Below are 144,179 nucleotides of genomic sequence, written 5' to 3' on the forward strand. Positions count from 1 at the left end.
ATCTATTATTGATCTACCGTGTAATTGCTTAGATTTTCTAATCTATTAGCTAACGTGAGATTGATCTACAGTGCGGACTTTAATTTCGTACGTAGATTGGTTTTATGTTAAAGTCGTTTAGTTTTCGGTTTAGCGAGTCATTAAATCTCGATTTAATGGGTCGTTAATTCCTATCGTTGTTCCGCCAACAGTTCTAGGTTTCGCGTTTTGGATCTGATTCATCGTACGAATCTCCGATTCGTGCATGTTTTAGTTCTGGTTTGCGAGTACGTGTTCTGTTCATAATTTCCCGAGGAGCGGCCAAGTCTGCGCTCGAAGTCCTCATTGCCTCCCTCACCACCTGGCCAGCAGGTCACTGGCCCAGCTAGCCGGCCCGCTCCCTCCCCTCGGCCGGGCCCGCTAGCTACCCTCACTCTCCCCTCTCTTCCTTCCTTTCGGCCTCCTCCCGCGTGGGCCGGCCCATCCTCACAAGCGCCTCAGAGTCCAGGCCGCCTCCCCTAACCTCCCGAGACACTGACAGGTGGTCCCCACCTGTCAGCCCCGTCTTCCTCCTCTAGCAGCCGCCCACGGCTTGCCGCCAAGCCACGCCAGCCGCCCCTCTCTCGCCTCGCCACCGCGGCCTTGCGCCGTCGTCGCCATCGCATCCCGACCGCCCCTCCGCACCTCTCGGCCGCATCCTCCTGCGCCGCCGCGTGCCCATCAGCTGTGCCACTTCCGCTCTCAGCCGCTGTCGCGTCGCGCCTGCGCCCACCGCCTCAAACTCGCTTCGCCACGCTTCGCCTCTGCCCCATGCCGTGACGCGTTCCTCGCCGCGCCGCGCCCTCGCACCCGCGCTTCGCCGTCGCCACATCGGCGCCGCCCGCGTGCGTCGCTCGCGCCTATGCGTCACTGTCGCGCCGCTCCGTCCGCGCCCGCTGCCAACAACCTCCCCGCGTTCCACATGCTGCTGCCAACCGCCGCGGCAACCACCTCCCTGCCTTTCGCGCGAGCGCCACCGCCTCCCGCTCCTACTTAACCCCCTCGTCGGCCACGCCGCCTCCGTCTTTCACCCCTCGCCTCGCCGTCGCGGAGCCGCGTCATCGCCCATTCCGGCTCGACGCCGACTCGATGCCGCCCTTCGCGCCGCCAATGAGCATCCCCTTCCCCTCTCCCTCCTTTTTCTTCCCCTTCGGCTACTGCCGCTGGCCCTTTGTGCCTCCGCCATGCGCGTGCGCCGCTGTTCGCTGCCGACGCGCTGTCCTAGCACCGTCTCCCTCGCCTCGCCGTCGTCGCCGCGGGCCCCTTGGTCGTTGCCGCAGCGCCGCGCGACGTCGCGCTGTCGTCGCGCCGCCGCCACTCCCCGGCCACCGTCGCCACGGCTTCCCCCTCCCACCATCCTCCTCTGCCTCCCAGCGCACGCGCCAAGCCGCCAAGCCTTCATCGCACGCCGCTCCTCCCTCCTCTCCCCGGCCACGCTCGCACCGCCTTGGTCTCCCCTCCTCTTTCTCTCCTGCCCTCGCCGTTGCGTCGCACGCCGTCGCCACGCTGCCCGGGGCCGTCGCTCGTCGACTCTCTGCCGGACATCACCGCCGTCCACCACCCTCTGCAATCACCGTCGCCCTCACGGCGCCGTCGCCGAGCTCCCTAAGCCCACACCCGAGCACGCCCGCGCCGCCGGCCGACTCGCTGTCGCGCCGCCTCAATCCCTCTCCCTCTCGGCCTTGTCTCCACATAGTCGTTCCTCACTTCGTCACCATCACCGTCATTGTGACGCCGTCGCCGGCCGTCGGTCACCGACCGCTGCCGGCGCTCGTTGCCGCCGACGGCGGCTGCCGCCCGCTCCCCGCGCCGCCGACCGAGCTCTCCCACCCCTCTCCTCTATTTTGTCTCCCCTCTGGCTGGTAGGGCCCACCAACCAGCCACCACCTCCTACCGACATGTCGGCCCCGCCCATCAGCTCCCTCTCTCCCCGCAGGCCCCACACGCCAGCCACTTATCACCTCTCCTCTCTCTCTGAGTCTATGACTAGTGGGCCCCGCTTGTCATACTCCCTTCCCCTCTGTCATGCCACTAACCAGTGGGTCCCAGCCGTTAGCCTCCACTCTCTCCCATGCTGATGTCATCGCCTCCAATTAATTGCACAATAATTCATTAAGGTTTTCTGGTTAGTTTAAAAAACACAGTTAATCTTCTAAAATTCATAACTAATTCATCTAGTCTCTGTTTAGGTCCATTCAAGTTTCATTAAATCCAGAAAAATGCCAAGAATCCATTAAAAATAGTTTCTTTCTCTGTTTCAGTAGTTTTATAGTCTGTTTTTGCTTGTTTGCCTTGTTTGTCGTAGGTTTTGACCCCGTCGCAACGCCGTTCGTTCTCAAAGTCGTCGCCGAAGTTTCTCGCGGGTCTAAGCAAGGCAAGTGGCACCCTTCTTTGAACATATTGATCCCATGATTATAAAATCCCTGTTTTACATTCAAACATGCATCAGTTTTAAATATATTTACTTTATGTATCTATTAGGCAATTACCTTTATATATTCGTTGATTCCCACTCATTATTATTGTTATCCCAGGGTTAATTTGACTAGAAATAGGATTAGACAATGCTTAGCCATGCTTAGTTCAACTAGCTCACCAATTTTAATTAATTATTGATTAGACTTTGATAGACCTTTAATGGTTGTGATCATTATCAATCTCCCGATGTGGATTAAATACAATTAAAATATTTCTTATGGTGGGCTGTGGGTGCATGGTTTTGAGAGTCGTGCCCATGGCAATTAAGGACCAGTTCTCAGGAAACCCTAGAAGTCTTACACGTACTAACCACAAGCTAAAGTGGGCAACGGTGAGACTTGTAGTCTAGCTTGTCCCTATTCGACGTACCCAGGCAAGGGTGGCCGTGATGGAGTATGGATGGGAATCGTGGTGTAACGAGGGTCCTATGCTGCTTCCGGATTCACCTAAGCACAAGAGGGGGCTGCCCGACTTGGTGTAAAAGAGGGGGCGAAACCGGAAGTGTGGTGCGATTGTCTAGGGAGGGTTAGGTGAAAGGTCTTATCATGGTTTTCGTATTGAGGTATCGTGGTGATACGTTGGGGCATGGTAACATGCTTGGGAGCCATGTCTTGTGGGTAAAGTTGTACACCTCTACAGAGTAAAACTATTCGAATAGCCATGCCCGCGGTTATAGGGCGAACTGACAGATTCACTGGGATTAGTTGAACCCTTAATAACTTGATGAACTTGGAACTGGTTTGACACTGTCAACATGGTGTAACGTTCGACAGCGGTCTAGGCCTGTTGCAACGTGGTGTAACGTGGGACAGTGGATGGTTATTTTAACTCTTTACTTTACTTTTATTTCAGTCTATTTTATTTACTGTTTTGCTAAATAAATACTGCTTTGTGCAACTTAACCTTAGCCAGTCCTTGATACCCTATTGCATTTATTATTCTCCTCTCTTGGGTGTTACTTGTTGAGTACGGTGGTTTGTACTCAGCCTTGCTTGATTTTTCCCCACCAGAGCCTCTGCCAGAGTCTCAGTCAGAAGGTTGTTCCCAAGGTTGAAGTGAGGTTCAGTCCGCCATTGAGAATGCTTGTGGTGTGGAGCCGTCATCACCAGCTGAAGCTGAAGATTAGTTGAGTTTTAGTCTTTTTCTCTTTCCGCTGCATTTCGATAGATAATTGTTTTTATTTGTTTTTAAGTCGTGCAACTGTGTATTAATTTGTCATAGTGTGTACTCAGGCTGATGCCTGGACCGAGAATTAATACATGCTACTGTTAAGAAATTGGTGTAAATTTCTAGGCTCGACGGCATTGCATCGGCCTATCCTTATCAGAGATGGAAAAAGATGAAGCCCTTCTGGCCGTTGCATCTTACTTTTGGCTCGATGCCCTCAACACATTTCTCTTTGGACATGGGCCGATGACCCCACTCTGATGGATATGGTCATGCTTATTGGTCTTAACATCACAACCACCATCAACCCCTATAAGCCAAGGAACAACTTTCAACATCGGCTGCAGACGAAGGGGGCAGGTGGATGGAGCAAGTATATACACAGACATCGGAAGCAGATGGGTCGGTTGAGCACAGTGAGCAAAATGCATTCCTTAACCTGTGGCTCAAGAGATTTGTGTTCTGCGGGCAAACACTTGGACCCACAACTAACATGGAATGCTTAGCAGAGCACTTAGCCAATGGCAACAATCACCCTATTTGCCCTACCCCTCTCTCTCTCTGGTCGTCGTCATGCGCCGCCGTCGATGTGCTCGCCGCCGCCGTCTAGTCGCCGTCGCTCGCGTCGGCAGTGCGCATCGCCGCCGTGGTGCCCATGCCACCACGCCACACCACGTCGCCGCGACACATACACGTAGACGTCGGCGCCATCGCGCCGTAATCATTGTTGTCACCGTCATGTCATAACTGTCAATAGCGCCACCACCGCGTGGGATGTCATCATGCCGTGCACCATCGCTCGCCGTCGGACGGTATGTTGTTGCTACCCGGTGCACTCTTAGCTGCCGCACGCTGCTGCCGGTCATCGCTGTGCAAGTCGCCCGGTGTCGCCGCTCTCCCGTCAAGTGCCGTTGCGCAGACCTCCGCACGCCGCTCAGCCTCGGCTGGGCCGAGCACCCCCACCCTCTGTTTTGTTGGGCCGGCCACCACTGGTCGGTGGCGACTACTTGTCAGCAAGCCTATGACACTGATCAGTGGGCCCCCTTTGTTGGCACTGCCTGACCTCCAATATTGCGCAATAATTGATTTAGCAGTTTTTCTGTTTAGCTAAAAACTAGATAACTTCTAAAATGCATAGAAAATTCATCTAGTCTCCGTTTTATTCCATTCAATTTCATTCCATCAAGAAAAATGCCAAGAATCCATTATAAATAGTTTCTTTCTCTATTTCAGTAGTTTTATTGCCTATTTTGTTTGTTTCCGTTGTTTGTCGTCGGTTGCGACCCTGTCGATGCACCAACTTTATTCGAGGTCATCGCAGAGCTTCCTCGTCGTTCAGAGCATGGTTTGTGGCACCCCGACCTTGAACATATTGATCGCATGTTGATAAATTCCCTATTTTACATTCATACATGCATTGTTTTTATTCAATTTACTTATTTACTTACTTATTGAGCAATCACCTATTATTCATTCGTTGTTTACTCTTCATTATTCTTGTTATACCAAGGATAATTTGATTAGAATTAGGTTTAGGCAATTCTTAGCCATGCTTAGTTCAACTAGCTTATGGGTTATTATTTAATTAATGTTGGACTTTGATAGCTGTTGATCATGATTAAATACATGGTGAGGGTTAATGACAAATAAAATATTGCTTATGGTGGAGTGTGGGTCCATGGTTTTGAGAGTCGAACCCATGGCAATTAAAGACCGATTCTTGGGAAATCATGGATGTCTTACACATACTAATCACAAGCTAGAGTGGACAATGGTGGGACTCATAGCTTGGCTTGTATCTATCCGACGTATCCAAGAAAGGGTTAGCATGATGGAGTATGGATGGGCCCCGTGATGCTCTATGTTGCTTCAGGATTCGCGTATGCACAAGAGGTGGCTACCGGACTTGGTGAACTATTCGAATACACCAATTTCTCTTATCAAAGTAAAACTATTCAAATAATCGTGCCCGTGGTTATGGGGCGAACTACCAGACTTGCTGGCATTAGTCATGTCACGCCCAGAAATTTACACCATTTTCTGAAGAATAGCATGTATTAAATCTCGGCCAGGAATCAACCTGATTACACACTATGACAAATCGAATACACAATTCCACGACTTAAAAACATATAAAAATAATTGGCTATTGAAATGCAATAGAAAAACAAACTAAAACTCCAACTAAACTTCACTCCACAGGCTAAGGTTAATTTGCGCAAAGCAGTAGTATTTAGCAAAACAGTAAATAAAAATATACTAAATAAAACAAAAAATATACATTTAAAATAATCATCCATTATGCAACGCTACACCACACTATAACATGCCCAAACCGCTGTCAAACATTACACCACATTACGACAGAGTCGATCCTCTGTCCAACGTTAAACCACATTGCGACAAACTCGAACCACTGCCCAACATTACACTATATTGCAGTAGGGTCAAACCAATTCCAAGTTTAACAATTTATTAAGAGTTTGACTAATCCTAGCGAATCTGTCAGTTCGCCCCATAACTACGGGCACGACTAGTCGAATAGTTTTACTCGGATCAGAGGTGTACAATTTTACCCACAAGACATGACTCCACGGCATGTGACAATGTCAAAACGTATCACCACACTACCTCAGTCAGGAAACCATGATAAGAGCTTTGACCTAACTCTCCCAAGAAAATCGCCCCACACTGCAGGTTTCCCCCCTTTTTTACATCAAGTCGGACAGGCCCCTCTTGTGCTTAAGTAAATCTAGAAGCATTATAGACCATCGCAAGGTCCATCCATACTTCATCACGCTCACCCTAGCCTAGGTATGTCGAATAGGGACAAGCTAGACTACGAATCTCACTGTTGCCCAGTCTGGCTTGTGGTTCGTATGTGTAAGACTTCTAGGGTTTCCTACAAACTGGTCCTTAAATTCCATGGGAGCGAATTTCAAAACCATGCACTCACATCCCATCATAAATAGTATTTTAATTATTAACCCGCACCGGGTAATTAACCATAATCAGGAACTATTAAAGGTCTATCATTAATGAAATTATAACCGATGAGCTAGTTAAGCTAACCACGACTATGGATTGCCTAAGCCTATTTCTAATCAAATTAATAAACAGGAATCAACGGACAAATAAAGGTAATTGCCTAATAAATAAATAAATAAAGTTAATTTACATAAAATAATGCATATTTGAACTTAAAACAGAGAATTTATAAACATCGGGTCAATATGATCAAAGATGGGTGCTGCTTGCCTTTCTCTGACCCACGAGGAACTTCAGCGACGATCTCGAGAAAAATCGGCGCTTCCGCGTGCGCAAAACCTATGACAAATAGAGCAAACATGCAAAAACAAGCTATAAAACTACTGAAACATAGAAATAAACTATTTTAATATATTTTTGCTATATTTTTGGATTTAATGAAGTTTGAATGGATAAAAACGAAGACCGGATAAATTAGTTATAAGTTTAGAAGTTTAACTGTGTTTTTAAACTAAATAGAAAACCTTAAATGATTTAATTGTGCAATTATTGAAGGAATGACGTCAGTGGAGGAAGGAGTAAGCCACTGACAAGCAGGACCACACTGTCAGCAAGACAAACCAAGGAGAGAGGGAGGGGATAGCGCCTAACATGTGGTGCCCATGGGTCGATGAGAGTAGGAAGGTGACGGGCGGGACCCGCCTCCAGTGACACAAGGAGAGAGGGTTGGAAGGCCGCTTGACACGTGGGGCCCGAGGGCCAAGGAAATAGAGAGGCCGACATGTCGGAGAGAGAGGAATGAAGGGAGGGGAGGCTGTCGGGTGGGGCCCGCTGACCAGTGAGGGGTGGAGGCTGGTCAGTGGGCCCCACTAGTCGGGGGGGCAAAGGGGAGATGAGGGGCCGACGGATGGGCCCTCGGTCTGGTTGAGAGAGAGGAGGGGACTAACGCACAGGCCCCACCAGGCGGTGACACAAATCAGAGGAGGCCGACGGATGGGTCGGCCTCGGCCAGGGGGCGGCAGGCGACAACACAGGAATGACGACGACAGGCAGTGCGGCGGCAACGGCCGGCGGGCTGCGGCGCGACACCGATGGCGAGCGATGGCAACCGAAAGCCGGGGCGCAAGACGACGCAAGACGGCTAGCGGCTAACAGCATCATGACGGCGAGCGAGCGATGAACGGCGAGTCCTAGACCGACGAAGGGTTTGAGCCAGGGTGCACACGTTGACTGCTGCTCCTCCCGAATCAGGCAAGCCTCCTTTGATCATTTTTGCTCCTATATTTTGGTATTAATTATTTTGTTTGCAAAGTTGCATGCTTAGGTTACACTGTGTTTTTAATTGCTTGGCCACGGTTCACGCGGAATCGTCAGACCCTCCTATTAGTTGCACTTTTTTACATATTTAGGCCATCATCCATGAACCACACTTATAATTGTTTGGTGTTCGTATCACCGTGTAGATAGCCCATAGGTCGCGATTATACTGTTTTATGCTTAATCATTTATGGTTTAAATATTTATTGTATTTATATTCAAACTAGGGAATATGCTGTGGTAGTTTTAAATAGAGAGGAGGTGTTGTTTATTTTTCATTTAAATTGATAATGCGGGAGTTAGTGCCAGGGTGGTTTGACTACGCGTTATCCTAAGGACTGATTCCTTTGGGAAATTCATCCAAACATAAAATAGTGCAGCCACACGGGTAGTATGGGATGCCTCTGGTTGAGTAAATAGCTAAAACATGGGTATCTAGCAGGTTGGCAGCTGAGGCACGCCGGGATAGGGAGACTAAGGCATTCTCCTGAGATGGGAGTTTGGCCTGGGCCGTTGGTGTACGGTCGGTGCTATACGGTGTGGCCTGAGTAGAGGAGGGCATGAGACTTGCCTGATACTTGATTTCAGAGATTGGCCCAGCTGTGTGACTAGGGGTGCTCATGGTTTGGTTATGGAAAGGCCTTGTAGTGGATGTTCCTTTTATCCGCCGTGTCTGATCCACACGTCTGGGTAAAGCGTGCAACCTCTACAGAGTGATAAACTGTTTAAACAGCTGTGCCCACGGTCATGGGCGGATGTGAGGTGTTTCTCATAGCGTAGTTTTTATAAAACCCCTACTTTTGATTTTTAAGGAAAATCTTTGGTTTTTTATTTTTGAGGATGATGTATGAGTCCGGGTGACTCGAGGTGTTGGTATATATGGAGGTTTGGCTGAGATGGCAATGTGTGGATTTGTGGTGGATTCAAAAGGTGGTGTGCCGAGATGGCACGCGGGTTACACTTCATCTATATGCTGATATGGGTTTATTACTTGGGTTTTCAAACTCACTAGTATTTGTTAACTAAACTGTTTCAACAACTCTTTGCGAAAATGACATATCCCTACCTTGATTTTTAACCTGCGTACCATAATTTGTTATTGGCTTGCTGAGTACATTAGTACTCACCCTTGCTTATTTATCTATATAGAGTTAGATGATGAGTACCTCGATCCCTCGGTTGTAGACTACTACCAGGAGCAGTTGGAGTCCGACATCACAGGGTTTCAGGCCTAGTTCCCAAACATGATCTGTGGGTTTATGTTAGTTGTCCTGTAGATTGTGCTACGTGCTTCTCGCTTGCCGCCGCTGTCATCTTGTTTCTGCTTTAGGCATATGTGTTCTGTGAGACTACTAGCCTGGGGCTTGTCCACGACGGTAGGATGTATGAGACCATCATCAGTGTTGCAATAAAGCTTTGTATCATCTGTTTTCCACTATTATTCTGTGAGGTATCATTCCATGGTACTATGATCACGCGTAATGATGTGACCCTTAGTCTATGTGGGTCTCATCATGAACCGACATAGCCTGGGGCGCCACAATGACTAATGGTTAGGCAAGTGCGCGCTCATAGTGATTAAGGACCGGTTCACAGGAAACCCTCATAAGAGACATATCCGTACTTACCGCAAACTAGCGTGAGCAACGGTTGGACTTGACATATAGCTTGTTCCTCTCCTAGCCACCTAGGGGAGGGTGGAAGTGAAGTTGGGTCGGTCCACGGATGCATTGAATGGATGCAAAATCTGTCGTGGCGGGGTAGTCTTGCCAACCCAGGTTAGGGTGTGGAAGATGCAACCTTATTATGGTGTGGATGGTTCTGGAGGGGTTATGTGAATGGTCTTGTCACAACCTCTTCCCATAATGTCATGGTGACATGCCGACATGTGGGTATATACGTGGAGGTATGTCTTGTTGGTAAAATTATACACCTCTAATCAGAGTAAAATGATTTAAACACCTACTCCCACAATTATTGGGCGATCGATATAGATTCGCTGTGATTAGTTTCACTATTTTCATTATTAAATGAATATGGTAAAACTTGTTGAGATAGTTGAGCTAGTATAATGTGGTTTAATATGGTGGGAGCACTAGTATTCTATGGTTTAGCATAGTATTAGTGTTGGTCCTAGTGTGGTGTGGCTTAGCACTGACCCGTGGATGGTTTAACACTGTTATTTCATTATTACTCTTCTAACTGTTATTCTCTCTTGTTTTTGTTTTTGTTTGAACTGTTGTTTTTTCAAAAGTGAGCCTTACTCATATTTTTCTTTCTACATCCTTATGCATTTGTTGGTGGCTTGTTGAGTACGATGGTTGTACTCAGTCTTGCTTTTACCCCCTTCCCACAGAAGCCGAAGTTGTGTTCGACGAGGAGTTGTACAAAGATTAGACGAGTTGCTACGGTCCAAGTGGGGTTGTGTCGATGTCGTCGCTTCTCTGAAAGGATGCATTAGTTTTGTTTTTCTGCACGTTGTTAAGACTCTATTTATTTTGTTTTTACATTTAATGTCTACTATTGTTTAGAATTTTGTGTAATTTTTTAACATGATACCATCTCAGATGGTTTCTTTTCCAAAGACTGTGATCCACATTGGATCTTGCTTGGTGGTGAGGTGTCAGGCTTGAACTGGCACTATGGCACACCTCCTCTAGGGACTAAAAATACATCCCATACTTGTCGGCTCGAAGTCGAATGCCACTAAAGTTAAAGGTTTGTTCAAGGGCAAACCTTGTCTTTATAATCTTCACATTTGGGTCCATCTATCAGGAAGAAACTCTCACAACACCCATTTCTGGTGCGGCAACTGTCAATTATCTAGATTGACAACAATTACACAAGGTGGGAAATGATAAACAAAGATCAATATGTAAGAACAGAGCTTATCCAGGTTCAGGCTCTCAATAAGAGACTTCTGTTACGTGTGGATTGATTGTTCAAAATAGAGCATAATGAATATATTGCAAAATCTGTTATATCAAGATCCCTCCAGAATCATTGTCTCCCCATATATATCGAGGCATACAGTTACATGAGATAGACACCTAATCAGATACGACTAAGCCTTTTTACTCATATCCGACTAGTTATAAAAACTTTGACATAAATTACTAACCATTATCATAGCCATATTCCGTTACAGTTCGATATCTATATTTACATCTTACTTTATAATTTGAAAACCGGTGGTTTCCTATATGAATACATGTATACCCCTTGCGTTGGTATCTCATAGATATAAAATTGAATATGTTACTATCATGATTCATCAATATCCACTCGTTCTGTCGGCAGTAGGCAAATAGGCGGCCCTGTAGCAGACTCAATCGATCAGTACATTATAAAGGAGACAAAGACCAAGTTTTGTTGGCTCGGTCAGTCTACGGATGTCAATCGATCAGTGCTGCACAGGAAGAACAAGGGGCTGCTTGTGGTCGATTTCTCGGCCAGATCCGTCCAAATCGGAAAGCAATGGACAAAGACTCGCGCCATCCTTGGGGTTAATATTTTTATGGCCTGCCCTATCAAAATCGTCGCAGTGGCCCATTGTCATGCCTCGTGCGGTTCTGCTCGCGATAATGTGGCGTTCGGAGATTGGCGTGTTTTTCGAAGGGGATCGGTACAATGACTTTTATTATGATACGCCGAAAACGTAATTGATTACTACATAATTAATTAATTATTAATTATTTAAAAATATAAATTAGGTTAATATGATTTTTTAAAATAACTTTCCTATATATAATTGTTGCAAAAATATACTATTTAACAGTTCGAGAAACCGTGCGCACGAAAAACGAGAGGGTTAAGTTAACTTGTTGGCATTACCGAACGCGGCCTTAGTAGGAATGGTAATTGTTACAGTATTTTTTCTTAGTAGGAATGGCAGCAGTGTAGTAAAATTTAAATCCAATTATATATTTTACAAGTATATTAAAAATTTTATTTGAAACTTCAATAAAATATATTTTGCAAGTCATCTATTTAATATGAAATATTATACCCAAATTTATTGTAATGTTATATATTTTAGTTCAAATTTTGCTATAAAATTTCTACTACATTACTACCATTCTAGTATAAGAAATCAGATCCGTTGGATTCCAAGCAACGGACGGCTTGCAGTTATAAAAGGGTACCTTAAGAAATCTTTTTCGATAAGTTCTAGAAACCGGCATGTTTTTTGAAACGTTTGGATATATCTCATGTTTCTAATGTAAATTTCAAATTTGTATTAGCTAATTTTGTTATTTATATCATGAGATAACTATAAAAACATCAAATATCATCGTAAAAAAACACAGCCTTTATGGCATTTTAAAATGTGAGGACAACGACAAAATCTTCCATAATAAGGATGAGCATACCAAGATGACCTCCCGACGACACCCCAAAAATCATATCTTGTTGTCATGTTGTGTTTTATTCTTTTGGTTTTATTATAAGACATTGTACCATTATCTACATTCATATGTTTAAGTATTGAACGTAGACATATATATATATATATATATAAAACATGTATATTGATATATGCATGAATCTAAAAAGAATTAGAAAGTCTTGTAATATGGAAGAAAGAAAGTAATGAGTAGATTAGAAGGAAGAAAGTAATGAGTAGATTAGAGAACAAACTTTTCATGTTGTGTGTAATATTCAGGTTTCTCTCTCCTCTGGACTTCATGTATCTTTTAAGGAACCAGATTTTGATTACTAAAATGTTCAGGCCGGCGTGATGTCCGCCGTAGTTCATTTCAAACAAAGTTGAATTTTCTCGATTCGACAGCAGGGGAACAGTGTTTACTGCTTTTGGACAAAGTGTATCGATTTTGAAATACTTCTATATTCACCAATTCATCTTTTTCTGAACCCTGCTACAGGGACAACATGTCATTATGTCTCCAAAAAATCTGAAAAAGCAAGCGCTCATCACGGGAGGGGTTGTTGGCAAATATAGGTAGATAATTAACCAAGTACAATATATCTCTTAATATAAGGGCCAAAATATTATGGAGGAATAGATAGTGATGTGCTAATTAAAGGAGCACTTGTTGGCAATATAGTCAAATAATTAAGCAAGTAGTATAGGCTAGAATATCTTTGAAATAGATACATTGTGTCACAGTAAAAGGTGAGGGGGAGGGGAGAAAAATAAAGAGGACCTCGTCAGGTCCGTCGGGTCAGTCAACTCCTCGTGGAGGGGCCAAAGAGCGGCTCCGATTTCCCGTACGTTGGCTCTGTTTGTCAACACGAATTGATCACTACAGATGGGGATGCCTGCCCGCAAGTACAACGTACTGCGTGGAAGAAAAAGGTTGCTGTTGGTGGTCGATGAAACCCATCACCGTATCGGAAAACGACCGATAAAGGCCAAGGGCATGTTTAGTTTCCAAAAAATTTTTACAAAAACATCAAGTTTTTATACCCATTTGAATATTAAACGAACTCTAATTACAAAATAAATTTCAGATTCTATCTGGAAACCACGAAACGAATCTTTTGAGTCTAATTAATCCGTCATTAGTACTTTTAGGTTACTGTAGCATTTATGGCTAATCACGTTTTAATTAGGCTTAAAAGATTCGTCTTACGGTTTTCCGCATAACTATGTAATTAGTTTTAATGTTCATATATATTTAATACTTCATTTATATGTCTAAATATTCGATGTGATGTTTTTGAGAAAAGTTAGTGGGAACTAAACGGGGCCAAATTCTCATCGCGGTTGTTGTTACTAATTTCTTTTTAGATTTGACAGGTACATATGCATTTCATATCCTGGAGAGCAGGTAGCTAAGTACACTGCTCTATCACCTTATATAAGCTAAAATTTATTTCTTTCGACCTTCAATTAAAGTTAATTTTAAAATTTTTTATTATAATTTATTTTTCAACATTGGTCTCTACATCATTAACGATACGTATATAGAAAATATTTTTTAGAAAAATATTAAAAACACCATTTGTACATATCATCATTGTCGGTAAAATTGGCCCAAGGGTATAGAGCACAAAGGAACATACCATCCAACATATTACCACGTTCTTTTCCTTTTGATGAAAAGGTCACAACCGCTACAGTGCAAACTTTGTCCTATGACTCTCAGTACACGGGTGGCCGCCCTAGACCCATGTGGCTCGTTTTAAGGGCGCTTGGTCCGTGAGCAGCGACTCTCTCGTGGAGGGGTCGGGTCGTCCTAACCCCTCGGGGCCTCAGTCCGCGAGTCGAGCCGCCGGTAGACTAGGGGACTAGCGCGTTGCGCCCTGCTGCCACATTTAATGTGCTTTGTCCAGCAAGGATTTAGTCGGCTTGGCCGTTAATCCTCATTCGGGTGTAATTTCTTGCCTCCCAAGCAACCAAACACATGAGTAGGGTTTTACGCTTCCCAGCGGCCCGAACCTTCTACGTTATTGTGTTGGCACTGTTACCGAGGGGCCTGATCCCTCTCCTCTCGTTGACGTCCTAGCTCTCACTCGCACCCCCGCCGAACCAACGAAGAGGAGCCCCGCGGCTTTCCGCTAGAGCAATTAACTCCTCGACAATCATCATCATTGTCGTCATATAATGATCGTAGAATGTTTTCTAGTTGTCTGATTGAGCCACGTATGTTATATATAGATGGACCATTCGATTTGAAAGAAACGGTTGGGATGTATGAAAAAATGGGATGAATCACGTGGTTTCCATTGGAAGGACGTGAAGACTTCAACCAGGTTGAAAGGAGGAGCGTCGAAAAGATCCGTAGTTAGAAAAAAACAAACAAAATCAACCGTTCAACCTGTTGCATGCAATTGAGACGTGGGCTAACACGTAAAAAAATAATACTTTGAAAATCATAAAAACTCACCTCATAAGATAACATTTAAGTGGGTTGGATACTATCTTGCGTATTTTAGGGGAGGAATATCTACTTATAACATAGAGGATGCACTACTCCTGGTATGCATAGGTTTATAATTAGCATGTACTACCTTAGTCCAAAGATATATGGATAACCGATTTTTTTTCTTTGAAGACTAAGGTTGAGGTGAGGGGTGAATGTGACTGATTGATTGAAAAGAAAAAATAAGCAAGAAATTAAATAATAGTTAAATTATTAATTGTTGAGATAATATATTAGCTTGGGAGTTTGTCGATTTGCCGGAAAAAAGTGTGCAGGTGATGAAAATAAATAGTGACATATGGAAGATTATACAGATATTTTTCTTAAGCTCGCTAGACTGGACTACCATTCGGCCAAACCGAGGACCAAAACACGCTATGCAGGACAAAGACCCTAGCTTCTTTATTTACACAAGAGTAATTCATCCAGTTTGATTAGTTGAGATGTATATAAAATGTCCAATACTAAAATCAAAAGGTAAAATGGATGGGATGATCGTTTGGCTTATTTGGAAGAAAAAAAAACATATTTATAAATAAGAAATAATTTATGAATAGAACTTTTGCATGTATTTTCTTACTGTTCTAACAGACAAGTCTAAAAAATTTACGATGAAAAAAACATCACAATCAATTTTGAATTACTATAAACATAAACAGAAACAGAAAGCATCAAAATTTTACGCTAAACTTTGAGCTATTTTTTAGGGACCATAAAAAAAACCTTAGACGATACTTTGGTCTTTTACCTAAAAGAAAAATGGTTGAAGGTGCTTGTTACTGGAACGCCGTGGTGTCGCCATCGAGACATAGTCTTGCAATTGGAGCATTAATTATGTGAAGCAAGATTTCAATCGCCAGGAAAGACGCTTGATATAAACGCTGAGGCGCGAATGGCTGCCCAACCGGTGCTCTAGAAGCTTAGCTCGATCAGTCGCCGACTTTAGCAGAGTGCAGGGCGGCACGGCCGACAGGTACTAGTTAACTTTGCTTTGCTTTGCCTTGCCCCGCCTATGCCATTAACCGATTGTTGCCTGTATCAATGTCACCCTTCTCTCCGCAGCAACTCAAGGAGAAACGCAAGTAGCTGCCTAGCCTCAGCAGGCATGCCGATCCCCCTTGATCTGGGCAAGCCTGACAGCACGCCATTCTTTGTGTTGTTGGGAGATAACTTGTTTAGATTTTTACCACCTGACACGGACGACGATGAGTACTCTGGGTTTAATAAGTGGACCGTCCGAAAGCCTACAAGCGGCTTAACCGCCATGAACTTATTATTTCCATGCGGCATAACTGCACGTGAACGTTTGGCATACATTTCCCGGCCCCGAGACTCCGAGCGCCCAGAACCCGACCATGTTGATGGTCTATACTGCATCGAGGCCCAAGGTATCTGTCAAAAATACTTACTGTTTAGTATAAGATCCAATTAAACTTTCAAAATTTTCATAACCAGTTTGTGTTAAAGTAAATTTGGAAAATATAATAAGTTTATGATATTACAATACTACTTCAGAAGAGAATCATTTGCCTCACAATTTTGCTTCTGCTTATGCTTATAAGTTAAAATTTGAATTTTTCAATCTTAAATTTAGAATGAATTTTGGGATTTTTCATGATAGTTTTTTTTCATCTTTGACTTTTGGATCGCTAAGAACGGGTATATAAAATTTTATTCATAAATTATATTTTATTTACATTTAATATGCTTTTGGCTTTTCCCTAAAAAAGCTAAAAAAATCATCCCTATGTATATCATTTGTCTTGTATTTAGACTAATCATTTAACAAATTATAGATAATCAAAATTTTAGAAGTTTGATTAAATCATGTACTAAGCGGTAAATGTTTTTGAGGTAATAAAATGGTTGATGCAACGATGCTAGCAATAATATCATATACTCGTATAGTTAGCACACATGCTCAATCGACTGTCCATGCACGAATTATGTTTCTATCTTGTTATTCATGGAAGCGTTGGAGCTCGCAGCCCATATTTCATTGCCTTCTTACTAGTAACAAAAACCTTATTTCAAAGTTATTAGCAAACCATAGATATTAGAATCATTCTTATGTAAAAAACAAAAACCTGTGTCCTTATATCTTGCATTTTATTCACCACTTATTTCAAAGTTTCCAGGATAGTAAAGTAATACTTTGTTCCTGCAGTTCACTTCATTGGAGAACTTGTTGATGGTACCCAAATTGTTTCAACCCGAGAAAACGGCGTCCCACTCAGGTTTCTATTGGGACAAGGTAAAACTATAAACCAAATTCACAATCTCGAATTACCCCCCCCCCACCCCAAATGGTGAAGTCCGAATTGTTTGAAATATGGTCATTGATTGGCATATTTTAATCTAGAAATAAGATGCTAAACATGAATATACTAATACGGTAAGAGTATCTAATATAAACATATTTAGCACATAAGAAAACAAATGTTTATACCCTAAGAATGAATCCGTTCTTTAGCTTGAAGAGGTATTGTTGTTAATGGCACGTCCTCCATTGCCATTGGTTCCATTTTTATTGTCGTTGTTGTCGTCGTCGTCATCGAGCTGCGCGCACCAAGATTGCCGTCAGTGGACATGTTGCAGCCACCAGGGTCATAGCTAGCGCTAGAGTAGGGATCGCCGCCGAGTGCCACAGCTCCGTCGCCGAGATCGCCAAGCAGTCATGTCAAGATGCTCCTGAAAAACTTGATAACCCGTCAATCTGAGCAGTACACAAACAGATGGAGTTTCGAAGGCCTGCTCTTCTCAAACATGTGTGCGCCCTAGTGAACGAGATCGAGAATGCAATAGCTACTCAAGCATCGATCTTTTCCAAAAGTTCTCATGTGTATATATATATTAGAGACAGAGTAATTTCAGCAAGGTATTAATCAGCCATTAACTCTGAATTAATCATCCATTAATCCTCTAACCATAATTATTATAGTGACTGGCTGAACTAATTAAATTAAGTCATGCGTGATTTGTGTGCCCATTAATTATCCCTACCAAATCATCAGGGGTGGCTTCCAAGTGGTTTGATACCATTCAAGATGGCCTCCCGTCCATTCGGGACCACTCAGCCAGTCTTCCTCACGTTCTCACATTTGTCCACATTCACACCCCTCGACTCTGGCCCTAGCCCTGGCCCCATTGGGAAAGGCCCCGAGAATGGTCGTACTGGGCTATCTCTTCTCAACTTCTATATGTGATACTCCATCCACTAAACCAGCCGTGTACTCTTTTACAGCACTCGGTTTATGTGGAGATTCATACACATTAAATTTAATAACATTAAAATTGAGCCAATAAAATTTAGAATAATTCAGGCCTAGCCCATTTATTCCAACACGAATTAACACCTAAACTCCATACTGGACTTCAAACTAGGGCTGTCAACGAACCGAGCTGGCCTGTCCAGGCCCGAGCTCGACATAGGCTCGAGCCGAGCTCGAATCGAGCCTAGCAACTCTTCGAGCTCTTAGACAGGCTCGGCTCGAGCTCGGTAAGGCTCATGAGCTCAGCTCGAGCTCGGTTTAACTATATGATATATATATTTTTATGATATTTATAAATAAAAATAAAAATTTTAAGTCAATTATATTAAATAAATTATAAATAAGATTTAAAATTAATATATAATACTAAAACAAATTAATTTATCATTTAAATATATAATAATTTATTATTAATCTACTATTTTATCAAATAAAAATAACATGTATACCTAAGCTTGTGAGAAGCTCGAGCTCGGCTCAAGAAAGCTCACGAGTTTCTGATCAGGCTCGGGCTCGGCTCGTTAAGAGCTCGAGCCGAGCTCGAGTAGTTCTCGAGCTTCGAGCTTTTTTGACAGCCCTACTTCAAACCCACACATTTTTTCACTCTAAACTTTGAAAAACTGGAGTATTAATACTAAGGCTGCGTTCGGTAGATAGAGATTAGTTAACTTATGCCCTGGCACGGAAAACGTGGTAATAGATTAGTACATGATTAATTAATTATTAATTATTAAAAAATATAAAATATATTAATATGATTTTTTAAAATAAATTTTCTATAGAAAATTTTTTCAAAAAATATTCGAAAAGCGTGCGCGCGAAAAACGAGAAGGTATAAATTAATTAGACTAAGGGGCGAACGCGGCCTAAGTCAATCCAATGCAGTTTTGACCATACGTGCAAGGCAGTGATAGTCCAGCTAGTTAGCAAAAGAAATAAATAAAATTTATTGGACCCATGTGTCAGTGATATCTCCTTAATCCTTATTTATTTGGCCGCCTTCCCCTTCCTTTCTGTATCCCAATCAGAGCAGGATGGAAGAGTTGAACCATCCCCTATTCCCTGATGAAGGAAGACTGCGGTGAGCAATCTTCATGACAGCGTGCCGCCAGCGTGGAGTTAGAAAAAATAGAGGGAGGTGTTACAAGCTTGATTTTTATTCATTTGAATCGGGTTTAGACTTACAATGGTTGTTTGAATTTAGACTAAGATAATACGCATATGGTGAAAATAAATAAAATACAACTAAATAATTTTTAAATTGGGTTGGTGGTAATCCCACCTCTAATATAGCTATGTCCCTACTATAGTTGGCCAAAAGACCCGAGGCTAGATGGTTTAGCCCGCGGCACAAGGTTTTGGAACGGCCCACATGTGGCACGACCACACGTTTCAAAGATATCGAAAACCTCAAAGTAGCTTTGTCTAGCACACCAACTATCGATGATTTGGATCAGCAATAATACATATGGTAGCTAACAAGCCATAGAGCTCAACGGTTAGATGTAGAGACAAGGCTACCTAGGTTCAGGCTCTCGGTATGTGAGATAGTACCATATTTTTGCTTGGTGATTATATTCGATTGAATATGTTGTGTCCCTTGAGGAATGCCGCTTATATTGTCATTTATTAGAAATTATTGAGACATAAATGTATATCATAATGTTACATATCTTTACTGCTTTGAAAGCGGAGTTTCGTACGTCATCGCCTACGTCCGTCGCACCAGAAAAACAAAAAAAAACAATCACGCACTCTGGCACAGAGAGAAAAAAGAAAATGAAAAAAAAAATAAAAAGCACCCACGCAACGCACCCACCGCCCAACCACCCCACGTCCCCACGCACGAGCAACCCCAGCCGCCATCGTCTGCCGGCACCGCTTCTCCATCGCCTCCGCCGCTGCCTCTACATCGCCGCCGCTGTCTGCCGGAAGGGAGGGGAAGGGGGAGGAGGAGGGGGCGGTGAAAGGCATGTAGAGTTGTTGACATCAAAATGTGATCCGATGTGTCACATATGAAGGTTTGTGAGTCACTTCTTACATAGCGCCAGTGCAGGATCTAAATTCTCAGAAGACGTGCGGACGTGCCAGTCAGTTTAATCCTGTAACTGACATGATAAACAAGTCGATCGGCTATCGAGTCGATAGGTAACTGAGAATCCAGCCGATCGGACGTTGATGTGGCAGCATTTAGCCAACAAACTGATCGATCGGCTGTTGAAAGCTTGGATCGGTTGAGAATCTGATACAAATATACTTGGATAATTAAATGGACAATGAATCATATGTTACGATCGGCCAAAATCAATTAACATGTAAATCTCATAAGCCGATGCAACATAAATAACTGCCGATCTAAATAAATCTAGCCGATTGGTATAAAAATAGTGTAGTAAGAACACCGGCTACTTTATTTATGTAAATATGATAAGCCTGTAGATGGGTAAATATCATCGGCTATGAACGATTGGCAAACAATCAAGATCTATAAAATATCTGACCTAGATTATTAAGAATAACCATAGAAGATCGGACTTAACCAAGACAGTTCAAGATTACTTCTAGCAATGTCAGGCTAAATACTAAACAGATCTAGATAGTTATTACGCCAATGAGCCGATGAGAATTTGATATAAACTGAAATGCTATACCAATTACTAGAATAAACAATAATAATTAACTGCTTTCATATTCACGCTAGACCTAGAAGATCGGACTCAACCAAGACAGTACAGATCTTAGTGTAATCATGCATGAAGTCGATCGAGTATTGCAATATACGAATAACAGGATATCAAACTAGCATAATCTATCAACTTATTCATTAATCTCAGACGATCGGACGGATTCCTATAAGCAGATCGAACTAAACATGCATAGATCGGACCTAACCAAGACAGTATGCGATCTAGCACGATATGATTCATAGGAATACGAAGATCGGTGAACTTAATGAATAAACCAACAGATTACTCGGGATAATGCTGACTAGAACTCCAGCAATAAGCCCTCACGAGTACTCGATCCAATCTGACAACATAAACCTAGCCAACTAGATTGATCGGACCAAACCGAGACAGAATCGAGTTGAATAAATTCACGCTAACAGATTGAATCAAGGGAACTCGCGAGAACCCGATTGAGAACTACTACTAATTCAAACTACAAGTAGATTAAAGTAGCAATAGAACTCAAACCGTTGATCAACCAGACAGGGGATCAGACTTAACGAAACAGTACTATTCTAGGTGATCGACGGGTTTGACTAACTTGAACTTACATTGTGAAGCTTACAAACCTCGCGCCGAAAAACCAAGCAAGTCGAGAAGTTTGGTGATGCGCCAAAGTTGTGTATTTGATCTTATTGAAGCAGATGATTTAATAACCCTGGGCATACATATTTATACCCTCGGGTGGATGCTAGGTCGTGTTGGACACGACATACAATTTCTAATAGATAAAAAGAAATAACAAACTCTTATGTGGATTTTATCTCTAACACACAAGTCCCGATCGGACTCTAACTCTCTTAAAGATAAAGGAAAAATCTAAACTAACTCTAATTAACAGATAAAATTAAATTACACGGACTCTGATTATTCTCGAATCTATATATAACACTCTAGGCCCAATCGATCTCTACTCTTGTCCGATCTACAATCTATCGGCTGAATCCGAGTTATACTCCAATTAACCTCTGCCCGATTGTCCTATTTCCTGTTTGATTCGGTTTTTAACCATAGTTCAATTTTCAACGGCAATTATACAAATTCTGGCGTTAACAAGCGTCCTCCGAGAGGAGGACAGGGCGGCGGCTGGCAAGGGAAGGGGATCGAGATCAGACTCGCGGCAGAGACGACGACGACGGTGTGGCGGCGGCAGTGGCCGCAGCGCTGCTGGTGCTGCCGAGGACAGGCACGCGCGTGCGACGACGGTGTCAAGGATGGCGATATTCGTGGCAAAGATGACGATGACGATGCGGCAACGACAGTGGCCACGGCGTTGCTGGTGTTGGTGGGACCGTCGGAGACGAGCACGATGACGGTGGCAAGGGCGACGCGACGGTGCGACTGTGATAGCGGCTGCGGTTCTGTTGGTGCTCTCGGGGCTACGAGGGACGGGCACGACAATGGTGGCGAGGGCGGCGCTGTTTGTGGCGGAGACGACGACGGTGCGGCGGCAACAGTGGCTGCGGCACTGTTGATGGTGCTGCTGGATTGTTGCCTGCTGGCGAGCACAAGGACGGTGGCTAGAGCGGCGCTGTTTGCGGCGGAGACGACAACGACGTTGAGGCGGCACCCGCGGCCGTGACGCTGCTTGTGCTGCTGGGGACGGTAGGGACGGGCACGACGATGTTGGCGAGGCCGGCGCTGTTCGTGGCGGAGACGACGACGGTGCAACCATCTCTTACTACTGTTGCTTTCTCTGTTCTTGCTTGCATATAATTATCGAGTTAATTTGCTAATGCCGACTTAAGCATGTTTCAGCCATCCCATAAAGTGGTAACTACTTCTACCACGCACATCGATGCTTAATGTTGCTATTTTAGGAATTTTTTTCCTGGTAGTTAGTAGGCAAATTCATGTTTGTAATTGTTAACCATACTGCAATCGTTGGTGCGCGGGCTAGATCAAAGTTAATGCAGGTTTGTAGGATGACAATCCAGATGAAATTTGTCATTAAAATTTTGATTTATGCAGCCTATATAAGAGTAAGGAGTGGCTTTCCAACTAGATTAATTCAGGACTTTTTCGTTGACTAAATTAAGTATTGTATTTAGAATAACATGAATTTAGAGTTTTTTTCATGAGTTTGAACTAATATTTTTTACATGGAGATTAAGAACGATAGGATCAGGTTAGGCACCATTATGGCATTGCGCATATAAGATAAAACAAACTAAAGAGATAACAAAGTCCATTGCTGCCGACTTCCATATCTGAAAGTTCCAAGCTTATTAGTTGCAATAGTCCTACGACTCCCAAAGGAAATAATAACAATGACACGAAAGAAATGAGAACCAACAATAACGCAAACAATTAAACGAATTAAGAATTTTGTGACTAACAAAGTAATATTTCATCAATGCTAAGCTTATTATTAAATATCAATAAGTATGGATGTGAAATATTTTATATGTTATTATTCTTTGTTACGTGTTTTACTTACTATTTATAAAGCTTATTTATTGTTAGTGTACTAGAAATACAATTTGTGCTTTGAGTTAACTGTTTCCTTATCAAATATAGTTCTATTGCAAAGCACGAGCATATAACTAGTAGGATATAATACTTCCAATGAGAGGTATATACCTATAGCTCCTGGCCAACACTATAAATAATTAACTCATGGCTAGAATTCCATCCTCTTAAATACTTCCCAAAATGGACCAGGATAAATAAAACTCTCATTAGTGTAAATAGTCCTTCCAACTTCCTATATGAAACTAAATTGAGCTAATATTCTCTAGTAAATCTCACAAAACCATAAATAGTTTGACAAAAGTATATCGAAACTATAGATTAAATTTAAGGTGGTGCATCACAAATTAATTAACAACATATTTAAGGTGTTGAGTCATATATAAACCTACAGATAAAGGACTAAATTTATCATAAAACTACTTATCTATGACCATATCACTGCCATTATACTGAAACTATAAAACTATAGATTTATCATAAAACTACATGCAGATTTAGTATTGGAATTGTGACAAAACTAAAGACTTTATAGTTTAAATCCCTATCACTACCATTATGTTGGAAAATCTTGTAGTTTTGTGATGAAATTAACATTAAGCTTATAATTTTGTGATTATATTGTTATTAAATCTATAATTTTGTGGTACTTCGTAACAGACATGTATTTTCATGATAAACTTGACGCTAAACGTGTAGTTTTAAGATAACGTATTAAATGTACAGTTTTACGATAGGCCTAAATAAATAATGCTCAATTTTACGAAATTTACTCTATTATCCTTATTGGGGCAGAGAATGTGATGCTTGGCTTAACCGTGGTGGCCAGCGCAATGCGACCAGGAGAGAAAGCTATATTCAACATCCCTCCAAAGTTAGCCTTGACCAAGGCTGGCACCCCTGCGAGTATTCCGTCAAACGTACCACCCAACCAAACACTACGGTTTGAGATTGAACTCATTGCGCTGTTTCCTATAACTGATATCCTCGAGAATGGAAGCATACTGAAAAAGATCATTAAGCGGCCATTATCGGACAAATCTCACTCTACCCAGGCAGACACTATAATTGGTAAGTTCTCCACCTATCTAACGTTATTTATTACTATCTGCATTTCATAAGACTTACCTAAATTCATAAATTAATGAATGTATGTAATTTTTATATATATCTATAATTATTAGCATTCGTATAAATCTAAACAAAGTTAGGAAGTCTTACATTATAAATCGAATATATATATAAAGTTTATATTGTTGTATGGAGCGAGTATATATAAAGTTTGTCTTCTATTAATTTGACTTTATTAACCTTGGTAGTTGGTTCATAAAACTGCCTGATATATTTAGCATCTCATTTTCTCCATAAATTTGCTGCTATAAGTGTAGGCTTATTACCGTCAACCTTGCACTGGAGTTGATGTTCTCACTTAGTTATTCTTCCCCTCATATATATATATATACATAGTGAATTACAACGCATGCCTAGAGGACGGAACTTCAGTTTCCAAATCTGAAGGTCTTGAATTGAAGCTTGCTAGTCGTACGGGTATGTCTTTCACACAGACGTCAACATCGAGAATGAATTTCGAGATTCTGATCTGACAAAATAAATGAATCCTGCAGGCTTCTTTTGTCCAGCATTGCGACATGCTGTGCATACTATGAGGGAAAGAGAGGAAGCGATATTAATTGTAAACCCAAGATGTAAGCTATGGATATTGAAGTATATATCTTTATTTGATTCCATAATATGCTTGATTGCATAATATTGCATCTTACCTCCGTCTCCTCTAATAGCTCCTTTTTCATTTTTCCGTACCCAATCTTTGACCGTTCGTCTTATTTAAAAAAATTGTACAAAAACTTAAAAAAATTAGTCACGCATAAAGTACTATTTGTGTTTTACCATCTAGTAAAAATAAAAATATTAATTACAAAAAAAATTCAAATAAGACGAAGAGTCAAAATATTGTATCAAAAAACTGAAAAATAATCTTATTTTAGGACGGAGACAGTAGATAGCAAGAGATAGGTGGAGTCTACTAATTGTTCCTGAGAGCGTTACCAACAGTTCCTGGCCAAAAAATGTTGAAAAATTTAATGGAAAAAATGGCTCCAATAGTAATCCTATACATCTACTCAAAATTTGAAAACTCATTTAGGTGAAAAAGTCGCTCATTACATGTCGGGAAGGGACGTTGCCCCAATCGTTCCGTTCGCGCAGCACAGGAAAGAGTGCGCGCGCGGTGGGATAGAGAGGCAGATATCTGTTGGTAGTTTGGATGGTGGCCCACTTTTTTTTTTAGTTCATAACGTCTTCGTTTTGAAGCAATTTTGAAAGGAAAATCAGAGGAATTTAGCTGTTTCTTCTAAAAAATTTTATAAAATTCTTGTGTTCCGAACATGTCCTTAGGGAGTCAAATTTTTAAAAAGAGTTTCTAAAACGTGAGAAGTGATTTCTAAAAAGAGTTTTTGGGAATGAAATAACTTGAGGGAACGGTTGGTGATGCTCATCTAGAAGACTAGAATGGTTGCGGCAGAACTTAGCAAACACATTATTTCATTATTAATCATGTATTTATTGCTCTGTGACTTACATTTGCTTCCATTCTATAGATGCTTTCGGTGCTCGAGGCAGGGATCCTATAGGAGACCAAGCTGCTGTTCCCCCTAATGCAACTCTTTATGTCTACGTCCAGTTAGCTGAACGGAGGACAGATAAAGAAAATTTGGAGGGAAAAGGTATATCTACTACTCCCTCTAGTTTGATAAATGTCAATTTTGAATATATGGTCTCTAAAACCAAGCTTTGACTATGATATTCTATTATAATATATAAAAATATATAAAGTTTTATTGTATAAAAGTATTTTTAAGACACATTTATACATGGTCTTCTAGAGTCTTCAAACTAAAATATTTTAAAAATAATAAATACTCAAAGTTTTAAAGTTTGTACCTTAATCTTTTCCAAAACGAGAGAAGGAAAGGGATCGCTCCCATCCATATAAAGTTTTTCTCCATAAAGTCAGGATTCATAACTAGGAATATTTATTTTCTATATTTTTAGACATATCTGGTATAACTATATTAGTATTTAAACATATTGTCTTATGGCATAAATTTTATAGTTGTCGATAACATATTACAAAATTAATCAGCAATCAAAGTATATTACTGAAGACCATATCCTTGTTTTTATTCATAATTTCTTAATCTCTTCACTGTTAGCCCATGTAGTTTAACTAAGGGATCATCAAACTTGGATGGTTTCAAGGGTGAGGTATCAAACATGGATGGCTTTAAGAGTTGAGGGACCAAAGTGAACACCTTCATAATTGAGTGACCAAAACCAAATTAAGTCCATATTGAATAACCCAGATGTTGACTTTTCTCTACGGAAAAATTATACATTGAGTCCCTTCAATAATTTGATTCATGCCTTCAACCATAAAACTGGGTATTCCATGTCCTCCCAAGTATTCAAACCAGTGCAAAGCAAGCACTTGGGACAGGTTTGACAGATGTTTCTGCCGACGTGGCATATTGACCTAGTCAAATTGGCCAAGTCAGCATATAGGATCTACATATCAACCTCTCCTCATCATCCCTCTCGCTTTGTTTTTTTCCTCCCTAGCAATAACCGATGGTAGTCCTGTCTTCCCTAGAGTTGCCTATCTCTCATTGGTGGCCATCCGCTCCGAGGAGGTTTTGGCTTGTCACCTCAGTGTTGTGGAAAACGACCGACTCGGCCGTTTAACCGGTGACGGTAGTAAAACCGTCATATATCGATGATACAGTCATTATTTTGCGTTTATGAACGTTAATCGTCCGATTTAGCGATTAATCGTCTGATTTTCTATTTAATCACACGCATAATCTGTCATAATAATATATTTTATTTTGCTATGTTTGGCATTTGTATCATTGGTAACTAATTATACTTATATATGTGCATATGTTTACTACCATTTTATATTTTATTATGGTTTATAATAAAAAATAAACTAAACATATTACTATTCGGTGTGAAATTGTACCCTTCATACGTCATGATTATTTTCATGGTTGCTCAAATTAATAATGGTATAAATACATCTATTTTATATGATTTTAGACATTTAAATGTCTCCAAAACAAATAGTAATACTGATGTATACATATATTAATATAAATGTTAAATTTTCGTATATTTCTGATTAATCATCTGACAACGCCCTCTCCGTCCGACACCGTATTTCGTTTTTCACGACACACCTGACTAAGTCGTTCCCTCCCTGATCGTAGGAGTGACATCGACAATAGTACGAGCGGTGGCTATGGGATGGAGCTAGGTGATGGACACAGTGGGGAGCTGCTCTAATCTGGGAGGGGGGTGGCGGTGGAGGATGCCAGTGAAGTAGGACAGGGCAGGGGATGCCTCCGTGGTGGCGGCGGTGTCCGAGGTTGTCAAGGTGGCGCCGCCATTCTTGACTTCTTGCTCGGTGCCTTCTGTTGCATGTATTCACCATTTGGACCGGGACAGAGGGATAGTGGCATCAAGATCAGATACGGAAAGGGGTTCTAGCTTCTCCTCCTGGCCACAACAGTGGTCTCTCTCCAAACCATAGTGACCTCATCGGGATTCACCGTTGGGCCCTGAATGCAGGGGAGGTATTGCCCCACATGCTAACTCAGTGGTTTGACCACGATTAATATGCCACGTCATAAAAAACGGCCGTCAAAATTGCCCATGTCCTTGTGTTGCACTGGTTTTAAAACTTGGGGGTGGGAAATACCTGGTTTTATCGTTGGATGGCATAAATCAAATCTTTGCCATAGTTGAGGAACTCAAAAGGATATACTTCTTACATTCTCCAATAAATATTACTTCCTCCATTTTATAATGTAAGATATTTGATTTTTTTGCTTACAATGTTTGACCATTTATCTTATTTAAAAAATTATGGAAATATCATTTAATTTGCTTGTGACTTTATTATCAAAAGAAATTTAATCACGACTTGTTATTTTTTATATTTGTACTAAATTTTTGAATAAAACAAAGAATCAAACGTTGTAACCAAAAAAGTCAAACATCTTACATTATGAAATAGAGACAGTAGCATTTGATTTTCAAAAGGAAAAAAATCTACTAAGTTTGGGAGTTGGTCCACTTAGCCTTCCTGACCCCGATCTCGTGGCTAGCCTAGATCAACCAAATCGGCGTTGTGAGCTCGGAATAGAAAGCCTTCGGTGCCCTATCTCCGAGGTAGTCGACCGAGATGCAACTGACATTAACCATCTAGCGCCCCTTCCCAAGCCCCGGTAGCTGAGATCGGTGTTTTCTTGCTTCGACACCTTGAAGATGTTGATGTTGTATGTCTCCATACTCTTGAAGAAGTTTACGATAGGCATGACCTTAAACAGATACATGTCTGCTCTAATGTGGGTACCCCGGCCGCTCTTATGCTCACAGCTGTGTTAGAGATACGAACTAAACAATGGCGAACATTGCTGGGTCTTAGCGGCAGGAAAAAGGAACGCTGGCCAGTCAATATTTTTGGAATGTCAATATTTGATCATATTAAAATTTTAGCGAAGTTCAGATTTATATTATTACCCTTTTTTTTGGCTAGATTGCTAGGATTGAAATTGTATAATCTAAGGAGCGCCAAATAATTTGGTAATGCCAAATGTTGGGGGGTTCCAAACAAAATAGATGATAAGTTTTTTAGTATTGCCAATTATTTGGTTTGGTTAAAGAATAGATATAAACCGAACAAGCCAGCCAGGACCGCAGCATGTTTCATGCAGGCTGTAAAAAATTCCTAGATTATGCCCGCCGTACTGCACATGCTTTAGAACGTTCTCAGCTTGTCATAATGAGTGAAATCTATTTTGTGCCTGTTAATTATTGCCCGAGTCCACAAATAAAGCACCTTTAACTATAAATTCCTTCCTATACCCTTAATATACATAGCTACACATAGATATCATAATTTATCCTAAAAACATTTTCTTATTCCCAAAATAAATTATTATATCGGTTAAACAATTTGTTCTAAAATTAATGACTACTTTGAGACTTGGAAGAAAAGAAACAGAGCAAATCGGGACATTCACAATTATTGCATATGTTTCGGAGTAATGTTAGAACATATTTCCATCACCAGAAGGGTAAATAAATAAGGACACGGAGGTTATTTTACTTAAGTACTCCTTCCTAACTTTTTTATTTGACATAACGTCAGACATTTTCATTCGGAGGGAGTACTAATTTGTCTCAAATATGCCAAGATAGTTATGTATCCACCACCAAACAGGTAAATAAATAGCGGTATATGGAGAATATTTTCATTAAGCACTAATTTCACAATTATTGTGTTTTTTCTTCCACCAACCACCCCACTTCTTATTTTAAGTTACCGTACCTCTAACTACCCTCCATTATTTAATATTCTTAACGAGAGGCACCATAGTAATTTTCCCAACGTCTTTAGATAATCTACCAGATTATATTTTTGGTCATGGAGACGTAAGATATTTTTGCACACATTAACTATCAAAATGGGCTATAATACACTTCCAATAAACGGTTTAACCTGCTGATTTAAACAGTATAAAAATTTATTTTGGGAATAAGAAAATGTTTTCTTTTTCAAAGTTAGCGTTAGAATAATTTCTTTTTCACATGCATGGCGTATCGACGGCCCAGTTCCTTTTGGATTAATGAGTGGTGGATTTATTTACATGAATAAATTAAATAGTATATACTATAAATCTAAAAAATATATTAAAATTAGTGCTCTAAATAATACTGATCTAACAAGTTTCAACAGAAACCATGCTTTTGTAAGTGTGTGAGGAATAATCGCAAATGTTTTGTGGCCAATAATCCAAAATGAACCTACTTTTGTATAACTCGGTCAACACTGTCATTCTGTCAATAACTTAAATTTGGAGAGCATACTATACAAAGCTGGATCGGATCGGCGGTTGAACCGGAACCTCATTGACTCTTGACTCTGTTCCGTTCAAAGACCAACCCCGCAATCAACCCAGAGAAAAACCGGTGAACTGCTGATTTTTCATTGAACCGACCGGTTTTTGAATTAGATCGGGTTTTTAATTTGCCCTATGGTATTATGAATTTATTAGGTCATCATACTATAATTATTTTTATGTTGTAGCCATATAATATATATATATATATATATATATATATATATTGATTGGTTTATTTATACATATTTCTACTAATTTGTGTGGTTATATACCAAAAGTAATATAAATAAAGTAAAATATTAATAAATAAAAAATCAACGGTTCGATCAATGACCTAGACCAATGAAGCAGATCAACCTCCGGTCCAAATGTTTTTTACTATGCTTTCAAGTGAAAACATACTTAGACGGATGTCAGCCACGTTCTTCATTGTGATGCAAATGTGCAGGACTAATCATAGATGGCTCGGATAAAGGCACGACGACGGCCAGAGCTCCTCCCAAGGTAATTGAATTGCTTAAAAATTCAATGCGAATAAGGAAAAAAATGTACCCCCACAAATATAGTGAAATCATTTTTGCCAATCTATTTGTTGCTCCCTCTATTAAGAAATATAATTTGTATTAGAATTTAGAGACATGGTTTTTAACTTTAGCCGTTAGAAATTTTATGATGCTCCTGAGGTAGCGAGGTATCAAAATTTTTATCGTAAATTTTGGTACTTTCTAATACTTAAGATACAAATTGGTAACAAATTATAGCATGAAAAGCATGAGCAAGAACCATAAAATCCATATTGAGCATTTGATTCTGTCACTGTGCATTATCAATGACTGTAATATTTATGAAAGTACTTTGAAATAGGGAAAGTATTTTTATCGGGGACATGGCTAAGAGGTGGCACAATAGTAAGCTATAAGTTAGCTATAAACATATTTTAAAAAGATAAGAGGGGGGAGAAGATATGTGAGCTACTAATTTGTAGCCAGCTACATATAGGCTCTAAGACAAAATATGTGTATGACATGTGAGATCATATATTAATGTTTTATAGGCAACTATTGTAAAAGTTGACTATTAAATTAGCTATAGATAAATTAGAGATGAGTAGTTGGCTATACTATTGCACTATTGCACTTGCTCCAGAGACGTGGCAGCTAGCTAGTCTTCACCAGCGACACAAACGTCCTTGCCAAAAATAACAGTTGGCCCTGCGCACTTCCCCTCAACATGTGCACTGTTGTGGTCAAATACAATTTTCTCTTTAAATTACTCATCCGATTGACGGTCCGATTACACTGTTTTGTACGTAACAATTAAATCTTTATAACAAGATCTCACATGACTATATTTTGATGAAAAATTACAAATTACTTTTATAATATATCTAAGTTACTTTTAGATTTCACTAAATTACATTTTAAACACATAAAAGTAAAATTAATATAATATAAAAGTAATTTATATATATTATAGAAGCAACTTAAAAAAAGTAACTTGTATTTAGAAGTAAATCCGTTGTGGGATAACTATGATATATTGATTAAAATAGTGCATAAGCACCGAATAGCTTCTGGTTGTCGCTGTCACCACCACTCCCAATGCCACTCAATAGATATTACGTTTACGAAGTCGGATGTAACTTTAATGCTTTGGGATATAACTTTAATATTATTTGGATTTAACTTTTTAGTGTTGTCCGGATGTCACTTCAGTGTCATGGTGATGTAATTTTTTTATGTTGTTGAGATATAACCTCAATATTACGAGGACGAAACATTAATATTATGGATATAACTTTAGTGTAATTTTGATGTAACTTTAATATTGTGGGGATAACTTCAAAGGTGATATAACTTTAATATTATGGAGATGTAACTTAATAAAATCTAAAAGTAATTTAGGTAGTATATTATAAAAGTAATTTATATTTTTTTATAAAAATATAATTATGTAAGATCTTGTTATAAAGATTTAATTGTTACGAACACAATGGTATAATCAGATCGTAAATTGGATGGGTAGTTTAAGAGAAATTTCCAAAAGAAGAAAAAAATAGTATAGAAACATAAGGTCGGTGAATTCGGACTGTACGGTCCCCCACGTATTTTCTTTTTGCATGATTTTGGGAGTTGAGTGCCACGTATCGGCGATCCAGCGGCGCGCGGGCGATGGACGGCTCCAGACGTGGTCTCGCTGTAACGCAACGCAGCGCGCGCCCGATAGATTTTGCGCTTTATCAGATGTATATCTACTTTACAGGTTATTAAATAATCATTAAAATTTAGCATTAATATAAGATATATCACTTCAAAAACATGCAAAATTCAATTTAACCAGTTGTAGTAAAAATAACAAATTTAATTAACTGTGACTATGCACATATTAGTTTTAGTTTAAACTTGTTTGTTGTGGAATGATGTATGTCACATTAATCCAACCTATCATTTTTTTTCAAACTTTTTAATAAATTATTTAGAAGATACACAAAATGAGTGGATGAATAACTGAGGGATGAAAAATCCATCTCCTTTCAAATACATTAACTAACGGTACCATGTTTTCATTATGTAAGTTAGTCTAACTGTCAAAGTTATAAAAATAAATAAATACATATTTTATACTCCATCTGTCTTAAAATAGAAAAAACCTAGTACTGAATTTGATAAAAACCTAGTACTGAATTTAATATTTGCTAGTACTACGAATCTGGAGATAACCTCGATCTAGATTTGTAGTATTAGAAAATGTCAAATTTAGTACTTGGCTTCTTTAATTTAAGATAGAGAGTATTTATCAACAGTGTCTAATAACAAATAATAGGACCTTGCTAGTCTTCTTCTGTCTTAAAATAGAAAACCAAGTACTGAATTGGCATTTGCTATTAGTACAAATCTCGATAGAACCTCTGTCCCGATATGTAGTATTAGGAAATGCCAAATTTAGCACTTGGTTTCTTTATTCTGAGATAGAGTATTTATCAACGGTGCGTAATAACAAAAAATAGGACCTTCCTGGTAGATAATTAACTATTTACTGGATGATCTATTCAGCGTCCTGTCCAGTCGGGATTCTCCACAACTGTAGTACAGGATGAAAGACCAACATATCCAGGACACGTTCTCTTCGTTCCTCACGTGGTAGAAGGAGCAGACGAGGCACACGAAGGGCAAGCTACATCAACCCCTACTACTGTTTTTGCTACACAGACGACAACTGCAAACAGCAACACTCCTCAAGGCTCTGGGACAGTCAGGACGGAGACAGGTTTCCTCTTCGAACGTTTCCAGTCATGGCCTGCAAACTGAAATAATCATCCGTGATCGTTGTGCATCTGTGGCATCACTGGATCTGGACGACATTCTGAGCTGTAATCTGTTGGTTAATCTTGCTGCTTTGTTTATTTGTTCTTTCAGTCTTAGGTCTGTTTTTCCTTTTTACCCCTGTTCATCGTCCAGTCTTGTCATTTGGGTCGGGCTGCATAGCAGCTAGGCGCGTCACTGGGCTCACGGCGTGCCTTGTCCACGCCTGCCTTGTTGTAGAACGAGTCTCGCGCGCGGCACGATCTAGCGTATGGGATGGCACACGCTGCAACGGATCGTGGCGCACGCACCATGGCCATGCTTTATTTTCTGTTTCAATAAGAGGAAGGGCAAGACAACCAGAAAAGCAGCGGAAGTTTATTGCAGCGCAAAAAACTTTTATGTGTTTATTTCTGTCTTGTCATCTTGATCGGGTGCATTCCAGGGTGAGTTGTGTGCGATTCTGGAATACATTTTCCGCATCAACTGATAAATAACTACCTTCCGATTAATAATGTTTGTCTTAGAATCAGCTTGGGTTTGGGCCTTCAGGGCAGAGCCAGAAACAGATCATGGCCTGGGCCGAGCTCTGTGGCAGTGTTCTTTTTTGAGATGAAAGTTGAAAAATTATTTAATTTTTATAGTATAAACGATGAAATTAACTACTGTAAAGATGAAAATCTAGATGACGAACTTATATATATATACTTATATATATACATAGATATAGGAAAACTAATATGGGCACTCCATAGAATAACTTTTGTGTCCCCCCCGGGCGCGGCTTGCGCTCGTCCAGCGTACAATAGTAATAAAAGACCGACACGGGGAGACTTAAGACATTGCCGCTTTCTTGCTCGGGTAACCTCACGCAGGTTCGATCCTCGCCGAGCACATATTTTATTTCTTTTTTTAAAAAAGTACTGTGGTTTTTCATGCTTTTTTTTAACCATGCTATAGCTTTTCATACTGGTTTTTAGGGATAATTTTTCACGCTGTTTTCTACAGAATCAAACTATAGTTTTTCACCCTCATTTTTTTGGTTTTTGCATATGTTTATAAGCGAAAATTCAAATCTTCAACCTTACATTTTGAGTTGATTTTGAGTTTTATTATAGTTTATTTTCTAGCCTTGTTTTCTAGATCACTAAGAACACATATATAAATATTTTTATTCATAAATTATTTTCTTTGGTTTATTTTAAATTGTACAGTAACATAATATAGTTTTTAAGTTTCACAGTACAATACTATAGCCAATATGTTCAAACTATTTTGGAAAAATGCTAAAAGAATGTTACAATTTTTTAAAGAAGCGTCTCAACATATCTAGGGTATAATACACATCGATACATGGATAATAAAAAGATAATCTATTAAAGGGAACTTAGCCCATCCGATGAGGTTAATTTCGATCGATCCAACCTATCTAGCCCATCTGTCTTAGTTGACGGAGCCACCCTTTTTGTCGCTGAAGAAGGGTGTGGAATTCTCCGCTTGGTGATGATCACTTTTATTATTCTTTAAATTGATGTTGAAATTATGAATTAAGTTTAGATTTCTCCCATTGCAACGCACGAGCACTTTTCTAGTATATATGTGTCTGTGTTTGCTAATTATCTATCGTGGATGCTCATATGTTCAAGAGGTATTTTGTTAAAATTTTCCATAATATGCAGTAACATACGTGTATGTTTGCAGCAACACATGTGTATATCTGCAGTAACAGTGGTAACATTGTGATTTTTTTATCATTCATTATTATATATTTTTCCACTAATTGCCTGTCGTGGATTTCCAAATCTGCAGGAGGAACTTTGCCAAAAATTTTCATAGTACATAGTAACATGTGTACATTTCTGCAGTAACAAACGTGTATATATGCAGTAACAGACATCAATTGCTTCCATAATATGCAGTAACATACGTATATGTTTGCATCAACACGTGTATATGTGCAGTAACAACGGTAACATTGTGATTTGTTTACCATTCATTCTTGTACATTTTTCCACTAATTGCCCATTCTGGATGTCTATATCTGCAGGTGGAACTCTGCCAAAATTTTCCATAGTACACAGTAACATATGTATATTTTTACAGTAACACACGTATATATATGCAGTAATAGACATCAATTGATTCCATAATATACAATAACATACGTATATGTTTGCAGCAACACATATGTATATCTGCAGTAACAGTGGTAACATTATGATTTTTTTATCATTCATTCTTGTACATTTTTCCACTAATTGTATGTCTTGGATGTCCATATCTGCAGGAGGAACTCTGCCAAAATTTTCCATAGTACACAGTAGCATATGTATACTTCTGCAGTAACACACGTGTATATATGCAATAACAGACATCAATTGCTTCCATAATATGCAGTAACATATGTATATGTTTGCAGCAACACATGTATATATCTACAGTAACAGTGGTAACATTGTGATTTTTTATCATACATCCTTGTATCCGTAGGAGGAACTCTGCCAAAATTGGATCTATCCAGCTGCACTTTTGAATATTTTTGAGTATTTTTGGGATAAAAAAGAAAAGGGTGTACGATCTCGACGAATTACTTCTGAATAAATTCAGAAATCATATGGAAGAACCATAGCATTTCGCGACCTATTGGTAAATCAACTTTGATTCTCTATAGACCAGTAATATGAGACCATTAACACGGTTAAAGCTAAACTGCTTGAAGTCTAGGCAAAAGGAGGAGTAGCCATGGAGGGAAGGAGGACAGAAGAAGGGGAGGAGGAGGACAGGGTGGTGTTGCTGCCGCCGCCTTGGAGGGGAGGAGGATGGGGAGGGCCGGGGGGGTGGTTGCTGGCGCCGCCTTCGAGAGGAGGAGGAGACCGGGGATGGGGGCTGATTGCTGGCGCTACCTCGGAGGGGAGGAGGAGGACAGGGGGTTGGGGGTGGGTGTTGCTGCCGCCGTGAAGGGAAGGAGGAGGACGGGGGAGGTTGCTACCGGAGGAGGACGGGGGGGAGGGGGGGATGGAGGGGTGCTGCTGCCATGAAGGGGAGGAGGAGGATGACTGGGAGGGGGTTCTGCCGTCTTGGAGGGGGGAGAAGGAGGACGGGGAGGGAAGGGGGGAGATTTCCTGTCGTTTGGATGAGGAGGAAGGGAGGGAAGGTGGAGGTGGTGGTTAGAAAAAGGGGTGCACAAAATAGGTTATCCTAAGGGGTGTGTACATTAGTGTTGTCCTACATACATACATACATACATACATATATATATATATGCAAAAAGACATTGCCTAGTGGTTCAGAAAACGTATATGCAAAAACCGAGAAAAACGCCGAGAATAATTTGGTAAGAAGTACTCAGCTATCGTCAAGCCTAAATCCACGTCAGGCCAATTGGTCAGCTCAATTGGATTGACTTAATATTTGTTAATGGACAGGTTTTGAACTCACCATAATACTAGTAGTACAATAATCTTGGGTTGAATCGTTGATCCAGTTTGTTCGAATGGTTTTTCGATCATTCAAACACTCTGCTGTCCTAGAGGAGATTCCACGTTTTTATTTACATAACTGACTAGAGCCACGTCTGTTGGGGGCTGTAAGTTAACTTATCCCCGTGCGGAAAACGTAGTAATAAATTAGTAATTATTAAAAAAAATATAAAATAGATTAATATGATTTTTTAAAACAACTTTCTTATACAAAATTTGCAAAAAGTATACCGTTTAGCAGTTTGGGAAGCGTGCGCGCGGAAAACGATGGAGATAAGTTAACTAGAGGGGGTGGCCGAACGCAGCCTAGATATTATCCTTATCGCCTGGAATAGCCGTTTCGAGAAATTTACTACTAGGGCTCAAAAATGAAATATAATCTTTTGATTAAATTTTAACTAAAAAATAGTAATTTTTCAATGAACTTTTTGGCCAGGCGTGGGGCTCTAGCCCTGCCCCACGCCTGGTACCGCCCCTGATCAAATTGGTTGCACAGGGGGGTGTACTTGTAGCATGAGGCTAAAACAGGGACACAAATACTATGGAGGCATGATTTATGTCCCTCCTATTTCAAGACCAGGCGCCAATGTACCTACAAGAGCAACTAGTTTTGTTGACACAAATAGAGGTACGACAAAAAGCGAGAACCAGAACTCTGTCACCAACAGGAAGAGCATGGTGCCTACATCAGGTCTTGTTTTGCACCCTAGAGAATTTTACCACTAGCAAGGGCAATGCGCTTCAATTACCATTCCAGTTGGAAACATTTGTTTCCTTGTCATTAGCTTCTACGTCTTGTAATTTTTGTTGATACTTCTATGAGTACAAAATAAATTTCAGGAATACACCGAAATCTGGAGCCCTCACCATGGTTGATTCGGTGCAGTTCTACTACACCACAACCATGGTGCGTGATGTGCAATTCCCATCAAATACAAGTTGTGCATGCCTAGGCTCCCGTATTCCAATGGTGCACAGACAGGCAACCACGCTCGGCCGCAGTGCCCTCCTCTCGCCCACTTTTCTTCCTTTCTAGAGGAGATTTCTTTGCATCATGTCTATATCTTCATTTAACTATGCCGGGGATCAATAGCAATGAGGAGGTAGAGGGGGGTTGAGCTTAGAACTGATTTAACCGTCATAATGCGACCAACTGAGGCTAATTGCTCTGCTTTCCTACCTGAGAGCCTTCTTGCTACTTTGTCGACAAGAGGTTGCAGATCCGCATTCATTGGTTTGTTGCTAGAAAGAGGAAGCCCCAGATATTTGCATGGAATGCTTGTGATTGGGCATGGCAATTCTGCCTGGATGAGCTCCTCTTCATAGGCACGTGTTGATGCCAAATCTATCCAATCTAGTGTGCTGAATACACATGAAGACCTGGGAGTCTCTGTGTTGCACTAGTCCATATAGATAGTGTCAAGTAGTGAACCTACACTTTTAGGCTGGTAGGCCTTGGGGTCATCCTCATAATAAGGGACGATGCACAACTCCGTGCGAACCCTATGAGATGGGTCACCAGGTGGAAGGCCCTTGGAGGTTGCCAGATGGATCAATTTTGATAGGGAGGGAGAATTGGATCGGTGGTGAGGAGCTTCTTGATGGTGAATGCCTGCAGGATTGATGGCATGGTTTCCAAGGGAAGTGGTGTGCTAGGTTGAGTCAGACTTTGGCGCCATCAATCGTTGGTTGACAACAACCCAAACATGATGTGGTTGCCTGGGTGGCAAGCATTGGTGTTGTTTGGGTTGTTCTTGCCAATGACTAACTCCTGCATGGGTATGAACATCCTGCTCGTAGAGCGAGGCTAAGCACCGTTAGCCTCTCTGGGGTGTTGGCCAACGAGTTGAGCATTGGAGACGACCATTGTGACCCGGTCCTGCTATATCAGCCAATATGCCAGGGGCAACTCTCCAACCGATGCGCCACATCTAAAACATGTGGGAGGCATTGTGCAATCCGCCCGAACATGGTTAGTGGTGAGGTTGTTGAAGCATTTGTCATCAAGGTCTTTGGAGATAGATTAGGGCATGAGCAACGGAGATGATGAGGTGCACCAAACTTCTCAGAGTATCCCACCAACTAGCCATTCGCCATACACCCCCCGCCCCCACCACACACACACACCATGGATGGAAGCGACTACGTTTGGGGGTGCACTAGTGAAGAATGTAATATCCATAACATTTCTTTATCGTCATAGAAGATACAAAATTCGTCATTAATAAACTTCTGTGACGATTTTATGACGAAATTCGTTTCGCCATAGAAGTTGCGTCACAGAAGTTTCCTTATGACAAAATAGTGTCTTTCGTCATAGAACCTCTTATTCTATGACGAACCTTGTTCGTCCTAGAATTTTTTTGACAACGGCATAGAATTGCTTTACAGCTGGCCAATAACTACCACGGACGAGTAATGCGGGAAGGCACGTGTAAGGCACAAGACACAATAGAACTGATCTACGTGTTTGTGTGATTAAGCCACGTGGCAATCTGTGACAGTGCCACATGGTTGAATGATTAATCGCTATGTGATCCAGTAAAAAAATAATTCAAACCACAACACCACATAACAAGTTCTGATTCAAAAAAAAATCACTTAGTTACTCTGTTTTTTACATGTCTGGCAAGCAATTATGTACTGGCTAAACACAAATTCTCTGAACACATCATCTTGAACAATTTGGGTCAATGTCTTACATCCTAGATTTAGCAATGCAGCTTGATTATCACCAGTATCCAATCCTCCAAATTTTGGATGTTTTCCAAGAGAATTAACTGCAAAAGAATAGGGGTAATTTCATTTAATTCATAAATGCACATACAAACACTACTACAACAATGCGTTAACAGAAAAGTGTTTAAGTAACGGTGTGTTATCGAGAAATATTACAGTAGCACAAAATATGTGTTACATAAAAAGGATGTAACATGTACTAAAGCAAGTTTGGAATAGTGTTACAAGATGAATAATAGTAGCACATAATATGTGCTACTAAGGCTGGTTACCTAAGAATAAAAGATTGAAAATAAATTCTCATTTTGATTTTCTTAAGTCAATACGTGCCACCTAATTAGAGTTAAGATTGACCACATACAGAGTATATGATATTTTAAAGTTTCTATAACAGTTTGAACAAAATCATTACATATATATCAAAACTACCATAATCACACATTAGTACTTTAATGCCAAGCTTAGTGCGCGCTATACAAAACAAAATGAGTTCTACTTAGTTGTGAGATATAAAAAAATCAGTAAAAAATAACAGAACAGTTGGAACCATCAAAGTTAGAGGTTATGCTGAGGTGAGTTCAATTGGTTCATGAAGCGGAGGAATCTTCCATAAGAGCTAGGCAGGCTGATTAAAAGTGATGATATCATCAACCAATTGAAGCATGATTGAAACATTTTCATGTGTAAAAAACCTGGACCTATCCTACATGAAAAATAGTAGAAATAGAATAGGAAATAAAACTATGTTATTTTGTAGTTAAATTCATTTAAAATTTATCTCTAGTAGAATAATAAGAGGAAAAATCTTCTCAGGGCTGATATATAGAATTTTCTATTGTGTATGTTGACAGGTGGCATCCACATAAGATAGGAAAAAAAATAAAACTGAATGCATATATGTATTTACATAAAGGAAACCAAAATTTGAGGAATGGTGAAACCCAAGCTGTTGTCCTAATTGAGTTCAGAACTTAAGACCTGGCAACGAAACCTGATTTACAATAGACACATGCTAAAACACAAAAAATGCATTCATACTTCTGAAATGTACTTGAATTTAATAGGTTGAAACACAAAAAAATGCATAGAATTTGAAACCCGACAATGAAAAAGAAGTCCCAAGTTAACATTGACTTCTAAACAAGTTCTCTCTTCCTGTCCTTACCTTCCATAACACACTGACCAACTCTGAACTCCATACCTGTAATCTTGTTGTGATGAAGCTATAAAGCTATATAAAGGGCTGCCGTTCTCCTGTAATTGATAAAGTTTAAAAATCAGAGGCATTAAACTATTTAATACCTACGAATATTCAAATTATTTCACTATCTACATGCTAAAATGAATCAAAAAAACACTTAACTCTAGCGCATGAAGATTCATGGCAATGGCTCAGTAATGCAAGTAATTGTTTTTGTGAGGACCTACGGGGACTGTGTACTTTGACACTAAAGTATTTTCAGATTACATTTAGGACAAGTGCATCACGGCAATGTAATTCAATCTGAACTATGCAGAAGAAGAATGACTGCATCAAGAGCGAAACATCAGCCAAAAAAATGAGATTTTACCTCAACATTGAAGTAGATCAGATTGGAGACCATCCTCTGCTGCTGTGCAAGAACAGATCGGCTTGTTCATTTGGATAACAGGGGAAGCAAAGGAACCACGGTGGGAGGAGCACCACTACACCCACGTCCTGGCTCCGAGCGAGGCACCGTCTGTGGTCCGCTGCTCCCACGGCCGGCGGCTGCGGAGACCGCGGGTGCGAGCAGCGGCACATGCATGCTTTCTAGATTCAGGACAAACATGGATTCTGCCTTCAAATTAATAGCTGATAGGCTTGATAAGCTCCTGGTAATTAACCCTGCGATCATTTGTTCCGTGGAAACACGGTGAAGTACGTCTGCACGGTGGCGAGACCGACGACGTAGGCTGCGACGGCGACGGAGATGGCCAACCACGGGTTGGCAAAATAGTTGCGCCGGAGCACCGCCATTTGCCTGTGCCGCCACGTCCGGCAGTAGCGCGCCGCGTCCTCGTACAGTCCGGCGAAGGCCTGCGTGTCGTAGTCCACCGGGTTGGCGTCGCCGAGGCGCGCGGTTGAAGAACCCGGCCGCCTCCTCGTCGTTGTCCAGCAGGCTCTCCACGACGCCGCGCCGGCGGAGCAGCTCCACGTCGCGCGCCGTCGCGATGAGCTGACTCATCAGCGCCACGTAGCTGCTCAGGAGCCCGGCCTCCTCGCCGCCCTGGCTCTGCTCGAGCGCGATCAGGTTCGCGAGCAGCGGCCGCCGCGCGTCGTCGATCAGGATGGTGGGGATCTCCATCACGCCGCGGCGGTCGTCGAACGTAACGTCGTACGCCGTCGTGTCGCCGCGAGCGACGACGAACTTCACACCCCGGCATCGCTCATCTCGGTGGCGCACGGTATCACCCGGGGCGCACGGGTTGTGGTCGGCGACGGCGTGCGTCGCTGCAGCGGTGTTCGGTTGGGAACGAAGCTCTGGTAGTACACATGGAGGAGGTGATCGACCTTCCAGTCGCCGGAAGGCCACCTCATTGGCTTCTCGTCGTCACTGCCGACGTACTCGATGAAAAGGTGGAGGAGGGACTCTCTGGTGCCCTGCACGCCGGCGACGGCGGCGTAGAGCCTCTCGAGGACGAAAAAGAGGATCTGGTTCTCCATCAGGAGCAGGTCGGCGGCGACGAGCGTGATGCCCCAGCCGACGTCGTAGAGCGCGTCGGGCTCCTTGTTGGCGTGCAGCTTGAAGAAGAACTCAAGGATGAAGCAGCCGTCGAGGAGGAGCATCCGGAGGAAGTCGTCGGAGCCCATGCCGACGGGGCGCTCGCCGTAGCAGGCGCGCGCCTGGTCCTCCAGCGGGCGCACCACCGTGACCAGCTCGGACGCGGTGACCGCACCGGCGGCGCGGCGAGACAGCACGTCGTCGAGGCAGCGCCACTTGTGGTTCTCCAAGGCGCGGAGCGCGGGGGCGCTGTGGTAGTAGGGGCCGACGGACACGACGCGCGGCTCGTAGGAGGCCCGGCTGCTCTCGCGGACGTAGGCCGGGACGCGGAAGATGGTGAAGCGCTGCGCCGCAGTCCACGGGTCGCCCCGTCGGGCGCCGAGCGTCGCCTCCACCGAAGCCTCCAACGTCATCCTGCTAACACGTACGTGCGGACGTAAAACGCGATAGACGATGTTACGAGTAGTTGTCACGGACGGTACTTGAGGTAGTGAGAAGTCGTGTGTTAATCACGAAAAATGGGTTGGATATTTGGATGGGTAGGTAATGCGAGGCTGCGACAGACCTTCGAATCGCATTGCCACAATGAGACGCTTTTGCGGCGTTGCCTCACCACACTGACATATGTAGATGCCGCATCCGCATGCGTCATCGGTGTTCCGTCATCTCCTTTTTCCAACGCGAGCCCCACGGAGACTCGGGTCATCTCCGTCAACTTCTACTCCGCCAGGGTTAGTGGCTGCTTCGATGAGAGACTTTTTATAATTCCCCATATCGAATGAACGTTAATTACGAGTATTAAATATAGACTGATAATAAAACTAATTACATAAATTTATTAGACAAATTTTTTAAGCCTAATTAATCCACGATTAGCAAATGTTTACTGTAGCATCACATTTGCTAATCATGGACTAATTAGGCTCAATAAATTCGTCTCGCGAAATAGTCCGAAGTATGTGGTGGGTTTTATTAATAGTCTATATTTAATACTTTTAATTAGTGTCCAAACATTTGATATGACAGGGACTTAAAAAAAGTTTAGAGGATCCAAATAAGCCCTTAATCAAGTTGGGCATTGGAGTTCTAAGGCCATTCACAATGTGTCAACGTGACGAGCACACTGATGCACAGTGCCACAGAGGCCGTCGCACGCTCACGACAGAGCCTCTCGGACCCTAGGCAGGGGACGCGCCTGCCGGCCTCGTCCCAAGCGAGGACGCAGCTAGGGCTTCCCATTGTGAGGGTGCGGAGCCTCAGCTCATGGTCTTGGCGTGCGCGAGTGAGCTTCGTTGGCATAGCAGGTGAGCTTCGTCATTCGTGGTTGAAGCTTGGTTCCAGCAGCCAACTCGCCGTCCCCGAGTTGGACCGGTCGAAGGTTTCGAGCCGCGCACACCGGAGCGCTGCCGCCCCGACTCTCGCCACCCAGCACGCCGTCGTCGCGCAGATCAAAGTGCCGCCGTCGGTCGCTGCCCCAACCCACGGCGTCAGCCCGACCCACGCCGTCTCGCACGCAGCTGGTCGCCATCCAAAGTGCCACCAGCCTTGACGTTGGTCGCCGTCACCCGAGCTCCACCTGCGCCGATGCCGCTGTCGAGCTTTGACGCTGTCGCCGACGCATCCGCTCCGCCAGATTTGTCGAGCGGCCATCACTAGGGGCCGCCGGGGGAGGGAGGAGGGAGCGGTGGGGGAGAGAGGATGGAGCGGTGGGGAGAGGGAGGAGAGGGTGAACGGTGAGAAGAGAGGAGAAAATAAATATTGTGGGTCTCACTTAAAGCCGATGTGAGTCCCATTTAGCTCTCACTGTAGGAGTATTGTTCTCTGAAATGGTTTCATCTACGTGCCATATGAAGAGTGTGATAGCCTAACCATGACTACACTGTATCTCAATTCCACCAGGTATGACGTAGCCGTCGACGTGGACCGAGAAATGCTAGTACCCGCCACCCAGAAAAAAAGGAGGAAGAAACGAGACAGCTAGAGACCACCAAACGCATCCACCACACCGTTGCACATGCTGCGCGTCATCGGGTGTTTCCTCATCGGAAATTTGTCCTCCTTTTGCCGACGCGCAGGCGGCGAAGACTCTCGGGTCGACTCAGAAGAGAGACAGTCAAGACCGCAGATATGCCAACATCTCAATTCCGTTGCAATCTGCAGGCTTACTTTGCGAGAGCTCGATATACATATATGCATTCTGTTAGCATCGGTAGATTGTTATTTTTGTTTCTTCTAAAAGATTTTATCCGGTTTAACAAAAACTAACAGAAAGTATCTTGATGTACCGGTACCTCGAGGTAAAAAATAGTTTCTGATCGTCGGATCTAACAGTGCACATCCTACTCAGCTAGATCTAATAGTAGAAAATAATTTGATATCTCGAGATACCGGTACCTCGAGGTACTTTTTGTTGGACCGGAGCAAATCTCTTTTGCTACTTTTTGTTGGTGCAAATAGGGTGAAACCTTCTCCTAAAATCCAATTAAAATGTGTTCTGCCTTCTATATCTATCTAATTATTTATAGAGCATTATGTGTACTATTCAAGCTTATTTGAATCTTATTTGCATATATGTTTCTTGTTGGTACAGTCGGATATTTCGGAGTACATGGAGTAATTAAGAACCTGAGGTTGAGTGTGATTTTTCATAGAAAAAAACAAGTGTCCATGCATATTGAACCTACTAATAAATTGATTTCATAACAAAACCATATACATATGCATGTGTCGGTTTGCTTTAAAATGTGGGATACATACCACCGGTAGATTCGATTATATTTAATTTCTTACATTTTCCTCCATTGACATATTGCTGCCATGTGCCTATCTCACTTCTGGTTAGAAATGTTTTGAAAGGTTTTATTCTATTATTGGATGCTTAGCCATGCCTAGATGTAGAAATCTTAAAATTGGTACATGGAGCAATTAGTTGAACTCTAGTTTTATTCGTAGTTATGGGCACAGAATACGAGAATATAAACTCTGATTATGAATTCAGAATATATTTCACTTGGACGAATGATAAGGAGGTGATACGATGGAATTTTATTGATTCAAGTAGATCTATCTAAGTCGTTAAGGACAGAACATGCTGATATTTGTTCAACCACCGTACGAACTTCAACTCGCTGTAAATGGGATGACTTAGTACCGAGTGAGGTCGTGACCATCCATGCCTGTTCGTTTGTCATCAGGATGGTGTTTTCTTTGGACGGCTCCAAATATACACGTTTTTGGTTCGGAGTTTATCCTTGGATTTTTTTTAAAGGTACCCTTAAATAATTTTGAGCGGTTCATTGCTTTAGATTTAACGTATCTGATTTTATTATAATATACTAGTATTATGTGTAAATAGTAAAATTCTATAAAGATAAAATTAGAACTAAAATATATAACTTTGCGATAAATTTATACATCGTATATCATATTAAGATAGGTAAATTGATACATATATCTTACTAGAATTTTAAATAAAATATTTAATTATAGGTAGATCTAAATTTTAGTACGCTACCGTAACAGACCGTAGCATTACCTTTATCCGGAAGACATGCAGTTGTAGCCATGACTATGCTCGATCTCAATTCCACCCAGAAAAGGAGGAAGAAGCCAGACAGCGAAAGACCACCAAACGCATCGACCACACCGTTGCGCATGCTGCGTCACCGGTGTTTCGTCATCGGAATTTTGTCCTCCTTTTGCGCGACGCGCAGGCGGCGAAGACTCGGGTCGACTCAGAGAGACAGTAGTCAAGACCGCAGATTGCCATTCCGTTGCAATGCAGGCTTACTTTGCAGGAGTATATGTATGTGCATAATACTGTCAGTACAAGCAGGCCATTAATTACTAAGCCAGACTCGATCTTTCGTTGATCAAGCTTGACCTAGCTAGCTCCGCTGGCCAAGCGAGTAACTGCTGCAGGTTGGTTTGTTAGTTAATTGTAGACCAGCAAAAAGAAGAAAGGTGAAAAACTGTAACAGGTCAAGGTCAAGGCGGGCATGGCGCCGCTGCCGGAGCTGGGCGAGCCTGACGAGAACTTCCACAACCTGTGGCTGCGGGTAGACGAGGAGGAGGAGGAGAGGTTGCCGCCTCACCCTGGATTTCACAAGTGGACTATCAGGAAGCCTCACGGCCGCAAGAAGGCCAGGGCTTGGCGCCAGTTCTATAGCACCGTTCCGGGGGATGGAGCAAACAGCTTCTACTGCCACGAGGCCCAAGGTAACAACTAAAACAGATACCAGGTCATCGCCTCGATCATTTTTTGGAAAAAAAAAACACAAACTATACATTTACAGATAAAAAATAATTTTTAAATAAAATTTTATATGTATGCTCTTAATAATTTAAAAGCAAAATAAACTGGAAATAAACTAAGATAGGAAAAAACTTCTAAAATTAACTCCAAATTAAAGATTAAAAATTTTAATTTCAATTTATAAGCATAAGAAAAAGATGAGGGCAGAAGTCGATACTGATTTTCTTGGGTTGCTTTTTCTTTACTCCATATGGTAACCATATATGTACACATCACAAAACAAGCGCACACACTTGTTCATAAAATATTCTATCTTAACACAAACTTAAGGAGACCGAGACAAATGGTATATTAATAACCACCCTAAATTCCTATTTGAGTAAATTTCGCTCTAACTATCACAAACTACACAATTAAATGGTAATACGTTTCGTGTAAGGTTAGGTATATCCATTTAAAAAAAATCTGTAACATCAAAATAGTACTTATTTGGTGTTGAACCTATTATATACTCCCTCTGATCTTTTTTGTTTGACGTTGGTTAGTTCAATTAGCTTAAATTTTGAACTAAACGTCAAACATTTGCAACCGGAGGGAGCACATACTTAAGGTGGAATATTACAAATCAGTATGTTTTTTTTTGATAAAACTGGTGTTAAATCTATCTTTTACGACATTATCTTCTAAATTTGCAGTTTGATGATAAGCTCAAAGTTAAATATGTTGTGTCGTGATATTGTGATTTAAGCACTTAGTTTTTTTAATAGTGTAGTTAAAGTATCTATAATTTTGGGAAATTTACTCTTCCTATTTGAAAATGTACACTTGTTTGTATTATTTGTGTATATATATTAGGATTTAGAGATGCCTTTTTAAGCGAAAGCCAAAATTTTCCTTTGGAAAGATGTAATAATTCATGACGAGAGCTTTAGTTGGATTATTTTTCCCATCTTTTAGTTTACTTTTCATTAATTTTATTTAAAATTCTATGTAATTTGCTAAAAAGTCACAAACCGAAATATTGGTAGTATATAATTGGAATTAGACATTTGTTTGGTTTGTTACAAAAAAATTGATAATGTCCATTGCAACCTTATCAAAGTCCCGGTTTTGTCAATATTCTTCACCTTTTCTGGTACAAATGGAAATGATGTGAAATCAACATTATCACAGTATTGGTTATAAATACAGCATGTTATCAGCAAAACTTAATTCCCTTTTTGCATTACCAATAAATTTTTGTGGGATATTGAACCAAATCAACCCATGATCTCATCAAAATTTTGTTTGATTGCAGCGTAGGAATTTCATAGAACATGGTTAAACCTAAATATTGTCAAACATCAAGCACTAATGTTAGTCTTAAGCTTTCTGTCCCACTATCTATTTACTACAGTTCCGCTGCTATTTGTCCATGCAGTTCGTTTCACAGGACGACTTCTTGATGGTACTCAGTTTGTTTCAAGCCAAGAAAATGGTAGTCCACATATGTTCATACTAGGGCAAGGTAACTCCATATACCAAATTTCACCTTTTTCAAATAATTTATATAAAAATAATTATTAAGGTTCATTATTTGTTTGTGGGCGTATATATTTTTGAGTCACTTGAGAATACCCAAAGAGACCCATCTCTAGCGGTTTTATCTTCAATCATAAATACTTGATGTTTATAAGAAGATTTAAGATTTAGTCGAGATTTTAAAACTTTAACGTACGTGCAATAATCATCTAAAAGCTTGGTTCAGAAACAAAACAAATCGTAGCATGTATTTTTGCCTATAAGTAATTCCATTATATTACCAAACAGCTTTGATACATATTTCATCAAAAATGGGATCTAACTACGATGCTGAACAGCAGAAACACATATTAGACATGGACAGGGTATTTGGCTCAATCCTCAATGGCTTGTGTTCCAGTATGCCACCATCGCCAACACAGGTACACCAGCATAGTCCAGGGACCAGGAGAGCATGAAACAAATATCACTTGACAAGTCCCAATAGTTAATAGCAACCAACAAGGGCCTTTTGACAATGGTAGCACGAAGCAGGAAACTGATGTGGAAAAGAATTCAAATTTTGGATGGCATAAAAAAGTTTGGCCAGGAATAAAATTTTCCCTTAAAGTTGTAGTGTTCTAGTCGGAAAAAGAAATTAACACCCTCATATTTTTGTTTTTGCTTTTGCGTATAAGCCAAAATTTCAATTTTCAACCTTAAATTCGGATTTGATTTTGGGGTTTTTTTTCGTTGTGGTTTACTTTTCAGTTTTGACTTTTAGATCGCTAAGAACATGAGTGTAAAGCTTCATTCAGAAATTATTTTTTCTTTGCAAATATGTCACGATCAGCCCCCATAAACTTTGGCCATGTTGAAGTGATAGAGAGCACATGTGCGTAATAGCAGGATTTACCTATCAATTTATAGCTATTTAACTGAGTTGCTGCACTAAGGCAAATTCCTCTCTAATGCAAACTATCTCTAGAATGTATATGTCCCACTAAATTAATACTCAAAGTTGCCATTTTTCACAAAAATTGTGCTCTGATATTCATTCCATATTTTCATGGAAGATCACAAGCGTGTAACCTTCCTATATGAAGCACAGATATGTTATCTATTCCTTTGCAGAGAATGTGATGCATGGCTTCAACTTTGCTGTCAGCTCAATGCTACCAGGAGAGAAAGCTGTATTCACAATCCCCCCAGAGCTAGCTGTGACCAAGGCTGGGTCCCCTGCCAGTATCCCATCAAATATACCTCCAAATCAAACACTGTGGTTTAAGATTGAGCTCATCAATCTGTTTACTATAACTGATTTATTCGAAGACGAGGGAATATTGAAAAAGATCGTCAAGATTCAAGTACCCGAGAGAAGAAAATTTGATTGGCGTCATGCGAATTTTGTGTTTGGTAAATCCTTTTACTATCAATTTGCCTTTGTTATTTACTCTGCCATTTGTTATTTACTCTGCCATCATTTACCATCAGAATTATTATAAATTTGATGTTTCCCATGAATATATTGTTATTCTTCAAAACAGTAAGATACAACGCATGCCTGGAGGATGGAACTTCAGTGTCAAAATCTGAAGGGGTTGGATTCAGACTTGCAGATGGTACGGATGCCTTGCTTTTACCCTTATATTTATTTCATTATTTATGTATTAATCTTCTGTGGAGATCTTTCTTTCGTTATGATTTGAAAAAAAAAATCGATTTAGAGCACTGCTGCATCAAGGTTCTAACGATCTTGATAAATCCAGGCTTCTTTTGTCCTGCATTTTCACATGCTGTGAAGACTATGAAAGGAGGAGAGGAAGCCATACTAATTGTAAAGCCAAAATGTAAGCTAAGAATCTCAAAGCTTTTATCTCAGTCTGCTCGCTTTCCTAAATCTAGATAGATAAATGCACAATTTATCTTTTTTTCAACTATTGGAAGATGATTACATATTTTGCCTTTTCAATTTGCACTCGCAGATAGTGCACCCAGCTATAAATTAATGAAACAGATAAAAAAATAACTTATGGTCTAGGGATGGTAATACAATAACTTGGCTAAAACAGAGTGCTACCTTGGCATGCCTCCAAGAAGATACTTCTGTACTCGCTAATTCATGATTAATGATGCAATCATTGTTTGAATATAATCTTTGATCCTAGATGCTTTCGGTGAACGAGGCAGGCCTTCTGTAGGAGACGAAGCTGCTATCCCCCCTGATGCAACTCTTTATATCCATCTCCAATTTTTGTCTTGGGTACGACGCAGTAGGGAGGACTGGACAATTAGCAAGAAGAATTTAAGTGTAGGGAACTCCCGAAGGATACCTAGGAAATCCCAGGCAATGGTGGAAGGTATTCCCTCCGGATTGATATATATTACAATAGTTATATTAGAAAAGCTTCTCAAATTTATAAGTTCAAAGATATTATTGAAGTACTTCTCAAGACAAATAAATACTTAGGTCCTGTTTCTTTCAGCTTTGAGATTATTATAATCCAGATTATTGAGTGTAAGCTGAAAGAAACAGACAACTTATTGAAGCAACTTATTATAATGTGGAGCTCAACTTATTATAATCTGATAAGCTCATTTAGGTGAGCTTTTTTCATATTATTGGGTGAAAAATTACCCATCATGTCCCCCACTTCCTCTTTAGACTTACAAACATAATAATCTAGGCTCTAATAATCTAGAAAAGAAATAACACATAGCTTATTCTAATACAGATTATAACAATCTAGTTTATAGTGATCTAACTTAATAATCTAGATTATAATAATCTTAAGTTGAAAGAAACAGAGCCATGTCATTATTTTAGTTATACTGATTAAAGGCGTAACAACGTAACACTTATGAGTGGCGACAAAAGGTTTACTGGTAAAATGTATACGTAGGTGTCCTAAAAGCAAATGCTGGAAAAATAAGGTACGATAACGAAAACTCAAAATCAACTCTAAAGTTTCAAATTTTAAATATTTCGCTGACACTTATAAGCTAAAGGGTAAAGAATGACGAGCATTCCATTTTTGTTCCTTTTGAAATAACCATTTTAGAAGTTATTTGATAATTAAAGTTTTAAAAGTTTAATTAGATGTTGTCAAGAATATCAAATATTTATGGCAAGTGGGGGTATTTTTGTTAATATGTACTACTGCCACTGGTAACAGATAAGTTACATGTTAGTTACAAGACGAACGTTTTCCACAATTTATTTAGAAAAGAATAAAAATACTTAAACTGCACAACAGTGTAGAACTGTCGAAGCATGTATTGTGACGAATTTATTTATATTTATGAATAATGTATAGTTATATTGCTCAAATTTTGAATAGTAACTCAATATTAGCAATTACTTGAAACGGATGCAGTAATAAGTAGAGAAATTAATTATATGCTCCACAGGAAGAAGTTTCCTGAATTTTCTCATGGATCTGTCACTGACTTGTGTATCCATGCAAGAGAAAATCCTGACTATGCAATCTTAGTAGGGGTAGATAATCTAATCCTCCAATGGAAAAGGACGTTCTTAATTATCACCGAAATTTTCAGGAGTACCCGCTGATGGCCTAGACAAAGCTGTGATGAAAACAGAGAAGGCAGAAGTTGCCTTGTTCATCATGTGTGCTCTACTGCTAACTGTGTTGTTAGTTGTGCTATTCATGACTAAGGTGCAATACCACATCATCGCACTATGCATTTATGCTTTACGAGTATACGCAAGTCCTTAGGTAGGATATGCCTTTCTCTAAACACATATAGGGTACATACATTCTTTTCTTAAGATAAAACTAATGGACTTTTCCCATTCAATTTTATATGAAGCTAGATTCTTAAAATTAATTTAGCACAAAACTATTGAATAAACCTACACCAAAATAATCCAGATGGCTCTTGTTTTTCCCTTTCCCTCTAATCAACGCACTAATTCTCTAGAGAAAATATAATGGCTTATTGTTGGCATACAATAGGTACATGTTTTCGCCACATGTATGGGCGAGGTCCTCACTTGTATGCATATTGTTGCAGTGGGTGAGACAACTCTCACACAGGTTGGGTGGCCACCTGGACTCCATCATTGTACCCTCCACTAGGATAGCCATAAAAACTTAGTTATTCAAAAAGTTCTATTAGTCATCAAGACTTAACGGCTTTATGAGTACCACGACCTCATCATTAAAAAAGAAATCAAGAGAAGTTATATGGACTGCATATGTGTTCTTATTGTTCTATGGGATTCGATCCGAACAAAACAGGTATTTGGCTATAATCTGGAGAACCAAGAAGCAGAAACAAAACTGCGAGAAATATTGACGCAAGAATTTCTTGAAGATTCACCAGAAGTTGACAATGTTGATGAGATGGATAGATGCTCTAAGGTATAACTTTCTATCACAACTCTCTTCTTTGTAAATGGAAATGTATCTTTGACCCTTTTAGATTTTTTTAAGTACAATTACCACTGAATACACTTGCATATGCATAAATTATACCTATAGGGTTGCATCCTATCACACGTCTAAAGAGATCAAAGGCCTAACCCCACATGGCGTGGATGTGTGCTTACCACAAAACGCACGAATATATATGTAGCATACGTGCTAAGTTTAGGTTTGAACCCAGTAGTCATATTCTACCATAAGAACCCTAAAAGTTAAAGCTCATTTCACTTAGACCCCTTTTAGAATGCCAACTACGTTAGTTTGATTAGAAATTCACAATGCTTGTGTTCAATATCATACTCCTTTCTACATCTAAAGTACAAGATGCATGTGAGTACTGCTCTGGTTTCTTATGGAGCTTCAGATTGGCCCAGTCTAAAGTTTCCTAAAATATATACGAGTAATGCATGTGAGTACTACTTTGGGTGTGGCTCCAGTATTTCAATTTTGATAGAGCATATTATTTTAGGTTAGTCTGAAAAAAATCGCGAAATAGTCATTTCTAGTTTATTTATAAGGCTTAAAACCAGTCATCCCAAAAAAAAAAAACCAAACAGTGAAGAAAACAGTCTGCCTATCATGCATGCATCCCAACATTGTTGCTGTATCGAAGCCACCTTTCTCATCAGATAGCAGCACAAATCCATTTTTCAGTCTTCCTCCAGGAGCCGATATAAACATACATATGTGAGCCGTGACGTACCACAAGCTAGGGAGACGGCTAACTGAATGAGCTCTTTTGCCATCAGCTTGCTACATTCGAGCTTCAGTCAGGTTCTTCTCGCAAACTGAAGCGTAAACATCGGTACCGGGGAGGCGTTTTCTTTGTCCCTGATGTCGCGGGAGGACGAAACGCTGCTTCAACTCCCGCCGCCGCCGCCGCCGCTGGTGCTACAACGGCGGCGAGCGCCACAGCAAGCAGAAACGCTGCTCCAGAAAGCTCAGGCGCAGCCAAGGCGGACCGTGCTTTCCTCTTCCCGTGCTTCGGTTCATCGCCTACCAAGTGAAAGGGATCGAGGAATATTACAACCTTTGGATGTTGCAATCGTTGCTGTGTACTATTGGGATCAAATAAGATTTTCATAAGATTCCCAATGTCACATAGAGTTTATGTTTCTTCATGGCGTGTGGACCATTTGCTATGGTCTGCACAAAAGCAAAACATCCTATGTCTGAATTGTATAAGATTTGACAAGATGATCCCAGTTAATGCCACTCAATGGCTCAATAATGGATGGTTTGGTTCCTAGCATGTCGCCATATATCAATGGAAGATAAAACCAAATCCATGGCACCCCAATAGCATCAGCAAAAGGGTGTTCACACATGCGAGATTTAAAGTAAAAGGTATTGTTTTCTAACACGCTTTATACATTTCCCGTTGGATATCCAGACGATCATGGGTCAGACAAATTTAGTCTTCCCACGACTCTCCTGCTTCTTCACCTGTAATCATGAACAGAGATGTCAAGAACTGAAGGCAACAATTCCAGCAATTATCTTGACTATCGACTACATGTTTGTGAAATATAGGTGCTCGCTTACCACTCTGAATTCTGACCGCAGCTTGCCCAAACCTACAGGACACTCTCCCTTCTCATCGTAATCAGCAAACTCGCCTTCAGAGCAGTCAATGTCAAATGAAGTTCCTTCCAACTTGCAAAGAGATTGCAGGATATAAGCATATCATAAATCAAAATAATCAGACAGGGTTTGACATTCAGTTACAGACAACATTGTGAATTTTTAGCCAGATAATGCTTCTGTGCTATCTTAAATATCCTAAAGGAACATATGGTCAAGTGCTTAGCAGGAGTCCCGTCATAGAATATCCTCTCAATTTCTTAAAAGTATGCTTTTCTTATGTATTGCATACAGATGAATAAACATAAATTTTATGTAACACCAAAAGGACATGGAAGATTGTTCCTAGAAAACCTGTTACCCACATCGTAAGACAGATACCCTATGTACAAGCAAACTTCAAGGAATATGCTAAAAATTTATACAGCACAATAATGAACTGAGAACATAAATGATAAGTAAAAAAAGAAAATATACAGCAGCAAAACTATGTTATAGTGTACTTAAAGCTTTCTTTTCTTCATAGGATACAGAAGTATAGTTTAAAAAAAAAAGAAACATCAGGGTTAGTTTATAGCATATGAATCGTCCCGAAAAGAATTATCATTTCTTATTGATAAGCTTAAAAGATTGGTTCGGTATATGCAACCAGCTAACAAACAAAATCCTGGGCTGAAATTAAAAGTTATATTAATTAATAAATAGAAAACTAAAGCACAGGACTCTTGCTGTGATATAAGATCAAGAACTTACAGACTCAGCCTTCCAGCCATCACCAAAAGCAAAATCAATAGGTTCGCAGCCTCTGCAGTCAAAAACCATCAAACAAGTTCCCGTTTCGTTTTGGCTCTCCTCAATACTCAGTGGTGTCCCATGCCCAGGAATCATCACAATCGATCCATCCCTTCCACAAAGCTTGCACTGAGAAAAGGTAAAATATTACATATGAGCATGTATACAAGGTACAACAGAACCATGATAAATTGAGAACTAAATATAAAATTGTGGGTAGCACTCCCTGCCACGGAATTATCGCAATTGGACTATCTCTTCTACAAAGCTTACAATGAGACAAGAAACAAACATATAGAGCAGAACATGACAAATTGATAGCTAACCAGAGTATAAATGTAAATATTAAATAAAATAACTTCCTTGCTCCTTTACACATTCAAACTAAAAAGACTTGCAACCTTCAAGAAAAATTCAATGCTATAATCTTGCATCAGGTATAGAAGTAGTTTAAAAATCCATTTAATGGATCGTTACAAAGTCAGTAATGTTTCAAAACAGAAACTATGGATCTTATGATACCCTGAAAGTATGAAAAAAATACACTTCTAATAAGAAATGAGCAACAGAATTAATGTCTGCCACACATTGATATGTGCAGACATGGTAATGGTGTAATGCTCTAGTCAAGATGCATGAATAACATTACCAATAAAAGAGTCGTATGCCTACATTTTTTACATTCGATCATTGACTGACAAAATCGGACTATCTACATTTGGCAAAGTCCGATGTCTTTGTAGTTTTATAAATCAGAGGTTTTATGTGAAACAATTGTGACAATGTATATTCACTATTCAGCAATGTGTGACGAAATCAATTTTGATGAAGGGAATCAACCAAATTTTGAAAACCGAAAAATATCTACATAAACAGAAAAGATCGATGTGGTTGACTTATTTGTACCACATAGCATTTCACAATGATATGATAACAGCTATCAACCAATGAAGATGAACAGAAAGAAATTATAGTGGATTTGCATTAAGGAAATCAAAGACATAATAGCATACGACACACAAGGTTCAGGACAGTCGTTACAAATGCAGGGAGTTACAGAACAAATGACAGAAACAACAGTCTCAGCCAGCCAACGCTATGCACATGCAAGAGCTAAAATATTATTCCCCCCGTTCCACATTATAGGACTTTCTAGCATTTTCTAGATTCATATGTATGCTAATAAATCTAGACGCATATACAATGCTATATGAATAAATCTAGACAAACCCAAAAAGTTTTATACGATATTGAGAAATAACTTTTTTCCAACAGGAAAATCTAATTTCTGTTATGAAAGAGAGACTACAAATACCACCCAACATGCAGCATGTCTCTAGCTTAGGGAATGGCAGAATCTTAGGTAATAAACGCCATGAGGCATATTAAATGAGTGTGTAATATAGGAAGTCCTTTTTGAAACATGCCAGAAAGTATTTTTTAAATGCTGCCAACTCCTTTAGAAAATTCACTTGTGGACTTGAAAATTTTGTAAAAGTGTGAACCTTCTCAGCAGTGTACAGATTAAAGTTTCCTATTTATAGTACAGTTAACTGCTATTATTTATAGATACACAAGAACATTTAAACGTTATCTCAAGCAAAACATCTGCGTGCCATCTACATCATGGAATCAAAGCCATTAAAATGCAACTTTGCCTATTTTCTCATGGACATGACAACAGAACAAAGGCAAGAAGGGTTGTTATAGAATAAAACGTTACCAGAAACATTCCAGGGATAGAAAGTGCTAAAATTGATATTAGCAAATCACAATGGTGCCACCCCATAATCACAATGATGCCACCTAAGTTCTAAACCAAAAGGCATTGTTGCCACCCCATAATCATAAGATTTTACAAGGTTTTTACAAAGTTCACACACAATAACAAGATTCCTTACCATCTAACGAATACTAGAAGACAAAGACTTGAGATATGACCCTCCAATGCTCAGTCCAATTCCCATTGCTACAAGTCGACCATTAAAACCTACCCATTCTCACAATTTCCACCTAAAACGCTACTAGTTCCTGAAACCCTAGAAGCAATACCATAACAAACCGCACAAATAAACGGTTGCCTTATCATCAACCACAACAAAATCCCGGGTTTGAAATTGTCTCAGTAACAAACGAAACGAACAAACACTACCCCTACATGAACCACTCCAAAATCCCGGATGTGAAATTTTGCTCCCAGACACATAGAGTCAAAGCCAGAGAGGAGAGGAGAGGAGAGGAGAGGAGAGGAGGCATGCTGTGAGACAGTACCTTCTGGACAAGGTTAGCGGTGGCGCGGCCGGTGGGCAGGTCAACGACCTCGCCGATGGAGACGCAGGTGGCCTTGGCGCTGACCTCCCCGCAGTTCTCGCATCGCAGCTGCGATCCACAACATAGAAGCGCAACCACCGGTCAGCATCACTCGAATCGGGAGAACCAAATGGAGGAGAGCGAGCGAGCGAGCGAGCGATCGATCGAGCTAACGAGGAAGGCAGCACGCGACTGCGAGCAGCGGGACCTTGAAGTAGTAGGGGTAGTTCGGGTCGTCGCAGCCGCCGCCGGGCTGCAGGTTGGTGAGGTTGTCCAGGTCCGCCCACACGTACAGCGCGTAGAACACCATCTCCGCCGCCGCCGCCGCCGCCGCCGCCGGTGAAGGATCGGGGAATGGAGATGATCGGAACGGAGCGGCGGTGGGGAATTGTGTCGAGGATTTTTACGGAAATGCCACTGGGTTTGGCGATTCGTGTGATGCTCTGGTGTAGTGGTGTTCAGATTCCTTACCGCACAACCGCCGAAACCGCGCTACCGCGGATCCAGCAGCACGGTAACCATAAAAACCGCAATAAATTTGAATCCAAAAATTTGAATTTAAACTCGCGCAGTTTTCATGGCTTATTGTGCGGTTTGCCACGGTTACCGTGCGGTTTGCCGCGGTAATACTTGCTGGAACAGCATATGAGAATTGCGGTTACCGTGGCTTACCGCGCGGTTTTTTAGCCGAAAACCATGAGAAGACCGTGGTTACCGCGAGAAGACCGTAGGTGTGATGTCAAATGCAAAAAAAACTTTAAAAAATCTAAAAAAATACATAAAAAATAGAAAAATATTTTGTGACTATATTTATGACAATAGGACATGTTATAGGAAAAACAAGAAAATTTTCACATGACATTTTCTAAATTCTTGACATTACAACTTACAAATATACACCGGCATATCACCCTTCACCAAATAATTCACATCAATAACAAGTAACAACTTTATTTTGATTATTGCGTCACAACTATACCTCCTATCAATTATTACTAACGTGCACGTAGAATTTTTCTTCGTACGTATTTTTCATATATCCATCGTAGTATATTTGAATTTCAATATTATGTACCCTAGTGTCTACTGTAATTAATAATGACTTAACAACAAAATATTCTTAACCATCTTCTTATGAAATATTATTTGCAATAGGCTATTTTTTATTTTGTTTCCCGAAATTCTTGTTTATGATTTTTTAATTACGCCAGAAATACATTTTTTTATAAATTTATTTGACAAAACTACACTATATATCAACATATACAACATACATTTTTTTATTAAATTTTCCTTAAATTTAAACTCGGTTACCGCGGCTTACCGAAACATGCCGCGATGGTAACCACAGTTTCGGTTACCTTGACGGTGTTGGATGGATTTTTGAGGGCATTTCGGTCATAGCAATTGATCCAGTGGTAGTAGGGAATTGGATTCGCTGGGATTTACTTTGTTTAGAGCAAGATTTCTCTCTGCTCCTGCTCTGAAATCTGATCACCTGGATGTGATTCAAGAAATTTTTGCAAAATTGAATGCGTGAATTGGTATGCATATATCTTGGAGTACGTCGAGAGCTAATTTTATAAGAGTAAGCTCAATATAAAAGCTAACTATTATCTATAATTTTTTCTATATCATTAAAAATTAACTTAGAGCCAAGTAGAATAGATAAAATAGCCACTATATTAATTAATACATGGTCAGCATACATCTTCTTAGATACTGCACTACAACTAATTACAAAACATGGTAGTTTTTAGAGCTCATTTACATCCCTTATTATACTCCCTCATATCCAATCTCACTTATTTTTTATTTTATCATTTCTTCACCTATACTTATAGGCTTTGTTCTTTTTGTTTTTATCTAGATTATTATTAACTTTTATGGTGCACTTCTCCAAACTGTTAAACATTTTTTTTTGAAAACTTTATATATTAAAATTCATCGTCTAGACAATTAATTTTATATTAGTTAATTCTAGCATTTATACTATTAAATAACTATTAAAAATCATATTATATTTCATCATCCAAATTCCACCAAAAGAACAAAAGCTTTATTAAAGCTGCAATAATAATAGTATGGAGAGTTCGATTTTACTCGGAGAAGCGGCACTTTTGATATAGGGATATGGTTTAACTTCCAATACTGTTAATAAACTAGTTCGTGAAATTACGGGAAATCAACATGACAACATCGAGCTGTGTAGGAAAATCAAGAATACAGTAATTGATTACTCAAACATACAAGAACAAGAACCAATACAAATGTTACTGCAAATGATTTGTGCGAGAATTTCGCAGGAAGAAGCAGCAGCAAGCCACCAACTCAGCTTGAAATAAGCAAAACCGAATTGTTTGTGGTACACAGTACAAAGTAGATCGCAAGTTCACAGAAATTTGCACCCAAAAAGCGAATGAATTCCTCCTAGTTGGGATGGCCGGCGCGGAGGGAGCGGAGGCGGTCGACCCACTGGTCCTCGGGGACGCGGCCGGCCCACGGCGGCGGCGCGCCGGGGAACTCCACGCCGCGCATCGCGTCCACGATCCGCGCCGCGGCGCCCGCGGGGAGCGGGGCGCGGCGGCGGCGCTCGTCCTCCGAGAACGCCCGTGCCGCCGCCTCCCCGAGCCGCAGGCCTTCCTCCTCCGCCTCCTCCCCGTCCGCGCCGTCGCGGTCGTCGCCTTCGGAGCCGAGATCCAGCTCGGAGACGCCGTTGCCGAGGGAGCCGAGGCTGTGGTGGTGCGGCGCCGGGTCGGGATCTGGGTCGGTGTCCGAGTCGGTGGCGGCGCCGGAGATGGGGCGGTAGTCGGCCTCGGACTCGGCCTCGGAGTCGGAGGCGGAGGAGGAGTGGTCGGGGAGGTCGGCGGAGGCCGGAAGATGGCCGTTCCCGGGGATGGACATGGCCGCCGCCGGCGACGAGGAAAGAAGTCGCGGGGATGGATCACCGGTTTCTGGTCGACAAATGAATTTGTGAACGGAAAGCCCGTCTTCTACTCTGCACTCAAATGAATATGTTTGGGCCGTCTCACGCCATTTGGGCCGTAAATGGACGATTAACGCACTTGCAAAACACGTCATTTTGAGTATTCAAAACACATAATGATAATAATAAACTATATAAAAGCGCAGGCCCATAAAAAGAGAAACTGGTTTTTGACCTATATTTTTTTCCTGGTTTCAATGAAAGAGGTGGTTTTTGTGTGGAGGAAAGAGGATAAACGACTCCGCCTTTAAGTTGCGGAGTTAACTTTAAAAACTTTATAAACTTCAGTATGATTTTCAACATTGGATTAGACGTGTAGAGATCGTACGTGAAGATTTGTTTTAAAAAAGGCACAGTTTTATTGGGATTTTCAATTTTGCAATAGAAAATATCGTTAAAATCTACTCCGATTTTTTAAATTGAAATCATTGAATTTTAGATGCACGTTTCACTCTTTCTCTTATTCAATTTTTTTTGCAAATATATAAAATTATAAATCATAGTTAAAGTTATATTAGTAATAAATCAAATCATAACAAAATAATCAATAATTATATTCTTTTTAATAAGATAGGTGGTCGAATGTAGACGTAAAAGTTAATGACATCAGTTAAAAAAACAAATGAAGTATATTTCAAGGATCGCGTCAATGTTTTGGTGACTAGTACAGTTTTCACGTGTGTCCCATACTACTCGAATTGAGATTGGGTGTGACAACTGCACGTAATTTTAGCCTTCTATTTTGATGATCAACGGCGTGGTTTGGTAGAGTGTTTTAAACAGTGTGCACCATGGATTTAGACCGTCCGATCTCTATCTGTGTGACAATAGCAATTGCATAAGTTACAATTACTATTGTGACTGCATCGGATTCGGATCCCCCGTACTCCTAGGAGAAAATTAATTCCCATTCAGCATTCAGTATTCCTAGCTAGAACTTTCGGGAACAATGACTCCTTGTGTATATTATGACACAATTCACACTTATGAAAAGAGGGTTAGCACTTAGCACCAACAAGATAGTTAAATTGGGAGAGAAAAACGAGATGCGACACTTCTCTATGATCCAAGTGTGTTAATTAGCGCTCGCGCGATGGTCAGACTGTTCTTTTTGTTAGGCTACAAGCCTACAAGTTGTATGGCAATCATGCCCGATTATATGTTACTTGTGAGTAAAAACCTTAGTAGGATCTTTATTTTATATCTGTGTGTATTGTATTAGGTTAAAACTCATTTTCAATGGGTGAATCGATCGACATGAGTATGGATAGCAACTACGTATACCAGTATACCAGATGCTCGTTTACCGTTTACCTGTCAAATCTAATTGACATATTGGTTTTATTAGCCCATCAATATTTTAATACAATATATATATTATACTATGATATGATCATTTTAAGTTAAATTCATGTATATTGCTTAAAATATAATATAGTTGATAGCTAATCTACAATTATAAATTTTATATTGCTTGTATCATGTATATAGCGATAGGTAAATAGGTAATTAAATCTATGGGAACATGGCACCAGCAGGTACAATAACAAGCTATAAACCAACTATAAATATATTTTAAGAAGATAAGAGAGGGAGAGAAAAGAGCAGTGAGCTACAGATTTGTACCTAGTAGCATGGACTCTAAGACATAATAGATGTATGACAGGTAAGACATGGTAGTATATATGGTAGGTAGATATTATATAAATTGACTATTAGATTTATTATAGATAAATTGGAGCTAGCCGTTGGATATACTATTGAACTTGCTCTAATGGGCATAGACAAGATTTTATGTCTGTTACGGATAATAGATATACTTATAGACACAAAATAATATCGCGGGTACGAATATAGATATACACTACTCGTACCCACTGTACCCGATTGTCATCCCTACCTACAACCCGCTTATGTCCACGTAGCAGCATGATTTTCTCTCGTATGCTCAGTGTCCAAGCCTAACCAGTATCTGATCAAACGTGATTATTGCATTCCGTGGTGATATGGCTTTTCAGCCTTTAACTTGGAGCTTCTCTCAGAAGCTCTTCAATATTTTTCTTTTGTTATAATACTGCTCCATACTTTCAACTTCAATTGCAATACTTTTTATTCATATCACAAGACATTCAACTTAAAATTATAGACTTCCAAGATATGAAACCTCGATCGAACTGAAAAATCAAAAACTTTAAATTGAAATAAATTGAAACCCTTTAATTCTTTAATCAAGTTTATCCCCAATTTCAGCTAAAATTTCACTACTTTCTACCCGTACGTTTAACTTTCGAATCAAATTTGCAAAAGTTTCTTTTGTACCATCAAACTTTCAACTCAAATCGATAACTATTACAAAGTTGATCTGTAAAAAACACAGATACCAAAATCTCAATTGTTAATAAAAAGGAATGTTCATGCATAGGCTTGACAATGGCATATCAACGAAGCTCATTCTGCCGCACGGCTTATAAGCGAAGCAAGTCATGATCTCAAATTTCTCTGATCGACAGGGACGTTTGCATGAAGTCGTCAAGCAGGTAAAATGAATTATGCAAAAGATCAGTGCATGATTTTTGCACTGCATATGCTCAAATTGCCTTCGATCCAACTTTGTTGCCCTAAACGGTTGCTTAATTTGCAGACAGTATGCTTTTCTTTACACACAGAAGAGAGATATACACCTGACCTCGATAACAAGTTAACACCACAACGAACAGCAGCCAGCAGCACTCTTGTACGGGTAAAAACAGCACGACAGATTTTTGCCAACAGCCCATGATCGAGAAGCAAACGCTAGCTGCCAACTACACACACAACAAAGCTCCAGACACACGGTTGCTGCCATGATCCATCACAGACCAGCTAAAATTAACCAATCAAACCTAGAACTTGTCTATGGCATGGCCATCCCTGACGACCTCATAGGCGTCGCGATTCCTGGTCTTGTTCATGCCGGCCGCGAAGTGCACCTTGCCGGCCTCGGCCCTGACGGCCGTCACCTTGGTCCAGATGAGGATCTTGGTCTTGAGGCCCTCCACCTCCGACAGCTTCCCCTTCTCCAGGTGGCCGGTCACCGTTGTGAAGAAGCGGAGCACGGAGGAGTCCCTGTAGCTGACCTCGCACGCCGACGCGATGAACACCGTCAGCTTCTTCGTCTCCTCGTTGAACTCGTAGTTGGTCACGTCCTGCGGGAAGAGCCCCACGGGGAGGTCGTACTCCTTGAGGAATTCAGGCAACGGCTTCTGCATCTTCCCTGAAAACAGTGAGGTGTTTCGCTGACATGAGCGAACGATCGATTCGTGCAGATTGTAGTTTTGCTAAGACTCTCCCAATGGTTCACGCACACTCGCATTTTGGAACTCGAATACGCGGAAGAAACGATGCAGGTTAAAGATGACTTGCTCCTATATAGCTTCATTACCAGTAGAAATGACAGTTCCATGTGGAATATTTGTACTTACAATGTAATGAATTGTGAATGTGTTTATGGAGAATACAGGGTACAGGGGCATGTGGACTTGTACTGCTTACCTTTGATCTTGTTGACCATCCATTTGGCGCTATCTCCAATGCTGCTAGAGATCGACTGAAACAGAATAGCCATAGGTTTACCAGGGTCAGCACACAAGCTGGAAGGAGATTGGTTCTATACTTTGAAGCAGGAAACACTATTACGTAAAACTACTGTTACAATCACGTCATATGATGCAGCATGAATGTCAGCAAGACACACAGGTTTGCAAGGATATATATTCTGACGGCACGAATTCATGGCCAATGCCTGCACTGTACCGATGAGATCATCTCACCACCCGTGATTCCTGTTCAATTAACAAGTTACCGATGCCAAAACTGCTTGTGTTGTAGCACTGTATGTGTTCCTTCATTGACGACAGTCACGACACAATTCCCACATATCACCTAGGAACTATCAGTATCATCACCTAAACGAATTGCCTCCTGAACACCATTCTGCAACTAATGACACCTAAATTTTTTTGTAAATTTGGCACTCTCTTTAGGAAACTTTCTGTCCGTCGATCTCTTTCACCCTAAATGGATATGGCTTAAAACAAACATAATTTTCCGGCAATGTAGCCGCAATTATTTTGATGTGATGCTTCACTGAATCGATAACATACCATTACAATTTACAAAACCACCTCGGCAAATCTATGCAGCACGTTCTGCAATAGATTCCGCGGTCAATTCAATTGGCTCTACCTGCTAGCATGATCATCTCGTTTTAATTCAAGTAACAATTTCGATCAGGATGATATTCAGCAGGCTGTGAGACCATCGACAAAACAAATGCACATGAAAAACGGCATCTAATACAGATTCCAGATTTTCAGAGGATGAAGCACCCAAAAATTCATCAAGAACAGACCAGGATGCACGAAGGTTGACGTAATTAAGACCGATAGATCGTGCAATGCAACGACCCCAACCGATCGGCTGAGAGAGAGAGAGAAGAATCCATGAACAATCGAAAGGGATCGGGAGGGATGGCACTGACATTGATGTCGTCGCCGAGGTTGTTCACCTCCTTGCCGGCGTTCTGCTTGAACCAGTACCCACCCACCTTCCCCATGATCTGATCCATTTCTCCCCACCGATCTCAACTTCTCTACCTCCCCCTTCCCCCCTTCCCTTGGAACAAAAACCTAAATCTCAAATCTTCTGGAACAAATTTTCTTCGCTGTTCGAACGGATTTGGGCCCTCCCGCCTTTGTTCTTATCGTCCTTGCAATTTTTAGAGAGAAGGCACGCCCGCACGCCCTTCATGGTGGTGGGAGCCACGTCGGCTGACGTGGACGAGCTCACGGTGCGTGGACTGCGTCTACAGACCAGGCCTTGGCTTGATCAACGGGCCGAAAACCCGGCGCGCGAGTCGATCCGATCCACTGCTATTGGGCCATAAGGCCCAGCCCATGAATGGGGGGGGGGCACAACCGTTTGCCACGTCATGGTGCCACGCCGCACGCGATGACGCGTAGCTTTCCCACGCGGCACGCCACCACACCCGTTTCAGAACGGATCGGGTTATCATCCTATCATCGGGACCCGGTAAACAAATTCGGACGGCCCAGATCGGCGTGCCACCCATTCGGCCAATCGGAACGCGCCGACCACGTCAGCTCGTATCGGAGCCTTTTTGGACCCGACCCGTTAACCCCGAGCGCGTTGTGTATACTTTCCGTCTCAGAACGCGGCGCGGGGTTCAGAAGAAGTTCAGACGCGGAGAAGAAGAGCGAGCGAGAGAGGAAAGGAAAATTTCCGCACTCAGATTTCGTGGGGCGCGAGCGGCGGAGGCGGATTCATCAGGTGCGTGCAAATCATCCTCTCTATTTCTCTCTCTCCGGTCGCTGGATGTCGTATGAGTTCATGTTGAATCAATGGCTTAGGTCGGGTTTTCGGGGTTTTTATTGCCCAATTTAAAGTTTCACGGTTCAGGGTGGTTGCTTCTGTTCGAGAGATCTCTCGGTTCAGGGATTGGAGCAGGGGTCTTGATGCTATGTCTGTCGGGTCCGGATGCGTCATGAATGGAAATCGAATTGTTTTATGGAGGTGTTACTGTTTGTTCTAGTTCTTGTGTTCTGTCAGAAGTAGTAAACCTGTGGCAAATTATGATCTGTGAATTGATCTGAATTTCTTGGTGAGATGTTCGCGTGGTTTAGAATTAATAACGTATTAGATCACCAGTTGCGCATGTTCTGTTCAACCGCGCAACATGTTCAGAAACTGCGTTTTTTGTTTGGATTAATTTTGTCTTTGTATCATGAAATCCCTCCAGCATGTTGTTTGTTCAGATTCCAGCTAAAGAAATTTCTTTCCATGTGGTAAACGTATATGAACTTGTGCCATGACAACGGCTCTTTGTGCATGCACACACAAGAGTTTTGTTTTAGTATATCAGGAATTCAGGACCTCCTTTGAAAATCCTTGGAACCGAAGAGGCCCTTCACAGTTCTACACTTGGACAGCATCATCTCATTGGGTGTTTGGCCAAGCCCAGCTACTTATTTTTTTAGCAGAACTCTGGGACTATTTGTCAGTTTTGCTTTTTCAGTGGTAAATTTATCTTAAGTTCAGTTAGACTTGTACAGCACCCGTGAGTTTAAATATGAAGCTTGATAGTCTGTGAACGTGTGTAGCATGAACCAGCAGACATTGTTTTTTTTTATTGATACTCAATTGTGACAAGTAAAACTTCACTTGGTAATGGTTCGTACTTTGTAGTACTATTGTTGATTTTTATGATGAGCAACTTTAGGAGAATTTTCCTTTCGTTGCACATTCCACACTGATGAAATTTCCTTTTCTTATAAAACAGTATATTTACCACTTAGTCATTGTGACACTTAAACGCCCCTAGCATAGACGGTCTCGTTCTAAGTAATAACCATATTTTACACTTAACCTTTGTATACTGCATTACTGCTGCTTTCTGGTCTTTGTAATACTGGTTGTGCAAACCTTACATCGAACCTCATATCACCATGCAGAAGGCTAAAACAAGATGGTGGCCAATGGCGATGCCCCGGCTAGAGGAACTGCAGCAGCAGCTGCAAGCTTGCGCAGGCGTAGAACAACCAGCAGTGGCGCTGCTGGAGGCGGTGCCAGCACAATGCTCCAGTTCTACACCGATGAGGCTGCTGGGCGCAAGATGTCCCCAAACACTGTCCTCATCATGAGCATAGGGTTCATTGCCGTTGTCGCTCTCCTTCATGTTTTCGGCAAGCTGTACCGCACCTCCACCTAAGTTGATATTACCATACTGTGCATGCAAAACCTATCAGAAGAGCAGCCCGTAGTGATGAAATAGCGCTATGGGAGTATGAAAAATTTTGTTGTTACCATGGAATCTTATATACCTTACAATGCTGACCTGCTGTGGTTCAATCTTTACCCGTGTTGTTTGGCCACTGCTTCCTTAGTACAGTTAGCATTACCTTACAAATTTTCTGTCATTTTGTTGCTCTTTTTTGCACTCCTTGTTCTGACTTGTAGCTTTATCCAGTTCTCACTAAGTTGGCCCTTGATCATTTAGTTTCTCTCAACAAATGAAGCATACAGTATGTTGTGGTAGTTTGTAAGGGAGTTAGATTAACATTCAAGCAGTGGGATGCCCCTTCTGAAGATAGTTTGCATTTTCTGATTGGTGTTGGTTGCTATGGCCTGTAATCAGACTCGGTGCGTTGGGTAACTGTATGCCCCTGAATTCGGATGGAGTTCAGACAAAAGGTGGATGGTTTTTGAGATCATAAGCGAAAACCATTAATGCCCAGCAGAGCAGCACGCAATACAGTACTATGTTGTTGAGCAGCAACACGATACATCCCCTTTTGAATTTTTAATGGATAACTTAGGTCGTTGATCTTTTAAATACATGTTTAATCATTTATTTTGTTTAAATATGTGAAAAATATAAGTTATACTTAAATATATTTACTAATAAATCTAATTATAAAGAATGCTAATTGCCCCACGTTTGATAAAAGGTTAATGTGTGCCAATGCTAATTAGTGTTACTTTGTTATGCCCTTGAGACTGCAATCAGACTCGGAGGGTAACAGGGTCGGGCGACCGTATGCACCTCAAATGCTGTATGCATTTGAGAATGGATTCATGACATGTGTAATGCACGCCGCGGCAATCACACCATCCAGAACGGAACCCGCCGCCTCCCGCGCGCGCGTCGCACCACCGATCGGACGCTCCACATTATGCCACGTATACCACCCCTTCCGCTACAAAAACACCCCCGAGAACCCACGCACCATTTCCACTCCACTCCTCTCCGCATCTCCACCTTCTCCATTCCAGAGCTTCTCGTCGCAACCACCTTCCCAACCCAAATCACAGAAACCTCAAGGCCACAAAAACCCTCGCCTCCACCGCCACCACGCCGCCAGCCATGAAGGGCCCCGTGGAGGTCACCTTCCTCGACGGCGACGACGACAACCGCTGGTACTGGTGCCCCAGGAAGGAGCCCGTCCTCCGCATCGGCGACGACCTCGCCCTCGTCGACGTCACCTTCCCCGTTGACGACATGCACACCAAGCCGTGGTTCCGCGGGATCGCCCCGCTGTACCGCGGCCACCGCCTCCGCGCGCCCCTCGTCGTCGGCCTCGTCGCGCTCCGCGGCCACGCGCCGCCCGACGGCTGGTGGTGCGCCAGACGCGCGCGGTGCCACCCGCGGGACGCCGGCAACCCTATCCGCTGCGTCGCCATCTGCGTCGGCGGCTCCCACACCCTCGTGTACCAGCCCGACTGCGACGAACGAAAGTACACCGGCGGCGTGCTGCCTTTCAGGCAGGTCAGCAGCAAGATGGAGCGGCTCCGCGCGTTCCTGGCCAATAGGCGCGTGACCATAGCCTGCGTCGGCGCGCGCGAGGCGGCGAAGAAGCTGTCGGAGGAGTGGGAGGTGGACTTGGCGCGGCCGGCGGAGCTGACGGATCTGTTCGTGCGCGCGTTCGGCAAGGTGGCCGGGGTGGACGCGGTGAAGCCGCCCAAGGAGCCGGAGCCGAACAGGCGGTGGATGACCATTTCGGCGCTCCTGAGGGCGGAGGCTAAGGACAAGGCCGGGGCGGCGGCGGCCGAGGACTACCACAGCTACAGCAAGCGCGGGAAGCGGCCGGTGGCGGAGGCGGTGAAGGGGCTGAGCCTGGAGCGCATGGCGCACGTGGCACTCGGCCGGGAGATGCGGCTGGCGCCGTGGCCGCCGGAGGTGATTGACGCGGAGTGGGGCAGCTACTACCTGAAGAAGAGCCAGTGGAAGTACGCGGCGCGCGACGCCTACCTCTGCTTCGAGATCGCCGCCCGCTGCCTCCAGATGCTCGGCGCGCCCGTCGGCAACTGATCGTACGTATTCCCCCCATTCACCATGCGTCGTGTTCGTTGCTAGATCGTCCTGTTCGTCACGAAGAATCTGATCCATCTTACTATCTTAGTATCTTACTTACCGGAGAGAGTAGTCAGGTCTAATGCAATGCTTAGCTTAATGATGCGAGTTGAGTTAGCCTAGTCGGTGGATTAACGCTAATGCGGATACGGGTATAGCAAGTATCAGTCGGTATTACTTGGATCGCATTGAGGACTCGGAGAATATTTGACATACGTGGTTGGTTTTGGTTGGTCTGACTGTTTGGGATGCTGTTCTGATTTGTTATATCTTGTGAATTACCTTGAGTTTTTTTACCTGATAAGTTCAGCTTATTATGATTTTGCCATTCTGGTTTGTGCTTTGGTTGATTCTACTAGTTAATATTAATAACGCGCAAACGCTGCAGTGGCACAACCTGTTCTATCATCTACGCTGTTGGTATTACAGCATGCCGAAAACAATTGTTTGTGGAGTCACTGGAAAAACATGCCCACCTATCTTTTCTCTTGTACACGTATTTATAAACCAAAATTTTAATTTTTGATTTTGGATTTAGAGTTAATTTTAGAGTTTTCCGTAATAGTTTATTTTTTACTTATACTTTTGGAGTGTTAAGTTGTAAATAAAAAATAATTTATAAGTAAAACTTATTTTTTATTTATAAATATATTGGTTGGCTGCCAGACGATCATCCCATGGAACTACGCCACGCTCAACATCTTTGACCCGTCTTATTAAAAACCTTTCAAAAGAATCGTTGAGCAGTTTAACTTCACAGACTTGGCTGATCACCAGAGTGATCAAAGGGGTACAAGGGCCCGTTTCAACGCAAGAACTTCATATAAGACTAACAAATAGATCACACAATAACAAAGACCAAATTCCCCACGGATCAGACTTCACAAATGGAACAGATAAAAGAGCTGGCACATTTCCCCCAGCTCATTAGCTTCTATTATTCTGCTTCACTGGTCAGCCATGGCTATAGATAGCGTTGAAGTCGAACAGTTATATACTTATATACTGTCCAGTCCTATGTACAATACATTACAAATTGACCAAGGGCCATCACATTGCCGCAGCCTGGCGTCCAGAATATACAGTTAACAGAAGCTCACATCATCCAATCTATTATCATCATCTGATTATAAACGGTTAGGATAAAAATATTATCATCATCTGACTATAAACTGTCAGGATAAAAATAAGGGTTACCGTAATCTGGCCAACCTCTTCTCTAAACTTACAAAGTTGATCAAACGCCATCCAGCACAAGGTTTCCCGGTGCGTGGCTGCTAGTCGTCTCGCAGTCTTTCCATCTGTATCGACCGGAAGATCCGCGCGGCTGATTCCGAAGCGGTCCGTGAATTGTGCGGAACGACCCTGATGACATTGGTCTGGTTGTCCCGGCTGCCAGACGACAGCTGAGGCTGCGTGTTCTGAGCTGACGTGGTGGGGAAGGCGGCAGACACAGGACCGTTTACACCGCACTGGAGCCTGTCGAAAGGGCTGCTCGCGCTGCTGGCCTGCGCCTCGCTGTCCCTCGAGGCATGGAACCTCCAAATGCCGCTTGGATGTGACATGTTGCATGAGATCCACGAGTGCTGCTCGAAGTTCCCGTAAGGCTGTGACATGGAAACGAGCCTCCCTTGTTCCGCCATGGATGCCGGCACACCTGGGTTCATCACCGGTATGCTGAAAGGTGGGAAGTAGTTCATAGGCATGGCAGGAGGGCCAGGAGCACCCATATGTTGTGGTTGATGATGAGGTATAGGAACACCATATGCTGAGTTCATGAAATCTCCAGCCGTTGATGGAAGACTAAGAGGAGCACAGTTGGTGTAAAATGGGGCCAATAAGCTTCCAGCTGGAGGGCACGGGCCAGAATAAGGCTTGTAGACAAGCCCTTCGGAAGGAGACATAACAGGGACAAGCCACTGATTTTGAGGCTGTTGAAGTTGAGCGCCCCAGTTATTTTGGTTGTTATCAGAAGAAACAGGTGTAGCTCGACGATTGCTTTTGGAGACACCATTTGTTGCAGCTTGATCGTGTTGACCACTGACAAGCCCAGTATCATGAAGAGGGGAGGGCGGGCTCTCTTCAGAGTTTTCTTTTGACAACTCTGGTTGCTGTATACTTGGCTCCACATCATCGTTGGTTACAACTAACAGAGCTTGTGCTTTTGGGTTTTCTTCATCCAGCTTTTTCTTGCTACCTAACAAGGCATTGCCAAGGCAAGGGTCACCTTCAATAAGTACATGCGGCGATGCTGCAATCAGTTTCTGCACCTGTTTGCATGCCAAATTCAAGTGTGGATTATAGTCATATTCTGCACCAAATTCTATCCACGAATTAACCTACTTAGGAGTAATAAATTTGCTCTAGAGGGTAGACTCACCTTTACCAACTTATGCAGCTCAAAAACCTGGACAGCAAACACCCTCTGTTGGCTGCATAGAGTTTAACGAAGATTAGATTGTAAAACAATAAAGGGAATCATACAGTAGCTTTGCGGGAAAGTAGCTTGGTAAAGCAGTATCCACAATATCAATTTAACAGGAAAAATTATATAATCTTTTTCAATGAGATTACACCATCCTTCTTGACTAAAAAGAGAACAAATTGAAGCCACTATAGATTAAATTTTCATTGACATCTCCAAAAGAGAACATTTCAGGAGTACACGCGTACAAAGACAAGAACAGACAACGACAAACTGATTGACCTAGTCAGAAGAAAAGTAAAAAAGATCAACATTTCTGACATGGTATCCATTTTAAGTTTTGCAACTTTGACCATAAAACATGGCGTTCTCTGAAATTTACTCAATTTTTTAAGTCTTGAGCCAAGCTAAAAGGCAAGTCAAGCTCAAGCAGCTCATGAGCGTAGAGGTTTTCTTGCAGCCGTACACTTACTATGATTTTTATTTGCAGCCCTATACTAACTATAGAAAAAAATAACTATTTAATTTTCTCATAAATTACACAATCACATACTTAATCCAAAGGATAGTACCCTTACTTCATAATAGCGCGTCTGGCTTTCCAGAAATGCTTTGTACCAATAGCACCAACAATTTTATCTGGAGAAATCTCCCAACCAGTTATACACTCCACTGAGGAATCAGACGCATCATCATTTTTCTCTGCATCATGTTGTTCTAACAACCTTTTTCTGTTTGCTCCTGTTTCCTTTAGGCCTCCTTGCGCTAAATTATAGCTTATCAGTATTTTCAGAAGACGGTTTAGAGGATATTGCATTTGTTCTCACTGGAGGATTCAGAAATTTCATGGAACCTCCATTTCTGCTTGCTGCTCGATACCCACTATTTCCAACATGTGGCTCATCAGAATCATTTATAATGCCCATTTTATCCATATTAGGATATACTTTAGCATGCCTGCTTCCAAACATATCTTTGGATGGCTGACGTGATGAACTTTTTTCAATTTCCACTTTTTGGGATGTCTGTGCTGTTTCTGTCTCATTGTCTTTTGGAGGGTTCCTTGATTTCACATCAGAAACATTGATTCTCTCCAAGTGCTTGTCAACAGTGTTATAACACTTTGTGGATGATTTGGAAACTGTTGAAGGTCTTTTGTGCGGACTGGCAGCCTCAAGGGGTGTTGGTTTGTCTTGCACTCTTGCATGCTCTTGAGTACTATATTGAGGAAATCTGGAATTGAATACAGAAGGAACCATAAATTCATCATCATCAGCCAATCTCTTTCCTGAAGAACTGTTTATTGTATTTTCTACTCTTTGCTGTGGAGCACACTGAGCAGTTGATCTTGAAGCATAATTATCCATGTCCTTTGTCTGCGAGGATAGCATCCCCGATTCTTTTCTTGAACCATTAATCTTCCTGTTGATAGTATCTGAATTGACCTTTTCAGTAGAATGGCTAGGTCCATTGGAGGGCACATTGAATGGCTGGAACAGAGACCTATCACTTCCATAAACCTGGAACAAACGAAAATCCATTTCAGTATTTCAAGGTTTAGTGAAAATTTCAAAGGATCCCTCCTAGCATAGGAAGTATATTTAAATTATTAAAGAAATTCATATTGAATTAGAAATAGTGGCGACTAGAGAGATTAAGTATCTCATGGTAAGATCTTGATTTCTAAATTATGCCTATTTGACCTTCTTTTCTTTCTTATTTTCTTTGTATTTTTTCACATGTATAACTATATTGAGAAGTAATTGGATGTGTTTTGGGAGGCTATTACAGATTTGTGATCCAGAATATTTTCCACTGCCAGAAACTTGATGAAAGCAGTATTAGTAAATCATTGATATTTATCATATGTCATCGTTTTCTTTTCTTTTTCTGCTAGGAAAAAACGCCGAACATTATGAAGGAACTTAGTGTAACGATTTAATAAGAAAGGTGAGAACATCAAGGAGAAACAAACATGGGACGTTGAGCAGCATGATGGCTACTCTTGCCATCTGTGCTACACACAGTCTCACATGTGGACCTTTTTCTTTGTATATTACAAACATCAAACCTCGGAAAAAACAACCGTAGCAAATCTGGCCATATACAATTAGAAAGAAGCTATAATATCCAATAGTAGCTGATAGGAACTTACACCCTGTTCCCACAATTCTACTGGAATAGCTACTGGATATATGATATAAGGTGCATATAATTGTTTTGCTCTCCTATATCACCTTAAGCATAACAATTGGGTTATTCGCTGTAGAGGGAAAAAGATAAACTCTGATACTATGACAGTGCACAAGCATGCTGCTGAGTCTATGACTATACATACAGGTAAATGAATCACCATAGAACTCCTGATGCTCTGAATTACGCATTGACAGCATGGTCAATTCACTTTGCACGAAAGGAATTTGTCATTCATGCCTAAAATTGAGCTTCTTAGCTTTAATCCTAATCAAAATTTCCCAGGCGCTTAGCTCCGTGGCAGTTAAATTCCCCACCAATCCCTCCCCGACCCCCCCCCCCCCCCCCCCGCCCAACGGAGGGAACTGACTGAAAGGGTAGGACGCGGACACCCCTGCTCACCTGGCTGGTCGACGTCGAGGGCACTGTGCTGGACGCGGGGGCGCTGAAGCGGTGCGACGGGACGGTGAACTGCTCGTAGAGCGCCATCTTGTTCCGGGGCGGCGCCCGCGGACCGCCGCCCTTGACGGCGTCGCTGACGTGGAGCCGCGGGAACAGCGGGCCCATCACCTTCCCCCCTTCCTCCGCCTCCTTCCCCCCTCCTCCTCCGCCTCTCCTCATCAATAACACCAGAGATCCCCCCGCAACTCGACGGCTTCCCGGCGACGCAGCTCCCGGGGCGCGGCGGGGCCTGTGGGATGGGGGGAAGCGCGAGACGGGTGGTAATAAGCAGCTGGTGTTGTTGGGTTCGGGGGGGCGACTGGGATTGGAATGGAATGGAAGCTGTGGGTGAGCTACGGTCTACGGAGCGTCTTCTGGATGCCAGAAAAAGGAAGAGAGAAGAGAAAAAGGAAGGATGCTCATCCATAGAGGAGGAGAGAAAGAGAGAGGGGAGAGGGCGGTGGGGCCCAGTGTGAGAGGGAAAACATGATATGCACACAACGTTGTTGCACCCACCATTTGATTTGCATAGCATGCACCAACTCGTTTACTTATTCACCGTCATTCGCTCACTGTTCTTCAAATCCAACGACCACAAATTACCTTTATAAGATCGGACGATTAGGACATAGTCCCCCTCTCCTGTATGGGAAAATTTAACATTTTGCCACTCTTACATGTTAATGACAAGAACTTTGTCATTCTCTTCTCACAAGCTATGTGAGAAGGATTATACTCATACAGTAAAGAGCGGCAAAAAGTTAAAAGCTCTGATCCTATGTGTCTACCGTTCTCCGATCCATGCCTAGAGATCACTAGTGGGATCTTGCATGGAACCGATCGAAGCGGTAGCACGAGAATCGCACGATGAGGAGGTTGCATATTGCCATTACAGGGATAACAATTCTTGTCCATGGATCCGGGTATCCATGGGTACACGGTCTGATGAGTATGGGTATGGACTTAATTTTTTGATTTTTTGCTAGTGGGTATGTCTACTTGTGTCCCAAAATGTGTCATGAAAGTCTAGTAAATATGTTTTATATCTTATATAACACATACTCGACTCAATATTTATTTAGAGATTGATTTTGGTCTATCTCTCACCTATTTTTTATTGACCTACTAAAATCTCAAATTTTGATGAAATTATACTAGCTCAGTGATAATTTGTATTGCTCTTATAAATCATCGTTGATAATTTTATAATTTATTAATTATGTTGCTTTTTGTTTAATTGTCTATCTATTCAGATGTTAATCATGTGAAACACAATTGGTACCCACTAGGGAGACACATGGCGATGGGCATCGATCTCTAACCATCAACCCTACCAGGTATGAATCTAGCGGATAAAGGTGGGTATCGAGTCGAGCATAGATTTGCTCTACTCGGACCCATTGACATCCCGGCTGTTGGGAGAATATCAAGAGTTACCTTCGTCGGTGGAGAGGGGAGGGGTCGTGTCCATGGACGAGTGGAGAGGAGAGGGGAGAGAGTTCGGTGGAGAAAGCGAAGCGCATGGTGTTGAGGTGCTAATCGCAAAATTTTGGACCTAAACGTAAATTTAGAAAACATTGGAATTTAAATACTCCCCCATCCTAAATGGTTGACGTCGTTGACTTTTTTATACACGTTTGACTATTCGTCTTATTCAAATTTTTTTATCAAATATGTACAGCTATAAATATGCATAAAAATATATTTAACAATAAATAAAATAATATAAAAATAATTAATAATTATATAAATTTTTTGAATAAGACAAATAGTCAAACATGTATAAAAAAGTTAACAATGTTAAACATGTAGAGACGAGGTATTAGAAAAATATCCAGGACAGGGGCAGAGATAAAATTTAAAGCCACCTTTCGAAAGCCTGTGTTGTATTTTGTGATGAAAGGTGGGTATAATTTACGTGACAAACTGTAATCCTGGTTTTGATTTGTTCTACGTCACGCAGAACATAGTAAATGCGATACTGAAGCAAAATAACAATAATAAAAAATCTTCACATAGGTATCATCCTAGTATAGCGAGAAACAATCTCACATGTGGAAAGAAAACGACCCTTTGTTTAAGCCTTACGGAATAGGATTGTGATAATATAATTCAAGCAACTCAATGTTTATAGATTTTAATACACCTTTTGTTTTTTAAATATCTGACACTAGAAAATATATATGAAAACTAAAAATGTACAATATGGGAAATTTAAATATAGAACGTGAGATTTAGAGAGTGGTTTGTACGAAAGAGATATATATGGAGAGATTTTTTTTAATGAAGCTCCGGATATGAAGGTTTGGAGAGTACCTTGGAGAGGCTAGGTTGTATTCGTTTCCAATTAAAATTTTTGGATTTTTCCGGGCATGCTTTTTAAACTCTTAAACAGTGTAGTCCATGCAAAAAGTTCTATATAGAAGTTTCTACTCTGATATTTCTTGAGCAAATATTTAACATTGTAGCATTAAATCATTCTTTATACTATCACAATAATTAGATTATCCTTCAATCCTCCGATCTGAGCCATCTCAAACATCACCTCAGTTGATGTTTGAAAGTGTATGTTCAGTCTATTTTATATTTATAAGCCAAATTTAGATTTTAGGTTTTAGGTTATTTTTCAGTCTTGGTTTTTTAATCGCTAAGAATTATGTATACGAAATTTTTATTCACAAATTATTTTTTGTTTGTAAATATGCAATTTGGTTTTTTCATAAAAAGCTAAACAATCGCCCCGTTGTCTTTTGCATTAAATAATAATTATAATATGCGTTACATATCACAATTTTGCACTGTTCAGTGTATAATCTGGGAAAGGCAATACGAAAGCAAAATCAAAATCTTCAAATAGGTGTCATCCTAATATAACAGAAAAAAAAACTCCCGTGTGGATGAAACATGAACATCTCTTTCATTTAGACTTATGAAATAAGACTTAGACAATACAATTGAAACAACGTAATACCACCTCTGTCCTAAAAAAACTTTATTTTTAGCTCATCTTCTTCGTTCCACATAAACTATATTTTTAAAAAATTAATGCATTGGAGTTTAATAAAATATGAGAAAATGTATTGGATTTTTTTAAAAAAAAACTAGGAGACACGCATTAAGGATGAAAAAGGAAACTATTCTAGTTTTTATAGTCTTGTATAGGTATATGTGTCAAAGACTGAAGTTCTTTTAGATAGATAGAGTATTATAACATGTGGAATAGTATAACATACAGTAGAGATGAATGAGCATGTGGCCTTCCTAATTTGTCAAAAGTGTCATGTACCCGAGCATCCTACCACACAATCTGGGTGAAGAAACATGTGGAGGAACAATTCATGTTAGGGTCATCGGTTGCCTTTTTCATGAAAAAATCAAAACAACATATTTATAAATAAACTATGAATAAAACTTTTATATACATGTTCTTAGTGATCGAAAAGCAAACTTTGAAACAAAAAACTATGATGAAAACAATCATAAAAATCAACTTTAAATTTAAATTTAAGATTGAAAATTCAAATTTTAGCTTATAAACGTAGAAGCGAAAATACGAGGTCTGTATTTGATGGGCTACATTTTGTAAGCAAACAAAAGGTAGGGAAACTTAGCCCACTCTTTTTAAAATAAACATAGATTAGCCTACTTGTGGCATGCCAAACTACTTTGTACTATTACTTTTCTGAATTTGGGTATTGATTTGGACAATGAAATTACTTGATTTCCGAAAGTTTGTGTTGGATTTTTGGATAAATAGTAGGTATAATTTGCATTCAAACCGTAATCATGATTTTGAGCTGTTTGGCGTGTAGAATCTACTAGAGGCAATAGTGGAGCAAGATCCAAACCTCGCCGGAGCCCACGGTTGCCACGGTATATAGCACGGTTACCGCATACATATTACACCCAAGCAAAAACATAGAAAAAAGATTACCTCGAAAAGCCGCACGGATGAGCCGCCAAAGCCGAGGTTACCGCCAATCCTGCCGCGGGAACCGCTCGCAGCCTTAATGGGCCTTTCAATGAATAGTGCTATTTTTCAATTTTTTCTAGAATTCTCGGTTACGATTTTTAATTACGCTGGAAAAATAACCTTTTCATCATTTTTTTTTGAAAAAACTACACTGTATATCAACCTCTGTAACATATATTTTTTCGGCTAAATTCCCTCAAACTTTTTGAATTCTCCTCAAATTTAAAGTTAAAACCACTACCGTGTTATTACTGTGCCTCGGCAGAGGGTCCGGTTACTGCGATAACGCGAACCCTGGTCCCGAGTACATCCCAATACCGGTCGAGGGTATGGCGGTCGAGGGACCATACCCTTCATGAGTTACCGTTAATAATCAGATTTAGATAGGTCCTTGCCTATCTATATAACATGCGATGTATCGTCATTTAGATTAAGCAATGAATCTGATTAGCCTAATCCTTCTCGTAATGTTCTCCTCTCCAATCTAATTATGCATCATTTTTCTCGCAGACAACTCCGCCCAACTATCCTTCCGGCGTTGTTTACCCGTTTTGGCCTTGGGTCATAACATGTAAGCAAATATCCAAGAATGTAAGAGTTCTTCTCAGCAACAGAATGATCTGCGACTGCCAAAGAAAATCAGGGGTGTACATTTGAATATGTTAGACAACTCCATATACCTAAAACAAGATAAATTGGTCTCGAAATAACCGTGGGAAAACTCGTCCCAACTTACAAACAAGATAAAGTCTTCCCAAGTGCTCCCTCCTGTTACAACTTACAAATATACTTGTCGGCTTGGGAAGTATCCCATCAAACTATTGAAACTTTGGGGATCCAACATCTTTTTAGATATATAGATTGGATACATGAAAATCATAAAGGTGGATTTGCACCAAATAGTAGTTTCCGAATATTATACATCCAATGAGTTATATAAACATTTTACATTGTATATTAGTTATCAAAGTTGTATTTGAGAGACCATATTGATGTTTGAAATGAAGTCAATTTGTGATTGGGGGAGTACAATGTCACACCCAGAAATTTACACCAATTTCCGAATAATAGCATGTATTAATTCTCGGTCCAGGAATCAGCCCGAGTACACACTATGATAAATTAATACAAAGTTCCATGACTTAAAAACAAATAAAAACAATTATCTATCGAAATGCAGCGGAAAAGAAACAAGACTAAAACCATCTAAAAATCTTCAGCTTAGCGATGACGGGTCCACACCATAGATATTCTCGACAGCGGACTGAACCTTACTTCACCCTTGCGAATAACCTTTTGACTGAAACTCTGGCACTTGCTCTGGTGGGAAAAAAATTAAGCAAGACTGAGAACAAACCATCATACTCAACAAGTAACACCCAAGAGAGGAGAATAATTGATGCAATTGGATATCAAGGATAGGTTAAGGTTAACTTGCATAAAAGCAATAGTACTTAGCAAAATAGTAAATAAAATAGACTGAATAAAAAGTAATCTAAACATTTAAAATAATCTTCCACTGTCCAACGTTACACCACGTTGCAACAGACCCAAACCACTGTCCATCATTACACCACACTGCAACAACGTCAATCCTCTGTCCAACATTACACCATGTTGTGACAGATCCAAACCACTGCCAACATTACACCACATTGTGCAGGGTCAAACCAATTCCAAACTTCATCAGAATATTAAAGGTTCAACTACTCCCAATGAACTGTCAGTTCGCCCCATAACTGTGAGCGCGGCTATCCAAATAGTTTTACTCCGATCATAGGTGTACAACTTTACCTACAAGACAGGGCTCCTCAGCATGTTACCATGCCCCAACGTATCACCATGCCCCACACTTCAGGTTTCGCCCCCTACTTTACATCAAGTCGGGCAGCCCCCTCTTGTGCCTAGGGGTGGACAGAAAACTCATGGCTCGTTAGCTTGTTCGAATCGTGACAAACTCAGCTCGGCTCTACTCGGCTCGTTTCATTTTTCTAACGAGCCGAGCTAGCATTTTAGCTCGTTAGAGATAACGAGCCAGCTCGAGCTGGCTAGTGAGCTGCTCGCGAGCCTAACGAGCTAGACCAAAGACACAAGATTCACTGGCGTTCACTGATTTCACCCTGGAATGCATGTGTTCAGTATTTCATAGGTTCACCATGTGATTTGTTGGTTCAAACTTTAATATTTAAATACAATTTCATATGATTTGCATGTTTGAAATGAAAATTTGCTTGTATAACCTATTGAAAAATTATTTAGGTTAACTTTTTATGCATGGCTCACGATCCTAACGAGCCAACTCGAGCTTTATAACGAGCCAAGTCGAGCTGGGTTTTTAGCTCGTTATGATAACGAGCCGAGCCAAGCCGAGCTGGCTCGTTATCCAACCCTACTTGTGCCTACGTGAATCCATAAGTAGCATAGGCCATCGTCTACCACAATTTCCATCCATACTCCATCACGTTCACCCTTGCTTGGGTACGTTGAATAGGGATAAGCTAGACTTCGGATCTCACCGTTGCCCACTCTGATTTGTGGTTAGTACATGTAAGACTTCTAGAGTTTCCTGAGAACCGGTCCTTAACTGCCATGGGCACGACTCTCAAAACCATGCACCCACAGCCCATCATAAGCAATATTTTAGTTGTATTTAATCCACATCGAGAAATTAATCATAATCACAACCATTAAAGGTCTATCAAAGTTTAACAATAACTAAATATTAACAGGTGAGCTAGGTGAACTAAGCACGGCTAAGCATTGCCTAACCCTAATTCTAGTCAAATTAACCCTGGGATGACAATAATAACAAGTGGGAATCAATGAATATAAAGGTAATTGTCCAATAGATAAATAAAGTAAATAATTTAAATACAATGCATATTTGAATGTAAAACGAGGATTTTATAATCATGAGATCAATCTGTTCAAGGATAGAGTGCCACTTGCCTTGCTCTGACCCACGAGAAACTTCAGCGACGACTTCGAGAACGATCAACACTGCGACGGGGTTAGAACCTACGACAAACAGAGCAAAACAGACTATAAAACTACTGAAACAGAGAAGAAACTATCTTTAATAGATTTTTCTGGATTTAATGAAATTTGAATGGGTTAAAACGAAGACTAGATGAATTAGTTATTAATTTTAGAAGTTTACCTATGTTTTAAACTAAACAGAAAACCTTAATGCATTTATTGCACAATAAATGGAGCGATCACTTCAGCAAGGAGAGAGGGAGGCTGACAGTTGGGGCCCACCTGGCAGTGGCACGGTAGAGGGGATCGTAGTATGATAAGTGGGGTGCACGGGTCATAGACTCAAACAGAGAGAGGAGAGAGGATAGCGGGTGACGCGTGGGGCCCATAGGGAGAGAGATGGAGGAAGAGAGGGCTGAAAGAGCGAGCCCATGGGCCAGTGAGAGAGAGAGGAGAGGTAGGCTATTGAGCGGGGCGCACGGACCAGTGAGGGGTGGTGGCTGGTCAGTGGGCCCCACTAGTCAGGGGGTAGAGAGGAGATGAGGGGCCAATAGGTGGCCCCCGGGTGGTAGAGAGAGAGAGAACAGAGAAGAGGGGCGGGGGAGGGGGGTGGGGTTGGAGCGGCCGAGCGACGCGGGCTCGACGACGGCTGGCAGGGACCGATAGCCGACGGCGGCAGCTTAGGCTTGGCGACGAGCGCGCGGCAGCGGGGAGTGGCACTAGGCCGAAGCAAAGGAGGGGGAGCAATGTCGAGCAGCGCCGGTGGCGGCGCGAGCGAAGGCCGGCGACGACCGGCGAAGGCGGCGACCGGTGAGCAGCGGCGATGCTAGGCGGCTATGGCTAAGCGGTGGAGGCGGGTAGGAGAAGGCGGCGGCATTGGGTCGAGCGACGACCGAGCAGGGCAGTAAGGGCGAAGCGGGGAGGGGCGACGGGCGGCTGACGGGATGGTGAACTGCTCGTAGAGCGCCATCTAGTTCCTGGGTGGCGCCCACGGGCCCCCGCCCTTGGCGGTGTCGTTGAAATGGAGCTATGGGAACAACGGGCCCATCACCTCCTTCCCCACCTCCCCTGCCTTCTTCCTACCTCTGCCTCCTCCCCTTGTCGCCATCTCCCTACCTCCACTGCTCTCGCCCTCAAACAAACGCCGCCCGAGGATGATGCCCCAAAGCCGCTTCCCCTCCTCGATTGGCGTCAGGCCGTCACGGGTTGGGGCTAGCCGAGGAGGAGGAGGAGGAGGTGCTTGTGGCCATGAAAGTGAAGCTACCGCTGCTACTAGAAAGGGGAGGATTGTTTGCCCTTTTTGCGGGGTGGGTTTTGGATCTGGATGCCAGCAAGGAAGAGAGAACTATGCTCATCCGTCGACCCATTGAGGTGAGCATGAGTGAGAGGGGGAAGGTGGGACCCGCCGTGACGGAGCGTAGAGGGAGGGAGAAAAAAATGGATAACTTTTGAGTGGAGGGTACTCTAGGTGCCCCCATGGATACACTCATGCATGTATAGTGGAAAATTGCCGAACAGATTCATAGGTTGAGTCGACATATAACTGATTTAAATTGTGATCATAAAACATCCTACTCTTATGGTTGTTTGTTTGGTTTATGTAAGTCGATGCTAAAATTTAGTTTTTGAAACATAATTTAAGTTTGATTTTGACAGCTTTTGCATTGAAGTTTTTTTTAGCATTTCATTTTGAACCATTAAGATGAGCAACTTTATGAGATTTTCCTTTCCTTGCATATTCCACATTGAAGAAATTTATTTTTCTTGTATAAGTAGCTAGTAGTATATTTACCACTTAGTCATCGTGCCACATAAAGGCATCGGCATAGCAATGACGGAGCCAAACGGTGGTCCGGGTGGTCTGGGGACCACCCAAAAAAGTGCCGATTGATCCTACTATATACTCCCTCCGTTCCATAATATAAGAGATAACCACCACTAACCCAAAAACCAAGAAAGAGTTATAATTACCTTTTTGTTTAGATTACCTAGGTGCATGTATGCATACATCTAACATGAGTGGATGTTTTGATGATGAAAAAATATGCTTGTTAATTCATACTTACATATATGTCTTATATTATGAAAAAAAATAGTTATATCTTATATTATGAAATGAATGGAGTATTATATAAAAAAGAAGAAAAACGACCACAGCGTCTGCAGCCCCTCAGGTGCGTGGATGGAATCCGAAGGGTCACGAACGCGTTTCCTCGCGACGACACAATCAACTCCTCTTTCGTCTCCTCGATTTTCGCCATTTCAGTTCGATGGGGCATTTAACTTTTCGTCGCTCTTATAAATGTTTATAACAAATTTTTCACTAAACACATCTAGACTTATGAGGACCTACATATCATAGACAGCGAGTGATAAATCTGTTTCGGTCGCTTACAAGAGTGGTAAAAAGTTAAATTTCCCCAGTTCGGCGGTTCACTCCGTCTCCACCCGCAAAGTTGCAAATAGTAGTTTGCAAAGGAAAAATGTTGTGCGTACGCATTTCAGACGATGAGCGCCGAACAACGGTGTCGCCGTGCCGTCCGAGTTTGTTCGTAACTGCATAGTAAAGAAATATAGTACCGCTGCAAAGGAAAATCACATTGTAAGGAAATATCGTATGTATAGTGCCGCTGCACAGGAAAATCACACTGCAAATTGACCAAGGGCCATCGTAAAGAAATATCGTACGTAACTGTATGTACAATACATTACAAATTGACCAAGGGCCATCACATTGCCGCAGCCTGGCGTCGAGAATATACAGTAAACAGAAGATCACATCATCCAATCTATTATCATCATCTGACTATAAACGGTCAGGGCAAAAATATTATCATCATCTGACTATAAACGGTCAGGGTAAAAATAAGGGTTACCGTAATCTGGCCAACCTCTTCTCTAAACTTACAAAGTTGATCAAACGCCATCCAGCAGCACAAGGTTTCCCGGTGCGTGGCTACTAGTCGTCTCGCACTCTTTCCCTCTGTATCGACCGGAAGATCCGCGCGGCCGACTCCGAAGCGGTCCGTGAATTGTGCGGAACGACCCTGATGACAATGGTCTGGTTGTCCTGGCTGCCAGACGACGGCTGAGGCTGCGTGTTCTGAGCCGACGCGGTGGGGAAGGCGGCGGACACAGGACGGCTTCCACCGCACTGGAGCCTGTCGAATGGGCTACTTGCGCTGCTGGCCTGCGCCTCGCTGTCCCTCGAGGCATGGAACCTCCAAATGCCACTTGGATGTGACATGTTGCCTGAGATCCACGAGTGCTGCTCGAAGTTGCCGTAAGGCTGTGGCATGGAAGGGTGCCTCCCTTGTTCCGCCATGGATGCCGGCGCACCTGGGTTCATCACCGGTATGCTGAAAGGTGGGAAGTAGTTCATAGGCATGGCAGGAGGGCCAGGAGCACCCATATGTTGTGGTTGATGATGAGGTATAGGAACACCATATGCTGAGTTCATGAAATCTCCAGCCGTTGATGGAAGACTAAGAGGAGCACAGCTGGTGTAAAATGGGGCCAATAAGCTTCCAGCTGGAGGGCACGGGCCAGAGTAAGGCTTGTAGACAAGCCCTTCGGAAGGAGACATAACAGGGACAAGCCACTGATTTTGAATTGGTTGAAGTTGAGCGCCCCAGTTATTTTGGTTATCAGAAGCAACAGGTGTAGCTCGACGATTGCTTTTGGAGGCACCGTTTGTTGCAGCTTGATCGTGTTGACCAGTGACAAGCCCAGTATCATGAGGAGGGGAGGGCGGGCTCTCTTCAGAGTTTTCTTTTGATAACTCTGGTTGCTGTATACTTGGCTCCACATCATCGTTGGTTACAACTAACAGAGCTTGTGCTTTTGGGTTTTCTTCATCCAGCTTTTTCTTGCTACCTAACAAGGCATTGCCAAGGCAAGGGTCACCTTCAATAAGCACATGCGGCGATGCTGCAATCAGTTTCTGCACCTGTTTGCATGCCAAATACAAGTGTGCCTTAGTCATATTCTGCACAAAATTCTATCCACGAATTAACCTGCTTAGGAGTAAGAAATTTGCTCTAGAGGGTAGACTCACCTTTACCAACTTATGCAGCTCAAAAACCTGGACGGCAAACACCCTCTGTTGGCTGCATAGAGTTTAATGATGATTAGATTGTAAAACAATAAAGGGAATCATACAGTAGCTTGGTAAAGCAGTATCCACAATATTTAACATGCAAATTTATACAATCTTTTTCAATGAGATTACGCCATCCTTCTTGACTAAAAAGAGAACAAATTGAAGCCACTGTAGATTAAATTTTCATTGACATCTTCAATGGAGAACATTTCAGGAGTACAGGCGTACAAAGACAAGAACAACAGACAACGACAAACTGATTGACCTAGTCGGAAGAAAAATAAAACAGATCAACATTTCTGGCATGGTATCCGTTTTAAGTTTTGCAACTTTGACCATAAAACATGGTGTTTTCTGAAATGTACTCAATTGTTTTCTAACAGGCATGCATCCTGCTGATAACAACTAATCCCGTTGGAAATCAGCAAATGTTGAACCCGGTATAATTTTTTTCTGCCACAGAAATCTGTAAACATGCTGACTTGTAAGCCCATAATTTGGCATAATTTAGGCTTACGTTCAGCTCGTGTTTGATAGCTAATGTATGGACATTGCAAAATCAAGCACATATGCGCAATTCACATGTATGAACTGAGGGCCATAGATGGTATTTCAAATATTATCTGGAACCAAGATCTATTAGCATTCAAATATAAAATATTAGAAAATAAACCCCAAAACAATGAGATGGACATCTTTTTTTTTCTGTTAAGATGATTAAGATCATCTGCCAACTGAGAGCAAATAACTGCAAAGCAAGGGAAAGAAAATAATTTATTCATGAAAACTACCTACACGAGTTTGAGTGGGCCAAACTAAACTTGGGTCAACTCAACTTTAAAATGGAGCAAGCTAAATCTGAACCTCCTGAGGTTGAGCTAGAGAAATGGCTCATACAGATAACGACCAAGTTCCAAACCAAAAACAACAAAAATACCAAACGATTAACTTTTTAAACCTTGGATACATTAATTATATAGGGAGACAGAACTATAAAACCAAATGAAAATGGCATTATATAGCAGACCAAACTTGTTTAATCCTTGGATCCTAAATATTGTGAAAGCTAATTACCTTCCATCTTCATATTTTCAAATACAGAGCTAAACATCATGGCCACTGTAAAAGGTAAAAGATTGTTCCAGTATATTTCCAAATGCTATAATTTGAACTACATATTACTTAAATCAAGTGATAGGGTTTCAGGTCATAATAGGCTTGTTTAAAAGTCAAGCTACAAAATAATCCCAAATCCATCTATTCATTTTTTAGTCGAGCCAAGCTAAAAGGCAAGTCAAGCTCAAGCAGCTCATGAGCCTAGAGGTTTTCTTGCAGCCGTATACTTACTATAATTTTTATTTGCAGCCCTATACTAACTATAGAAAAAAATAACTATTTAATTTTCTCATGAATTACACAGTCACATACTTAATCCAAAGGATAGTACACTTACTTCATAATAGCATGTCTGGCTTTCCAGAAATGCTTTGTACCAATAGCACCAACAATTTTATCTGGAGAAATCTCCCAACCAGTTATACACTCCACTGAGGAATCAGACACATCATCATTTTTCTCTGCATCATGTTGTTCTAACAACCTTTTTCTGTTTGCACCTGTTTCCTTTAGGCCTCCTTGCGCTAAATTATAATGCTTATCAGTATTTTCAAAAGACGGTTTAGAGGATATTGCATTTGTTCTCACTGGAGGATTCAGAAATTTCATGGAACCTCCATTTCTGCTTGCTGCTCGGTACCCACTATTTCCAACATGTGGCTCATCAGAATCATTTATAATGCCCATTTTATCCATATTAGGATATACTTTAGCATGCCTGCTTCCAAACATATCTTTGGATGGCTGACGTGATGAACTTTTTTCAATTTCTACGTTTTGGGATGTCTGTGTTGTTTCTATCTCATTGTCTTTTGGAGGGTTCCTTGATTTCACATCAGAAACATTGATTCTCTCCAAGTGCTTGTCAACAGTGTTATAACACTTTGTGGATGATTTGTAAACTGTTGAAGGTCTTTTGTGCGGACTGGCAGCCTCAAGGGGTGTTGGTTTGTCTTGCACTCTTGCATGCTCTTGAGTACTATATTGAGGAAATCTGGAATTGAATACAGAAGGAACCATAAATTCATCATCATCAGCCAATCTCTTTCCTGAAGAACTGTTTATTGTATTTTCTACTCTTTGCTGTGGAGCACACTGAGCAGTTGATCTTGAAGCATAATTATCCATGCCCTTTGTCTGTGAGGATAGCATCCCCGATTCTTTTCTTGAACCATTAATCTTCCTGTTGATAGTATCTGAATTGACCTTTTCAGTAGAATGGCCAGGTCCATTGGAGGGCACATTGAATGGCTGGAACAGAGACCTATCACTTCCATAAACCTGGAACAAACGAAAATCCATTTCAGTATTTCAAGGTTTAGTGAAAATTTCCAAGGATCCCTCCTGGCATAGGAAGTATATTTAAATTATTAAAGAAATTCATATTGAATTAGAAATAGTGGCGACTAGAGAGAGATTAAGTATCTCATGGTAAGGTCTTGATTTCTAAATTATGCCTATTTGACCTTCTTTTCTTGCTTATTTTGTTTGTATTTTTTTCACATGTATAACTATATTGAGAAGTAATTAGATGTGTTTTGGGAGGCAATTACAGATTTGTTTTTTTTTTTGAAGCCCCATCGGGGTGTATATTCATATAAGAAGGAGAAAAAACCCTAGGAGGGTTACAGAAGCCCTAGAAGGGTTACAAGAAAAAAAAAGAAGCTCGTGACCGGGCCAACACATACAACCCCGCTCTCCACCACCAACTGAGAGCAGCAAGGCGAAGCACAACTTAGGGCACTGATACTAGCATCGCCGTAAGGCGGTACCAAGGAACTGAGAACGCCAACCCATGTCATCGTTGCCAAGCCTGTCGCCTCGCGACACCGCAGCTCCGACTCCACGGCGTGTGCCTCCTCTATACCAGGATACCTCCAAAACAAACAAAACCAGCACCGATTTCCTACGAGATGCTTCAGCCCAAGTTATCGATCTCCAAACCTATACCTAGAGAGAGCCCACACCCCTAACAACAAACTCGAAGCGTTATCTTTGCCTTGCTTCGCCGCACCCCCAACAGCAAAGCAGCTCCGACTCCACCGTGCAGGACATTGAAAGGAAGTTGGCCGCCCACCAGGGACAGGACAAGGCTAAGGACAACAAGAGCCTCGCCTCCTAGGCTCAAGAGACGACGCAAGGGGTTGATGACTACCAATAGTACACAGGCCGGATTCTCCAAAGCGGTGCCCCCACGAAGGTCACGACGTGAACGCCGCCACCGCTTGCTCCGAAAGACGGAGCAAGGTTTTCACCTAGAGAAAGGTGGGGAGGGCAGGATAGCGTCAAGACAACGCCTCCAACGAGGGAACGATGCCTAAGGCGTCGCCGTCGTCCGGTTGGCCAAGGGCCTACCATGGCTTTCGCCGACGCGAACCGCCTAGCCCCACACAACCAACCTGTGCACCCGCCGGACATCCTCAAACCCAAAACGAACCTCCCCAAACAAGCCCTCGACTTTACCAACGGACAACCAAACCCACGACTGCACCGTCGGTTTCCCGCACCCCCACCACCGAAACGCCGGCGTCACCCAGGGTGGGCGCAAAGTCATCGATGAGTGGAGCAGTCAAGGTCAACCAGATCCGACACTCCCTGCTTACCTCCGGCCGTCGGGGCCATCCAAACAGAATGGCGACACGCCCTAGCCGGCCACCCTTCATTGCCCCCTTCAACTCTGGTCCATCGGCGACGCCATATTAGCGGCCTACGGACGAGCACCGAGCGTGGCGGCCCACCAAAAATGACCTAGGAGTCATCGGGAGCGAGGTCTGCCGTCCACCTCCACCGCCAGCGACGTCAGCGGTCAGGCCGGCGGCCCAGATCTGGCGCCACCGGTCGTCAGCGCCGTACCTCGTCGGCTGGCTCCTCCTCCTTCCCCGCCAAATCGCCGACGCCGCCCCTGGCCTAGGCCGCCACACCGCGCCGTCCAGCTCGCGTCGCCACCTCTGGCCTGAGCCGTCGTCACCGCCGCTTCGGGCCTGGGCCGCTGCCGCTCCTGGCCTGGCCGCCATCTCCGCCTCGCGCCACCACCGCCGGGGTCCTCCGCGGCGCACCTCTGGCTCACGCCGCCGCTCGCCCCCGCCATGCGCCCCGGCCGTCCCCCTCTTGCCTCCCAATTTCCCCCAGCCCGGGCAGCGTGGGACAGGGAGAGCCCCGCGCCGCCGTCATGGCAGCCGGTCGGCTTTGCCGGCGGCCGCTCGAGCGGCGGCGAGGCTGGGAGAGGAGGCCGGTGGGCTGTGGCGGCTAGGGTTTCCGCCGCCCGTGTCGCCCTGGGTGGAGCGACACGAGGGCCGTCCCTTGGCCCAATGTCTTTCTCGCTATTAAAGATTTGTTATCCAGAATATTTTCCACTGCCACAAACTTGATGAAAGCAGTATTAGTAAATCATTGGCATTTATCACATTCAGGTTGAACATGCTAATAAGTGCCTAACAATCAAGGCATATCAACCAATATATTCCCCCCACTAACTTTTGCCCATTCCCGATCATATGTCATCGTTTTCTTTTCTTTTTCTGCTGGGCAAAAACGCAGAAAGTTATGAAGGAACTTAGTGTAACGATTTAATAAGAAAGGTGAGAACATCAAGGAGAAACAAACATGGGACGTTGGCAGCATGATGGCTGCTCTTGCCATCTGTGCTACACACAGTCTCACATGTGGACCTTTTTCTTTGTATATTACAAAAACCAGACCTCAGCAAAAACAATCGTAGCAAATCTGGCCATATACAATTCGAAATAAGCTATAATATCCAACAGTAGCTGATAGGAACAAATACCCTGTGCCCACAGTTTTACCGGAAGAGCTACCAGATATATGATGCAAAGTGCATATAACTGTTTTGCTCTCCTATATCATCTTGAGCATAACAATTGGATTATTCGCTGTAGAGGGAAAAAGATAAACTCTGATACTATGACAGTGCACAAGCATTCTGCTCCTAAAACTATGAGTCTATGACTATCAATATGCATATACAGGTAACTGAATCACCATAGAACTCCTGATGCTCTGAATTACGCATCGAAAGCATGATCAATTTAATTTGCACGAAATTGTCATTCATGCCTAAAATTGAGCTTCTTAGCTTTAATCCTAATCAAAATTTCCGAGGTTCTTAGCTCCGTGGCAATTAAATTACCCACCAATTACCACCCCCCCCCCCCCCCCCCCAAAAAAAAAAAAAAACCGAGGAAACTGAAAGGGTAGGACGCGGACACCCCTGCTCACCTGGCTGGTCGACGCGGAGGGCACCGTGCTGGCGCCGGGGCTGGACGCGGGGGCGCTGAAGCGGCGGTGCGACGGGACGGTGAACTGCTCGTAGAGCGCCATCTTGTTCCTGGGCGGCGCCCGCGGACCGCCGCCCTTGACGGCGTCGCTGACGTGGAGCCGCGGGAACAGCGGGCCCATCACCTTCCCCACTTCCTCCGCCTCCTTCCCTCCGCCTCCTCCCCTCATCATTTCATCAATAACACCAGAGATCTCCCCCCCCCCCCCAACCAACTCGACGGCTTCCCGGCGGCGTTCTGGCAACGGCAGCTCCCGGGGCGCGGCGGGGCCTGTGCGACGGGGGAAGCCAAGCCGAAGCGAAGCGCGAGACGGATGGTAATAAGCTAGTGCTGTTGGGTTCAGGGGGCGATTGGGGTTGGAATGGAATGGAAGCTGTGGGCGAGCAGCTGCTGAGCGTCTTCTTCTGGATGCCAGAAAAACGAAGAGAGAAGAGAAAAACGAAGGATGCTAATCCATAGAGGAAGAGGAGAGAGAGAGGGGTGGGGCCCAGTGTGAGAGGGAAACATGATGCGCTATATGCACACAACGTTGTTGGCTTGTTGCTGCACCCACCTTTTGATTTCCTTACCATACACAAACTCGTTTTACTTATTATACATCATTTACTCATCGTTCTTCAAATCCAACAACCACAAATCACCTTAGTATTGGGGAAATACTCCCCCTCTCATTAAGGCCTTGTTCGGTTAGAGAGGGATTGGGTCACAACCCCGTGGATTTCTCCTCCCCCAGAATAAATCTCGGCCCACAAAAAAATCGACATTCGGTTAAGTCTAGTCGGGGTTCTAGCCCGTTCTATCCTAGGATTTTTCTATTGTTTTGGCCGAGGAATTAATCATCTCCATCGGTGGTGTCGAAAAAATCCCATCATCTTGTGTGATAATGTGTAAAATTCTAACCTACTACTTTCTATAAATCCATGCCAAAACGATCGGATATTTTTATGGAAGGGATTATGGGAAAGTTGGGGATTTAAACCTCATAGGGATTAGGTGACACGGGAGGGGTTCACCTAATTCTCCGGGATAGATTCCTCTTGGAGATTAAATCCCAATAAACCGATTAGGAATTTAAACTTTTGCTACTCTTACACGTCAATGGCAATAAATTTCTCACTTTTCTCTCACAAGCTACGTGAGAGGGATTAAACTTATGCAGTAAAGAGTGTCAAAGGGTTAAAAGCCCTAATTCTACGGGCCTATCGTGGTCGGATCCACACACTAGAGGTCGCTGGTGGGATCTTGCATGGAACTGATCGAAGCAATAGCATGGAAACCGCAAGATGAGGAGGTTGCGTGTTGCCATTACAAGGATAACAATTTGGCCCATGGGTCTGGATATTCGTGGGTACACGACCTGGTGAGTATGGGTATGGACTTAATTTTTTGCTCATGGGCATGTCCCGAAAGTCTATTAAATGTGTTTTATATTTTATATGTAAGTAACCCATACCCGACTCAATATTTATTTAGATGTTGATTTTGGTCTACCTCTCACCTATTTTCCCTTGACCTATAGAATCTTAAACTTTGATGAAATTATATATACTAGTTCGGCGATAATTTGTATTGCTCTTATAAACCATTGTTGATAACTTTATAATTTATTAATTATGTTGTTTTTTTGTTTAACTATCTATTTATTCAAATATTAATCAGTGAAACACAATAGATACCCACCGGGTACACATATGAATATAGGCATCAATCTCTAGCCATCAACCCTATCGGGTATGATCTAGCGGGTAAATGTGGCTATCAAGTTGGGAATGGATTTGCTCTACTCGGACCCATTGACATCCCAGCTGTTGGGAGAAAGTCGAGAGTCACGTCCTATATCGCCACCGTGATCGGTGGAGAGGGGAGATGTCGTGTCTGTGAACGAGTGGAGAGGAGAGGGGAGAGAGTACGGTGGAGAAAGCGAAGCGCAGCGTGTTAAAGCGCTGATGGCAAAATTTTGGACCTAAATGTACATTTAGAAAATGCAAGAATTTAAATAGAAAATAACCGGGACAGGGACAGGGATAAAAATTGAAGTCACATTTCCAAAGCTTGTGTTGTATTTTATGATGAATGGCGGGTATAATTTACGTGACAAACTATAATCCTGGTTTTGATTTGTTCTACGTCACGCAGAATATAGTAAATGCGATACTAAAAAAAAAATCTTCACGTAGGTATCATCCTAGTATAACGAGAAACAATCTCACATGTGGAAAGAAAACGACCCTTTGTTGAAGCATTACGGAATAGGATTGTGACAATATAATTCAAGCAACACAATGTTTATAGATTTTAATACACCTTTTGTTTTTAAAATATCCGGCACTAGAAAATATATATGAAAACTAAAAATGTACAATATGGAAAATTAAATATAGAATGTGAGATTTAGAGAGTGATTTGCATAAAAGAGATATATATGGAGAGATTTTTTTTAATGAAGCTCTGTATATGAAGATCTGGAGAGTACCTTGGAAAGGCCAAGTTGTGTTCGTTTCCAATGAAAATTTTGGATTTTTTTCGGACATGCTTTTTAAACCATGCAAAAAGTTCATAGAAGTTTCTAGTATGATATTTCGAGCTAAATTTTAACATTGTAGTCGTTAAATCATTCTTTATACCCTCAAATAGCTATCACAATAATTAGATTATCCTTCGATCCTCCAATCTGAGCTATCTCTAACGTCACCTCAGTTGATGTTTGAAAGCGTCTGTTCACACCCGTTTTTTTCAGTTTATGTTTATAAGTCAAATTTTGATTTTTCAACCTTAAATCTCGAATTGATTTTAGGATTTTTTTTTCACGAAATTTATTTTTCAGTCTTGGCCTTTAGATCACTAAGAATACATATATAATATAATATGTGTTACATATCCTAATTTTGCACTTTCGGTGTATAATCTGGGAAAGGAAAAACCAAAGCAAAATCAAAATCTTCACATAGGTGCCATCCTAATATAACAAGAAAAAAAATTCTCCCATGCGGATGAAACATGAACATCTCTTTCATTTAGATCTGTGAAATAAGACTTAGACAATACAATTGAAGTAACATGTTACTACCTCCATCCTAAAAAATCTTTATTTTTAGCTCATCTTGTTTGTTCCACATAGACTATATTTTTAAAAAATTATTGCATTGGAGTTTAATAAAGTATGAGAAAATATTTTGGAATTTTAAAAACTAGGGGACACACGCATTAAGGTTTGAAAAAGTAAAATATTCTAGCCTTGTATAGGTATATGTATCAAAGACTAAAAATGAGTTTTTCTTACAGATAGAGAGTATTTATAACATGTGGAATAGTACGACATGCATTAGAGATGAGTGAGCATGTGGCCTTCCTAATATGTCAAAAGTGTCATATACCCGAGTATCCTACCACACAATGTGGTAAAGAAACATGTGGCGGAACAATTCATAGGTGACAAATGTTAGGGTCATCGGTTGGCTTTTTTATGAAGAAAAATCAAAATGACATATTTGTAAATAAAAAATATTTTGTGAATAAAACTTTTATATACGTGTTCTTAGTGTCTAAAGCAAACTTTGAAAAAAACACTATGATACAAAAAAAAATCACAAATCCACTTTAAATTTAAGATTAAAAATTCAAATTTTCGCTTATAAACATAGGTAGAAGCGAAAATACGAGGGTCTGTATTTGATGGGCTACATTTGGTAAGCAAACAAAAGGTAGGGCAACTTAGCCTACTCTTTTTAAAATAAACATAGCTTAGCCTACTTGTGGCACATGCCAAACTACTCTGTACTATTACATTTCTGATTTTGGGTTTCGATTTGGACATTGATATTACTTGGTTTCAGAAAGTTTGTGTTGGATTTTCGGATAAATGGTAGGTATAAGTTGCATACAAACCGTAATCATGATTTTGAGTTGTTTGGCGTGTAAAATCTAGTAGAGGCAATAGTGGAGCAAGATCAGACTCTTCACATAGATGTAATCCTAGTATAACACGACCCTTCTTTTAAGCCTTATAATTCAAGCAATATAATATTTATAACTTTTAATACACCCTTTGTTTTTCGAGAAATTTGCCTATATGCCCTTAAGAGTTTTTTCATTCCTTCGTGCCCGTGAATATCCATGCACTTTATAAAAATCTTTACCTTGTCCCCTATACCCATGCATTTTTATCTTCATTCCCTAAAAATATCCATTCCGCTAGTTGACCAGTTGATTGCTAGATTTTTATAAAATAAATACATTTTATCTATCTGATACATATTTGATATCATTTTAATCCCAAAAAACATAATTTATGATAAAATCAAATAAGACATAATCATTGATCGCAAAATTATTGCACAAATTAAAACAATTATGATTAAATCCATATATTATTTTTAGCATGGAATTGAGAGCCAATTTTTTTTTGCCATTTAGGTTCGAATTTGGTGAGGATATTGTACGAATTTCATCAAATTTGATTTGAAATATGTTTTAAAAATTTGAATATCTTTTTGTGAATTTGTGATCAAATAATTCCACTCCCTTTGTTTTTACAACTTAATCATTTCCACTGCATATCCGTTCAAAAAGTACAGTTTCAAATTTGATGCCAAGTTTGTTTTCACAAATTTCAATGAAATTATATTTCAAAATTTAAAATTCAAAACTGCATATTCAGTAATTTATCCCTTGTTGTTTTTTCACAACCTACTGCCCACGCACCAAAAGAATTCATCTTTGGCCCCTCCTATTTATTGCACAAATATTTTATTTCTTAAAATAATTATTGTATTGGAGTTGGGTAAAGTGAGAGACAAATCCTTTGGGATTTGAAAAGGTAAGTAACGAATGCATTGAGTCTCGGAAAAGTGAATATCATTTTAGTTTTTTTTATATTGTATTGATATATGTGAGGTAGCTAATGATGTCCTTTTGGGACTTACATGGGCATTGCAAGCTTTTAGGTCAATCTCAATGGAAGTTTTATGGGCAATAAACAGGGTGTCATATAAACTTTTTGATAATGTGACAAAGTATTAATGAAGAGAGAGATGAAATAAGTTTCATGGAGACGAAACCTTCTATGCACTATTTACCTAGACAGCTTGTGTCTTGCATGTAATCTAGAAAACAACAATAGATGAAACTATGCATATTGAGAGTGGGGTGTTTTATCCTAGTTTTAAACATTTTAGATGACATGTCACTCTAGGTAATTGTGTTTATGAAACTTACATTGATGATGGCCTTACTAATATGCCAACGCAATAAAGTCATTTCTCAAAGAAAATACAATGGTTAACCAATGACCAACTAACAGATTCTACGTATATCGGATCTAAATAAAAATTTTGGGGTATGCAAGCCATCAAGTAGATCTTAGGGGTGTAGAAGGGGTCATGTGAAAATTTCAGGGGTATATAGGGAATTGACTCTTGTTTTTAAATAACTAATATTAGAAAATGCATAGCAAATTAATAAATGCATGGAATTTAAACATAGGTGAGATTTGGAGAGTAGTTCAAAAAAATATATATATGGAGAGATAATCTTTTTATGAAGTTTCCCCATATGGAGATATAGAGGATTCTTTGGAGATGCTATTAGTTGATGTTAGAATGTGTATGTTGCATTTTCTTACAATAAGTGATAAATTTCACAATCACAATTTTGCATTGTTCAGTGTAGAATCCGGGAAAGGCAATACCAAAGAAAAATCAAAATCTTTACATAGGTGTCATCCTAATATGACGACAAACAATCTCGTATATGGATGTTTGTAGCATGTGGAATAGTAGCACATAAGATGATAAGAAACAACGTGAGTCTTAAAAAATTGCTATAGGACACCCTGACTTCGCGGTTTCAGCTATAGGACACTGCACGAAGTGACTCTTAGAGAAGACACTCTTGGAAATTAGCTCGTGGATACCATGCCCACTAGAATATTCATGCTTGGTTGAACAAGAGAGATAAACCGCGTGAAAGTTTTGAAATACCCCTAGGCCCGCATGCCAGTGCTACCATGTGACATGACGGTGTGGTGAGAGAAGGCCACGACATTTAAGAACTTGGTGACTTACATATAGGCCTCGTGCACGAAAGAGAGATAGAGATAGACATATGGTAGACCTTACATGTGGGTCTAATGGTATTTTAGAACGTTACCATGGTTGCTCTTTTCTATTCAACCAAAAATAAATATTCTAATTAGTGTGGTGTACGTGAACTAGTTTTCATGTTTACATAATGTCTTCCCACAAAAGTCACTTTATGCGGTGTTCTGTTGCTAAAATCGTCATGATATCTTGTAGCAAAATTTATTGTTTTCTTAAAAAGGTGTCATATAATTGAGTATCTGACCACACAATTTGGTACAAAAACGTATGGCGGAGCAATATATTGGTGACAAACTTTGGTATGCTACATTGGGTAAGCCAACATTGTAGGACAGCCTATCCTACTCCTTTTTAATGAATATAATTTAGGCCTTGTTTGTTTTGGATGATTAGCATAGAAAACAAGGTGGACTATTACATTAAGATTAATTAAGCTTTACATTGTAAAGAAAATAAAAATATACTTATTTGTTTTTTCAAGAAACTTTATATAAAAATATATTTCAAAATCACTTCATTAGCGTCCATACCCATGGTAATTTAAGGAAACATTGTAACATCCTTGGTTTCCACCAACCTAGAATGCTACACACAACACACAAAAAACCTATTAGATCCCAAACTTCACGGAGTCACATATATAAGATCATCTAATCATTACGTCATTTGTCATAATATATATTGAAACTAAATTAGAGTTAGAGGTGTCCGTAAGTATTGAGTAATATGGTGCAACTTCCCACCATGCATGTCGGTGATGGTATGTATCTAAAAAACAAATAAAATACAAAGGTGAGTATAAAATATTCAGCAACTACCTTATGGAACTAAAAACGTACATCAAATAGTTGGAAGTGCAAAGCAACTAGAATCAATTTCCCCACTCAAAAGGAACTCCAAATCCAATTTAACGATAGTTCCATGGCAGGTAGACATGAATAAACACCAAATTTAATGAAATAGTAGTTTCCCGTAGACAAACATGGATACCCTTTTAGTATTATCGGTAAGTCAAGTAACCAGGGCCAGCACTTACTACACAGATTATGAATGAAAAATCAATTAAAACATTCCATGGATATGCATGGTACTTGATTGAGTTAACTAGAAAAGAACCACAATGATGAAACTTAAAAACGATATGGGGAACTTAATTGTCAACTTGAAACATGAATAAATTTAATATAAATGATAATATGCATGACCAAGTAAATGAATATATATGATAGAATAATGGTAGCATATCATTTCAGTCATTACATATCAATCACACAAGTTCGTCATGCACTTGCCTCAACTCCGACGATAACTTGGCTCAACATCTTTCACATTTGAACCCTCCTCCACCTATGAAGCAACACATCACATAAAACCTTTGTACGTGACTAACTAGTGGTACTTAGAAGACTTAACGTATTTACGACTACAAAACACAGATTCTATTTATTTAACCGATCTATATTTAACTACACATACTGATGTCTTCACTGTTTTATACCTAACTCACAAACCGTCTAATGAAAAGTGGCAACTGATAGCACTTTGGATATGTAAAGAAAATTTCCTACAACTTATCTTTTGGAAAGTAAATCATAGGAGGCATCTATCAATCTCGATTATAGAAAAACAAACTGCTACGCCGGTTCCTAACCCAGTCAACCGCGCTTATTTTAGCGTTTCTCCTAAACCGCTTGTCCGAATCAGGTGAAACTGAAACCGTTAGAAAGATAACAGCGTTGGATACAAACTTCATTTAGGGTATCTAATCTGAATCTCGGTGATATAATCCCAGATTTTAAAATACGGGTTCAGCCCATAACCGAGAATTTTAATTTACGCAACCGGTGAACAAATCGATTTGTATTTGAAAATTAAACTTCTATGGACTAAAAGGAGCTTACCCTTGTAGAGGAAAACCCAAGATTGAGACAAAAATCACGAACTTTTAGGAACCACCAAAATCCCCAATTCCTTCTCTTCTTCGTCCTTTCCTTCCCTTCGTCTTCCTTCTATCTGTATCCCCTGTTCTCAGCCATAACAGGAGCAGCAATGGCCGCATATGCAGCAAGCAATGCAGCGGTAACGGTAAGCAGCAGTAGCGGCACCAAAGGATGTGGCGACCCATCTCGGCAGCGGCAGCATTACCGTGGTGATGTCTAGGGCATGGATATGGTGGGGCTGTAGACATCAGGCTAAACAAATAGGCTGAGCAGACCGATCTATTTGCTTTCGTTTTATAGCTAGGTTGTGCCGATCTGTTCAGTCTCGTATTTCATTATCTTTTCCCCCTGTCGGTTAATTAGAGTTTTAATAATGAAAATCGGACATTCCAAATTAATTCAACCATCGCTAATTCATCCAGATTCCGATCAACACAAACTTGTACTCTATTTTGTACTACTTGACGAACCCTATGTGTCTACGGTCTCCATTCGTGTAATTGAGGAATAAAATAAAAGTTAAATTTTCACACCTTCTATTAATCGTTAATGAAAAATACCCTATTTAAACTGTGGGGTATTACAAACATCCAATCCAAACTTCGCAAAAGAACATAGCCTTAGGGTGCGTTCAGGAGAGACGGTTAGAAATCCTTCTCCTTCGCACGTAACATAGCGTGGCTCATTAGCACTTCATGTAACATACCCAAAAGTGTATAAAGTAAAAGTGTTTACTGAAAGTTGGAAAGCAATGAAATTAAAAACACCTATATTGTCCAAGGTCCCTCGTGGTTACCACATAGACTCAGACAAGTGGATCCATACACGCATAATAGCCACTTGCTACCGTAAGTTGTAATGGTCACAATTGATATCATCTAATATAACAACTGGAATACAAAGAAGAGTGTAATGGAGATAATTATGAGAATGACTTGCCAATCCGCTCTATCATATGTTTGTTAACCACTCGATGGTGGAGACTAAGATGCGTACGTACCCCAACGACTCAATCCAAGTAGCAATTCCCGAACTATCTCAATTATACTCAACTCATACTTAACTACTCCCCACTCACCTCACTTTTTTATTGCAAGCAAGTGTAAACATCATAAGTATTCAAAATATGAATAAAAGTGCAGCAAGATTATATATTACGTAAAGGATTCACATACCCTACTTCATCATGAAATAGCAACAAAAGTATATAGCAGCGGAAACTGATAAAGTTCAGCGGTGCCAACTAAACCACAAGGTGACCAACTGGGGCATAGCTCAACTCCAACTACTCATTATCCTTACCACCCTCAGAAATATAATGGTAGATCACTTCAACATAAACGTTATGCTTACATGAAAAAATAACAGTGTGATTACAAATGGTACTCAACAAGAGTTACACAACAAAAATAGTATAAACAAGTTATTATGTTGGTCTCTACAAAATGGAAATATGACAATGTTGATCTAGTTTTATATAAAGCTAAATTTCTTGAGCAAATAATAACTTTAGACAATAATAACTTGCAATATAGAGCAGTCTGAAATTTTTAGGACAGTAAGTATAAAAATTCTTAAAATAAGATTAAATGAACACTAAGATGGTTACGGTACCACCAGAACTGTGGGGTCGATAGCGAACAGTAGACTAGTGTTGGTGGCAGGGGCAAAGTGAGGCAAAGAGGATGGGGGAGAAGGTTGGACGGGTGGGGCTGCGTTGACATGTTGATGGCCGCAAGGCCAGACAGTGACACGGTGGGCGTGGTAGTGAAGAAAAGAATTAACCTAGTGATAAAGCTCACTGAAGAGATGCCTCCGTCGTCGTCGTCGCTGAATGGAGGCCACTCATCTATGTCTCCTCTTGCGAGGAAGCTCGCTAGAGCCTAGAGGGGGGCATGTCAAAGAGAGGCCTTCGCCATTGCCAGAGGAAGGTCACTCATATGTGTCTCCTCTTCTCAATTTGGGGAAGCTCGCCAGAGAGAGGAGTAGGAGGCTCGTCGGAGGGTGCGCATCAGAATTAAAGTTGTTCTCGCTCGCTCGCTCATGTAGATTGATGGAGAGGAAGAACAAGATATAAGGTGGAGAGAGAATAAGAGATGGGCTAGGATGTCAATAAGGTTCGCAGTTAGGCTGTTGGTAGCGTACGTAACTAGGTTGTCTCTCCACGAACGCTTGTCCAATAGACCCATCCTTTGGATTAACATATTAGAAGTGTGAAGGCCTCTTTTTAAGATCTAACCAAAGCATTAAGGTTGTGTGTCGTACAATTTTATTGTGCCTAAAAACGCTTCAAGTTGAGAGTAATAGCAGAGCTGACAAAGTAATCCCTTTTGGAGCCACGACCACCACCTGACATTTTTAAGGGAGAAATTTAATAAAATGCCACTCCATTTGTGTGGCTTCAACAAAATGTCACCATCTACCGAGTTCTTATAAAATGACACTCTTCATCTGAGATTCTTAACAAAATGCCACTCTCAAGTATTTGAAGTGTATTTTTTTTTCATCCAAACTGATTTGAAAGGACCGAAATGCCCATGCTCAATTTAAAACCATGCAGCCCCTGTCTAGCCACCTATTTCTGGTCGGTCCAACCACCACGCCCCGCAAAAAGAGGCCTCCTCTGTCCGGTCTGTTCAGCACCATGCCCAGCAAAAAATTAAATCCCAGGGGCTGCATAATAAATCATATCTCCCAACACTAATAACCAACAAAAATCAATCTCAACACTAATCTCAAAAATCAAAATCAACCATTCATCATCACATAATAAATCATATCTCCCAACACTAATAACCAACAAATAGGTGGCTGGACAGGGGCTGCATGGTTTTAAATTGAGCAGGGGCATTTCGGTCCTTTTCCAAATCAGTTTGGATGAAAAAGATAAGTATACCTCAGAGTGACATTTTGTTAAGAATCTGAGATGAAGAGTGGTATTTTTATAAGACCTCGTTAGAGAGTAGCATTTTGTTAAAACCACACAAATAGAGTGGTATTTTGTTATATATCTCTTTTTAAAGGTCACATGGTTCATGCTATTTTGCATTGGATTTCCATGCGTGCAGCTTAGTCATGTAAATTTGTGGCACTGGGCCGACAAGTCCAGTCCCAAGTACATCCCAATATGGCAAATACCGATCGAGGGACCATACCCTTCCTGAGTTACAGTTAATAGTCAGGTTTAGATAGGTCCTTGCCTATCTCTATATAACATGCGATGTATCTTCATTGAGATTAAGCAATGAATCTGATTAGCTTCTCGTAATGTTCTTCTCTCCAATCTAATTATGCATCATTTTCCTAGCAGACAACTCCGCCAAATTATCTCTAGGCCTGCTAATGGGTTGGATGAAAATGGGTTAAATAGGTTGGTTTTAATTTGGATTGTGTTTGGTTGGGTGCAAATGGATTGTAACTTCAAATGGTCTGGATTGAATTGGGTTAAAGAAACAAATGGATTGGTATGGACTGGATTTGGTTAGGTTATTTTAGGTTCTAAATGGATTTAACCCGTGGAAGGTAAATGGATCCTTTAATTGGATAGCTAATGGATAAAATAATAGACATACGTGGGGCTCACATGTAGAAATCGACCAAAATTTGCACAAAGTTACTTTTATACATAACAGATCATCCCACTAAATTTCAGTTAAATTTGATAAACTTTTATAGTGTAAACACGAGTTTTAAAATTTTAGGTCCGAGTTTATACATATCAAATGGTGCATCCATTTTATAAGAGTGGGTTGAATCCATTTTAACCAAATAGGTCGGTACGGGTTGGGCTAAAATTAAAGTTGGATTGGTTTGGATTGGATCCCAATGAAGAATAATTGGTACGGGTTGGTTTGATAGACTAATTAGCAAAGAAATGGATTGGAGCCGATTCGGATTGGATTACAATCCACTGGCAGACTTAATTATCCCTCCGTCGATGTTTATCCCGTTATGGCCTTGGGTCATAACACGTAACCAAATATCAAAGAATGTAACAGTTCTTCTCAGCAACATAATGATCTACAAATTCCAAAGAAATTCAGGGGTGTACATTTGAATATGTTAGACAACTCCATATACCTAAAACAAGATAAATTAGTCTCGAAATAACCGTGGGAAAACTCGTCCCAACTTATAAACAAGATAAAGTCTTTCCAACTGCTCCCTCCTGTTACAATTTACAAATATACTTGTTGGCTTGGGAAGTATCCCATCAAACTATTGAAACTTTGGGGATCAACATCTTTTTAGATATATATATTGGATACATGAAAATCATAAAGTGGATTTGCACCAAAAAGTAGTTTCCGAATATTATACATCCAATGGGTTATATAAGCATTTTACATTGTATATTAGTGATTGAAGTTGTATTTGAGAGACCATAACGATGTTCAAAATAAAGTCAATTTGTGATTGGGGAGTACAAGTATGTACAGTAAACAGAAGATCATATGATCCAATCTAACATCAACTTCTAATAAATGGTCAAGACAAAAATAGGGCTTACCATAATCTGGCAAAACTCTTCTCTACATTTACAAAGAGGTCAAATCCCATCCAGCATCTTAGTTGCCAGTTCACAGCTACGAGTCGTCTCGTTGCCTTTCCATCTGTATTGATCGGAAAATCCGTGCAGCTGACTCTGAAGCTGTCTGTGAATTATCATGCGGAACAACCTTAATAACATTGGTCTGGTTGTCCCGGCTGCCAGATGAGAGCTGAGGCTGTGCGTTCTGAGCTGATGCTGTAGGGAAGGAAGACACGGGACCACTTCCACCACATTGGAGCCTGTCAAAAGGACTGCTAGCGCTGCTGGCTTGCGCCTCACTATCTCTTGAGGCATGAAATCTCCAAATGCCACTTGGGTGTGACATGTTACATGACATCCGCGAGTGTTGCTCGAAGTTCCCATAAGGCTGTGGCATGGAAGGATGCCTACCTTGTTCCACTGCAGGTGCTAGTGCAACTGGGTTCATCACAGGTACGCTGAAAGGCGGGAAGTAATTCATAGGCATGGTAGGAGTGCCAGGAACACCCATAAATTGTGGCTGATGAGGTACAGGAACACCATATGCTGAATTCATGAAATCTCCAGCAGTCGATGGGAGCCTCATAGGTGTACAATTGGTATAAAATGGGGCCAATATGCTTCCAGCTGGAGGACATGGACCAGAATAAGGCTTATAGACAAGCCCTTCAGAAGGAGACATGACAGGGATAAGCCACTGATTCTGTGGTGGTTGAAGTTGAACACCCCAGTCATTCTGTCTGTCATCAGAAGCAACAGATGTAGCTCGAAGATTGCTTTTAGACGCACCACTTTTTGCCGTTTGATCATGATGACCACTGCCAGGTGCAGTATCATGAGGCGAGGGTGGGTTCTCTTTAGAATTTTCTTTCGATAATTCTGGTTGCTGTAGACTTGGTTGCACATCATCATTGGTTGCAACTAACGAAGGTTGAGTTTTCAAGTTTTCTTCTGCCAGCTTTTTCTTGCTAATCAACAAGGCATCGCCAAGGCAAGGATCACCTTCAATAAGTACATGTGGCAATGCTGCAATCAACTTCTGCACCTGTTTGTAAGGCAAATACAAATTTTGGTTATATTCATATTCTACACAAAATTCTATCCATGAACTAACCTGCTTAGGAGTGACAGAAAGAAAGAGAACTTATATTTTTTGATGTAGAATGTTGACTCACTTTTACCAACTTATGCAGCTCAAAAACTTGGGCAGCAAAAACCCTCTGTTGACTGCATAGAGTTTAAAGAAGATAGTGTAAAACGAGAGAGGAAATTATATAATCATTTGGCAAAGTAATATTAACTGTACCATTTTAATAGTAACACCTTTACAATTGTTACGGACTAGGGTTCCTAGAGGGCAAACACCACTAGAGGATGGCAGGGTAGTGTTGGCTTGTTTGGTATGAGCAGGATATATGTTGGGATGAAGAAGTGAAGAACTTGCGGGAAAGAGAATAGATTAATTCATCTTCAATGTTTGATTGCTACTGGACATACGCTAACCTTTTATTTGAAAGAATTCACTCCTAAGAGAATTCTCTCTCTGAGATAGCTTATCTAATACTACATAGGATATGTCTATAAAGAGGAAAACCCAACTATAAGGAGACTAACTTAGAGAAAATTTGAAACCATATATACTCATATACACTATTTATATCTTAGAGATTGGTAAACATGTTGACTTGTGAGCTCAACATAAATTGGCATAAGTTAGATTTATCTTCAGCACTTATTTGATAGCTACACTTTGGATATCATAAAATCAGGCAAGTACATATAGTTTGCGTGCTCGAGACCAAGTTCCATACATTGTATATTAAATATCATCTGGAGTTGATATCTTTTGCCATTCACATACTAGAAAAATAAACCAAAAAACAATGAGATAGTAAACTGAAGGAAACAAAACATGGATATTTTACTCATAAACAGTACACATACTCAAATAGAACCCCAAATGTTGAGTTTGAACAGGCTAGACTGAGCTCCATTCAACTCATCTTAAAAATCGAGCGAGCTCAATGTGAGCTGCTGAAGGTCAAGACAGAGAGTTTGCTTAAACCAATCACGAGCAAGTTTTAAGCCAAATATCAACATGAAAAGCCATGTGATTACCTTTTATATCAATTTAGCAGTAATAACTAAATAAACAAACAGAACTATCGGGTAGCTCACTTTGTTGCCAAAGCAATTAATAAATGTTGGTAAAGCCAACATTTCGCAAGGGAAGCAATCCAAACATTGTCTAAAATTGCATCCACTACTATTCTAGATTCTTCTTCTCACAAATAATTGGGAACAAGCACAGACTAAATACTGCTTGTCAACCTCAATTTTATCAAATATTAGCAATACCAAAATTTTGGCACCACCAAAATTTGGAAGGGTTGATTTCGGCATCAAAGCGAACTAACCCCTATATAAAACGAGTCAAAATGACATTATTGTAGCAAAATGAACTCGTTTAATTCTTGGAAATTGAACATTGTGAAGATAATTGTCTTTTTTTCTTGGAGTGAAGTTAATTATCTGGAATCCATATGATAGCAAGTATATGTTTTACAGTCGAACTACAAAATACGATCAGACTCATCTAAATTCTTTTTGGGTTGGTCTTGAGTTGAGCTAAAAAGAAAGCTGATAGAGCAGTTCATGAGCTCAGAACTTTTCTTGCAATCTTATACTATTTACAAAAATTTATATACCGCATATCTTGTTATCATAAATGACATATACTTGATCGAACCAAATTATTCTAGCATAGCATACTTACTTAATGATAGCACGTCTTGCTTTCCAAAAATGTTTTGCACCAATGGCACCAACAATTTCATCTGGAGAAATCTCCCAAGCAGTTATACACTCCACTGAGGAATCTGACAAATCATCATTTTTCTCTGTATTATCCCGTGCTACCAACCTTCTCTTTGAACCAATTTCCCTTAATCCTTCTTGAGGTAAATTAAAATGCCCATTGGTATTTTCAATATCAGGAAATGGTTTAGAGGATATTGCATTTCTTCTCACTGAAGAGTTCTGAAATTTTGTGGAAGTTCCATTTCTACTTGTTGCATGATTTCCAGTGTTCTCCAAATGTGGCTCATCCAAATCATTTATACTGCCTGTCTTATCCCTCTTAGGGCATACTTTAGGATGCCTGCTTTCAAACAAATCTTTGGATATCTGAAATGATGAAAAAATTTTAACTTCCACATTTTTCGATGTTTGTACTGTATCTGTCTCGTTGTCTTTTGGAGAGCTCCTTGATTTCACGTCAGAAACATTGATTCTCTCCAAGTTTTTGCTAACAGTGTTATAACACTTCGTCGGTGATTTAGACACTGCTGGAGGGCTTTTATGCGTACTGGCAGAAACAAGGGGTGTTTGTTCCTCTTGAACATGCTCTTTGGTAGAATATTGAGGAAATTTGGCACTGAAAACAGAAGGAACAACAAATTCATCATCATCGGCCAGTTTCTTTCTTGAAGAATCATTTATTCTATTTTCCACCACTTGCTGCGAGACACACTCTGCCCTTGATCCTGAACCATATTTATTCATGCCCTTAGGCTGAGAGGATAACATCCCTAAGTCCTTCCTTGAGCCATTATTTTGCCTGTCTATAGGATGTGAATTCATCTTTTCAGCAGAATGGCCAGGTCCATTGGAAGGCACATTGAATGGCTCAAACAGAGGCCTGTCACATCCATAGCCCTGGAAGGAGAAGCTTATTCAGTACTTCAAGATCTAATGAATACATGCATATAAATGGAATACTAAGGTACTTCAAGCTATGATTGCATGCATCCAGTGATCATCCCTCCATGGAAATTGGTAGTGGAAATTGGTAGTGAGAACTGATAAGTATCCAAGAACTTCTGTATCGAAATAGTCCCTCCTGGTAAATTCTCAATTCTGAAGAGGAGAGGGGCGGGGGTAACTATAAAGATGTTACTGCAGATGGTTTTATATGCCTTGGGACATTTACCACACGTACAGGTACTTTATGTCTATAGCTAACCCATTACAAACTATTAATTGATGTCTTATGCGAAGCTATTACAGAGTTGTTCTCGAGTACATACACAAAGAAAACGTCATTCTGAATTAACAGCTTGCAAAGAAGAACTTCCTAAACAATACTAATATAAGTATGCGATAATGGGCCAGGGCATTCCTTTAATCTAAGAAAGAAGTCTAGGTTTTAAGTTGCACATAACTGCAAGTTCACCCAAAACCATCTGATGAAGAAAAGCCAGCAATTCAATTATAAATTTGAACACTCCCCCTCACATGTACGCTCTCTCAAGGATGTGGATGTGGAATAGAAGCGGACTGTGATTTTCATTGTGTAACTAATTTCACAAGCCAACATTCGAACTCGAGGCCTCTAGGATTTATTACCATGGTGAGTTCCAATCACGTGCTAGACTGTTAGTTCACCCAGAAGTTGAAGGTAATGAGGAAAGAAATACAGTTCAATTGTACTTCAACATTGAAGAACTCGCATGGCATGGATAACATTCCTGCTCAGGAATTTGCAAAATTAGTAGATTATTCAAAACGGTAGAGTTAGCACGCAATTCTACCAGAAGAGCTGCGAAACATGCGATGCAAAGTGCACATTAATTGGGTTATTAGCCACGCAGGAAGGCGCCCAGTTACCAGAATGATAGTGCAAACAAACATGCTAATCGGTTTATAGCATAAAACTCATGTTAATCACGAGACACGCTGACGCCATGACGATCGACACGCGAATATGCAAGGCAAGGAAGATGGCGTTTGCGCGTCATTATTATCGTCCAATCGAGCGTATGGCCCTGATTCTTAAAAGAGAGCAATGACGCGGAACACTCCCATCCACTCACCTGGCTCTGGCTCGCCGCCGACGTCGAGCGCGCCAAGCTGCCGCCGCCGAAGCGGTGCGACGGGACGGTGAACTGCTCATAGAGCGCCATCTTGTTCCTGGGCGGCGCCCGCGGACCGCCGCCCTTGGCGGCGTCGTTGACGTGGAGCCGCGGGAACAGCGGGCCCATCACCGCCTTCCCCTCCTCCCCCGCCTCCTTCCCGCCTCTGCCACCTCCTCCCCTCGTCGCCATCTCCCGCCCTCAAACAAACGCCGCCCGAGGATGATCCCCACCAAAGCCGCTTCCCCTCCTCGATCGGCGTCAGGCCATCACGGATTGGGGCTGGTCGCGGAGGAGGAGGGGGAGGAGGTGTTTGTGGCCATGGAAGCGAAGCTACCACTGCTGCTAGAGAGGGGGAGGATTGTTTGCACTTTTTGCGGGGTGGGTTCTGGATCTGGATGCCAGCAAGGAAGAGAGAACGATGCTCATCCGTAGACCCATTGACGTGAGAGGGAGAGGGGAGGGTGGGGCCAACCGTGACGAAGGAGAGAGGGAGAAAAAAAAAAACAAAAATGGACAACTTTTGAGTGGAGGTAAGCTAGGTGATAGCCGAACCGATTCATCGGTTGAGTCGACAGATAACTGATTTAAATTATAATCATGAAATATCTTAATGTTACCGGTGATTGTATGGTTTAGGTAAGGTGGTGCTAAATTTTAAATTCTAGAACATAATTCGAGGTCGATCTTAGAGCTTTTTCGTTAAAGTTTTTTTCAGCATTTCATTTTGAACCATTAGGATCACATATACAAAACTTTTGTCCATTTTATCGCGATATTAATGATAAATGAGTTGAAATATTAAATACAAAGTTAAAGTTTTAAATAATTTCAGTTGAATTATAAAAAAAAAAGTAATACTATAGTTTTTAATATTTTTATTTGAAATTACAAAAAAGTAAGTTTGAATTTTTGAAATTGAATTGAAAGTTTCAGATATTTTGAATTGGAAGATTTAAGGTATATTTAAATGATTCTGTTCTAAGTCGATTAATAGGAAATTTTTAAAAAAATAAACGTGCCAAAAAAACATTGTATAAAGATGACAGGTTTAAGCTACACGCAGAGTTTTGAGTGGAGGTAGCGCGCCACAAAAGTAGAGATAATAATAAAAAAAAGACTGATCAGTCACCCAACCATGATTTTATTTTTAAACCGAGATCATAAAATGTTCCATGATTTGTCCCACGGCATACTTAGGTCGTTCTTAAATTTTAAATTTGGAAAGTTTCATTGCAATTTATTCTCTAGCATTTTCTTTTAAATTACTAAATATTCTCCCTTTGCCCCAAAAATATATCTAAAATTAGTCCCAAAATATAAAACTTCTACACCAATATTCTCTTTGCCATCATTCAACAGCCAACCTTAGAGCTTGAATCCGGCACATAGATCAGCATGCATGCGGATGAAACATATATATATATATATATATATATATATATATATATATATATATATATATATATATATATATATATATATATATATATATATATATATATATATATATATTTGGATACCTTCTATAATTACATTATGCGGTCGTACTTTTTAGTAAGAGATACTCACTTTAATTAGATTTCATTTGAAAATTTGTCATTGATTCTTCTAACCTGTTTAATTGGAAAGATCATTTGGTAAAAGTATGTTTAATAGTATAGCCAACTTCTAGCTCTAAAAATTTGTCATGTCATCTACTAAACCTAATATCATATCTATTCAATGGTTACACATTTATATAAATATATATAGTTCAACATAAATATCTAGCCCACCTCTCATACATAAATAAGGGGTGATCAAATGGCATATTTGCACATAAAAATAATTTTTGAAAGGTTAAAAATAAACTACAATGAAAAAACTACAAATTAACTTCAAATTTAAGGTTAAAAATTCAAAGTTTGGCTTATAACCAAAAGCAGAAGCGAAAAGATGAAAGTAATAATATTTGAAGTTCATGTTAAAGTTGTGTACTAATTTATAACCTGTACTTCTCTCTCCTCCACTTAATTAAGCACATATGTATGTGGTAAATTTAGAATTTGTTTATATCACTTATTATATTTGCCCTAAGATGTTAAAAGCATGTGTTTAGTGATTAAAAAAAAGCTTAATCAGCTAATAACTAAATTTAGGAGCCAAAAACTATCTTTTCACTACCCTTTCGGCATGTTTGGTAGGTGGGATTGCTACGAGGGAATGCAAATTTAGGAAATTTGGGCTACTGATTGCTTTGTTAATTTGGTGGTCACATGAATCTACGAGAGATGGAGATGGGGAGTTTATCCTCCAACTTCATCATTTTTAATACCTCAGAGAGGTGGGAATTGATAGTGAACTCCCCTTCATCGTTATTTAAAATCCAACTTCCATCCAAACTCCCCATTACTGTCGTTACGTTTGCCAAACTCTCGTGATCAATCCCACCACCTCTAAACTTCCATCCTAAACTTCATCCTTCAAGGTTGTTAAATTGTATTTGTATATTAAGACATCTTTAGGCTTTTAAAAAGAAAATACCAAACAATATATTTGCAAACTTGTGAATATTTTATATTCGTGTTCATAGCAATGTAAAAACAAAAGCTGAAAATAAATTTTGGTAAAAAACCCCTCAAAATCAATTTCAAATTTAAGCTTGAAAATTTAAATTTTGGGTTTTAAGCAAAGCAAAAAGATGAGGGTGATAACTTAGGAAGTGTATCCATGAAAATAAAAAATTATATCACCATAAACAAATAGGCCTTAAATAAAGATAAATTCGTACCCTATAAAATTATAGTGTCTTTATTTTTTTATTATGCAAACTATTCAAAATCCTTAAGAGCTACCCAATAACATGAGTTCCCTAACAGCAATATGCACTTTCTATTAAGTGCTTAACAGTAAGATGCACTACCAATAGAAAGTCGGAGTGAGCTTTGCAATTGCAGGCTTCAGAAGAAAACCTCTGCAATTGCCGCAAGGAAGCTTGGGTCAGGTGCGTGCTGGCCGTGGCAATAGTTCAGCTGGGTAGACCATCGGGCGTCACGTAGCAATTTTTGGATGCAATCCTTGTCCACTTTGTGATCGCGGGATATCCCTGGGCCCACGCAGCGCCACGTCGGACTGAAATATCTACGTGGCTGACCTTTTCCTGTGGCGGTTGGTCCCACGTGACTTGGAACCTTATCTCAAAAGCACGCACCAAATCAAGATAGTGGAAGTACTCTACTTCCACAAGCAAAACATTAGCATATTGTTTTTTTTCCTAACAAAATCATCGATTGCATCGCGAGTTTCAAAAATAAATGAAATAAAAAAATAACGCACTGCACTGCCCCTATGTATTTCCATTCCAAAATATAACCAGAAGTATTTGATATCTCTCTATAAATTCATAATACCACGTGGTATCTTAGAATACTATTTTTTTGAAATATTTTCATTTTAAAATATAACAACAGGTATCCCTATCCAAATTCATAATATCTAATCTATGTAATCGTGTACAAGACTATTACATTTTAGAATGTAAAGAGTATATGTAAATGAATAAATTCCATCAACCAAATGAAACGGCGAGAGCATGATATATGGGAGAGAGAGAGAGAGATTTAATGGGAACCTTTTCATGTACTTTGCAACTCGTTGGGGGGAAAAAGAACAGTATAATGAATGGCACGGAGTTGCTGTACGTGGAGCTGCTGTGTATGATTGGGTGATCAGATCACCGGTTCATGCTGAAGATTTGCTAAAATCGAGCTACCTAGGTTGGCACGGAGAAAGAAAATGAGAATTAATAGTGCACGCGAGAGGGACGAGAGGCTGTGAGGGTGACAGGTCCCTTGGCTCTTTTATGGAGAATATATACCAGAAGTATACATTTATATATGTAGAATAGAGGGCGTTCTATATATATATATATATGAAAAATTAGATCATACTATCAGGTGTAGCTACTTTCTTCATATCCATAATGAAAAATACTTTTATAACTGTTTCTGCTCCTATCCAACAGGAAATGTACGCACTGTTAAATCTCATATGATTTCTGTTACAAAGGAGCAGAAATATATATAGATGTGTTTTTGTAACTTAGACGTGAAGAGAGTAGCTACACTTGGTAATAGAATAGAGACTTTATATATATATATTCTAATTGACGTGTTGGTCGTTGCAGGCAATGTTGAGAGATGCATGTGTATGTGCTGTTGCTTATTTATTCATTCATTTGTTTATTTATTGAGAAGAGCGTTAAGCAAAAGCCGATGAACCGTTGTTCAATTGACGTGCACGTGCTGGCTAAGTGGGCAGTGGTCACGGCCCGCAGAGGGCAGACGATCGAGACAGTGTCTCACTTTGCCCAAGTCGTATGTGGGCCTAGGCCCAACGAGAATATTTGCGGCCTCCATCCTCGCTAAAAAAAATAAATAAACGCACCACCTATTCAGAGGTTTTCTCTTATTTTTACGCTTACTTTTTAAATATTTATAAAGTTTTATTTCTCATTTCAAGTATTATAGATCAATTCCTCAACACCCTATGTGAGTTTTCTTTAAGGAATACCCATACTATTGTAGATAAATCCATACAGGTTATTTTTAAAGATGGCACCTTTAACGATTTATTAGAAGTCTTGTTTAGTTGACTGGATGCCGTCCTCTCTTAAAATTATACGAAGAATATATCTATCAGTCGTGTTCCAAAAATTACCCTAGAGAAGGGCGGTGCAGAAAAACACCATATAGAAGGGTGGCGGATGGTCTATTTGCAGGCAGTCCTTTCCCAACTTAAAAACATGCTCAGCTTGGATGTAAGGGGTCATTTGTAAAAAGTCCACCCATGCCGACCTTCCCCCACCAACCTCCCCAATGATCATCTTTGTAGAATTTTTTTAAGAAATATTATTCTTTTTATAGAAAATCGCAAAATTGGAGGTCGTCACAGGGAAATCACAAAAATAGACCCTATCGAACTTCCGTAGGTCGGTAGGGTATATATCGAATGGCCTGAATTCGACTAGGTTCCCGATCGAACGGCTGCGACATCGATAAGGTCTGTCAAACTGGTAAAGTTCGATAGGGCCCTTTGTCGTCCCCCTAATGTTTGACAGGTGCATGCACAGAGCCTGTTAAACTGGTGGAGTTCGACAGACCCTGTATAGTGGTCCATCGAACTAGAGAGAAGTAACCTTGACTTGCTCTATGGTAGTACTCCGCTGATCATCTTAAACCCTGGACAGTGGCCCATCGAGCTGCAGTGCGCCGCAAGACAAGGCTCTTGTTTTTGTTTTGGTTAGTCCAAAATGGTTAAGATGATCAGTGGAGTACTACCATGTAGACACATCTAAAAATTATGGTGTTGTTATCAAGTAAAGTAGCCACTGGACAGTGCTAATTTGATTGTCTTAGTTTTGAGTTTCACGAGTATTTACGAATTAAGGCTATGTTCTTTGTTATTTGATTATGATTATGTGATACATGTGATAGCTATCTAATGTTATAAATGATAAAATTAACTAATGTAAACTTCTTTAAAATATATTTTTCAAAATAATTTACTAAAAAGTAACTTACACATGGTTAGGAAGTCACTTTGAACCATAGAGGAGAGGTTGTTTCTTTAACGTTAAGCTTATTTTGATTTGTAGCAGTTACTTTTTGAATTGAGATTTAGAAGTAATTTAATTTGTTTGGAAAGTAACTTACATTTACTGGAAAGTAACTTACATGTGGTTAGGAAGTAACCTTGAGTTGCTCTATGGCAGAGGTGGTGCTGGCTGGATTGCAACTGGCGGTATTTCCAGTTTTAAAGAAGATCCTTGATATAATTTCAATGTTATTTTAGATGTAACTTCAATGCTTTGGGATATAACTTCGATATTATTTAGATGTAACATTTTAGTGTTGTCCGGATGTCACTTCAGTACCATGGTGATGTATTTTTTTGTGTTGTCGAGATATAACCTCAAATTGAAAAGATGAAACATCAACATTAGAGATATAACTTCAGTGTTATTCGGATGTAATTTTAATGTTATGGGGATGTAACTTCAAAGGTAATGTAACTTTGGTGTTATTTGGATATAACTTTTTTTAGCAATGTTCGGTTATAACTTAAGTGTTATGGGGGTGTAACTTTTAGTGCTACAGGGATGTATTTTCAATATTGGCAAGGGTACAACTTCAACATCGAGGGATGCAATTTTTAATATTTTTTTGGATCGGAGAGGTAACTTTTAGTACTGTGGGGATATAATTTTTATATTTTGAGAGATGCAAATTTAATGCCGTGGGATGTAACTTCTATAATATATTATGATGTATTAAATTTAAGAAGTAACTTAGAATAAAAGTAAAGTAACTTGTTACGGCATTAAAAACAGTCTATTGCGTGGGTGTAAAAACATAAATCTATTTAAAAATTAGATTTAATCAACATATCGTAGTCACTCCACAACCGATTTACTTCTAATGTCGTGAGAAGTTACTTTCTTTTTGTGTTAATTTACTTCAATAATATATGTAATTACTTTTATATTGCATTAAATTTATTTTTATATGTTTGAAACTTTTATATTGCATTAAAATTATTTTCATATGTTTGAAACGTAACTTAATGAAATCAAAAGGTAACTTGGATATATTATAAAAGTAATTTATAATTTTTTTATCAAAATATAATCATGTGAGATCTTGTTATAAAGATTTAATTGCTATGAATACAATGGTGTAATCTCATCGTTGATCGGACGAGTAATTTAAGGGAAATTGTATTTGAAGCATCCGTCGTGGGGCACCTGCGTCGCTGGTTAGGACTAAGCGCTGCTTTTAGCTGTGTTTTTTTTTGTGTTACTAATGTAATATGGAGTACACGGTAGGAAACCTCGTACAGTATTTTCCCCAAAAATAAACAGTACTTCTGTTAAATGTTTGGTCGGTGAAGTAAAACCAGAGGGATGCATATGGGAGAGCAGAAGAGGTCCGCGAGGGATGGGCTATCACTTCTCTGACCATGCCACGTGTGGGTAAGAGTGGCTGCTGCCTCTCCTTCGACGCTAAAAGAACAGAATACCTTGCAGCACACTTGATTAATAGTGAATCTGACAAATGTGCAGATTATGACTAATAAAAATACCCCATTAATTGTTTATTCCAGATAAGGCTAATTCAAGCGTAGAATTCGTTAAGCGGCAGGAAACAATTGCACAGCCGCCGGCTGCAGCCTGCAGGAGCAGGACTGAAGAAGGGCTGGCACCGATCGAGTGTCACATTTATATGGTCGTTACGAGTAGCAGCATTAATTAACTTGATGGAAAATGAGGTGACAAGGGAAAAAAGACTCATCATAAAAAGAGGTGTTAAGATACCAAGGTGACTGGGTCAAACAAGGGATGACAGATAATTATACTCCATCCTTTCGAAACGTAGATATAAGCATATCTAAAATGTAAATTTTTTATATTTTCTATCAAGAAAATATAAATTTTATACCATAATATAATCATTCCAATAATTCTATAGCCAATCATATGCTTACAACGAGAATCTAATCTATTTAAAATTCAAAAATTGATTATTTAAGTAAATAAAAGGAAATCTTTTAATACTTATTTCGAACAAGATCAAACAAACCTACCAGAGGGGGGTGAATGGTAGGGAAAAACAAAACCCAAAAATCTTTCGCGGAATAAAAGATTACCTCTGTCGAAGAAATTGACGCAGGCTTGCTACCTTGATCGCGTCGCTCCTGTGTCGCCGCTATCTTGATCGCGCCGCTCATGTGCCGCCGAGCAGATCATCGAATCGCGCCACTCCTATGACGTCGATCGGATCGTCGGAATCCAAAAAATCACCAATAGATGAAAGCCGCAAACGTAGATTGAATGATCTTGACTTTATTGCATCAACTGATATTTACAAAGTGCACCAACAGCACTCCTATCAAAATCGTCGATCTAGAATCAACAATTAAGTCTCACAAAAGCACACCGAGGGTATACCCCTCGGTCTCTATTTATATCGAAAAGTCTATCACCAAATAGGAGTAGGACTCCTTATACTAATATGACTCATCTCTTAGTTTTCCTAATCAAATCCAACATGCCAAAATCAGCCGTGCTACAGTAGTCCGACTGCTACAGTATCCGCCGCGCTACAGTAATCCGATCCGGTTGTTACAGTGCCGTGCGCTACAGTAATCCGGTTGCTACAGTATCTTGCGCTACAGTATCCGACGCTGCTACAGTGTCCGAACCTGTAGCAAATTCTTTTCCTTTTCTCATCCAGTTTTGATCCGATTTACTTTCCGATTTTTCCGGCGCTTACACACACAACATGTGAAGCCCGTTACGATTCCATCCCACACGGTGTTGCTTCACCATGTGCCAACTCGTATTCAATATCGTCACCTGGCATCCTCGATCGTCCGGACCTCAGCTCCTCCCTGAGCCTAGTCACGATCCCACCGCCATTGACCGATATTGACCTCAAGTCACCTGCACAACTAGAGACAAACCAACCGTTTCCGAGCACAGATATCACAACCTGACTCACATTAGTTACACACACTCGCACCAACACCTTAATTGTTTCCAAACCAAATTTAATTTATAAACCAAATCGCAAGCCAATTGTTCATCAGAAAATATTAATCATGCTTATGATCTTACAATTTAATCTGCACTAAACAATATATAAATACTTATATTTTAGAATTGATGCAGTAATATATTTTAAACCCTCAAGAAGTGTACCTTCATTTATATATGCAGGCTAAACATATTTATGAAAAAATCTTTAAAATTAGACTATGCAGATTATTACTCCTATATATACTACTCCATCTGTTTCACAATGTAAGACTTTCTAACATTACTTAGATTCATACAGATACTAATAAATCTAGACATATATATAAATTATATACAATGAATTTAGGCAACGTTAGGAAGTCTTATGATATAAAACAGAGGTAGTAAGTGAAGTCTAGGGGGAGTGGGCGGGGGCTAGTTGCAACTGGTTATTTTTTAATAAATTTATTTCAACCTTTACTTCAAACAAGCTACATTCAATTATAATAAAATTTATAGGATAAAAGGCTACAAATAAATTAATTTAGAGTAATTAAAAATAAGATTATTACTTTAGTAAACACCTTAAACACAGAGATAAAGTTCTATCCGTAAGAGAAAATAAATTTTTTAACCGTTGTTTTCCATAGTGGCCTAAAAGCTAAATTTAGTTCTTGTCTTTCTCAACCCAACAAATAGAATTCCGTCGATCAATATGTTGGTCAATGTTCATATCGCCACTAGCAACTAACGTCAAACCAAAATAGAAGATAATATCGGGGAGCAACTACATTATAGATCAATCATCCATTCATACTTTGCCATCGCTATAATCACCAGAGCTGATCTGATGAGAACACCGTCATGAAGGATTTCTGCTCCAAAGAACTGTTCGTCAATAACCCGTTACAAGACTATAGGAACATCGAAGCAATGCAAAGAAAATGGTATACAAGAAATCATCATTACCCGGTCTATTGGATCTGTGTTTTCACCCCAATTAAGTCTGTTTAGAGCAAGTTGAATAGTATAGCCAACTACTAGCTCCAATTCATCTATAGTTAATATAATAGCCAATTCATACCATAGTTACATATAAAACATATACTACCATGTCCCACCTATCATATACACACTGCGTGTGTCTTGGAGCCCATGCTACAACTAGATATAAATCTGTAGCCCACTATTCTTCTCTCTCTTCTTATCTCATTAAAATATGTCTACAACCAACTTATAGCTTGCTATTGTACTTACTCTTAAACAAAGCCATGAGCACATTCATGATGCCTTCAAAAAGGGGAATGACGCCAAAGAGCACCGTTGTCATAGGGCTTTCATCCATAGCCTTGCATCCTACACAATAACAAAATATTAGACGGAGAGAACCAATAGATGGCAGCCTCCTCCGCCAACGACGACCACGCTGAAGAAACCAAAATTGGTTATTAAGAGAAGTATTATAATAGTGAGCTAGGTTTGATCGATATTACTGTATATAAATTATGAATTATATTTGTGATGAATCAATCTGTCTACGCAAAATGTAGTTGTATTTATAAGAAAGGACCAAGAGTCCATAAAAATGGAACAACGTACTTTCTTGGTCCTTGCAAAAAATAGATGATGAAATTCTTTCATTCCGAGCTTTGTTTTATAAAAGTTATAGCTAATTATTATAGAGTGTCAGACGATTGAGATTGATAATAAAACTATGATGTCGCAAGCGAGGAACAAAAATAAATGGTTATGCAGTAGACAAGGGATTACTCAGATTCAGGCTCTTAATACCCTACTCCTACTGAGATTTGTATTTGGTGGAATAGACCACACAATAAGTTTGCCAATTTAGTTTGTCGTGCCCCCTTGAGGACACCTGCCCCCTTATATACTGAGGGACATGGCTTACGGATAGAGACCTAAAACAAAATCAAGCCTATCCGGTCTAGATACAATTAGAACCAACAATCCAGGAATATAAACAATCCAGAAATTAACAAACTCCAAACTAACACGATATAAGATTGCATCTTTCTTCCTTAGTCAAGACTGCTTTCCTATAAAGATATACCCCGTATCTGGGTATCTCATGTAGAGATTATGGAATAAATAAATGCAAAATACGAATTAACAACTTGCTTTAAAAAAGCTACTTAGAATTGTGTGTAGTCCGTGCAGATCAATACATGAATTGACATCGATGGTCAAAATTACTATATATGGTTTTCCTTTTTGCAAAGTAACATGTACTGCCAACACTTGCCAACATGGGTTTGGAACTTGAGTGGCACGAGCTGACATGTCATCGGTGAGCGTCATCTTAGGTAACTTTGCTCTTGTGTGGTCAGTTTTGACCTAAGTTCGCATGGTCTAAGCAAATTGTTGCACTGAAATGAGCGTACGTCTTGCACGTTGCTGCATCTATTTGCACACACCACATGAGTTTATTAATTATTCTTATTTTTAAAAAATTTAGCTGAACCTAAAAACGCACTGAAAATGTGATAGTTATCTATATCATCCTCATCCTCTAAAAACACAGTCAAATCAAATTAACTAAAAGCATTTTAAAAACTGCAAGCTAAGATTCAAAGGTGATGACAGCATCTCATCGAGCATATTTCCACGCGAACCCCGAGGATCACCAGAAGGCGTGTGCTTTTTTAAAATTTTTATTTCCCTTTTCGAAAAAGGGGTATCTGAGGCAAAAGGGAAAGGGAATGATTCCTTTTGGATGCAGAAGTGCATGCCTTTTCATGCAGCGAGTAGCCGAGTTAGTGAGCCATGCATGCTCGCTCTCAAAAGCTCACCCATCATCACCAGCAGCTTACTCACTGACACGCGCGAGAGTCGTCGTCGTCGTCCTCGCTCGTAGTGGGCTCGAACTCCCTGCCCCTGCACTGCACCACCCTAGCTGCCATTGCACCATGGCCACCCCCACCACCACCATCGCTACCTGTCTCGCCATGGGCGGCCTCGCCTCGATCTCGCAGCAGGAAAGAGGAAAAGAGCACGAATAGATTTAGTCTTACCAAGCTTTGTGTTGACGACCAGACGCAGGGAAAGCGAGAGCAATGATGAACCATATGATTAATTTCGCCATTGCCGATCGATCGATTGATCTTTTTCTCGATCGCTACTTTCTCTTCCTCGGTTTTGATCTATCGTCGGCTTTTTCGCTAGGGTTTTTCCACGCACGGAGAAAGGAGGAAAGAAAAGAAAGGCCCTCTCTTAAAGGGGGGGCACTGCAGGGAGGGTTAATTATGCGTGTTAGAAAGTCGGTCATGATGATGTTTTCATGGTGATCATGTTCGTACGATCGATGGCTCTGTGACTGTCGTCTCGTCTCTCCCTCTTCTTCTTCTTCTATTGTGTAGTGATTGCCATTTGGATCGGGGAGAGAGTTAGAAAGGCGTAGGGCGTGCACAGGCCACGCCATGGATCGAAAAGGGAGAGAGGAAAAGCTTCGCCTAGCTTTTTCACGCGTACATGCACAGCACATGAAAAGATGTAGACGACGACGACGACGACGGTGACGATGAGGAAGACGAAGGCGAGATGACTAAGCTGATGGATAGGAGAGATTAGTTAACGGAAAGGTTTAACCTTTTTCTTGCAAGCTCTTTTCATTGTGCTTGGCGAAAGGCATTGATAGATAATTGATCTCGAGCTAGCTCATAATAAAGCACGTAGGCTGGACATGCAAGGCATTACATGGTCATCAAACTGATCAAAGAAGATAAGTTAAGAAAGGAGAGAATAAAGGAAGAAAAAAGAAAAAAAAAGCTAGCTAGGGTCCATGGCCCATGGGTGAGTAACATGATGATTCCATCGATATGATCATAGCTAATTAATCACCATGCTAACAATGATGAATCTATCATATGATGGTCTCACATTGGACAAAACATAAACGGCAGTTGCTTGCATGCATGAGGCCATGCGCCTTCATGGCGTCGTCGTCTCGAATCTCTATCTAGCTAATCGATTAGATCAATTGCTCAACTCCTCCGCATCCTAGGGTTTCCGGGAAGGCGAAGGCTGGCATGGCGGCGTTGCTGTCGCTGTTGTTGTTGTAGGTCGGTGCACCGGATGATGATGCCGCGGCTATCGAGATGGCGGCGGTGTTCATGGCGGAGTTGGGGTAGTTCCGGCGGTCTAGGGTTTGTAGCTCCCTGATCTGGGACTTGAGGAAGCGGAGGTAGTTGGCGGCCTCGTCGAGCATGGACGCGGTGTCCATCTTGACGCCGCCGGGGACGAGCTTCTGCAGCACGCGCAGGCGCTCGCTGATGCGCTCCCGCCGCTGCCGCGCCGCCACCGTCTGCGGGTCCGAGGAGATGCGCACGTTGCGGCGGCGCGGCCGCTCGCCGACGTCCTCGGCGCCGAGGGTGACGGGGCGCATCGCCGCCGCGCGGTAGATCATCTCCTTCACCTGCGCGAGCGCCTCCGTGTCGGGCTCGTACAGGGGGTCGTCGCCGCAGTTGCCGCCGGAGCCCCTGCCGTCGAAGCTGATGCTCGAGGAGCTGCTGCTCAGCGACGGCTTCGCTCGCTTGGATGCCGGAGCGCTCGTGCTGAACGCGATCTGGATGCCTCCGTCGCCGGCGGTGTTCGACGCCAGGAGGCTGCAGAGAGGGTTCTCCGGTGCCGGCATGTCCGCCGCCGCGGCGGCGATGGGCTCGGACGCCTTCCGCTTTCTTCCCGGTCGCCGTTGCTTTCGTCCACATCCGCCACCGCCGCCTCCTCTGACTTGTTCGCACTGGCTCGTCGTCGCCGTGTGCGTGGCAGCCATCGCCACCGTGGCGCTCGCCGCGTCGACGACGTCGTCGTTGCCGACGCCGGAGAAGACCGCCGCGTCGACGCAGCCGTCAACGGAGGCGGCTTCAGCCGCGAACGCAGGTGGTACAGCGTTCAACGTGACAGCCGGTGTTGCTGGTACGACGTCGTACTCGGCAGCCATCCCCATCACGCCCTGGTGGCGATGGTGATGCTGCTGCTGTCGCTGCAGGACATCCGCGTCAACGTCAGCGTAGGCAGGCGTCGCCGTCGCCATCCCGGCGAAGGCCACCGCCGCCTCAACGCCGCCGTCACCGGCCGCCGGCGGCGGCGCCACCATCGCTAGCTTACCACCGCACCCCTGCGCCGCCTGGATGCCCTGCAGCTCAAGTATCGCCGCGGCCAGCGCCTCGTCCAGCACCAGCCTCTCCAGCACAGTCATGCCGCTCCCGTCGACCACACCCGCATTGACACCACCCACCCCGACCTCCGGCGGCAGCGCCACCACCCCACCATCTCCATCTCCTCCGCCACTCCACACGCTCTCGCTTAACACGATCTCGTTGAAGCCACGATCCATCCTGCAGTATGTAGTACGTAGTTGCTCCTCCCAACCTACCAAAAGAATCAAATAACACGCACACTTTAGCCATGGAAGTAGCAAAGCTCTAGCCTGATCCAGCCATTGATGCGCCATACCTTTCGTCTCCGCCTGGTGGATTGATCGAGCTGGCTGGCAGTGGCAAGAACCCGAACTCTCACTGGTTATTACTGATCCAACATGTGGCTAGCTAGCTAGCTGCATGCTGTGGATCGGAGGAAGGTGGCAGCTAGCTTTGGATTTGGAAGAGAGATCCATCAGCATATGGTGGCTATGGATTGCAGCAACAGAAAGAGCATTCACGCAATAAACGCTCGAGGCATCGGCAGCTGCAGCAGTGGTGGTGGTAATGGCGCAAAAGGAGATCGAGAGAGGTGCATGTAGTAGCAGCAGCAGCGGAGCAGAAAAGCAATAAGACAAGATGCCTGCCTGTCTGCCTGCCTGCAGCGAGCTACGACGCAGGCAGGGACTCCACTTTTGGATTGCTATGAGGAATTTATGCTCTCTCCCTCTCTCTCTTCTTCTCTCCTCTGTTCTCTCTCTAGAGAGAAGTAGAGATGATGATTCTTCTTTTTTTTGGGAGCAAACTGTTTCTCCTTCTCTCTCTAGAGAGTAGAGAGGCTCTGGGTAGTGTGTGTAGTGTGCTCTAGCAAAAGGCTGCAAGGGAGGGGAAAGCAGGCTCTTATAAAGAGGAGGAGGCCAAAACAAAGAGAAGTACTCCTACTGTACTCTAGACGATAGATATCATTGTCATAAGTTTTTCTAGGTTGTATAATATAGAAATTAAGTTTGCAAAAAAAGACTGCTACCTCTGTCCCATAGTAAATTCATTTTTCAGTTTTTAATACAATGTTTTGACTCTTTATCTTATTTAAAATTTTTCGCAATTAATATTTTTATTATTAGATGGTAAAACATGAATTGTACTTTATGTATGACTAATTTTTTAAAAAGTTTTTATACAAAATTTTCAAATAAAATGAATGGTCAAACGTTAGAGCACAGAAATCGAAAAATAAAGTTATTATAGGACGGAGGTAGTATAATATCTCTTAATAAATAAGGAATAGATTACGGTGGGAGAATATGTGGATTTACCATGAAAAGAATTTTGAATGAAATGTAATTGAGTAACAAGTAGTAATGTAAATAGTGTTAAAAATATTTATATTTTAAATAATATTTAAATTCTAGAAATATTTACATTTTGGAAAACAAAAAAGTACATGACATGTATATATACTATAAATTAGCACGATATATACAAGAGTAGTAGAGCATACGATTGCTAGGTTAGTAGAGATGGTCCTCACACCTCTCACACACACCGATCACTTTGTGCTGTGATGCACACATCTATAGCTAGCCTCAGCAAAGCTACATCTCTATTATTTTCACTCTTTAGGGTGTTTATTAGTTAATGCTCTTTAAATGAGTTCTGAAAGATAAGCTATTCATCTACTAGTAGCCTATAGGTAGGACTACTCCTCTGCCTATAGCTCCTAGGGCTAGAGAGAGATAGATGCAGGACTCATTTAATTAGTGTATTATATACATCCTTTACTGCACGGATAAGTTTAATTTTAGACATTGACACCGTGTCCAGAAGAATATTATTTAATTTAGATACCAAAGCTATCATAAAGAAAACTTAAAATCGGTAAGTTATGGCACCATAACCTTAGGGCCTTCTTTGGAACGAAAAATTTATAGGATTAAGAATTTTCACAAGAATTCGTTCAATTCCTTTAATTTTTCTTTAAAAATTCTTTAAGACCCTTAATGAGAAAGTATATATGTCTATTTGATCGAGCAACTGAAGATATTCCCCGTAGACATAAATAGAGATGCTTGGAAAGTATTATTATTTTTGTTACATCAACTATGCAACGAAAAATAGTTTAACGATAAGACTTTATACTTTTATTCTTAGTGACCTCAAAGCTAATACTAAGTGACAAATTAAAACTGACTGAAAAAACTTAGATTGATCATAAACATTGAATTGTAAACTAAATATTGGCTATGGCAAAGACAATTTTGAATTTTAGAAATAGTTTAGAGATTTTTTGTTAATTTCCTTTTTACATCCCTAATTTTTTAGATCGCTAAGACTAGATGTATAAAAAAAGTCTTATCCTAATTTATTTTTGGTTGCTTTGTTTATTTTTATTTGCCCTATATAGTGGTACCTTAGCTAATAAGACACAAATGGTATGTTTAAGAAGCTTAAGATTCTGAGAAGCACGGGTGAGAAGTCAACTTCTCAAAATCTGGAAAAACCGGGTTTCTCAGCTTCAACCTTCTGGTTATTTTTTGGATTCTACACCTTCAGATTTTTAGAAGCTGAGTATTGTTTGGGGAGCTGCTGACTTCAAGCCCAAAGCATGATTAGCTACCCGTTGATGCATAAGTCTCATCGGACAAAATTTAAATTTTAGAAACTTCGTTTTCTAAGTTTTTTTTATGACATATTTTTTTTCATTTTCAACGTACCTTGGATTTTGAACTGCTAAAGGAAGTCCTTACGAGCAAACATTAAGTATAGGAATTCCAGATATCAATTCGAGCAGAAATACGGAGAAATCCATCAATCTAGCAAAAAGGGAGCATTACTACTGTTACAAGTATGTGATCCATCAATCCTGTCAGCAAGATGAGAGTTTTCTTTGGACTACTTTAATTGAAAACGAATGAAAAGCAGCCCACAAGAAGGCGAGAAAAAGACTGCCATTAATCAATTTAGGTTGCATCTGGGTGCCATGATTTGATTATGATTAAGTGTGATCGAGAGAGAGAGAGGGGAGATCACCAAAGTATACTGTCTGAGCATGAGACAGGGGGCTAACTAGTTACTCCCTTCATTTCATAACATAAGATGTTTGACTTTTTTTATTAATATTTAACTATTTTTCTTATTTAAAAAATTATGAAAATATTATTTATTTTTCTTGTGACTTACTTTATTATCAAAAAGACTTTACGCACGACTTATCATTTTTTATATTTGTACTGAATTTTTTGAATAAGACAAATGGTCAAACGTTATTATAAAACGAAGGCAGTAGCTAGTAGCAGCTCATTAAGCTTGCATTGCATGAGCTCATGGCCACCACTGTCTCTTGTCGACTGAAAAAAAAGAGTACAATTGTGCAAGCTACAAGCTGTTTGCAGTGCCCTGCGCATGCCGTATTACTGTGCTCCTCCTCCCCTCTAGCTACAGTAGTTAATGGGCTTGCAGGGTTGCAGCTGTTCCACTGCTTCGTCAGAGTTAACACCAAAAGGTTTACACTTTCACTTGCAGCCTTAACTTTGGGCACTTTCATGTATGTATGTTTGCTGCAAATTTACTGCTCTGGCGAGCTATAACTCTACCTAGCTACACTGCATGTGTAGTACGGTGTACATGGACGATTGTCTGGGTTTTTTATGAAAAGAAAATGTCAAATGACATATTTATAAATAAAAAATAATTTATAAATATATTTATAGTGATCTAAAAGTCAAAATAGGAAAATAAACTTTGATAAAAAAACTCAAAACTCAACTCCAAATTTAAGATTAAAAAATTAAATTTTAGCTTATAAAGATTTGCATAAGTGAAAATAGAATGGTATATATAAATGTACTTCTCGTGCTTTACTACGGATTTTATGATGTTTTATCAAATTTTTTTATATGAAATATTCACCCTAATTTAAATTTATATGTAGATATTAATCTATATTTAACTAGTTTTTAATATCAAGATATTTAAGGACTAAATTATAAAATTATAATAAGGATAGGCGTGACCACTGCTGTATAGATATATGTTGTGCACGATCAGATGTGATACTGCCGGTGCACTGCTAGAAACTGGAGCTACAATTGTTAGCGACTAGCTGGACACTGTACAGCATCAGCTAAACATTCGTACTGCGCAGCGTAATTATGATGAACAGCATTGCAGGACGATGAATATCTAGTACTCCCTCTATATTTTTTTACATGACACCGTTAATTTTTGGTCCACGTTTAACCATTTGTCTTATTAAAAAATATATAATTACTAATTATTTTGTTATAATATGATTTATTATTATAAAAACTTTAATTATGTATTATAATATTATATATTTGGATATAAATATTAAATAAAACGAATAATTAAACATAATTTTAAAAGTTAACGGTATCCTACATTAAAAATATATGAGAGAGCACTGTACTAGCTTGCTGTAGGGTTGGCGACATCGACGGGGTAGCTAGCTGGGAGCTTCGACCATCGAGAGTGTGATGAGTATCGTCAGATCGATCGTCTTGTGTACGTCAGGATCGTGTAAATGTCAGGGGTGACATTGACGTGTACGTGCGTATGCAGTAGTAGCAATTACTAGCTACAGTACTAGTATCCCAGCTTGCCGCATGATGTCATTTCGTTGCATGAGTTTCTACTGTAGATCAATCGACAGCTTGCGTCCTGGGCTAATTAACGGTTACAGTCATGCTAGATCAGTTCTGTCTAATGATAAAATACTACCGTCTCGTTCTACGTTGTTTAGCGTAGACTGAGAATATGCTAAAAGAATTTTTAGGGCACTTTTCTAGTTATTTTTTTAATTTTAAATTGATTAAATTTTCTTTCTAAGATCTTGTTTAGTTCCTATTTTTTTTCCCAAAAACATCACGTCGAATCTTTGGGCACCTAAACAAAGCATTAAATATATATGAACATTAAAACTAATTATACAGTTATGAAGAAATCATGAGACGAATCGTGTGAGCCTAATTAGGACATGATTAGACATAAGTGCTACAGTAACCAACATGTGCTAATGACGGGTTAATCAGACTCAAAAGATTTGTCTCGTAGTTTTCCAGCAAAATCTGAAATTTGTTTTTTTATTTGTATCCGAAAACCTCTTCTTTGACATCGAGTCAAGTGTTCGACGTGACTTTTTTGCCAAAAAATTTTGACCACTAAACAAGGCCTAAGTATATAATTGTCTCTGAAATCATTAGAATGATTAAAATCACGAAATCAATACATAAATATTTATATTATGGTATAAAATAAATGACAGGAACGCTCATATTTCCAACGATGGGACCAGTAACTAGAATTAATGAACAGTACGACCACTGACAAGTAATAAACGAAACTAGGCCTGGTACTTTTCAAAAAAAAAAACATATATACACAGTGATCAATCAGGAGCTTTTGCTACAAGACAATGAGAAAGGTCGTTGCTCTCTGGAATGTCTGCATTAGCAGTGGTAAGTACTTACATTACAAGACACCTAGCTAGCTAACTACCGGCCGTACGTAGCCATGGAGGTAGCTACTGCCATCTTCTCATCAAGGTAGTAGCCAGGAGAGATCATTTGTAGCAACAGTTAATCTGGGCGTGCCATTTTGTATTTTTATGCTTGATATGCATGGTAGATGACAACAATATTGGGGTATATGAAGATCAAAGGTTGTTTACCTTTTTACTTCTCTACATGTGCGTGCGATGCGCCGGTCGGTTGGGGAGGTCCAGAGGGTGGGCGCTGCGCCAGGCAAAGATCCAAGAACCTGGTGCAGTGCAGTGCAGTGGAGCCGTCTTTTTTTTTTTTACCCTAGCTATACTACCTCTGTTATATAGCATACCATTTATTTCAACAATTTTACCATTCTTAATTAAAAAAATATTTAGTACCTTCAGTTACTTTGTATCTCGAGGTGTCAAAATTTTAAGAGTAAATTTTGATACATAAGGTACTTTATCGGTGATGGTAAAATTTTCCCATTAATTTTGGTTTTGTACTAAGTTTAGTTTCTTTAAAACTGACTAAATTTACAGAAAAACATAACAATGTCTATAACACTAAATTAATTTAATTAAATTCACCACAGAATATATTTCCATAGTACTTTTATTTTGTGTTGGATATGATTTTACAATTTTGTATATAAAAAACTGGGCAGACTTAAAAAGATTAACATAGGATAAATTCAAATCGGCTTGTAATATGAAGTTGAGGGTGCCTATGGGACAGAAATGATGTGGAACAATGGAAGATACATCATTGTTGGTACCAGGGTTTCAAAATTTTGGTGTACACTATTTGTTAAAAAAAAAATCTTACCCAAAAATCATATAGACATGGGCTGGGTCATCCAGTACAAAAGAAATTATATATTTTATTTGTTAGTACTAAATTTCCAAGTCATTTTGTTAATTTCTGGGTCTGGGCCTGAAGTTCCTAGAACTCTCCCTAGGCATAAATATTTAAAGTTTAAGACAAATTTTGGCAACATTTTGAACCTAGACTATCAATAACTTCTCATAATTAAATTTTTTTAAATAGTATAAATAGATTTATCTCGAAAGTAATGCCATAATATCATAAAGTCAGTAGATTTTACAATCTTATCATGATATAAATAGTAAATGATTACATAGCTACATTACTTTACATATTCTACCGTAAAACTATGGGTTTTAAAAATTTGTCTGAAAGAACTACGTATTTTATGTACCTTGAAGGTTTCTGAGAATACATGTGGGTCACATATGCCAAGTAACGATGAATGCTAAAACCTATAGCTATGTGATAGTAGGTACACTAAATATGTAATTCGATGATAGAATAGTCAAAATATTTATAGTTTTGTGATAATAGGTATACTAAATCGATAGTTTTGTACATAAGATGTCAAGTCCTTGAATCTGTAATTTTATAAGATACTCCCTTCGTTTCATAACGTAAGATGTTTGACTTTTTCGTTTGTAATGTTTGACCATTTGTCTTATTTAAAAAATTATGGAAATATCATTTATTTTGCTTGTGACTTACTTTATTATCAAAAGAACTTTAAACATGACTTATCATTTTTTATATTTGTACTAAATTTTTGAATATTTCGAATGTTCAAACATTAAAAAAAAGTCAAATATCTTACATTATAAAACAAAGACAGAGGTAGCTAGTAACGAGTAAAATACATGTAGTTTTATGAAACTCATTCTAATATAAAATTGATGGCAAAAGTTTAAAAGTTTGATTAAATTTTATGCTAAGCTTTATATATCATGACCCGGGGGGGTGTCAATCAGGAAGTATGTTAGGCATGGTAAATTATAACTAGCGCCTGATCTTCAATCAGCTCACTAGCTAGGCCACTAGGGTGAATTTTGGAGTTGTTTTCTTAGTTTATATAATGGGTTGTTGTATAGCTAACTTGCCACGCCTCTCTCAATCTTGGACCAGCAACGTACAACTTGCACAGGAGAAGCGGTCCCAGATCGATCTCATCATCAGACCCAAGTACGAATGCTACAGCAATATAATTTAATTTCTATGTATAAATAATTGGAGTGACAAAAAGGACCAGCAAATTAATTGAATACATATACTATATTCCATTTTTTTAAAAAATAGAATTATACTCACTCTATCTCAAAATAGAAAAACTTATTACTATTGAATTAGACATATATCATAGTACCGTAAATTTATTAAGTGATATCCGAATTCGTAGTACTGGAAATTGTTTAATCCAGTACTAGTTTAAATGATGGTATTATTAATTTGATATTCCCTTTATATTTTAGTAGTACTCAGTGAGTATTACTAATTAATTTGATACTCCCTCTATATTTTAACACTATATTTTAACAAATAATGTCATTGTTTTTTTGTCAACTTATTTAAAAAATTATGCTAAGTGCAAAAATATAAGTAATAATTAGCACATCAAAATAAATGATAATTTCGTATTTTTTTTAAATACAAATGATCAAACATGTAAAAAAATAAAATGACTGAACTATTGAAATGTATTTTCCCAGCACGCATGACGTATGCATACGGAACTTGCGATCTAAAAGCAAATATTAAAAAGTTACAATAATACTAAAAAACCTTAAAATCAATCTAAAATTTAAATCTAGAATTTAAATTTTGTCCTATAAATTTAAGTACATGCACAAGCGGGAAAAGGAGACTGATTCTAATAAAATTTGCAGTCAAAAGGCGAACTGGAACACTTTAAAATTGAACGATGTATAGTTTTTAGTATATATGCACGAGTTAATGTAAAAAAGTATATACAAGCCTGTCAGATATGTTTGTTTTTCTTATATTTATAAGCTAAATTTTAAATTTTTAAACTTAAATTCGATGTTGATTTGGGAGTGTTTTTCTCTTCGTAGTTTATTTTAAAGCAGACCATCAAGAACAAGTATATAAAATTTTTAATCATAAATTACTATTTATTTATAAATACATCGTTTGATATTTTAAGTACCTAAAAGACGAGGGTCAATCTGACATTTATTTCGCAGGATGAATGTGTATATTCGTACGGACCAAACTTGAGGCAGTCCGGCCGTACATATCTATATTCCTCCTGCATTACAGTTGAGGCCTGTATATAATTTGGGCACGGAATTGGAACTAAAATAATCCAGTATTTCACGCGTATTGTACGCATGTATATAGCGCAATGATTGCTGCATACATACGAACACATACGTCTGACCAACTCCAATCGAGGATATATGTAGCATCATTTTTTTCTCGTCTTTTCGCTTATCTTTATATTTATAAACTAAAATTTAAATTTTTAAAGATTTTTCACCAGAGCTTATTTTTCAACCTTGATTTTTAGATCACTAAGAATACATATATAAAATTCTTATTCACAGATTATTTTATTTGCAAATATGTAGTTTATTTTTTTTCCCCGTAAAAAAAATCAAACAATCAAGCGAGCTGATAGATATATGTATACGGACGCACAGTGCACTGACGACCATCGAGGCATCGATCCATGGCCACGGACGGATCGATCCGATCAGAACCGGGCCCGGCCGGGGCGCGCCCGCCGCCGTCGTTTTCCGCGGGCAGGACCGCCGGCCGCTCCACTGGCCTCCCCGTCCGGCGCCGTCGCGGTCGTGCGGCTTCTCGCTCGGCCGCACGCGAGTTACACGCAAGCGTACTGACCCCGCTCGCTCATGCGTGCGGGTACATGTATGCGCGCGCGGCCGCCCGCCCCCACCCCACACCGCACGCTAGCTCTGCTCGGGACACATGGGTCGCGGCCAGTCCCGATCCGCGCCGCCGCTACCGGCCAGCTCCGGCGGTCGCTTTCTGCCGTCGTCGCCCCTTGCCCTGCCTGCGTCCAAGGCCGCGGTGGCGCCCGCCGACCCCGATCGCCTAACCCACCCCAGCCACAGCTCGCCGGCGCCTCCATCCGCAGCCGAATTCATCCTAGGATACGATACACAAGTGGCGAACTCGCTTATCTATTCGCTTTTGCTTATACTTGTTATAAACTAAAGTTTAAATTTTTAATCTTAACTCTAAAGTTAATTTTAAAGTTTTTTTATTATAATTTATTTAGATCGTAAAAGAACTTATATAAAAATTTTATTTATAAATTATTTTTTATTTATAATTAAATATATCGTTTGATTTCTTTTTCACCAATCAGCCAAGGGTGATAATCTCGCCGGAGAAATTCCACCCCACCACTTGACCATTTTTCAGGTTCAGGGATAAGCAGAGCCACAGGGCAGGGATTCTTGGGGGCAAATATTCCGACAGCATCTATCATTCTTTTACCAGATCGACACTGAGGATTGGTCCAAACCAAACAGTTGCAAATGTGAAAGAGCAATGTTCGCCAGTTGTAACCAGGGGGGAATAATCCGGACAAGGGCACGATCTGGGTAATCTTTGATAGGAACAAACAGTTTAATTGCCACTTGTTTTTTCTTCTCTTCCATTTTTTTCCATGAATACTGGAGAAATTCCTTGTTCCTATGGGAATTGAGTTGCTGTATAAAATTATTTTATATTGTGCAAGAACCAAGGACAGATCCAACATGATGCTAAGAGCAACCAATATTGACAAAAAGTAGTCCACAGTGAATTAAATATTTTATATCAGGTGACTGAAACATTGTGAAAGTAGTCCATAGAAAACAAATAACATACACTACCCATAACATTATGGACAACTCATAAGACAAAAAAAAATTGCACTGTACATCTAACGCATCATAGTAAACACCCATTGTGGACTAGATTTTTTATTTCACCCTGGAGCCACTCATATAGACTACTTGGTCCGAATATATTGTGTACTTGGTCCGAATATATTGTGCCTTAATGTATATATAGCTATTGCCACATGTAGTGGGACCCACTCATATAGACTGGTTTGTACTGATATATTGTGGTTGCTCTAAGGCCAGTTTCAATGCATAATTATTTATTTTTGGGATGGGGTGAGGACTACCTAGTCATACCTAGGCCGCGTTCGGCCATGCCATAAGTTAACTAAGGCTGTCTCGTTTTTCACGCGCACGTTTTCCGAACTGCTAAACGGTGTATTTTCTGCAAAAAAATTCTATAGGAAACTTGTTTTAAAAAATCATATTAATATTTTTTAATAGTTAATAATTAATTAATCATGTACTAATCTATTACCATGTTTTCCGTGCCAGGGCATAAGTGGCATATGTTAACTTATGCCCCCTGCCGAACGGGGCCCTAGCCACATTGACTTAGCTGGTCAACTTTAACAGCCAAAAAGCCTAGCGCGGCTAGTCTCACGAGTTAGCTTGTTAAACTCATTAACAAATACTATTTCATTTATGTAACTGTATAGTTTTAACAATTACCGACCACTAACTAACAAAACACTAAGTAAATACAAATACAAATAGGTTGAAAGAAAACTAAAAAGAACCAAGTACTAAATAATTAAGAAGCACTAGATATAAATAGTAGGGTAGTCTTGTATCTAACAAGTCTAAAAAATAACTCGTGAGTGGTTTGTTAAGTAGCTTAGCTCAACTCACTATAGGCATGAGCTTACCTGAGCGACGATCTTTAATCTTTCTTCCACTTTTAGTAAAGATTATGGAGATTGTGCTTGCTTCACAGACTTACAAATTTTTGATGTACTATTTTAAGAGAGAGTGTTCCATAATTTTGGAAGAAATCCAATAAATCAACCCATTACTTTTCTTCTAAAGATAATGAAATTAATTCACTCTAGCTTTTTTTCATAAAAGTTAAAACAAATATTACAAAAGTTACAGGATAAAGATTGTATATTACAAAATCCTAGATTGATTAAAAAAACAACTTTAAAGATAGACATAATCTTCTATCTATAACAGGCAAGGAACTACTTAACCAATGTTTTTCCACCTTGGGGTTTCTATGTGGTTAATGTTTGGCTTGTTGAACTTATTAACAAATGCTATCTTATCTATAAACCTCTATACATTTACCCTCTCCGTTTCACAACGTAAGACTTCCTAGCCTTACATAGATTCATATGAATGCTAATAAATCTAAACATAGATGAATTTAGGCAAGACTAGAAAGTCTTGCAATATGAAACGGATGTAGTAACAATTATGAAAGCAAACAAACAAAGTACTAACTAATTAAAAATAAAAATAGTTTAGAAGAAATCTAAAAAGAACCATGTACTAACCAAAAAACACTAAATATAAATACTAGAGGGACCTTATATTTAACGGGGTTAGAGCAAGCATAATAGCAGGCTATAAGCCAACTAAATGCTGATGTGAAGAAGATAGGGGAGGAGAGAGAGTAGAAGTGAACTAAAAGTTTATAGCCAGCTTAGACATAAGAACCAAAAAACTACGTGAGAGAGATATGTGAGTCGTACATTAATGATAAGAACTAACTAGTATATGAATGGGCTATGAAAAGATTATAAGAAGTCTTATAGCGCTTGTTGGCCTTGCTCTTAGCAAGTAACGTGCCACCATGGTTTTTTTTTTTTAAAAAAAGTAACGTGCCACCATGAGTTTGAGCTGATCCGAAATTCCGAACCACGAAGCTTTGAGCTTTCTACCATCCGCAGTAAAGAGTACGGTGATTGCGTTTGCTTCAAAGAGTTAACTAAAATCTGATGTTATTTGAAGAGAAACTGTTCCCAAATTTTGGAAAAGTTATAATAATAGAAGAAGACGTGCACTAAAATCCTAGTGTGAGAAAGGCGCATAGGAATAGGTGATCAAATCAAGAGGCTCGGATGAGACAGTAGTACCGAGCGGTGATAACAAGCGATGTCTAAACAAAATTGCGCACGAGGAACAGTAGCGAAGGGTGGTGGTCCAAACACCGACGTACCCATCGCCGTGTCGGGTCCCCATCCGGTTGGTTGCCAAGTCTGAAAAAAATGGGCGAGATGGTTTGATATGATCTGATCATCACCTGTGGGCGAGCCTCCCCGGCTTCAATGACGTTTAGCCGGACCTCCAGGCAAGGCATAGGCTAGCGAGTTTTTGTTCCCAGGCACCGGGTTGCCATCAGCATTCAAAGCGAAATCTCCCAACTCAATCTCCAGCAACGGACCTAACGGTGGTGGTAGGACGCCACCCCGGGTTCTCCAGCCGATATCGCACCGCTGGTCCAGGGCGGGCGATGAATGCGCCGGGGTGAGCGCGATCGCAGTGTTCAGTGTATAGGTACAGTTTGATGAGAGTGAGATGAAGCAAAGAAGTCTCCAGATCTTTGATCTGCTAACTGGAGACTCTGCAAGCTTTAGAAACCTCAGCAGGATGGATTAATTGAACTGGGAACACTAGCAGCACAGATGGAAGTAAACCTTCAATTCTTTTATTTTGGTTTGTTGTGTCCAGGATCAGAGATCCTGGAGGCACCCTCTAGTACCACATGCACTCTGTATATCCCCTTTGTGCACACAAGGCTGACAGATTGAGGAGAGCAGTTGCAAGCCCTGTATCACAAAAGGTAGTTGCCCTAAAACTCCAGCATGCGGCCCCGGAGGATAGCCTCCGCCTTTCTGACTTCCTTCACTGGTCCAATGATGAACACCTGAATTAAGGGAGATGGGATGAGTCGGTGGAAGTTAGAAAATTATGTATATGCTAAATTGGTTTGGCTGCAAAACATAGAAGTTTATTGAAAGAAGAGAATGGAAGACTATTCAATGTATGTGCGCGCACGGCGCATCAGCTTTCTTCCGCCATCTTTTCATGTATTAGGACAAAGGACCACCTATGTTTTGCTAGCAGCACTTGCTTTCATTTACTAGCAGCACTTGCTTTCTCACTACGTGTTGCCTCACAGATCTGTCCAGCTAGCGTACTGATTGCGACATATATAGGCCGCCAGACAACTTTCATATACATACAGCCCAGGCCCATGCAAGACACACACACAGAGCTCATATACAACTTATGCTTTGAACCATACATGTTACGAGCCCAGTCCTGCCAAATGTTTGTGATTATATGAAAAACAATTCTCAACTTAACAAGCTGTTAGGACCACAATTTACTGTTTCGCAATGTACTACATACTACTAAATAATGACCTTTTGGTAGTTTATTCTATCTGTTGAATTACAAGAACTTTATTTGTTACTATTAATTTATTCAAGTCATTAGATGGAACCAGTAATTGAGTGAAGCAAGACTGTGGACTGACCAGTAACCAATTGAATGTATCAATTACAACAGACAAGGCCGTGGGAAACTTACCCTGTCTGGAGGTCCCTTGGCACCACCAATATGGATTTCAACACTGCAGATAGGAGTGTAAATGAAAGAACTAAATAAAGCTTCACAGAACAATAAAGGTTTACAAAAGATCTATAAAATCAGACTTAGTATGTTTACTTGCAAGATTGTTTCACTTCCATTATCGATGATCCTTTTCTGCCAATTACACGCCCCATTTTGCCAGGAGGCACATCCAAGACTGACAGGATATCCGCCTCAGGAACATAAACATCAGGTTCAATTTCATCTGTATGACACAAATACCAACCAGCAGTTTAGCACAAATGATCTACAAAGCCAACAATATCTGACCAATTTGGCATACAAAGTTGAATATTAAATCTTTGCGCAGAATTAAAGAATGCAATTGAAGGCATCCATGATGTGTTGAGCGATGCTTATATTTAAGACTACACGGGATTACCAAGGTACAAGTTACTTTCTAACACTGCACCTAAAATGACAGCCCATAAAGCAATCCCGAGTTCCTGACTTGCATTCAAATTATCATTTCAACTATTAATTTTCAATAGTATTTAAGAAAATATAGGTAAAATGAACTTTTTAGCATATTATGAATAAAGGGATTTGGCATATGAAAGAATCCTAATTTTGAACAAATGGGGAAAAACACGTTTGGATGCACTGACCAGGGACAGTTGGAAGAGGTGGCCAATCTGCGTACAGGTTGTCATTTATGCAAAAGCACCTGCAGTATAGCTCACTGCGAACTGACAGACGCCATAAAGATACTTTGGTTAACTTCTCCATCATTTTCTCATGTATACTGAGAAGGAACCGGACATCATCTGTGGCTGCTCGCATCATCATTTGGGACAAGGGCCTATTTGTCCAAAAGTTAGGATCCTGAAAACCCAACCAAAGTCACTTGTCAGTTTCCAAGAAACTAAGATATGAGCACAGTGAAGCATCAGATGGCCAAGCACTATCAGAGAATAGAAAGTAACAGAAGATTTCAGATCCTCAGCACAATAACTTTCTATACAAGAGTTTTACAATTCCCGTCATATATTGCTAACCTGCCTTAGAAGGGTACGGACTTCTTCCTTTTCAGGATATGGCATTCCTACACAAAGCAGTGTCATACCATATGATCAATTAAACACAAAAAGAAAAAATACTGTGGTCCTTCATGCACTTTGCCAACATCTAGGATCCTTAGAGAGCATAACGATTAATTGATAAAAATATTTCACACGAGAAGCAAACTGCTAACAAGAGGTGTGATGAAACAACAGTCCACAGTACATTTTGTAATTTCAGACTACCCAAAATCTCAGGTGTTCTATATTCATGGGTGAACTGAAAGATTGCAGGCTTGCAGCCTAAGGCCTAATCATATTTGCACTGCATGAACATACAATAAGAATGAATGCCCACGTTGAAATAATGACTCTTGACCACTAACAATTATGTTATATAGAAGTTATGCTCAAACAACACTTGCAGTAGCTTAGATATGTAAGACATACACGTCAAAGTTAAAGCACTAGCAGTAGCATTAAGGGCCTCTTCATTTCGCAGGAAGTTTGAAGGAAAATTAGAGGAATTGAACTGTTTCCTCTGAAAATCATGTAAAATTCATGTGTTCCGAAGAGACCCTAAGTAGAGTATACTAAATGAAATTAACTTATGTTCAAAATGAGAACCTCTATCTCAAGTACTAGCCTCCAAATCACAATAAAGTGGATTTCATGAATAAAAAAAATTAGTGAAGCAACACTTCCATTTTTTTTTAAAAAAAAGAATGGTGTGATAACAATGCTTAAGGAACCATTCGTTTATAAGGTATAGAAAGGAAAAGAAAGAAAGCTCCCCTCGTTTCTCATGCATGTGCTTCCTGAATTGATAAACGGTGTATTTTTTACAACAAAAATTCTATCTAAAAAAGTTTCTTAAAAATCATATTAATACATTTTTCAAGTTTGAAATAGCTAATACTTAATTTATCATTCACTAATGGGATATCTTGTTTTACGTGATATTCTACTTCTTCCTCCCTCACTCTCGAACCCGTCCAATTATATACAAATGTAAAACATAAGAACATATAATATGTATAAGTAAAATAAATATCTTGCATGCCAGCACAAGGTAAAATACAAGCAATTGGAGCTTATATAGAATATGCAGTGAAAGAACAAATAAGAGAAGAAAACATAAACAGTAGTTTACGATTCAAAGGAACTTAATGTTTTAAACTAATTCAGTATAGTAAGTACCACAATATCGAGGATCAGCAAGGAGGTGGACAAAAGATATGTACTCATCATGTGCTCTCTTTTTCCCTTCCTGCTCCTCTAACAGAGAATATGCGATCTGCACATGAGGGATAATTGAAGGCTCCCTTTATAAAAACTACCATATAAATAGCTACTTATATAGTTATATGCATATATATCTAGAATGGTGAATGATCATGCAACAATTTCAGCTCTGTACAGGGTTTAATGGTCCTAAGCTCATGATAAATTGATAATGGTTTAGTTTTAATGAACAACATTGAAAAATCAGCAGACATTTACAAGTTCACTAAAATGTGTTGCCTACAATTTTAGTCAGTAAGCATGCCACATGTACATGCTGATTACCTGTGTATCCATCACATTATGCAATTTTATGCCAAACTGAAAGTATAGAGCCTGCAATATCATAACTCTCAGTCAGGCGATCAATTTTTTAAACAAGAAAAAACCACTACAATAACTTCTAGTCATTAGGTACCTCACTGTCCCTCTTGCAGTCATGAATAACTTTGGTGACATACTCTGACTCAAGTGCTGGTTTGCAAGCTTGAATAAGTTCTTTCCCACCATCAATAGCATCAACTAAGTAAACAGCATTAGGAAACGCAAGCTGAAAAAGTTCCAGATGAACAAAAAAATAGGTTTTCTTCATCATCACTGTAAGGACCAAATAATATATTGAAATTAAAAATAAGCTCAATAGATATCTATGTGCACACAATACACAGAAATAACAGGAGGTAGTGGTTGTATCTAAAAGGCACTTTGATATGCATGGTACTGAAAGGTGATGAGGCGGCTTCATTGCAGTGAATTATTCTAGTTTGGAAAATCATGAGAAAGAATTAAAAGGCATATAGAGAATAAATGGACTGCCTTATGTAGGGCATGGTTGATACCTAACAGTATGAAGTGATCACTAATAGGGGATGGTTGGTACATGACAGTTTGAAAGGACCACTACTATGAAACAGAAGACTGCATGAGCATACTTCATGCTTCACAAGCTTCACTTGAACTCACCTGCATGATACAGAGAGCACCATGGCGGCAAAGGTCGACACCTTCACAGTCAAATCCAATCACCAGTTTGTGGGCAGCAGAGGGTTCAAGAAACTCAACTGGGAGTTGACCAGGTTCAGTAATGACCCGCACAGGCAGGGATAGGAGCTCTGAGTTTTACCAGAAGAAAAACTCACACAGTTAGTACAACATAAGCAAGCTAGTTTCACTTCATCTGTACATGTTAAACAATAGAAACACAGATTAAGAGGAAACAGAACTAAACTAAATTATGGCATGAGTCAAGACTCTCCAATCAGTACAGGATATTCTCGAAAATGGTTAATTTGATGCTAGAAGATGACATGCCTCAGTTTACGTGGTGGATGGAAGCTAAAAGTGAGCAAATATTGAAAACTTAGACCTTTTGATGTTACACGGTTAAGCCTGGGACTGAAATATCTTAAAATAAAAGCAGTTCTGACCACTATTGACAATTTGCCTGAGGCAAAAGACGAGCAGCACATAGAAAGCTAGATGGAGTGACTACTAACATAAGGATCATGCATAAGCTAGTAAGCTACAGGGATCATTAGAATAGTCTTAAATTTTAATGCAGCAATTACAGATGCAGTGCATCAATACCAGAGTAGGGCCACAAGACCAGAAAGATATATACTCCATCCGTTTCACATTGTAAAACTTCCTAGCTATTCCTAGATATATCTATTGATCAATGTATAGTAGTCGTATATATGTCTAGATTCATTAGCATCCATATGAATCTATGAAATGCTAGAAAGTCTTAAATTGTGAAATAGAGGTAGTATGTGAGTAATTGCGCACCAACAGGAACAACTGGAACAGTACGCTACAAACGAATAAGCCGCCCACGGGAACATTTCAGATGGGACTAGTAATGGCATCCAGCTTGCTTGGAATCCTCGAGCAATCAAAGCTAAATCCAGGTTCATACACCACCCCGCACGAGCGAGCAGGACATGCGCGATCAGTACCAGAGCCAGCTACCCCCAAACATCCCCCGCCCCTAAAAGGCTAAAACCCTAGGATTAAACCACGAGGCGGGAGCACACGACGAGGAGCGCGGCCGACGAGCTAACACGCCCAAACACAGCAACCAAGCTAACTCGTAGAAACCCCAACCGAACTCCGAAGCAGGCAGCGCCTCCCTCCCTCCCTCCCTCCCGCCACCACCGACCCCCGCCACGGGACGAGCAAAAGCACGGGCTCGAAGCTCCCGGCCCCCGCTCCGCAAACAGCCGAGCACCGGGCGCCCCCCAACGCGCGCCGGCGACTGGATCGCGACCAACCAACCAAGCAAGCATCCGAACCCCACGCCCCGGCGATCTACGCCACGAGCAGAGCGACCGGGAGCGCACCCGAAGCACGGGGGGAGAGATGGCGAGCGAGAAAGAGAAGGGCAAGCCGCACCTGGGGGAGCACCGCCGCTGTCGGGCGGGTCGGAATGGGCGGAGGCCATCCCGGCCCCCTCCCGATCGGTCGCCGGGGAGAGGCAGGGCACCGGCACCCTGCAGTCCTGCACCGGCGGGGGGCGAGAATGGTGTGGGGGAAATGGGACGAGCAAGGGGAAACAGACTAAACTCTCTTTTAGTAGCACTAAATAAATAAATAGCGACACTAGCGGTCATCATAACATAACGGTAGTGGTGTATAATACCTAGTAATACTAGAGTGGTGTAAAACAGTGGATCGAAAAACTACGGCTATAATAATAGTTTCGCAGGTTAAAATATTGTGGTTGTAATAGTGGTTTCGTGGAATAGAGAGAACGGCGGTTTCACAGATCGAAATGGTTTTATGGGATAGGGAGAGGGTGGCTATAATAGAGGTTTTATGGGATTGAAATACTACGGTGGTTTTGTAGATAAAATACTAAGATCATGGTGACAATTTATCAGGTACGAAAAATATTGCTGTAATAATAGTTTTGTGTATGGTAAGAAAAATAGTTGTCATAATAAATTTGTGGTTTGAAGTTTATGGTGTTGTATAAGCTATCGTTGATTATTATAGCTCCGATATCATGAAAAACAAAGTACATATTTAAGGCTTTGTTTTGCGAGTGTTGGTATATGATGGATTAAACTATGTTTACAGCAATATTCTAATGGCATAAAAGAATATAAATATTATAAGGCAAAAACTGATATACGATATCCAAAGTTTGTGGTATTTGGCAGTGGACACACCATCACAGCGTAAAAAGCTTGGAAATTTGCTTGAGGATGTAGCAGCCCATTACCTAACCTCTTTTGGACTAAATGTGGGAGATAAACACTTCGAAAGACAAGAATAACCCCTCATCGCCAACGTTGTGGATGCAAATGCCATCATGTTGCATTTGTTGCCTACTAATGCTATGATTTCAAAAATAAAGGCTGGTTCTGGTTCAAACTAGTGGTTCGAAATGTATTATCGGTGTGTTTCTGTCTCCGTTTTGTTCAACAATAATAATTACGATGTCTTTAAACAAATTTTAAGATTTTTAGGGTGTCCTCTACCCATGCCATATTCTTGCATTGCATCGTCCAACCAGCAAAAATCACGGTTTTTGAATATTTATAGTAAATTTTGTCATATTATAAAGTTGATAGGTTCATTTATAAAATCTTTCTAAGAAATGTTGATAAAAAGGGCTTTTTTAACAAAGAAAGTTGCATCATTTAGAAGATACGTTTCCCAATGCTTCTCTAATTCTTTATGATAAGCAACTGAACCAGGTTCGAGAAGAGGAGACTTGAATGAGGCGCTAAGTATCTTATTAATTACTTCCTTGATGCAAGATTTTCTAACATTGTCTAAATTCATATGGATGCTAATAAATCTAAATACATATATAAATTATATACATTTAACAATGAATGAATTTAAGCAATACTAAAAAAGTCTTATAATATAATCGATGTATGAATTTAGGTGGACTAAAAAGTATACGAAACGGAGGTAGTAATACCGTACTCTGTGCATATACCGATGCATCGTGTATCGTTTATGTCAAACTTATAGTTATTCTTCTATTGTGCTATGAGAGAATAATAATCAAACTTCGCTCGCTGTATTCTGTACCGAAATCTGCTGACACTCCTGACTCTTTTCCGCTATTTAGTATTTTCATATCAGGTTTGAAATAATTATTACAGGTTATTGTTATTTTTGAGAGCGCGTCTTTTATATGATGTCGTGTAATATGATAAGTATACAACCATACAACTTTTACTAATAATTAATTAGTTATTAATGATCAAAGTTAAAATAATGATGGTCAACTATGGCAATTAAATAAGAACGAAGGGGATATACTTCCTCGCTCCGCTGGACTCATGGTTAGTAATGTACGGTGATTTTTGATTTGGTACTAAACATTGATTGAGCAGGGACGATATTTGTCTAGATTGAAGCTAACTCATTGGCTATCCTATCCAAGGTCAATTTCGTAGTAACAGTAACCCTTTTCTTTCACCCTCAAATTAGTACAAAGTCAAACATGTTAACAACACTGTCCTACCAGAGCATCTTCAACATGTGCTCCATCCCACTCTTTAAGCCAAAATTTGACCATTTGGCCTAAAAAATACACTCTAACAGAATGGTCGACCGGATCCGGCTGGCCAAATCAGCCCTCCCACTTGTTAAATTTGGCCACCCAAACTGACTTGCCATATATGGGCCTCACGCGTGTGGTAACACCAAAATTTAATAAATTTTCGTATTGGATTCGAATAAGGAAATGTGCAAATTGCCGATAGAAATTTTATCCGGAAGAGTTCGAATTCAATAGGGAATCGTGTAGACCAAGGCATGTCGGCATAAATTTATCTATTAGAGTTAGTTAGGATTTTTATTTTATCTCTAAGATATTAGAGTCCGATCGGGACTTGTGGGCGTTTTATCTAGTAGAAATTAGAGATAGAGTCTGTATAGGACTAGTTTGTTATTTGTTTTTATCTATTAGGAGTTGTATGTTGTGTCCAACACGAATTAGCATCCACCCGAGGGTATAAATATATATGTCTGAGGTCATTGTAAACTATCTACATGTGCATCAATTAGATCAACTTTTTTCGGCGCATCGCCACCCTCCTAACCAAGGTTTCAACTCCGGCAGAACTTGGCACCTGACGTGGTGCTACATCATCTCGATCTCCGATGGAGGGGTAAGTCCTACGTTCCGCGGGGCCACGGTAATCGTTCGGCTAGATTAGAACTATCTCGGTTCGATCTGAAATTCTAATCTAGTTGTGCGATTGCTAGTTATCGTACCAGTTTCAATTTAGACCACTTTCGTGTTTTGAGTTGATCTGATCGACCACTTTGGGCGATCTATGTTGGTTTGATATTCGCTATTTGACATATTCAATCTAGTATTGTCTCGATTAGGTTCAATCTAGTAGATTACGTTTGTCAAATGATTTATATCAGATTGATGTATTTTACTCATTGTTTTATCGGAGTACTAGCCGATAAGTTACCAATCATCGACTCATTGACTTGATAGCAATCTAGATCTGTTTAGCATCTATCCTGACATTGCTAGGTTTAATCTTGAACTGTCTCGGTTGGGTCTAATCTTCTATGATTATTCTTAGCAATATGGCTAGGTATTTTATAAATCTTGGTTGTTTGCCCGTCGTCTATAGCCGATGATTTTGCCGATCTACGTGCTTATCATATTTACATAAATAGAGTAGCCAATTGCTTTACTGCATTATTTCTATACCAATAGGCTTGATTTAGTTAGATCGACAGTTATTTATGTTGCATCGGCTTATAAGAATTACGTGCAAGTTGGGTTTAGCCGATCATAACACACGATTCGTTGTTTATTCCAAGTAATTCGTCGGTTTATTTATTAGTCTTAACGATCTTCATGTTTCCTATAATCACATCGTGCTCGACTGCATACTGTCTTGGTTAAGTCCAATCTCTATACGTCTAGTTCGATCCGGTTATAGGGGCTTGTACGATCAATGAGTAACTTGGCGGATTACGTCGGTCTAATATTTATTTATAT

The 144,179-nt window shown here is 40.4% G+C and overlaps 12 protein-coding genes, 1 long non-coding RNA gene and 1 pseudogene across 14 annotated transcripts; 4 read left to right on the forward strand and 10 right to left on the reverse strand.

The window, feature by feature from the left end:
- Positions 1-15,751: 15,751 nt before the first annotated feature.
- On the forward strand, positions 15,752-34,134 carry LOC102702049 (peptidyl-prolyl cis-trans isomerase FKBP65-like). The gene is made up of 9 exons (XM_015843338.2): positions 15,752-15,831; positions 15,921-16,246; positions 17,026-17,112; positions 24,127-24,402; positions 24,799-24,879; positions 24,957-25,037; positions 25,950-26,075; positions 30,769-30,824; positions 33,374-34,134. The coding sequence occupies exons 2-9, from the start codon at positions 15,964-15,966 to the stop codon at positions 33,626-33,628; spliced, it is 1,245 nt and encodes a 414-aa protein (XP_015698824.1). The 5' UTR covers positions 15,752-15,831; positions 15,921-15,963; the 3' UTR covers positions 33,629-34,134.
- Positions 34,135-39,652: 5,518 nt separating this feature from the next.
- On the reverse strand, positions 39,653-41,654 carry LOC107304976. The gene is made up of 3 exons (XR_001551035.1): positions 41,412-41,654; positions 41,006-41,094; positions 39,653-39,881 (listed from the first exon to the last, which is right to left on the reverse strand). It is a non-coding gene; the product is annotated as an uncharacterized LOC107304976 (long non-coding RNA).
- A 59-nt stretch (positions 41,655-41,713) lies between these two features.
- On the reverse strand, positions 41,714-43,162 carry LOC102705305 (annotated as a pseudogene).
- A 3,309-nt stretch (positions 43,163-46,471) lies between these two features.
- On the forward strand, positions 46,472-50,348 carry LOC107303593 (peptidyl-prolyl cis-trans isomerase FKBP65-like). Its single transcript, XM_015833558.1, has 4 exons — positions 46,472-46,802; positions 48,260-48,346; positions 49,474-49,706; positions 50,325-50,348. The coding sequence occupies exons 1-4, from the start codon at positions 46,583-46,585 to the stop codon at positions 50,346-50,348; spliced, it is 564 nt and encodes a 187-aa protein (XP_015689044.1). The 5' UTR covers positions 46,472-46,582.
- A 1,639-nt stretch (positions 50,349-51,987) lies between these two features.
- LOC107305591 lies at positions 51,988-53,906 on the forward strand. Its single transcript, XM_015843718.2, has 3 exons — positions 51,988-52,016; positions 52,602-52,724; positions 53,537-53,906. The coding sequence occupies exons 1-3, from the start codon at positions 52,008-52,010 to the stop codon at positions 53,792-53,794; spliced, it is 390 nt and encodes a 129-aa protein (XP_015699204.1). The 5' UTR covers positions 51,988-52,007; the 3' UTR covers positions 53,795-53,906.
- A 78-nt stretch (positions 53,907-53,984) lies between these two features.
- LOC102701766 (CXXC motif containing zinc binding protein) lies at positions 53,985-57,911 on the reverse strand. The gene is made up of 5 exons (XM_006644198.3): positions 57,682-57,911; positions 57,435-57,542; positions 55,125-55,292; positions 54,333-54,443; positions 53,985-54,233 (listed from the first exon to the last, which is right to left on the reverse strand). The coding sequence occupies exons 1-5, from the start codon at positions 57,781-57,783 to the stop codon at positions 54,192-54,194; spliced, it is 531 nt and encodes a 176-aa protein (XP_006644261.1). The 5' UTR covers positions 57,784-57,911; the 3' UTR covers positions 53,985-54,191.
- A 1,767-nt stretch (positions 57,912-59,678) lies between these two features.
- On the reverse strand, positions 59,679-60,443 carry LOC102705585. Its single transcript, XM_040519997.1, has one exon. It carries the CDS (start codon positions 60,375-60,377, stop codon positions 59,904-59,906), a length of 474 nt encoding a protein of 157 aa, XP_040375931.1. The 5' UTR covers positions 60,378-60,443; the 3' UTR covers positions 59,679-59,903.
- A 2,571-nt stretch (positions 60,444-63,014) lies between these two features.
- LOC102701488 (uncharacterized protein At5g01610-like) lies at positions 63,015-65,194 on the reverse strand. The gene is made up of 3 exons (XM_006644197.2): positions 64,979-65,194; positions 63,991-64,045; positions 63,015-63,712 (listed from the first exon to the last, which is right to left on the reverse strand). Exons 1-3 carry the CDS (start codon positions 65,063-65,065, stop codon positions 63,342-63,344), a joined length of 513 nt encoding a protein of 170 aa, XP_006644260.1. The 5' UTR covers positions 65,066-65,194; the 3' UTR covers positions 63,015-63,341.
- Positions 65,195-68,257: 3,063 nt separating this feature from the next.
- Positions 68,258-69,645, forward strand: LOC102705867. Its single transcript, XM_040519960.1, has one exon. It carries the CDS (start codon positions 68,381-68,383, stop codon positions 69,323-69,325), a length of 945 nt encoding a protein of 314 aa, XP_040375894.1. The 5' UTR covers positions 68,258-68,380; the 3' UTR covers positions 69,326-69,645.
- Positions 69,646-70,204: 559 nt separating this feature from the next.
- On the reverse strand, positions 70,205-74,796 carry LOC102706151 (protein HEADING DATE 3B-like). Its single transcript, XM_040528109.1, is given in 5 exon segments — positions 70,205-71,637; positions 71,748-71,799; positions 72,371-72,568; positions 72,570-73,312; positions 74,388-74,796. Coding segments are annotated over 5 exon segments (2,205 nt in total). The 5' UTR covers positions 74,607-74,796; the 3' UTR covers positions 70,205-70,644.
- Positions 74,797-83,822: 9,026 nt separating this feature from the next.
- On the reverse strand, positions 83,823-91,300 carry LOC102706432 (protein HEADING DATE 3B-like). 2 transcript variants are annotated; one of them, XM_006645950.3, is made up of 4 exons: positions 90,833-91,300; positions 86,934-87,877; positions 85,436-85,487; positions 83,823-85,327 (listed from the first exon to the last, which is right to left on the reverse strand). In XM_006645950.3, exons 1-4 carry the CDS (start codon positions 91,061-91,063, stop codon positions 84,338-84,340), a joined length of 2,217 nt encoding a protein of 738 aa, XP_006646013.3. In that variant the 5' UTR covers positions 91,064-91,300; the 3' UTR covers positions 83,823-84,337. The 2 variants fall into 2 exon arrangements, with proteins under 2 accessions (XP_006646013.3, XP_015698407.2); XM_015842921.2 differs by lacking the exon at positions 90,833-91,300 and adding an exon at positions 89,200-89,263 and having other exon boundaries at positions 83,900-85,327.
- Positions 91,301-103,262: 11,962 nt separating this feature from the next.
- LOC102706708 (ELF3-like protein 2) lies at positions 103,263-108,757 on the reverse strand. The gene is made up of 4 exons (XM_040522897.1): positions 108,335-108,757; positions 106,237-107,177; positions 104,636-104,687; positions 103,263-104,505 (listed from the first exon to the last, which is right to left on the reverse strand). The coding sequence occupies exons 1-4, from the start codon at positions 108,563-108,565 to the stop codon at positions 103,516-103,518; spliced, it is 2,214 nt and encodes a 737-aa protein (XP_040378831.1). The 5' UTR covers positions 108,566-108,757; the 3' UTR covers positions 103,263-103,515.
- An 11,987-nt stretch (positions 108,758-120,744) lies between these two features.
- On the reverse strand, positions 120,745-122,949 carry LOC102706988 (transcription factor LATE FLOWERING-like). Its single transcript, XM_040520475.1, has 2 exons — positions 122,406-122,949; positions 120,745-122,321 (listed from the first exon to the last, which is right to left on the reverse strand). Exon 2 carries the CDS (start codon positions 122,284-122,286, stop codon positions 120,922-120,924), a length of 1,365 nt encoding a protein of 454 aa, XP_040376409.1. The 5' UTR covers positions 122,287-122,321; positions 122,406-122,949; the 3' UTR covers positions 120,745-120,921.
- An 11,924-nt stretch (positions 122,950-134,873) lies between these two features.
- LOC102701212 lies at positions 134,874-140,739 on the reverse strand. Its single transcript, XM_006644196.3, has 10 exons — positions 140,579-140,739; positions 139,148-139,296; positions 138,603-138,734; positions 138,470-138,520; positions 138,101-138,197; positions 136,898-136,944; positions 136,508-136,724; positions 135,975-136,104; positions 135,837-135,879; positions 134,874-135,168 (listed from the first exon to the last, which is right to left on the reverse strand). The coding sequence occupies exons 1-10, from the start codon at positions 140,625-140,627 to the stop codon at positions 135,094-135,096; spliced, it is 990 nt and encodes a 329-aa protein (XP_006644259.1). The 5' UTR covers positions 140,628-140,739; the 3' UTR covers positions 134,874-135,093.
- Between the last annotated feature and the right edge of the window lie 3,440 nt (positions 140,740-144,179).

Source organism: Oryza brachyantha, chromosome 1 (assembly GCF_000231095.2).
Source record: "Oryza brachyantha chromosome 1, ObraRS2, whole genome shotgun sequence".
NCBI lineage: Eukaryota > Viridiplantae > Streptophyta > Magnoliopsida > Poales > Poaceae > Oryza > Oryza brachyantha.

What these genes read in the sequence shown, in the direction of transcription:
- LOC102701212 (XM_006644196.3), bottom strand. Translation starts at nt 140,627, where the DNA reads ATGGCCTCCGCCCATTCCGACCCGCCCGACAGCGGCGGTGCTCCCCCA. An exon ending in ACTGCAAGAGGGACAGTGAG is followed by an intron (nt 138,521 to 138,602) that starts GTACCTAATGAC and finishes ATGATATTGCAG; the next exon opens with GCTCTATACTTTCAGTTTGG. An exon ending in GAAGTGAAACAATCTTGCAA is followed by an intron (nt 135,880 to 135,974) that starts GTAAACATACTA and finishes TCCTATCTGCAG; the next exon opens with TGTTGAAATCCATATTGGTG.
- LOC102705585 (XM_040519997.1), bottom strand. Translation starts at nt 60,377, where the DNA reads ATGTCCATCCCCGGGAACGGCCATCTTCCGGCCTCCGCCGACCTCCCC.
- LOC102706988 (XM_040520475.1), bottom strand. Translation starts at nt 122,286, where the DNA reads ATGGATCGTGGCTTCAACGAGATCGTGTTAAGCGAGAGCGTGTGGAGT.
- LOC102701766 (XM_006644198.3), bottom strand. Translation starts at nt 57,783, where the DNA reads ATGGTGTTCTACGCGCTGTACGTGTGGGCGGACCTGGACAACCTCACC. An exon ending in ACTACCCCTACTACTTCAAG is followed by an intron (nt 57,543 to 57,681) that starts GTCCCGCTGCTC and finishes TGTGGATCGCAG; the next exon opens with CTGCGATGCGAGAACTGCGG. An exon ending in ATGGCTGGAAGGCTGAGTCT is followed by an intron (nt 54,444 to 55,124) that starts GTAAGTTCTTGA and finishes TCTCTTTGCAAG; the next exon opens with TTGGAAGGAACTTCATTTGA.
- LOC102702049 (XM_015843338.2), top strand. Translation starts at nt 15,964, where the DNA reads ATGCCGATCCCCCTTGATCTGGGCAAGCCTGACAGCACGCCATTCTTT. An exon ending in GAAGCTTGCTAGTCGTACGG is followed by an intron (nt 24,880 to 24,956) that starts GTATGTCTTTCA and finishes TGAATCCTGCAG; the next exon opens with GCTTCTTTTGTCCAGCATTG. An exon ending in AGAAAATTTGGAGGGAAAAG is followed by an intron (nt 26,076 to 30,768) that starts GTATATCTACTA and finishes GCAAATGTGCAG; the next exon opens with GACTAATCATAGATGGCTCG.
- LOC102706432 (XM_006645950.3), bottom strand. Translation starts at nt 91,063, where the DNA reads ATGATGAGGGGAGGAGGCGGAGGGAAGGAGGCGGAGGAAGTGGGGAAG. An exon ending in CCTCCGCGTCGACCAGCCAG is followed by an intron (nt 87,878 to 90,832) that starts GTGAGCAGGGGT and finishes CGTTTGTTCCAG; the next exon opens with GTTTATGGAAGTGATAGGTC. An exon ending in AGCTGCATAAGTTGGTAAAG is followed by an intron (nt 85,328 to 85,435) that starts GTGAGTCTACCC and finishes GCATGCAAACAG; the next exon opens with GTGCAGAAACTGATTGCAGC.
- LOC102701488 (XM_006644197.2), bottom strand. Translation starts at nt 65,065, where the DNA reads ATGGATCAGATCATGGGGAAGGTGGGTGGGTACTGGTTCAAGCAGAAC. An exon ending in ACCTCGGCGACGACATCAAT is followed by an intron (nt 64,046 to 64,978) that starts GTCAGTGCCATC and finishes ATTCTGTTTCAG; the next exon opens with TCGATCTCTAGCAGCATTGG. An exon ending in GATGGTCAACAAGATCAAAG is followed by an intron (nt 63,713 to 63,990) that starts GTAAGCAGTACA and finishes CACTGTTTTCAG; the next exon opens with GGAAGATGCAGAAGCCGTTG.
- LOC102706708 (XM_040522897.1), bottom strand. Translation starts at nt 108,565, where the DNA reads ATGGCGACGAGGGGAGGAGGTGGCAGAGGCGGGAAGGAGGCGGGGGAG. An exon ending in CGGCGGCGAGCCAGAGCCAG is followed by an intron (nt 107,178 to 108,334) that starts GTGAGTGGATGG and finishes TTCTCCTTCCAG; the next exon opens with GGCTATGGATGTGACAGGCC. An exon ending in AGCTGCATAAGTTGGTAAAA is followed by an intron (nt 104,506 to 104,635) that starts GTGAGTCAACAT and finishes CCTTACAAACAG; the next exon opens with GTGCAGAAGTTGATTGCAGC.
- LOC107305591 (XM_015843718.2), top strand. An exon ending in AGATGGATAGATGCTCTAAG is followed by an intron (nt 52,725 to 53,536) that starts GTATAACTTTCT and finishes TTTTGCCATCAG; the next exon opens with CTTGCTACATTCGAGCTTCA.
- LOC102705867 (XM_040519960.1), top strand. Translation starts at nt 68,381, where the DNA reads ATGAAGGGCCCCGTGGAGGTCACCTTCCTCGACGGCGACGACGACAAC.
- LOC107303593 (XM_015833558.1), top strand. Translation starts at nt 46,583, where the DNA reads ATGGCGCCGCTGCCGGAGCTGGGCGAGCCTGACGAGAACTTCCACAAC. An exon ending in CTACTGCCACGAGGCCCAAG is followed by an intron (nt 46,803 to 48,259) that starts GTAACAACTAAA and finishes TTGTCCATGCAG; the next exon opens with TTCGTTTCACAGGACGACTT. An exon ending in AAAAGATCGTCAAGATTCAA is followed by an intron (nt 49,707 to 50,324) that starts GTACCCGAGAGA and finishes TTGCACTCGCAG; the next exon opens with ATAGTGCACCCAGCTATAAA.